Raw genomic sequence first — 142,715 nt, forward strand, 5'->3', positions numbered from 1 at the left:
AGACCGCACAACATGAAGAAGAAAGAACCAAACAAAACAACGACATCTAAGCTCACGTAAGAAACACAGAATCTTTCCCAAAGGACTTACCATCTATAACTCTCTGACTACCAGACGCAGCCCCAAGTACTCTGACCTGAAGACAGGCTTCTGTGCCTGAAAGCATGTTTTGTTTTTTCCCAGCTACATATCACTTGGTCTAATAAAATGTATTTCTTCTCCTTTCAGCCATACCTTGCTTATTTCCTCAGGCCGTCATGGCTACAACAAAAGTTTCATAAGGCTTGCTGGCAGCATAATATCCCTCAGCAACCTCGCAGCACAGACCGCCAAGGTAAAGAACTGCTTGTAGGCAGCCTGATTCCAAGCAAGGTGAGATAATGCAGGGAAACCGGGAAAGGTAACTAGCTGCAGAGCATCTCTGCGCTGGGTATGGTTTGTATTGGACTCCAAGGGCTTCCTAGTGGATTCATACACTGTGGCAACCACAAGAGTCCTTGTCTAAAAATCAGAATTAAGGTTGCTTTTAGGCTTCTCTTTTGCATTTCTGTGCTGAAAAAAGAAATGCCTATTACCTCTTCCCTGTAGACCATTGTAATAGCTGAGCGCAGCAGAGACGTTAAGATTTCACAAGGTTCTTGAACATGACAGTGTAGCTGAATGTTTATCCCTGGTGTAACACTGAGTTTGTTGGAACTCTGCTATCCTTTAGCCAGTTTTATCTTTTATTTTAAGTGTTTGCTACTTTTTTGGACATTAGCATTTGGAATCAAGGATAAACAGGAACTTCAACTTCATGTGTTCAAGCTATGGAATAAAGCTAACTTTTGCCATGTTTTATGCAGCCAACACAGATCTTTGATAGCTCTCTCTGCCCAGCTGTGATAGCTACACTCATGGCTGACATTCAGGCTTGAGCGAGGGGTCTGCAGAGCTGAAAACCAATGTTCCTCCACCCTGAGCTAAATGGCAGCTAATACTCTAGCATATTCTTGTCTGTAGAGTGCCCTGTAAGAAGGGCATATGAGACGTCCTGACTGGTGGGTTACAAAAGCACTAGCATAATCGTCATACCTGTTCCCAGAAAAGAGGCCCAAACATGAACCGTGCAGAATGTATTGGGTCTCCCTAATGCAAAAATCTCCAGGAGCTCAAGGCAAGTTTTGCTTGACTAAAGATTGAGCAGATGCATTAGGATCTAACTCTTCACACACGCACAGCCCTTTTTGGGAAAATTTCAAATGCTTCTGGAGTCCCTGATATTTCCAGCCTTTACAGATTTGGTGGAAAGACTTGTTCCTAGGAAGCTCTTAATAGCTGCATTTACCAAAGAGGAATTTCCCTTACAGGAATCCCACAGCTTTAAACATGCCCCCTTGTCTACACGACAGCATCAGCAGAAGAAGGTGTATCAACCTCCTGATGCTGTAATGGCAAAAGTCCCAAATGAACAGCAGAGGGACTTTCAGATCATTGTTGATCCATAAAGCTCTCTGTGGGAGGAGACTATCTTCACCTCTTCCTTTCCAGGACTTCCCACCACAGTTATGTTCCTTGGTGTGGTGCAGCTTTGCAGACTCTGGTGCTGAATTGTGGTTAGGACATCATTACAGTTGGGCTACTGCACTTTTAAGCTTTAAAACAAACACTCAGTGTGTCAGGGCCCAGAATCTTGCTAGTGTAGAAACCATTTCAGAAAATGATCTCAAACAAGTGATAGAGCAAAATGTAGTTTCTACAGATCTTGCTCTTATGTTATCGTTCAAATACAGTAAAAGTCATTGAAATTAAATAAAATATATATGTGCAAAATGGGCAAAAAATAGCTGTCCACAAAGAGGATACTCCTTGTTGAAGCTGGAGATGCTCACAACAAGGAAACACCTTTTTATGGCCCTTGGGATAATCACCTTTCACATCTAAATGCTAGGCTTTTCCAGCTGGATAGAAAGAATAAATAGTCCCACACCCTCAAATTTTCCATACAGTAGGACAACCAAGAGGAGATCTAAGGCCAGTTGAAGGTTCAACCTTAAATAAGCCTAGGACACTGGTGAAAATTGCATCATTTGAAGGTGTAGGACAAATATTTTCAGCATTAAGATTTATTAACTGGATTAAATAGGAGTGACTGAGCCAGTATATCAACAAACCCAACTAATTAGGCATTTTAAGAAGATGCAAATTAAGGCACAGATAAACAGCGGGAGGTTTCCTCCCTTGCTTTATATGTGCTGGGTGTACGAACTCCTTCCCATCTGCACATCCTAGTCTCTGCACATTGTATCAGTTTGGTAGGCTGCATCCACCTACCCTCTGCTGGTGTCCTGACGGTCCGTGCTGACGAGAAATGCATCTGTTGACATATGTCCTGTAAGGCCTCTTCAGACATGCTTTAGTGTGCTCCCTTGTAGGAAGGCACCACCTTGATGATGATGGTGCTGCTGCCGCCTGCCGAGCAGTGGCTGGGGGCAGCTGGGTGCTGGGGGAGTCCGAGCCTTCCTCTTCATACGGGCACCGGATGTGTGGGAGCACGGTCGGAGTGCCAAATCACTGAGAGAGACGTACGTCCTGGCCAAGGGTGGAATCACTCCCGTCTCAGGTATGAGGTCTCTGGCAGGGAGGCTTGCCTCATCCTGTTGCTAAGAAGCAAAAAGCAGGGTTGACCTCTTTATGCCTCCCAGAAGAGGGGAGAAGAGGCTCGGACACCTTAGCTCGGACTCTGATGGACCTCCTGGACAGAGATGAGAGAAACCTCTGTCGTGCAGAACTCTGCACCATCAGCTATGCTTTTCAGGCCAGGCCAGGATCCCCATCTTTCTCCTCCCAGCCTGCCCAAGGCTACTGACCAAGAGGGTGCAGGTCTACGCCAACTCTGAGAATCCCAGGTGACTCCAGTAACCAGCAGGGAGCAGGAGAGTGGGCTCGCCTGGCGGTGTGACAGGTAGGAGGGCTGACCCTTCCTTGTGTGTTGCAACTACACTTTGTGTGGTTCAGCTGGTTCCTACACAAATGGCTGACCTGCATATGAATGTTTTCTCTTGGTGCTGGTTCCCCAAGGGACAGGGAAGTCCCTGGAGCAATCTTGAATGGGCCTGTCTTTCCAGATGCGTCGCCTCCCAGAAGTGTCTTTCCCTGAAGCTGCACAGTGTGTTTACACCTGGCCATAAAATGTTTCCTGCCTGTGGTAACAACCAAGTATGTCTGGACTGTTCTCCTCTGGACTCAGTGCCCTGGTGCATCCAAATGTACTCTGACTTGGTGCTCTGGTATCCACCACCTTGTCATGTTGGAGGGATGGAGCAGAAAATGCACACATGCGCACACACACACACACACACACACACACACATACAGAGGTATTTAAAATTCTAATTTACTTAGCCTGATTATGTGGTAAAATATACTATTTTACATATGATTTGCTGCAGCAGCAAAACGTGGTGAGCGGTGAATCAAAAAGCAGCACTTTTCCTTGCCAAAGGGAGGGGAGAACCTGCTGCTGTTTAAGTGGCAGCGTTGTTCAGGCTCAGCATCCTTACCTGGGGGTGGCAATTACTGGAACAATTTTTCTTTCTCAGTTCTTCCTTTGTTCCTGTTCTTGCAGGGGCTGTAACTGTCTTTTGTATCGTCTTGTTATCTTCATTGTGGTTTCTCCATGTATGGGATGCTTTACATATTTTGGACAGATATTCTTTCTTAATTATGCCCTAAAATTGGTTGTCCCCAGCTCTCAATGTTGCATTCCTTCAGTGGCCAGCAACTGGCTATTTCTGGTTTGTGTTTATGCCCTTGGAGACCTCCGGTACTGTCCTGTGCTTGCACTCTCAGGGGCACTGGCTGCAGCCCTTGTGGGAACGCTCTTAGCTCTGTTGCTTCCCTTTACCTTACACTACATGAAGCCAAAGTGCAATTATCTTGTCTGCCCCGTTTGTGGGTTGTTGTGAGGCGGTGATGTGCAAGGGGCAGACGTGTCAGGAATGAGAGCCAAGCTGAACCATGTGTGGGTGAAGGAACCAGCTGGCCCAGGAGGTAGACACTGGAGATCTGAAGCGTTGCAGTCAGCATATCCTGGAAGGGGTGCCTGATGTTGGCGTTTGGGAATTGCCTGCTGTGACCTGTGAGCTCCAGGATATGATGGACTGATATCTCTTACATCTATAAAAATCTCTGTTCTCTCCCACTGGACACTCAATGGGCTAATACAGCCCAACTGTGGTCCTGGCACAGTGAGGTATCCCTGGCTCTGAAGGGAGGCATGAATTTGAAACATCTCGGCTGGCAGATGGAAAGCTGGACTCTGCTCCAGTCGCAGATGGCAAGCAGGAATGACCAACAGAACAGTGCCGATGTAGTCGCTAAGATCTGGAGCCCTCTGGAGAAGCTCTTTGTCTGCGTCCTGACCCCCAGGTGTGTTTAAGCACATTGTATGCCAGCAGGAAAGCTTGCAGAGATAGAGAATGAAGCTTGGCCAAGGTGCTGCTAACCAGACAAACCTAGAACCTCTGTTCTGTTGCAAAATATTTGTCATGGTTTGTGTCTCCCTGTAGCCTTGATCGCAGGAGAAAATGGAAGATCCTTGCTGGTTATGAAGCTGAAGACAAAAGGGCCAGAAATGCTTTGTTACTTTGAACCACTTGAGTCCTGCCTTATGTTGGCATAGTCCAGTGCTAGGAAGGGCACACAGAGCCATGTGCAAGCGCCGCCTTGAAGTGCTTCAGAATCCACTTAACAATCAAATTTCAGTTAAAAATAAAGTACAAGCATGTGATGAGCAAGAAAACATGTGTCATTGTCCTTTAATAGGGGAATCGGTGATTCATAGTGCCCGTGTTCCTCATGCATGACAGGTGCTGTTAATGCAAGTGCTCAGCACCGGTGTATCTGCGACAGACAAATCCAGATGTTCTCTCCTGGCATCTTTGGGTGAAACTCTGTCCTGCCAAGGAACATTGACCATATGTTTGGAGGAGGCCTGGGATCTGTTACAACGGATTGGATCCCAGAGTTCAAAGCCCTTCCTCTGACGTCACTTGGCCCTGCATGTACAAAGCCGGGCACTTCTAGCTGCTAGAAGTAGTCTAGGGACTGTCTAGCTGTGATGAGATGATGGCAGCCTGGCACTCCACTTGCAGAGCAGGTCTTCTCAAAGCCAGCTTTCTTGGCTCAGGCTTGTGCTGCATCCCAGCCTGAGGGGGTGAGGCCATGCTAGGGCCCTGGCCTTGGAGACCCCTATATCACGCTCTTTTGAGATGGAGACCCAGCCTTCCAAAGGGCCTTTCTAATCTGCATTAAGAGACCTATCAGTCTAGATTAAAGAAAAAAGACCCACGTGCCATGACTAAGAAATCTTGAGCTCAAAGTCAGCAAGATTACATAGGATAAGTTTCAGTTTACAAGACATGATGCTTACACAAAACCCATAACCTGTGAGCCTCAAGGTGTTTTACAAACATCCACAAGCCTTCATGGTAGAATAGCCCAGTGCACTAGGTTCAGGTTTCAGGGCCCCCTTTTGAGCCTGCTTTTCCATGAACTCTCACTCCTTGTGCCTCAGTTTCTCTGGTTCCATTTGTAAAATACTTTGGTGTCTTCAGGTAAAAGGTGCTGTATACTCACAAGCATTCAGCTAGGCTGAGCCGTTACCAAACACATATGAAGCATATCTGAATTACATGATAAGGCTTTACATCAGTCCCTGCAGCCTGTGCAGAAAAACCCCGAGCTGCTTTTGAACCAGCAAGATCAGGAGCTGTAAGCCCACAGAGTTCGACTACAGTGCAGATGTATCCATAGAAATGGTTTAATCCGACAGGTAAGTGCAGCTGTATCTTGAGAGCAATACAATAGAGCTTTGAGAGGGCACACAAATAGCACATAACGACATGACAGCTGTTAATAAAATACAACTTTCACCTGTATGATTAGGAAGCATGCAGAAATCCTGATGTCAATCATACAGATCATCCCAGCCCTTAGATCAGAACAGCCTCAGCTTGTTTAAAATCCAGATATAGACACACTGCAAGGTACAAAGATCCATCTGGAAGTGGGGAAAGGGGTAACAGCAGTGTTTGACAGAGAAGTGAAGAGAACTGAAGAGGTCACAAAGCAAGCTGGTGGCAGAGATCACCCATATGCTCCAGTGTGGGTGCCCCAACTGCAGGGCGGTGAGTGTCCCAACCCCAGCATAGACCCATCTGCTCTCCAGCTTGAACCTCCCCCTCCCAGCTCCTGCTCCGGCGCTTCCCTCGCTAGCTCCTGCACCCCAGGGGCACCCAGGGTCTGTGCTCGTGTTGTGCCACCTGTCAGAAGCACAACGCTCTGCCGTGCAACCCAAATTTATTGAACGCCAGCCGGAAAAGCCGCATGCACAAGAAGCCTTACAGCCAAACCCTGACGGACCTTCCCGTCCCAGCTCCCAAGCCCATGAGATTAGCCCCGCTCAAAGCACGACGCCGCCTTGAAAACCGGGAGAATGCAGTGCATGCGGGGGCTATTTTCTTTTTGCTTTGCTCTTTTTTGGGGGCTGGAACACGGGAGGAGCCGGGGCGCCCCGGCGGGGCGGGAGCGGGGCGGAGCGGGGCGCCCCGACGGGACCGCACCGCACCGGAGCGGAGCGAACCGAGGCGCCCCGGCGGGGAGGGAGCGGAGCGGGGCGCTCCAGCGGGACCGGAGCGGGACGAGGAGCCCCGACGGGACCGAACCGGAGCGGAGCAGGGTGCCCCGGCGGGGCGGGAGCGGAGCGGAGCGGGACGCCCCGGCGGGACCGAGCCGGAGCGGAGCGGGGCGCCCTGCCCGCCCCCGGCGCCGCCCGCCCCGGTGCCGCCCGCCCCGCGGGGCCGGGCTGCGCCGCAGCCGCCGCTCGCCCGGAGAGGGGCCGGCGGCGGCGGCGGGGCGGTGAGTACGGGCCGTGCCCGGTGCGGGGGGTCGCGCGGGCTGCAAACTCGGCGGCGAGAAGCCGCCTGCTCGGTCGCTTCTCCGTCCCGAGCCGAATCGCCGCTCGCCCCGACGGGCAGAGGCCGCGGGTGCTCGGCGGGCTGCGGCGCCGGCCGAAGTTACTTTTGCCGAGCAGCCCGGCCCCGCGGCTGCGGTGATGGGCGGCCACCGGTGCGAGCGGCTCCGCTTTCGGGGCGCCGAAATCTGGCTGCTCCTTTGCCTTTCTGAGCCGGAGCGTCCGCAGATGTGGGGAGGTTTCGGAAGAGCGACTGCATGTTTCGTTACGCGAGGGCTTGTCTTGCAAACTGTGCGATCTGCTCCGAGCCTGCATTCGGGCGGTTAAGAATGTCAGAGCTTGAAAAGCCTGATTGTAACTTTGGTTTGGACCGGAACCAAAAAGCCTAACAAGTAATAATAATAACAACAACAGCAACAGTAAATTCAGATAAAGGCAGGATGGAATCTTTTTAATTATACACTCGCGCTTCAGCACGTTTCTTCACGGCATTCCTCTTGGTGCGTTTGTCACTGGTTAAAAGTCTCTGGCAGTTGCAGTGGAAGGACGGGTTGTGGAGGTGGTTTTCCACTTGATGGCAGTGGGAGAGATTCAAAACTCTTTTCATTTCTTGTGCCTCTGGGAAAGATTGTTTTTCTGAGTAATGCTTAGTAGACCCTATGAATCACCATCTGCATAACTTTATATGGGGAATGCTATTCTCAGCATCTTACTGGAACTGTGTAAACTGTTAACGCTCATGTCTGTTCGTACATGCAACATGCAAATCCTTTTCTCCCATGAGGACTGTTCAGAAGCAGGTCAAGGGAGAGACTGGGCAGAACAAAATGTCAAAGTGTATTGGAAGGTGGAGGTGCGTGCTTGGACTGAGGCAATAGCAGTCATCGGAGGGGCAGCCTTGTCTTGCAAGTCCGGGTTGGAAATGCTCGGGAGGCCACTCGATGCGCTGGGTGGTGAGAAGCGCTTGTGCCTGTGGGGCAGAGCCCGGAGCACACTGGGACAGCAGCGGTTCGGGCAGGGGCATGCTCCCTCCTGCCGCGGTCTCACACCTCCCCTTCCGCCCCGCGCTCCCTTGGGCTCTTTTCCCGGTGGTTGGTACACTGAGAGACACATTGCATGTTTGAAGGCCTCCTGAAAGAGGCTCAGGAGAGCTGTCCTAGCCTGAGAGGGGACAGGCAGGGCTTTCGGCGAGGGACCTGTTTGATGCTAATGCAATAAAGCACGTAGGAACCGCCCCCGCGGGTTCGGTGGAGGAACGCTTTGCTGGGGAGGCTGGAGAAGCTTTTAGCGTTGCTCCCCGTGCTGCGCTGATTTTGTCAGGAAAGACGACTTTATTGTCTCGAGCTGTCAATCTGTCACCTCTGCCAGCTCTGCGGCTTACCTCTGCTGCCAGCCTCCCCCTTGCTGCTGTTTGCAGAGGTGGAGGGAGAAGCTGCTCGCAGAGCTTTGCTGCAGATGTGCACAGCGCTCCAGGCCGAAACGCGTGGTCGGCTCACGGTTTCCTTGTAGGGGTGCGTTCAGATCACGTGGCCCAAGTTTCCTCCTCGACCAAGGCAATTAGGAGCTTTGACACCTTCTCTTTTCATTGGCAGTATTTTTCTTAACCAGAACCTGAGGACTTTATACAATTGCAGGACTCCAGGAAAGGCAGCGTTAACAGAATCAGTCAGATCCTGAGAGCCGTTCCCTCCCTCTGCTCACCCCTTGCCTCCACATCGCGGAAGTGATTTTTCCACTGCAGTTGGTGGACTCAAACCAGCCAACCTGCACTGCTCTGGCTGGGCCTCAGCTGCAGGCTGGAGGGTGCAGATTCTGCAGATGGTCTCACCTTACCTGCAGCTGCCTTGGCTGCAAAACTGAGCAGTGTTCTGCCTTTTTTATGGATGGGGAGCAATTGCTGGGAAGGGCCTGCTAGTTTTGAACCGTTTCCTGGGCTTCTGAGGAGGCTGCACTGATGGGGGAAGGATGACTGGGATGTTGGACCACCTCAAACTCCACCCCACAGCAGTGGCAGCTGCGTCCTTCCTGGCCAGGACCAACTACCGGTGCCTGACTCCACATCTCTGGCCACGTACCTTCCTGAGGAAACTGCTGACACTTCAGTTGGTTGCAAGATCTGAACGTTTCAACATTTGCTGCCATTTCAATGCAGGTTTTCAGTTCAGAATGACCTGTAATTTCCACAGAGTTTGCTAGAGAGAGCTGCTGGGCTTTGTTTTTTTTTTCTTCCCCAACTATATTGGCTACAGTTTTTCCTGGAGAATGCAATGCTCTTAAAAGCAATGGGATCCAGCAGGTCAGCAGTGTCCTCTCACGCTCTCCTGAGCACCTACTGCTCTGAAAACCCATGTGTGCCCCCTTCTCTACCGGCTCCTCCTTACAGAGTTTGGTGGTGTGCTGGAGGAGGCTGGTCTCTAACGGCATCTAATTGCATCTCTGACAGGTCTCTGATAGTCCCTTCCCCACGCCGCTATTCAAAAGGGAGCACCAAAGCGTGTCCCCTCTTCCTGAAGGGAAGGTCTACCTGGCCACGGGCAAGAAACACAAACTCCTTCCCTCCCGGTGACTTTGCGGCTGCTGGTGGGGAGAGCTGGCAGCAGGCCAGCCCGCCGTGGGGTTTGAGCTCATGACCTAGAGACGAAAGACGTAGCATGTTATCAGGGCTCCGAGCCCTGCAGTCCTCCTGCGAGTTTCATAAGTCTCACTTCTCACTGTGTTTCTTCATTAAATATAGATTAGATCGTATGGTCTTTCTTTCACTGCAAAGTAATTTGGATTTCCATTTAGTGGGCCCATCTGATAAATAGCTGCTTGAAATAACATAATTTCACCCGGCCTTGATCACACTGAATTCATCTTGACCTGGGCTCTGCCTGGTGCTCCCGACTTCGCGTTGGCTCTTCCCTCACAGATTTCAGGATAAAATGATGCAACGTGCAGCTTGGTTTTTGAAAAGGGCTGGAAAGCTCATTTAGAGCATGAAAAATGAGTTTATATCAATGTTATGCAGGGGAATTTTCAAAATGGCAGGCGAGGACCTGGGGGAGTCTCCTAAACAATTTATTCTCTGTGGGTCGCTGTTTATTGCCTTTGCCTCACCTGTTTCACTCGGAGCCTTCATTTCTTTTCCCAGTAAGTGCCCAGGCGGAGGAGGGAGCTGAGCTTGCCTCTTCTTGCTGGGCGGCGAGCAGGGCTAGAGGAGGAATGCAGGGATGTCACTGCCTCTCCTGTTGCTGGCACTGCTTGGTTAGTCCATGGTAGGGCGTCCTAAAGCCCTAGGAATAAATGTCTGTTGTTTGCTGGGGTGGAGAAAGCGATGTGGAGTGAGGGCCCCGAAGAGACGAGAAATCAGCAGCCCCCTCCCCAGATCTTCCCGTGCCGGGGAAGGGATGTTGCTCTCAGCTCGTGACGATGCTGTGAGAAGATTCAGCAGACTCTTCCGGAGTCAGCGGCATTTACCAGCAACAGCGATCTGTTAAGCTGGTCTTAATTCAGCAGACAGCATGAGGCTTAAGCAGAATAAAAAAGCATCCTGCCTGGCTTCATTCAAAACTTCGTTTAATGTGCGTTTTTCCTATTGTAAGTAGAGCACTTTGGGGATTGTCTCCCAGATGATGTTGTATTTTACCGGGGAGAACCCCCCCCCACACACATATTTAACAAGAAATCAAAACCAATCGCTCGAAGCATCCGCTCAGACGGCCAGGCCCTGCCTCCCGCCCGCCTGCCCGGGACGAGGGAGCGAGCGCTGGAGTTCCGCCGTTCACCCACGCAGCCGCGTTTCTGGCCTTCTGGTTACGGAGTCCCGCTTTCAAAGTAAACGGAACCCTCTTCTCCTCTGGAGTTTCTTGCGATGGGACGCAACAGCTGGATCAATAAGAGCTGCATATATCTCAGCGGTCTGTTGACTCAAAGCCCCTGACCAGCATAGCAGGAACACCGAGTTCAGCGGTCCCTCATCCTCCCAGGGCGATACGCAATGACAGAAGAGAGGGACATGTCCCAAACGATAATCTATCATCTGTGTTGGTTTTAATTTTTCATTTCCTTAGGCTGAGAGCAAAACCGGGGGCGGGTGGGGTGTGTGTGCGCCAAACTCATGTTGCCTTCAGTCCCTGGCTGATGGCAGTGAGCGATTTACCTCCTCGCCTGAGGTCCTGGCAGGTGCCCGCGCGCCTGCGCCGTCCCCCGATGCCGGGGCTGCCAGGGCCACCCCAGCAAACGGGGTGGTGGGAAAGCCGAGCATCTGTTACCCTGAATATCTAGGCAAGTAGCTGCAGGCGGGTTTAAATGCTGCAGGATTTCCCAAGCGCTGAACAGTCCAGGGACGTTGCTGGAGAACTGGGACACAACCACAGCTGAACGCTCAGAGCCCTCTAAATAGCTCGTTCGCTACCAAGAGGAGTCATCTGGTCTTCCCCGAGAGGGTTTAGCTTGTCTCCAGCAGATTCCTGACTTTTAATGGAGATGCAGATTAATTCCCGCACATATCCCTGACCTGAGCTGGGTCACAGAGGGGAGCTCAGCTACTGTGGGCTCCATCAGCCATGGGAGAGCTCCCGTGGGTCCCTCCTCACCCAGCATCTTGGGAGCGATCCCTAGGCGAGGTCCCCTGGTTTGCCAGCGGCTGAGCCGTCTTTCCCTTGAAACAGCAGCTCCGTGACTTTCAGAGATGCTGCTTGGCCCTTTTCCCTGAGAAAGCAGGAGGCAGCGCAGCCTCGGATCTCCTGGGCTGTGGGCTTCTGAGCAGCGATGCCAGACACCTACTGTCACTGCAGGACTGATTTACATCCAGTCTCAGAGGAGAAAACATGTGCCCTGATAATTCTGATCTGATTTGGAAGCGATGACATCTCAGATTTATGTCCCTTTCCCCAACCTCTTTCATAAGCTTTGCTTTGATCATAAACCCAGCTGGCGTTTTTCCAAGTTTGGGAGGACGTCTGGAATCAAATCCAAAGACAAGAAATATGCCAGTCCCTGGAGCTGACTACTTAGTTACACTGGCTGCAGTTTTCGTCTTGCCTGGAGAGGAGCGCTGGGTGATTTCTTTAAAACGAGGACATTCTTGGGAGGCTATTGGAAAGGTTGCAAGTCCATCTGGTAGCTGTCTTCACCCTGCACATGGGTCGTCCCCCCCCCGGCACAAGTGTGGTTCCCATTTGAGAGGGTGGAAATGCCCTTTCTGACAGCAGAGATCAGTCAATGACAAATAGTTGAAGATGACACCGAAGCATCCAACCCACAGGGAGGTCCTAGCTTAGCAGTTTTCTCCTCTGGGAGGTTTTTTTTCCATGGAAGCTGTAACATTGTCCCCCTCAAACCCAGTCCCTTTCTTGTATTTCAGGTCGTGGGCTCTCTCATGCGTTGCTTCGGTCGTCTGCCCCCAACTCTTTGGTGCAAGGACTTTTTGTGAAGAATGGTGGCTTCCACTTTCCGCTATGGAGTGACCATCACCGGGGCCGTGCTGCTGGTGACGGGCACGCTGTGCTTCGCCTGGTGGAGCGATGGGGAGATGGGCGCCGTGGCCGGCAGCGGGGCTCAGCTCGCGCCTCCCCGGGAAGCCGAGGCGGTCCCCAGCTCCTCGTCCAACGCGCTGCTCCGCTCTGTGAGCTTCTTCTGCTGCGGCATCGGCGGCATCCTCCTCCTCTTCGGGCTGCTGTGGTCCGTGAAAGCCAACGCCAGGGTGGTGTCCCGACGCTACCAGTACCACTTCCCCAGGGACCTCCAGTACTTCACCGCGGAGCCCCTTGAGAAATGGAACTGCAGGTTAGTGCAAGGCCCCCGCGCGGGTGTTGAGACGGGAAAAGGAGCCGGGAATGAATCTAGGCTGGAAAAGAGAAGGACGCTTCTGAGCTGAGGAGCCCTGGGGTCCTGGAACAGCCACTCATAGGAGCAAAAAGAAATTCACTACTTTTTTAAGAGCTTGACCTGCCTGTGAGAGGGGTTGTAGTGTCACTTGTAGCAGTAGGATTGGAGACCACGCTCCAGCAGCTCCTGCCAGTCCTATTCCTTCAGCGAGCAACACAAGGGCCTTTATATTAGGGTGCCATTGCTTACCAGGGTGTGGGTGACCACAAGATAAGTAGCACTGACGTTTAAGTGAGAATATAGTTAAACTTGCCCCTTAAGGTGTGTTCCAAGCACTGTGCCCCAAGGACATGTACCTCGCCATGCACCTCTCAGCAACCGCTTTGGTGTTGCTGGCTCCTTCAGCTTTTATCAAAACCTCTGTTGCTTGTTGTAACGCCCAAGCTGCTGGAGTTGCGCCCGTGGTGGCAGAGGAGGTTGTGAAACGAGAGCCAGCAAGGAACTGGAGAACCCAGCTCCCGAGGGCCGAGTGCTTGGCCTGGCAGTTCGACTGTCTGTCCCGGCACAGTCCTCTACCCAACGTAGGCACAACCGTCTCCTGCAGACACGCTCAGGCCTGGTCGCGGTAAGGGGCAGAGTGAGAATTGTACTGACTGCTGTGCTGGAGGTGGCCTAAATAGTAGCGTTAGGGAGAGCCCGGCGGTGTCGTTGAGCCCAGTTGCTTTCAGCCCGGGAAATCCCGGGGCGTTCCCATACCTAGCGTATTGCGGGGTAATCATCCTCAACCTCCATCCAGGCGGGAAAAGCCTTTGTTTTTTACAGGGAGTTCACAAGATTGTTTTTTTTGGTCCCTGGTATGCTGGGGGACCAATGTATATATATAAAAAAAAGTATATATATATATAAAATGTATATATATATAAAAAAAAGAGGAAATAGTCATCAGGTGGGCATTAAGTACAATGGAAATGCAGTGGAAGGACCCTTTACAACGCCTGCTTACCTGTGTGGAAAGACCCCTTGCACACCCCTGGATACCAATATTGCTTATTTAATCAGGTCCCCAGATTTTCCCTGTGTGAGGCTCTGAGATTTATTTCCGCTTCTCGATTAAAAAGGTTTTTTTTTTCAGCGAACGCTCTGAAAAGAGAGCCAATAGGCCCTTCAAAGTGCAGTTTTATGGGGTCACAGCAAAGATCTTGGCTCTAGTATAAATCAGACTCCGGGGAAAAGTAGGACTAAAAGGAACTTTGAAAACATAAAACCATGAAAATTCTGTCGGGGTGGGAGACATATTCCAGGTTCCCCTGGGGTTTTGGAGCCCATCCGAATATCTGGGAGCGAGATCCTGAGCTGGCCCGGGCAGACCGGTGGGTTTTCCTCCTTCCACGCAGGGGTTTGCTGGCGTCGCGCCAGCCGAGCTCTGCCGCGGGCAGAGACGTGTCCCCAGCCGGGGATGTGGCCGTTCTCCCGGATCAGCCCCGGCAGCGGCCGCTCCGGCACTGCTCGCGCCGACGCAGCTCTTCCAGCCCTGGCCGTGCTGGCATTCGTGCAGCAAAGCCCTCCGCAGGCGCCAGCCAGAAAACGCTGCTCTGCAGAGGGCTGGCAGCTCGCGATCCTCCCTCCGGAGAAGCGGCCCGCTGCGCTTTCCCGGATTTCGCAGGGAACGGAGCGTCCCTCCGCAGGCTGCGACCGTTCGGCCACCCGGCGGCTCCGCAAAGGCGGCGGCGCGGGATGCCCGGGGTGGGGACACCTCTGCAAAACGCAGCGACTTTGGGGGGCCGGCTGTGCCTCCCGGGTGCCCTCAGGCTTCCCGAGCGCGTCCCGCCGGCTTCGAACCTGCGAGGGCCGACGGTGCCCCGGGGGGCGGCGGGAGGGAGCCGCGCACGGAGCCGGCACGCGGCCGCGCCGATCCGTAGGGCGCGGAGCGCGCGGGGCAAAGGTTGGCCCCAGGTTTCCCCCGTACGCAAGCCGCGTTTGCTCGGCGGGAGCCGCGGGCCGGCACGCGGAGGGCTCGGAGCCGCCTCCAAGCGGGGCGCCCGGCCGCTCGCCCCGACCCGCTCGCTCGGGTTGACGGGGCCGCTTCCCTCCCGCTTCCCTTGCAGCGGCTGGGACGCCAGCGCCATCCCCACCTACGAGGAAGCCCTGAGCTGCCGGCCGGCCCACGGCACCCTGGCCTACGTGCAGCCGCCGGGGAGGAAGGAGGAGATCACGCCGCCCCTCTACCGCGACCTGGAGGAGGAGGAGGAGGAGGAGGATCAGCAGTGCTGGCAGGGCGGCCGCCGGCGCAGCTCCTCGGACAGCGCCCTGTGCCGCGCCAGCCCGCCGTGGCCGGGCAGCGAGCGCCCCGACGAGCCGCGGGCCACGCCGCCCCCCAGCTACGAGAACATCAGCGCCCGGGGCGTCTGAGCCGGCGGCGGCGGCGGTGGCGGCAGCGGCGGGCCGGGGCCGTTGTCAAGAGCAGCGTGGGCTCCGGGAGGGCCAGGTCCTGCCGCCCGGCGGGGACGAGGCTGCGGAGCCCAGCGGTGCCGCCCGACCGAGAGCCCGCGCTGAAAGAGCCCGCAGAGCCCTTCCTCTCACGCCGAAAATGGGGTCCTCCCGAGCTGCGCCCGCGTACGGCCGAGACCCCCCCGCCCCGGGGCCGCCGCGGCTTTCAGCTCTGGCCTCCTAAGTGCCCTCTCCTAAGCGGGTCGGTCTGCGCCGCAGCCGGGTAGAGCAAAACTTAGCCCAGTTCCCGCTGGCACTGGTACTGGTGAGGAGCTCAGTCCAAGCTTATTTACTCTGTTTCTCTGACGGATTCTCTTAAAAACGTGCCGCAGATTTAGCTCACGTCAGGCGCTTTTGGTTATCCTAAGGGCGGCGGTGAGATCCCCGCTCCCCGCCCGGCTGCCGGGCCAGCAGACGGGAGCGCGCTTCAGTGCAAAGTCCAGTGAAGCCCAAGCACCCCGCTCCGCAGAGCCCCGGAGAGCTCCCGCGGTATTTGCCCCAGCTGCGGGAACAGGAGTCCTGCAGGATCCCGCCGGCGCCATGGGACCCAGCCGGACTTTGCGCTGGAGCGGCTGCTCCCCGTCTCTGCCATCTCCCCGCGAAGCAGCAGCAGCAGCAGCAGCAGCAGGGCAGAGCGAGTCCTCCTCCCCGGGCGCCGCGAGCCCTGCTGGCCGGGGCGGCCTCCCCCGGCTGCGGGATCCCGCGCGCTTGCAGCCGCCCGCACTCGGTGCCCGTCGGCACCCGCTGCCCCGGCCTGGCCCCTCCGTGGGGGCTCCCGTGCGGCGCCCGCCCGGCCTGGGTGAAGGAGGAGAGGCGAAATAAAAGCTGCGGCAACGCGTGGGGAAGGCGGCAGGAGGACAAGCCGGCAGCACGCTGCCGGGGAGCGAACGCGGCGGCCGGGACTGGCAGTCTCGCCGAAGGGCCGCTCCGGGCGCTTCTGCGGAGAGAGGAGGTTTTGGGGGGAGGCGGAGGGTGCGGGAGGGATGCTGAGCTTGTCTGCCCTCCCGTTGCCTCGCTTGGTTTTTCCCCTGCTCCTTTGCCCTTTGCTTCGCCCGGTCCCACCAGCGCGCCGTCTCCCCGCGAGAGCAGCGGCGCGCGGGAGGAGGAGGAGGAGGAGGAGAAGCGCATCCAACGCTTCTCCAAAAGTCCTGGTTTGCCCCTCTGCCTGCTTAACGCACTCTCCATCCATCTCTCTGCTGCTTCCGCTCTGTTTTCCCGCATATCGACTTCCCACGCCTCGCTTGGTTTTGTTTAAAAACGTTCAGCGGCTGGTGTGTGTGTGTGTGTGTGTGTGTGTGTGTGTGTGGAGCATCTATGTGCATGTGGCGTTCCAGACCGTGTCCTGTAAAGAGCCGCCCAGAGCGGCTCGACACCCTCGCTGCCTGCAATAAAGATGTTTGCCTCCGCGCCGCAGCGAGCGCCGGGCTCCTTGCACGCTCATTCCGTTCCTCCGGCGGAAGGGTTTACGCCCCGGGGAGCTCGGCAGCGTCCCCCAGCAGGGTGGGACCGGGCTGCGGTCACCCGTATCCTTCGGGGCCGGGGCCGTGATGGCTAAGCCCCTAAAAGAGCCCCTTCCCTCGGCGGGTTGGCTTGTGCCCCCCCGAATGGGGGTTGCGCTTTCCTCCCGGGGGCTCCGTGCCCTTCCTGCCTCGGTTATCCCGGGCTGTGCAACCCCCCCCCATCCCGGGGCTTGCAAAAGGCCCGTGCGCGGGGGGAGCTGCGGAGCCGGTCTGGCTCCCGGCAGCATCCTGAGAGCTCGGGTTGAGTTATCCAAGAAAGCAGGAAAACTTCAACAAGAAGTGCTCTTTCTGGAAAACTACCTTTCTTTGCATTTCTGACCCGAACATGTTTTCCGGAGAGATTCCGACAAGGGAACCGACAGCGCTGAGTTTTGCAGCACGTCCTGCAAAAACCCGCGGCCGCAGAGGCTCTGCTGCGATCACCCCGCCGGCCTCTCCCGCGCCGAGCGCCCGTGCCACCGCGGCCGCGCCTGCCTCCGGGCAAGGTGATCCCGGCGCGTGCCGGGCGGCTTCAGGCGGGCGGGAATTCCGGCGGCGTGTTTGCATTCATTACAAAGCCGTTCAGAACCGGCTGGCTCGGCCCCGGGCAGGAGCAGGCTGCCCGTACGGAAGCCACTCCTCGCCTTGCCCCGGAGGTGCGCCCAGCGCAGCGGCGGGCGAGAGGGCTTCGCGTCCCCGCCGCCGCCGCCGTCACCAGCGCCCTCCCGCGCGCCCATGGCCGAGGAGAAGACCTTCCGCTACGGCTTCATCATGCTGGGTTTCTTCCTGGTGATGACGGGGCTGTTCATCATGAGCGTGGACAAGCCCCAGATCTACGTCACCTTCTGCGCCTTGGGCATCCTGCTCGTGGCCGTGGGCATCACCTGGAGCATGTGCCAGTGCTACCCCAAGGTAGGGCCTGTCCCGTCCCGGCCCGTCCCACCGCGCGGCGCCTCCGGGTGCTCCTCACGCTTGGGAAAGTCCCGCGGTCCCAAACCCCGCCGGGCTCCGAGCAAGCAGCAGGGAATAAACACAGGGAAATTTGCTTGCACTCATCCCCCCCCCCCCCCCCGTGGGAATCCTCCCCCTCCGGTCCCTTTTCCAAAGTGACCCGGGGTGAAGCTGCACCCGGGGGGGAGCCGGGGAAGGAGAGGGGGGACGAAGTGTCCCTAAGGCAGCCGTGGCACCCGCGCGGGGGGCGCAGGGCTCGGAGGCTCCGGGGCGCGTTGGGGAGCTTTCGGGAAGAAGCAGGCTTGGAGGAGGGGCTGCGGGGGGCCGGGAGCAGCCGGGGCCGGCGCTCCAGCCCCCTCGGCACGGACCTCGCCTGCGGGTCTCCTTGGCAGAGGACGTCGCCCGTCACACGTCCCCTCCCCGGCAACCTGACCTGGCAGAAAAGCCTCTTTTCTTCCCAAGGGAGCCCTCGGGTCGGCGGCGGCGGCGGCGGCGGCGCTCGGCGATGCAGAACGGCCCCTTCCCAGCGCCGTCGCCGCCCCAGAGCACAGCCGCCCACCCGGCGTTTTGCTTCCTCCCCCATCGATCCCCCCCCAAAAAACCCTTCCCGAGCGAGACATGCCAATGGCACCGGAAACCCGGGCGCGGGAGCCGCGCTGAGGCTGCCGGGGCCGGGACCCCCCGGCACCGCCACCCCCGGCCTCCGCGTTTCTTCTGCCCCCAGATCACGTTTGTGCCCGCGGACTCGGAGACGGAGCGGTTCCTGGCTCCGGGGGCCGCCGCGCCGCCGCCGCCGCCGCCGCCGGTGGAGAAGCCGGGGAAGCAGCGGTACGTGCGGCGCGGGAAGCGGGCTCGGTGTGGCCGGCGGGCGGTGGCGGCGGGGTCCCGCGCATCGCGGCAGCCCCCGCGTGCGAAGCGCCGGTTTCGCACGGCCCCCGGATGCAGGGGGGTGTCCGGAGCCCCACGGCGCGTCCCCCCGCAGCCCGCAGGCGCCCGCCTTCGAGAAGAGCCTGCCCACCTACGAGCAGGCCCAGCGGCAGGCGGCGGCCGAGCCCCGGCTGCAGGCGCGAGCCGAGATCCACCCGGAGGTGCCGGGCGCCGCCGCGGCCCCCCGAGACCCGGCGCCCCGCGGCACGGCAGCCGCCACCGGCGGGTAGGTGACAGCGGCGGTGGCGGCGGCGGCGGCGGGCGAAGCGGGTGGCTGCTTCGCGAGCGGCGGCGGTAATTTGGGAGGCGGCGACCAAAAGCGCTTTGCAAACGGCCGCGGTGCCCACGCGGCCCGTGGGCGACCCTGAGCTCCCTGCACCAAAGGCGGCGGCGGTGGTGGCTGCCGGGGCGAAGCATTTCGGCTTCTCCGTCGGGGTATCGGTGACTCTGCAGGGAACTGCCCTGCCGGCGTCCCACGTGGGGGAAACACGGGGAAACCGAGGGGCGATTGCGTCTTGCTTGTCCTTGCTGAGCCACAAGCAGCGTTAAAGCGGGCGCAGCCCTCCCGGGTGGCAGAGGAGCTTCAGCTCCCGCCTTCTCCGAACCCCGCTGCTTGGCGCGGGGGCCGTCCACGCTCGCCCGTGCAGCCGGGCGCCTGGGGGGCCCCGACCATGTTCAATTAAATCAACAAACAAATCCCAGTTAATTCTTCACCACTCCGTCAGCAGAGGAGGGCGGTGGCGGGGGCTCGCAAAAACCTGCCTCGGCCCCGGCAGCAGTGTCGTGGGCAAAACACAGCGCCCGCCCCGCTGCGTTTACTGTAAACCTCCGCGGCAAAACCCAAAACAGCCTCCCGGCCGCCACCGCCTCCCCGTGTGCCCGCAGCCCGGCGGCGCCGCTGGCCGTCCTCGCGGAGGAGCCGGACGGCGAGGGCGCCGAGGCGCACGACGACCTCTACTACGGCTTGCGGGAGGGCTCGGAGGTGCTGCCGGCCGACAGCGAGCGCCTCTTCGAGCCCGAGGACTAGCGGCCGCCGGACGCGCCGGAGACACCTGCAGACGGCGGGCGCGAGCGGAGGGAGGCTGCGAGCGGCGCCGGCCGCCGGGTCCGAGCGCAGCCCTGCCGCCTCGCATCCCCCCGCCGGGAGAACCTCCGTGTTTTGCAGGGATGCGCAGGGGCAGGGGGATGCCCCCGGAGAGCTCGGGCGAGCGGCCGGGCAGGGGCGATGAGCCGCGCTGCTGGAGGCCGGCTCGTCGCTGCGGGAGGCAGCGCTGCCCCCGCTCCCGGCAGGCTGCGCGGGGCAGGGCCCGTGGCAAAGCCCTTTCCCCCCGTTGCCAGAGCTCCCCCGGGGAATTAAATTAGATTCTGGGACATCCGACATCTTTCATGTTTCTGCACCGGGGGGGATGTGGAGGTTTTGCTGGACGCGGCTTGTTCGCGGGCGCCTCTGGGGCCACCCAAAATCCAGGCCCCCGAAAGCGGCGCCGAGCGACGCCCGGCCGTGGCCCCTCATTGCGGAGCGGCGCGCTGAATTTCGGAGGGTGCCTCGGGCGGGACGCGGCTCTGTATTGCTAGCGCCCGGTCAGCTCAGGAGCCAAATCTCCTTCCCCCGCTGCGTGTCCCAGGACGCACCACCTCTTTCCGCCAGCGCGACTTTGCATCGCCCGAAGCATCTCCCGCAGGGATACGGTGGCCGGAGCACCCTCGCGCCGGACTCCAGCGCCGCTGGGTGCCTGCACCGCCGGGGCAGCATCCCGCGCGGCGTCAGCCGCAGTTAAACATTGCAAGCGGCGGGACATTCCTGCATGAAATTAAGAGCTCGATGAGGCCCAGCGCGGTTGCCTCCCGGGCGCCGGCGCAGGTTGCACAGCATGCCCATGCCGCGGCTTCCCCGCGCACGTACCGTTGCCTCCTGCTGGCTCCCGGCGTGCAAAGGCATCGCGCAGATGTAATTAATCCTCAGCACTCGCAGGCCTGGGCAGGACAGACAGACAGAGCCCTCACAGATTCGCGGGTGTCTCGTAGGGGCTGAGCCCTTGCAGCAGCCTTCCCCTCACTGCCCGTAGCAATGAGATCTCTCTCCTCTTCCCAGACGCCTGTTTTCCCCAAACTTCGCACCTGCGAGACGTGCACGGCTCAGCCAGATTTGGCTGGCGCTGCCCCGTTGCAGGAGCTACTGTCACAAGCGGGGCAGGGGCACAAGGTGAAGTTGCAGTAGCCGTGCCAGGCAGTTGGGCTAATGACGCTGGGCCCTGTTAGGACCTGCAGTTGCTCAGGGCTGAGAGCACTTGCGAGGCTCATCAAGACACCAGTGGGGTGTACTTAGTCCAGTGCTGAGCCCTGCACACTCACAGCACCAGTGGTGTAGTGGTATCATGCAAGATTCCCATTCTTGCGACCCGGGTTCGATTCCCGGCTGGTGCAAAGACCACATGAAGCTTCCTAGCGTGCTGTGCTTGCAGCCCTGATTGCCCAAATGGGATCTTTCCCTTGGGCTGCTCCCAGCACCTTGTACAAGGTTGTGCTTTTTTCATGGCTCTCTTTGCTCGGAGGCCCTGGCAGCTGGAGCAGCGGCGCCTGGGCAGAGCGCAGCCCTCTGCCTTCCCAGGGATCTGGGGTGCAGCTGGGGCCTCCAAGTCCGGTTCACCGTGCCGGCACCGTCCTGACAGCTCCCTGTTTACCTGCCTGCCAGCATTCACGGACAGCAGCGGCTTTTCGGGCCCTTTCCCCACGTGCTGGTGACTTCTCCGCTGCTCTTTCGGCTCCCTCCATTCCCCTCTGCAGACGGGGCTCCCTCCTGTGTGGACACCCCAGATCCTCCTCGCTGGACGTGGCAGCGACCAGGGGCTCAACAGGCATCGCGGCTGGTGCCTGATGCTTTTGGCGGCCGGTGCCTTCGCTCGCGGTTTGCCCTCGCGGCACGGCTCAGGGCACCGACGTGGCCGGGAGGGTATCGCTGCTCCCGGCAGCAACAGGGATCCTTGCTAGTGGCTTCCCCTATGCTGAGAGGGGAAACGGATCTATCGACTACAAGGTCCTCAGTTTTCAGCTGTTTCTGAGTGAGTGCACGAGGCTGAAAAAAATCTCTCTGCAGATATCCTCTCCTTTCGGGGCTGGGTAACGCACGCACAGGGTAATACAAAATGCGCAGATCAGATCGGCCTTGTGGCTGGCGCCGCGTGTGATCTGCCCTTGCTGCTTCCTCCGTCTCGCTAACGAATTGGTTTAGCAAAGCTCTAACAAGCAACTCCAAACCCGCTTCTGAGCCATATGCTCTTGCCACTTTTAGTCTGCCCCTTGCAGCCACTTCTGGCTGCCTCCTCGTGTCAGGGCTTTCCCAGCCTGCAGTGCAAACAGGCCCACGAGCGCTCTTTTAAATATAAAACGTATAAAAACATAAAGCTCTGTGACCAGGGAGCCCCTTCTTCTCTACTGTCACAACGCCTGCAACCAAGAGGGTGTCCCCCGGGGGAAACCGTGTGCCCAGCCTACGGGGCTGCCCTTGCTTTGGGGAGCTTATGGACCAAACAGTGTATGCAAAAACGACTCTCTGCCTGGAACCAGGGGAAACTGAGGCACAGAGAGGTGACCTTGCCAAAGGGCAGCAAGGATGTCAGCAAGGACATCGGTGGCAAAGCGGGGGCAGAACATGGGTGCTGGGGGTCCCGACGCTGCAGACCTGCCGCAGACCCCTCTCCTAAGGGCTTGGCAGAGGAGATGTGCAAAGAAATAACGAGAGCGACGGGAAAGCAGCAACCGTATCGCTGAAAAAAAACCCCATTTGCAATGTGTGACGGCTCTGCAAAAAATGTGTAAACAGGATTAGAAGCCTTGACGAAAATTCGTCTCTGAAGTAAGCCAGTGAGGGCGACGTTAAAGATTTCAGTCCCTTCTGGCAGCAGCCCTTGGGCACCGGTGCTTCCCCGCCGCGCTCCCACAAACGCCGGGGAGGCGCCCGCACAGGCGGCTGCGGGAGCGCTGCCCCGCTCGGGCCGCCACCTTCCCCCCGCCGCTCCCCGCGCCCGCGCTGCGCCCCGTTAATGTTTAACCGGCCCGGTGGTCCGATGGCAGCGGCGGTGGCGTGATCGCGCCGGGCCCCGCGGGGGCGGGCAGGGAGGCAGGGAAGCAGGCAGGGAGGGAGGCGCCGGGGCGCCGCGGCCGCCGCACTCGCGCTGCGCCGCGGACGGAGGGGCCCCGCGGACCGGGAGGCGCCGCGCTCCGGCTCCGGCTCCGCGCTCCGGAGCGGCTCAGCGGTCCGAGGAGGCTCCGCGACCCGAGGAAGCTCCGCGACCCGAGGCGGCTCCGCGACCCGAGGAAGCTCCGCGGTCCGAGGCGGCTCCGCGACCCGAGGAAGCTCCGCGGTCCGAGGCGGCTCCGCGACCCGAGGAAGCTCCGCGGTCCGAGGCGGCTCCGTGCTGCGCTCCCGGTTCCGCGGGTCCGAGGAGGCTCCGGGACCCGAGGCGGCTCCGCGGTCCGGGCAGGCTCCGCGGTCCGAGGAGGCTCGGCGCTCCCGGCTCCTCTCCGCGCGGCTCTAGGGGGCTCCGCGGTCGCGGCTCCGGGCTCGTCTCGGCGCCTGTGGGCGCTGCGGGCTCCCCGTCGGGGCGGCGCGGCCGTCGGGGCGGTCGGGGCGGCGGGGCCATGGGCCCCTGGGCGCTGGCGCTGGCGGCGGCGCTGGCGGTGGCGCGGGTGGCGGCGACGCCGGAGCTGGCGGAGGAGCTGGTTTGGGCCCTGAGCCGCGCCGACGAGGTGGCAGCGGTGCCCGGGGCTGCCCCGACGGGGCCCGCGGCCGCCGCGACAGGGCCCGGCGCCTTCCAGCGCGCCGCCAAGGTGAGGAGCGGGCTGGGCTGGGGGCTCCGGTGGGCGGTGGCAGCAGGGCGTCGCTGACCCCGGGCGCTGCGTCCCCGCAGGCGGCGTGGCGGCTGCCCGGGCGCTACGTGGTGGTGCTGCGGGCCGGCAGCGGCGGGGCCCAGGTGGAGGGCACGGTGCGGCGGCTGCAGGCCCGCGCCGCCCGCCGCGGCTACCTCACCGAGGTGCTGCACGTCTTCCGCCACCTGCTCCCCGCCTTCGTGGTGAAGATGAGCAGCGACGTGCTGGACATGGTACGGGGCGCCGGTTTTGCCGGGGTTACGGGCGGGAGCGGGGCTGCTTTGGGGGCGGCAGCCCCTGCCCGAGCGCGCCCACCGAGGCCCGCAGGGAACGGGGGCTCTTCCGCTCGCAAAAGTGCCCTTTAACCTCTTGGTGTGGGTCTTTGCCTCGTTTCCCAACCTGCGTGCTCCAGGGCGTGATTCGGTCTCCCCAACAGGGAAGGGAGGAAGAAACTTTCCCCGTGGACTATTGCACAACTGCTTGCATGTGTTCTTTTTTTTTTGTTTATTTTTACTTTTTTATCTGCCTCCCAAGTGCCAGCTCCTGGCCTCTGGTCAGAAAAACGTATCGGGGCCGGGTTGCCTGGGGTTCCCTTGGGGATAGTGGCTTCAGGGTGGCGAAATCCAGAGGGCGACACTGATTTTGCACCAGGCTCCCTGACGGCTGCTGCGCTCGCGCGGTTGCGAAACAGGTCGCGAGCTTTCGACCCGCAGCGTGAGCAAAGCAGCCTGTGCCCGGCGTTGCGGACGCCGGGTGCCGTCTCCCCCGCAGGCGCTGAAGCTGCCGCACGTGGAGTACATCGAGGAGGACTCGTACGTGTTTGCCCAGAACATCCCCTGGAACCTGGACAGGATCGTGCCGGCGCCGTCCAGGGCGGGCGCCTACAGCCCTCCCAGTAAGCGCTGCCTCCATGTCCCCCGCGCAGATGGGGCGGAGGGAGATTTTGGGGGGGGGATCTTGAGCCATCTGCCTATGGGGTGGGCAGCTCACCTGGGACGGGGCTCTGTGTACTGAGCCCCATCTCCTGACCATGGGGAGATGGAGACATCTCCTCCACGGGGTGCTGTGGGTCTGGGACCCTTCTGGGACGCGTGTGAGGTGGCCGTGGGGAGGTGCTGGTGGTGCGAAGGAGCATTTTGGGCCGGCCGCAGTCGCGATTGCCTTTTCCCGCTGGCGGTGTCTCCGGAAGATAAAGGGGATCTGGTGGAGATCTACCTGCTGGACACCAGCGTGCAGAGCAACCATCGGGAGATCGAGGGCAGGGTGTTTGTGACCGACTTCGAGAGCGTCCCCGAGGAAGACGGCACCCGTTTCCACAGGCAGGTGAGCGAGGCCGCCGGAGCCTGGCAGATCCGGCTTTCTCCGTGGTGCTTGGGGCACCCTGGGGCTAACGCAGCGCTGGAGAAGACCAGCCGGGCTGCCAGCTTTCCTCCTGCCGCGCAGGATGGTTTCTTTTACCTCCCGACACCCCCTTTCCCCCGAAATACTTTTAAAGACGGTTACTCTGCAGCGGGATTTAAGCGGTGCAGAGCGCGACGGGTGCGCGCGGGGACGCCGCGGTGTTGCACGGCCGCTTCGGTGTGACGGGCCGGGGCCGGGGCGTCAAAGCGTGTCTCCGGCAGGCCAGCAAGTGCGACAGCCACGGCACCCACATGGCCGGCGTGGTGAGCGGGCGCGACGCCGGCGTGGCCAAGGGGGCCAACGTCCGCAGCCTCCGGGTGCTCAACTGCCAGGGCAAGGGCACCGTCAGCGGGACCCTCATCGGTGAGCGCCCCGCGCCGCGGCACCCTGCGGGCCCCCGGGAGCCCCCTGCGCCGTCCCCGTCCTGCGGCACGTTTCCTGACCCTCGTCTCGCTCCTCCCAGGCCTGGAGTTCATCGGAGCGACGCTGGAGGTGCAGCCCCACGCGCCGCCGGTCGTGCTGCTGCCCTTCGCCGGCGCCTACAGCCGCGTCCTGAACGCCGGCTGCCGGCAGCTGGCGGAGATGGGGGTGGTGCTGATCGCGGCCGCCGGGAACTACAAGGACGACGCGTGTCTGTACTCGCCGGCGTCGGAGCCGGAGGTACGGGAGCCGAGGCCGGGGACCTGCCGCCCTTCTGCGAGGCGCCTGGGCTGTTGCAGCACTCCGTGCCTCGGTTTACCTGGCTGGGGAATGGGTTGATTCGCTGTGGGTGGGAGCTGCCCGGGCACCGCCTGCCGTGCTCGGTCCCCGGTGCTGCAGCCGTCCGGCAGAGCGGCTCCGCTCGGGGAGGCGGCGGTGGCGGTGGTCTGGCCCACGTCCCTCCCCCACTGTCTGTCCATCCGTCCGTCCGTCCATCTGCCGCAGGTCATCACGGTCGGCGCCACCAACAGCCGGGACCAGCCCGTCTCCATCGGCTCGCTGGGCACCAACTTCGGCCGCTGCGTGGACGTCTTCGCCCCGGGGGACGACATCATCGGCGCCTCCAGCGACTGCAGCACCTGCTTCACCTCGCAGAGCGGCACCTCGCAGGCGGCCGCGCACGTGGCAGGCGAGCGGGGCGCCGGGGCCGGGGCTGGGGTCGCTCCCACCCGCGTGTGCGTGCGTGCGTGTGTGCGCGGCGCCGGGGCTCACGGCGCGGCGCTGGGGCTGCCCACAGGCATCGCCGCCGTGGTGCTCAGCGCCGAGCCGGGGCTGAGCCTCGCCGAGCTGCGGCAGCGCCTGCTGCACTTCGCCACCAAGGGCGTCATCGACGGCGCCTGGTTCCCCGAGGAGCAGCGGCTCCTCACGCCCGGCGCCGTGGCCCGGCTGCCCCCGGCGCTGCTCCCAGGTGAGGCGCCCGGCCGGCGGCAAGGCCGCGCGCCGCGTCGCCTGCTCTTCCGCCCACGCCGTTCGCCTGACGCCCGCCCCGTTCCAGGGGGGCGGCTGTTCTGCCGCACGGTGTGGTCGGCCCGCTCGGGGGGCGCCCGCCACGCCACTGCCACGGCTCGCTGCGCCGCCGCCGAGGAGATGTTCAGCTGCTCCAGCTTCTCGCCGAGCGGCCGGCGCCTGGGGGAGCACGTGGAGGTGAGGCGGCGCCGGGGGCGGCGGGCGGCGGCGGGCACCCCCCCAGCCTCCCCCCGCATCCCGCCTCGGCGCTCTCTCCGTGCCAGGAGAAAGACGGCGCGAAGGAGTGCGTGGCCCGCAACGCTTTCGGCGGCCGCGGCGTCTACGCGGTGGCCAGGTGCTGCACACGGCCCCCGGCCGGCTGCCGGGTCAACGCCAGCGCCGGGGCCGCCGAGGGCGCCGGCTGCTCCGCGCGGGACCACGTGCTCACCGGTAGGCTGCGCGGCGGCGGCGCCTTGCTCCCCGGCGAGCGGGTAACGACCCTCGCGCCCAGATCCCGGTCACGGAGCCTCTTCCGGAGAAGCTCCCCCCTGAAAGAGCCGCGGGGATGAGGGATGCTGACGGGTAGCAGGGTGCTTGCTGCGGGCATGGTGGGGTGACGGCTGGGCGCGGAGGCGCTGCCGTCGGCTGCGCTTTAGCTTGTGGCCAAACGCGCCCCGCCGGCTTGGAGGGTCCCTTGCAGGCGGCGGAGGGCCGGTTCCCAGTGCCGTTGTCCGTGTTTTCTGGTTTCTCATTTTGGGAGATGAACGCCGCTGTGAACTATGTGCATTGCTGAAGCCGTGCTGGGGTTAACTCTGAAACCTAGTGAGCTCTGCTGCGAAGACCAGCTCTGCGCTAGGCCGCTCGCTGCAGAGATCTCCAGCGGGGCGTTTCTGCGGCCCGACGTGGGCTCCCGCGGAGGAGGGCGGCGCGGGGCTGCCGGCTCTGACCTCCCTCTCCCCTCGGCAGGGTGCAGCTTCCATTCGGCCTCCGCGGCGCTGGGTGGCGGCGGCCGGCCCGTCGTGGGGCCGGAGAGCGGGCCCCACCGCTGCGCCGGGGGGCCGGCCACCGCCACCGCCGCGCACGCCTCGTGCTGCCCCGCCGCCGGCCTCGAGTGCCGGGTGAAGGAGCGCGCGCCGGCGGGCTCGGCCGAGAAGGTAGGGACGGGGCGCCCTGGCGCCGGCAGCCCCCCGCCACCGCTGCTGCCGCCCCGGCCGCCTGCCCGCGCGGCCTGACCTGTCCCCCCCGCGCCAGGCGACGGTGTCCTGCGACGAGGGCTGGGCGCTGACGGGCTGCAACGCCTACTCGCCGGGCGCCGCCGCCGTGCTGGGCGCCTACGCCGTCGACGACACCTGCGTGGCTGCTGGCAGCCCCGGCAGCGCGGCGCCGGCCGCCGTCGCCATCTGCTGCAGGAGCCGCCTCTAGGGCGGGCGGGAGCCGGGGACGCGGCGGGACGGGGGGGTTGCGGCCGCCTCGGGGAGGCTCGTGCAACCCCGCCGCCCCTCTGCCGCCCCGTTCCCAGCCGCTGCGGAAGCACCCGGTGATGCACGCCGGCTCCGGGCTGCTCGTTCGTGCTGGCACGCGGCGTGTGACGAAGCCGCCGGCCTTTCCCGTTGCAGTGGATATCGCTCCCGCCTTTGCTCGCTGCTCGCTCGTTAGGCTGCAGCTAAGCCAGCTCAGCGCCTGCCTGACTGCAGTCGAGTTGTGCCGGGCAGCTTTCAAGTTGCCTGGTCGTGTCCCCGAGAGGCTCCTTTACTTTTTAGTCAAGCGTAAGGGCTCCCGTTGGAAGAGTCTGCTTCTTCAGCATCGGGTTTTAATTTGCATTGCTACGGTATAAGCTACTGCTTTGTTAGTGGGGTTTTGTTGTTGTTTAAGCACAGGGTAATGGTCTGCTGGTGTTGTGCTTTGCTTCGATAGCTTTTCCTCGGGGCTTTCCAGATGTGTAGATCTGCCTGTAATCTCCTCTTCTTCCTCCCCCCCCAAAAAAAAAAGAAAGAAAAAGAAAAGCTTTCATACTCCTTTGGTTTTTACATTTGTATCTTAAATATTTATTTGGAGTTTTATAAATAAACATTTTATAAGTGTCTTTTTAAAATAAAGTTCATAGAGCAGTGCTTAGTAGACCGGCTCCATGGTCTGGCTCATTGCGCGTCCCTTTGGGGAGCCGCGGCGCTGAGCTGCCCTCCCGTTTGCGAGGGGAGCTGGCACCGAGCGGGCAGGAGGCGGCCGTCCGGAGACGCGCGCTGCTCCGACGAGGGAGCGCCGCCGTGGCCGGAGCCCGGGCCATCTCCTGCGGCGTCCGTCCCTGCCTCGGGTCCTGGGAGCGCCTCAGCGACCGCTGGCGTCTCAGAGTTCAGCGCCGGCAGCGCTGGCACCTCCGCCTGCCGGCAGCTGCCCACGCTCGGCACTGGCGCACATGCCGGGCTGATGCTGCTGCTGCTGCTCCCGCAACACGAAGTTTATTTTTAAGACGGTGCTGTAGCGCAAGAGCGTCTGCTTACGGAAGCAAACTGCCGTCCAGCCTGGGGAAACGCGCCCCTAAGCTGCTCGCTGCTCCTGCCAGGACACCGGCCTTCATTCCTGGCGCTTCGATGGGCTGGAAGCGGTGGTTGACGGGTGAAGCGCAAGAAGATGCTCACAAAGCAACGGACAGCGGCAGCCCAAGGCGCAGAACGCCTAGGAGCTATCAAAGCCGACTCCCACCCTTCTCCCTCTTTTTTGGGCCTCTCCTGCTACGACACCACGTAGTTTGCGTGGTGTTATGGGAGGACAGGTGAAAAAATAAAGCCTGATGTGGTAAGGTCAGCTGTCAAGCTTTGCCTCTTCTGGGTTGGGTGCATTTTCCTCCCTTAAAAACCCTCTTACAGAAACCTTACTATAGCTTTACTCATCAGCAGAAGACACAAGTCCAGCAGGAAGCACCACTTCAGAGAGTTTGAGCTATTTCTAACTTGTTACTAGAGACAGCAAAAAACCCCAACCCCAATCTAAACACATAATTATGTAACAGGCATATATAATTACAGTCTATAAAATTATCAGCTATAATCTGAATTTCACACAGAGAAAAGAAATATCTAGGAGGGATACTAACATAAAAGAGCTCCTGAGTAGTTTTGACGCTGCTGGTAATTTTCAGCAACCTAGATGCACAGTCTACTTATTAGACTGTAACCTCTCAAAATGTGCATCAGATATTTTCCCTGGATCCTGCCGCCTGCTACCCCACTGGCTCCCAGCAGAAGGTGGCACCTCTGCTTTTCCAGGATCTCAGGCAGCAGATCTGCATGTTCTGTGCATCAGCAAGCCACGTTTCACAGCTTATTTCAAGCACGGCTGTGTAAGCCTGGTGGAGGAAAACAGTATTAAAGCAAGATTAGCCCTTGCTTACTACCTTGTGCGTCAAGCGTGGTGTGGGCAGAAGGATTATTCGTATTTGTTCTGGAGCACAAACTTAAAAATGGCAAGGTACACCTGAAGGACCGTGAACTCCTGCACGAGAAATACAAGAGGAAACCTTTCTGCTTCACTACAAATGCAAGCAAACCCACCAGAGGCCAAATGCTGTCAGTCAAGGGGAAAGCAAACAGACCACAAGAGAAAGCTTAGAAAAAGGCCTCGAATCCAGGTGCGCTTCATTGTATTTATCAGGATGGCCATGACTTACCCAAAGCATCAGGACAGCAAGCAGCGCAGGGACAGTCCTCAGGCCCTGGCCTGACCCTGAACATGAACAGCACCATCCACGACACGAGAGTGTTTCGGGGTGCCCTGTGCGTGCTATGCCCCCCAGCGCCCTTTCCTCAGTCCCAGCAGTAGCACGTACTCTGGTGAGCGTCTGGTCTGGTAGGGGGCAAGGACCACCTTTCACTCGATGACGAGGGAAATTTGAGGGGAAGTGCAGGATAAGGCTTCGGGGGGTGGTGGTGGGGAACCTCACATGCTGCAGCTGTTAAAACACAGCAGCGTTTTTTTTGCTCCTTTACCTGTCTTTTAGGAGAAAGCAATGCTGATCTGGGACAAGCTGTGAATAGTCTGGTCAGCACAAGCCGCATTCGTGTTGTCCGCGATACCCAGTCCATTCGTGCAGGACCGGCACTGCCCGTGGAGACTGCAGGCTGGGTCATGCGTGAAAAATAATTCTTTGTCCTTAGACTGGAGGAAGGAGGCATCTGTAAGTAACACGGAGCTGGGACGGCAGACCTTCCTGTAGCTACTAGTTCTACTTATGAAGGGAAGGGGTGTGGAAAGATGACCAGGGAAACTACAGCGGTACTACTACAGGGAAACTACTGCTGCAGCGGTAGAAGGAGAAAGACGGCGCGAAGGAGTGCGTGGCCCACAACGCTTTCGGAGTTTATTACTGCAGCAGTACTGCTGCGTGTCCGTCTTGAGGCAAGAGATTTTACCGTAGCACTGAGGCTGCACTGCTTCCCGCATCACGCTCCAGCGGCAACAGCAGTGTTATTGCCAGTCTAGATCCCCTGCACATCTTGTTATCTGATGCACAAAGGCCAGCCTAATCCATGACTGCAAGCACAGCCGGGATAAATCAGGCTGCTAAGGAGGTCAGGAGAAGCAGCTGCAAGCAGACACACACCTGACAGTGCACAGGAACACACCACAGCGTAGGGATACGCAGCAGAACACTTCTGAAGGCCATTCAGCTATTTCAATTTACTTTGGACAGCTGCCAAAACGGCGAGCGGGGGTGGGTGGGCAGGGGGGTAACCTCCCAGAGCTCCTTATCTAAAGGTCTGGCCTAAGAGGTTTCAAGATAAGAGGATCAACAAGAAACGGCACAGTGTATGCACAATCTAAAGATTACACTAGTTTTCTGTGAAAGGAATAACTTTATTCCATTGACCAGGAATCCCAAGACTGTTCATCAAGACTGCCTATTTTTCCAGTGCCAAATGTCTACCTATCTCCCCAGCAGCTCACAGGCAGGCTGTGGCTGCTCCTCACTGAACATTTTGTAAGCTGTATAAAAACATTTTCATCCAAAAAGATTGGCAGTAAAAATTACAACATAGAAATGCATCACAATTTACACAAAAACTAGTTTTGTTGAACTCTATTTTCCAAAAAATAATCTTCAGCAGGTTCAAATGACAGCAGCTGGAAACCAAAATAATTGACCAAGTATCATCTTATTGCAAATTATAACCATTGACTTTGTACAAGCATGAGCAGAACTATGAAAAAGTTTGTATTGGTTTCAAGTATACAGTGGTGATGAGCCATCCCGACGCAATTCTCCCATCAATGCTTCTTTGGGCCTGCAGTAATTGAGGATGTTGTTTCCATAGGAAATAACAGGAACCTGAAGTGACAATTGGTGCCAACCCATAGGAACATTACCAACTTCTTCCATCACCATCCCCGCTGTATACCAACTACTTGTGATGATTTATGACCCATTACAAAGTATCGGGGAGGGGGGAAGGTAGAAGGGGTATCCGTAAGAAATGATTTATTCAAAATTAATTTAAAACATCACATTTAAAATGTCCCAGCACATTATCAGAAACATTTATAAAATGCTAACTCTGCCATGTGTCTATGAAGACATTGTTTGGAAAAAAAGTGAGATTCACTACAATGCCACCCTTACTTCGCACACGCAATTTATGACAACGGTTCTCTCAACCCGCAATAAGTTATAAAGCTGTACAGCTGAAATCAGATCGGATGTTTACTTCCAACAGTGAAACGACTGGTTAATTTCAATATTAGTGCACAACAGTGAAAAGCTGTCTGCCGCTTCTTGTTTTGGCAGCAGTGTGTAAAAAGAAAAAAAAAAAGGCACTTTTTGGCTGGTTGTGCCTTTAACTTGGCAAATTTATCTATTCTGGAGGTACCCAGGCACTCCTAAAGATCTCCCCCATTTCTGTGCATGTTTATTTATATAATTTTTAAAGTAAGGCAGAATCCATAAATAAAGGCAAAAGCAGTGCAGAAAATGTGACAAACGCAAAATGTACAAAATATGAAGAGTTAGTTGGCACAAAAGAAGCTAGTATCCAAAAGCAGAAATCACTGAGCTGCATTTGACATGGAAAACAAAATTGCCCAAACCATTCCAACTGGTTTCCAGTTGTTTATGAGCAAATCAAAAGAGCTGTGGTATTTTAAATGTTGCCTGGTCAAGTGAAAATACAAACAAAGCCAAATCTTTCTTTCCCCATGTTAAAATTGCTATAAAATCTGCACAACAATGTCCCCAACTCACTCAAGGAATTATTCATATACAACCAATACCAACTTTCTCAGTAATTTCAAAGCATAAGCAAGTGATTGCAGATCACATGATTGAGACTACATCTTATTCAATATGTCTCCAAAGATTAAAAAAATTTAATGAGTAAAACTGCAACAGAATTCCATGTTAAAGTGCTTTTTTTCTTTTAAACTACTCATTAACTTTTTTTTTTTTTTTTTAATCCACCAACATCCTTTCATAAACACTTGCATACCTAGAAAACAAAGCTTTTCTTTTATTGCTCTTCCCAATTTTTGGTGGTTTTCAGAAGGTTACCAGAAAAGATGACCCATTTCAGAGTTCCTTGACCAAACCATTCTATAAGGAATCACTGTCCTTACAGAGCAAGCTTACTGAACCTTCTCGTAAAGAGCTTGACAAATTAGCAGGGAGACATATTAAATACAGAAGTCTTTATGTAAACTGATTCTTTAACTAATATTTTACAATGAAATGTAAGTTATCACACATCTTTACAGAAATTTGAATATTCCTATTCAGTATTATCAGAAAGATTAAAAATTTGCCCTCCATACGTAAGAGCAGTCTGGTTTTTTTCTGTATAAAAACCAAAAGAATTTTTTTTTGCAGCATCACAGAAAAGCAACAGTTTTACATTCACTCATTTAATGTTCACATAAAAATTCAACCACTAGCGTTTGTGTACTTGATAAAATCTTCTTGACAAACTTTTTGGTGTCTGGACTGTCATAAGCTACTGCTGATGAAGATGCAGTTTTCTAGAACATTTATTGATCTGAAGCCTTCATGGCTGAAGAATGCTGTTAGATTTCAGGGAAACAATCTCCTCCAGCAATCTTATAAAGCCACTTGTCTTCCAGACTCTTCTAATGGCATAAGCAATGGGACTCCAGTTGCAAAAGGTACCAGGCATTAAATAATTGAGTTGATCTGCTCTTGTGTTCATAGGTATCCTCTACGGGTCAACATCATCAAGGTCACTTTTAGGCTCACCAATCATCATAGGAGACTCAGAGCCCTTTCAATATACACAAGCAGTGGGGGGGGGAAAAAAAAAAGGATATTGCACATTATTTATAAGGCACACAACTACTACGTACATTCAGTGATAATTCTGACCCTCAGACCCAGGAATACACTGTCCAACAGAGAGTGAAGTAACAGAAGATAAACATGCTCTTATTTTATTGTTACCTGCTGCAGATGTCTCTCTCCGTTCTCGTTGGCTGGACTGCTTTCTGACCCATTACTGCTTCCAGACTGATCTTTCTCATTCAGCAGGGCTGTGGCATAGGCCAGTGTGTCCTGTGTTGGAAACAGTTCAAGAGAAACAGTCAGGAGCCATGGCGATACCTTTATTTCATAACTACTATTTTTTTTAAGTTGATTCTAAAACAATGTAGCTACTGTACTGAGATAGCTGAGTGACCACAGGTAGTTGTGAGGTACTAACGTTTAAGGATTAGTTTTTCAGAAACAGCCACAGGATCCAGGGTTGGAAGAGGAGAATGGTCTTAAGTGCACTGGAATATGGCAAGAAAATAAAACAAGTTTAACACTGTCTTGTAGGACTGTGACACATACCTGTGCTGAAATAGTGCGCTGGAAGGTTTTTGCAGTTGATGTTTCATTGGATACGTTACTTTGTGGAGCCCAGTAATGCTCAGACATCTACATGAAAAGCCAAGAAAGACACAAAATTTCAGTAAAAGTTTTACCTGTGTAAAGTCTCACCTGCTTGTTGTGGCAGGTGAACAAACAAGCCTCGAACAAGGTTCCTGAATCCTTTGCCAAAGAGATGGAGATCTGGGGCATTGCCAGATGTGCACTTTTAATGCAACTGGAACAGTTTCAAGGACTACTGCCCCTCAGCTGCAACCTAGTAACCAATTTTAGATATTTGGTAACTGTACATGCGTGCAAGTTACTGGATACCAGCTAAAGGGCGGCAATTCAGAATTTCAACAGTGGTTTACATAGGCCTGTTCTCACTCTGTACTGGCTCAGCAGGACCACCCAGAGCCTGTCAGTTCACTGTGTTTCACCCAGAGTGGTAACAGATTGTGCTGCATTGCAAGCATACCGCTCATTCTGCTTCCAGTATTATTTCATGCATCTAACATCATATTATTGACTGGGGTAGAAGCTGTCAGGACAAACAGGCAGCCTGGACCTGAGATACTACAGCATGGTACAGGCAGTGCTTGGAGGCCAAGTATGACTCTGCTTGACTGCAGAAGGCAGACCTGGGCCAGTTCTGCTGAGGTTTAAGTTTCAGTCCTTGTGTATTCATGAAAGATGTGTTGCCCAACTTATGTTAAGTTTAGAGGGAAGAGCAAAAACTAGATGTGTGGGAGGAAGAAACTGTATCTCTTCAACAGTTATGTTGTGTGCAAGCTGCAATGCGCCTGTAAGGAATCCACTCCTTTAGGTATTATACTGCATCAATGTACAAGCAAAGGAAAACTGTTTTTTTAAAAAAAGCGAAGCCTTCTAACATAAATCCTTTGGCATCGAAAGCTTTCCACATGACAAGGAATGATATTCATTATGACTCTTCACATTTGGTTTTATTTATCATACACACATATAAGCCTAAAACAGATGTGGGCCTGCTGAAATTTTCAAATGCACCAGACAGCCGCATCCAAATGATCCTTGTAAGAAATGAAGTAACTTGCATTTTGTTTTAAGAAACACCTCAAAGAGCCATATAGAGAATGCAAATTATGTAAGTCTCATTGTAATAATAATAATAATAAAAAAGTAGCAGCTTCTCCATAATTTTACAGCCAAACTACCTTTTTCTGTAGCCACTGCACAGCCCAACTCCAGTGATGGGAATTCTCCTTGAAATAATCTTTTGCAGTAGGGCACCTTGAAAATTGAAATTATATTCATTATTCATGAACAAGGCATTCTGGCAAACTTGAAAAATCAAAAGACTTTCTCCGTGCTGCTGCCTTCTCTACACATTATCATCATTGATAACTGACTTAAGCTTTACTAGACATTATCGCTCTTGCTAATTCAGTAATAACAGGGCTGTACAGTTTACACAATGCAGTTTAATACAGAGATTCATATATTTCAGAATTATACCTCACCAGAACACATGCCAAGCTCTAAACAAAAAGTATTCAGGAATTATACTATTTCAAAAATCTGGGACAGTTTTCTTGCATGTATTTTGATCTCAATGTTAGAATTGTACTCTACAGCATGTAGCTGACCTTGCCTTTATAAACAGCTATTGTCAGTTATGACAGGAGAAATCCAACTCTAGCCCTATTCAGAAAAGATTTCACTTCATACTATGGCATGTAATATTAAGACCTTTGAGCACCACTTACATTACAATAACACAACCTAAAGCTGAACAAGGTAGTAAGAGCAGCAACCTAAATAGTCACAGAGCGATCCAAGGTAGAGGTGAGGGTAAACTCTATAACACATATCATTACTCACTTCTGAGCCAAAGTTACAAGGAACTTGACACACTGATAACAACGACTGCTGTCCACATGGTTGCTGTGGTGCATCAAAGCTGTGGGGAGAAACATAAGGATTAAAAAAAGCCCCACAATTCAGATTTCTGTGTACCACCCAGTCTGGAAATATAAGAAAGGTGAAGTTAAAATCTTAACTTAGGTAGTGGAAGTTATTTCTATAGATGTTAGCACGAGTATTTGTGTTATGTGTACTGCTGTATTCTTGGAAGTTTTGAGTATTTCCAGAACTCTGCTGGATTACAAATAGATCAAAGTTAAAATGTAGTAATTCTTTTATATGCAGTAGCTGAATTTTAAACAGCCCTTTTCTACACCTCTCCTAATACAGCTATTCTTTCCCTATAATCCATTCTATGTTGGATAATTACTATGGTTACATATATCTGAAGAAGTTCATTGTTCTAAACCAGCATGAAGGGACCAGATCACCAGCTTCCACTGGGATCAAAACATGCAAAATTCACCAGCCAGGAACCTCTTCTAGGGGAGATCTGGACAAGATGACAAGCCATTCTTAGTCAGGAAGTTTTATATACTGTGGAATTCCCACGTCCTGTAAAAGAACCTTTTTGCTGAGGAGAAATATAAAAATATCCATGACACTGTCCCAATCAGATTTGCCACCCAAAAGCTGCTCTGTCCTTCTCAGTCCGTATCAGTAAAGAACACTGTAGTGAAACTTCTAAAGCAGGCAAACAATTGGTAGGGAACTGCAAATTGCCAGCTTTTCTACCCTCAAAGCACAGCAGATGATGAAAATTACAGTTCTGGCACACTGCAAATTATTCACAAACATCTTCTTGAGGACCACAGAAAACTATTATTTTCTGACTTCCTTTCTTGAAGTAAGACTAGCCAATGTGACTGATAAGCCATGGTCCACAGGCAACAAGACTGGAAGCTGTTCAATACTGTTGCTAGGAAACTCCAAGGTAAAACTACAACTTGCACTCCCAAACCCCACAGCATCTCTTGCAAAATATTTATGATTTAACAACATAACACAATGAATTTGAAACATTAAAATCTAATTGAATAATTGCATCTCTCCTCTGTAGAAAAATAAAGGTCGTGTATCGCCCGAATTACAGAAGAGGATTAGTTCAAGCGGGACCAGTCTATCCAGAAGTAAAATAACCACTTAGCTATTTTTTCATATTGAGCGTATTTTCTTCTCTTCTATCAGTCACAGATGGAAACTAGTAAACATAAGAGCACTGATGCAGAAAAGGGAAATAAAGAATGAACTAAATATTCCTTCTCACTAAAATACAATACAAAAAGGTGAGAGCTGCAATCTGAAGCAGCTTCACATCTAAACAAACAGCTGTGAAAGAGATGCCCAAGCTGCACTGTTTGATTAGAGGTGCTCTCTGAGCACCATGTTACTGCTCTGCACATTTCTCTTACAGGCAATGCCTCTTCTCCTGACTCATATGAAATAAACTCTCATTACTTCTCTTGCTGTTGAATGCTTTAGTAATTTCACTTCATTAAGGTATCTGGATCAAACAAGGAGACAACACTTTGTACATGAGGTGACAAGTGGGAGCCACCTGCCAGATTATGGTAGCTATCCTACAGTTAATACGATCAGCATGCTTCCATGTTGAACCAGTTAGTTTTTACGGTGATTAGGATACTGCCAAAAGAAAAGTATTGGCAATTTCCTGAGATATGTGGGAAGCAAAATTCATTTTCAAGGTTACAGGATTCAGAGCGCTACTCTTGTGGTTATCCAAGGCACAGAAGATTTCTTGCTGTAATGGCACAAACATCTCCATGATCAACCTTGATGAAATAATGGCAACAGAAGATAGGGACTGAAAGACTATCAAAAAGACACTAGTGAACACCACAGGTTCAAAAACCATTACCACAGTGGTTTGTGAAAGTAAAGTCAGGGTTTCACAGCAGAAGCAGCATCCTATAGCTCTAAGATGACTGATAACGATGAAGCAACCTGCTTGTGATGCTTTATGGAAGGCTGAGATGCTATTTGAAGGCTGAAATCCCTGTGCCGTCTGAACTTATAAAAATTCAGACAAGACTTGATTATCTTCTTACCAGTCCTAGGATCTCATTTTAATGGCAAAGGAGGCTACCATTTCATGCCAAGTAAGATGTGAAAGACAGTTAGGGGAGAACAATGATTACACAAATGCAAACTTGGAGAAAAAGAGAAAGCAGCTACAACAGGGCTCTTTGGAAAAACACCCAGAAGAGTAAAACAGAAAATTCCAACTAAAACCAGTGGCAGCAAAAGAACAGTTTGCTCCTACAGATTCAAAGAACTGTCTTCTTCGCAGCTTCTCTCCATTATAGGTCTTCTGGTTATGTCTGCTTTGATATTGAAGGTTTACTGAACATCCGATCTGCTCCTTGCCATTTCAAAGCACAGAGCTGCAGTCAGCAGCAAACTGGCAAACAAGTCACCATCAGGCAAGCTAGGAGGAAGGGATGAACATTTCAAGAGCCAAAGCACTTTCACCACAAGCACTTATAACTCAAGGGACCCATTTACTGTGACTTTTCTTCATGGTTTTTATCTCCCCATCCTTCTCCCTATTCCCCATAAAAATTAGAGAGACACGGGCTGGATCACATATTTCTTGTTTAGAAGAAATGCTAATGAGATGCAAGTGAGCAAGCTATTTCTAATAGGCTAACTACTTTTCTTTCCTCATATACCCACCCTGATCTGCTCCTGATTTCAGCAGGTTATCTCTCCTACCAGCCTCTTCATTAAGGTTCCTTAATGTCATTTATTGAAGTACGTAAGTACCATTCTTCCCTGGGTTCACTGACTGCTTTTGTTGGAGAAAGTTCCCTCCCCCCCCCAAATTCCTTTCCAGCTTTCCATTACCATGATATTCTAATGCTTATTCTAGTTTCTGTTTATTTTTTGGGCAGATGGGGGTACTAATAGCATTAAGTTGGTGTTCCTGAGAAGTAGAACAGTCTAGAAAAATTAGAAACCAGCAGACTATCTGAACCATCAAAATAAGGGTCAGTAGGAGACAGGAGTGTGTTCACACACTGGCCTACTTGCCTATTAATCCATTTTCAGTCTCAAAGGCAAATTTGATGCGCTCTACTTGTAAAGGGTCTTCAATAACCTGTTAAGAAAGAAAAGCGTCAACAGAAGTTATGTGTGATACCTGTATCTGAGCTATGAAATAGTTTTAACCACCTCAACATGAAAAACGCACAAGACTTGTAAAGTTTCACATATCACTGCATTGTCAAGACAGCAATTTATTAGACAATAAAAAAAACTTACTGAAGTATCAAAGATATGTGGGTGTTAAAATTATCACTCCAGTCCTGGCTTTTTTCCATTATGCCTTGACACAAAATTTATCCTGTGCTTAATGTACAAGTCTTTACCCTTCACCTACCAGTATCTCATGGAGTAACTGGAATATGTTTTTCAGTTCATGAGGTGGAGCAGTTTCCAGCTGAGTCTGCATGCAAGAAATACAAAGTTACTTAGATAGAAGAATATGCTGACGATACAAAAAACATTACCAGACAGCTTTGCAGCTTTTAAAAGCTATTTGTTTTAAACTCTAAAAGCTAAAGAAAATCTAATGAAATGTACTGATTGTTCTTCTGAAGATCCCAGAACCGTTATAATCCATAGGATACAATAAGACAGACCAAGGTCTAGAAGAAACACTTCTGCTAAAAGCCTAGCTTGATTGTCTCCATACCTTGATGAAGTGTAGCACAGTGAAGGAAAAGTGCTCATTACAAAAGCAGCAGTACACCACCATCTCAATGAGAACTGACAGAGATCCAGTTAGCTCTCGTAATGCATACATCACCTAATGGAAAGATGAAACAATCTCAGACATAGTCATACAATTATTTTTAAGAGATGGGTCAAGTTTTTAATAGAATGTTAATCTTTTCCAGGAGGGATGCAGTTTTTGCTCCCAGCACCAGCATGGCCCAGTGAGCTGAACCCCTGCCCTCACAACGCTCCATTCAGCTTCTGCTGCCTACTTCCAAGGGTCTGGCCAAGCACGATCCGTTAAGTCAGAGCAGTTCAAGTTAGCACCTCCGGTTGACATACAACAACAGACTGCACGGGCACTTGCAAAATGTGCTCAGCTGTCTTTGTTGTCAACTTCTGAAACTCTGTAACTAGACCCCTAAGCTGAAGGATACACTGGTATGAGAAGGTGTCAAGAAGAAACTGAAGGTGACTTCTTGTTCTGTCTCAAAATAATAGCCACATACTCCCCATCTGGCTGCTTTTTAATATGCAATGTTTTTTAATGTAAAGGTTTTACAAAGAACAATACAAGACAAGCTTTCAGGTTTGAGCAGGGCAGAATTGAGAGCAGATACCTCCATTAAGTATGGCTTTCCCTCAGACAGGAATAACAAGGCTTCTACTTCTTCATGGAGAGTCAAAAGTGGACCTGAAGCAGTGATGCTTAGAGGTGGACGCTGCTTAAAGAGACCAGGAGCTATAATAGCAAATACAAAAACAATCCACTAATAAATCAGATTGTTCTACACACCTTGAAAACACTGCTACTCAGTTTGGCACCATGTTATCTCTAACGACATTCATCTCAACTAGCTTGTAGTTCATGAGGTACCGCTCCGAATAACTACTACTTCCATGCAAAAAGAGCCATTTACATTAGTGACAACATATGGGAATGAAGTGCCTGAAGGCCAAAGCCAAAATGTTTATATTTACTATTAGCACTTGTAGCTTTAGTATCATGCCCAATCCTGCACATGCATCATGTTCAGAATGCTTATTATCTTTCTGTTACTTTACAATTTTCTACCGCCTCCAACTCCAGAAATTTCTAGCCCTGGACAGAACTCAAGTTATGCTTTTGAACAGGATAACTTAAAATTCCTCCTTCAAGGCACTGAACATCTCAGCTCATTTCTTTTTAATCCTTATTTGGATATCACTGTCTTTTGTAAGAAATATCTAGTAGAGTAAGTGTTACACCACTTGTTATTCAGTAGCTTAATCTAAACACTCCCCCCTTAGGATTAGAAACAGACATAGTAAATGTAAGCAAAGTAGAGCCTGGTAGGCTGCAAGTCTGTCCCAGCCATCAATGGCACAGCTCAATTCACTTACGTGAGGAAAGCCTTTTGGGGCATATGGAAAGAGAGGGCACAATAATGTTAATTTCAGTGTTTTTGTTTGTTTGTTTGTTTGTTTTTTTAAAAGAGTGCCTGCAATACTATCTATTCACCACAGCCTCTCTTTTGATATATTTACAGGAAAATAAAGAATATCCAAATGTATGCTAATCAGTACTGCCTTAAAATCAAAGTGACTGTATTTTTTCTCACTGATGCTAAAGTTACTCCCAACCAAAGTGTCACTAGAAGGGAAAAATACAATTCTTACCAACATTTCTTTGCGAGGAGACATCAGAGTGCAAAACAAGTAGTGCTACAGTATTGTGAAGATATCCAAACTCACGTGCTTGTGCTGAACTCCATCTTCGGTTCTGCTTGGGACAAGGGAGAGATTTAGTTAACTTTTGATTACTTGATTTTGTTTTGCTGACTTAACAAAAGCTGACCATGTCCTTAACAGACCACTACCACATTCTAATACTTTTAAGTCAGTGAAAGTTTTCTGTCATCACAGATATGACACTCACTTATGCAAACATAGCTATTTTCATGTTAACTGCTATGAACACATAGGTGAAGTTTAAGATTTACGTGAATATTACAGAATAACCCAGGGAATAGTCTAGTCTATCCCATGAAAAGCATCTGTTCATAATTTAAGCACATTAAAAAACAAAAAAAAAAACCAACCCCCCCACAGGAATGGACAAGCACACACAGCACACGATGCATAGGCTTTACCTGATTATTCTGCCGGTTGGGGCCAAGGAGAAAGTTGATCATGTGTCTCAAAGCAGAGTGTCTGAGAAGAAGACTGCTAGCCCTTATACCCTGCTGCTTAGACAACAGTAAAAAGTTACGTTCATCTGCAGATAAAGAATTAGTGTTCTAGGGGATCAAAGTAACATGCATAGGCTAAACATTTGCATTTCCCACGCTTTAAGTTGTCACACAGATCAATAAGCTACACCATTAATAAGGACTCTCATTAAAAAGAGCATAAACTAGATTAGAATCAGCACATGCAAAATAAGTGTCATATTGGGACAGGGCATAAGGGGGGCGAGGAGGAGAGAGAGAAATCTTACTGGGGTGAACAGCACAGTCCAGTCAGTTATTCTACTTTCTATAGAAAAAAAAATCCTATATCCTTACTCTTAAGAACAGGGAAGAAAAAAAAAAAAAGACAAAAAAAAAGACCCAAACCAAAACATTCGGACTTGGGAAATGACATCTTCAATAGGTACACTTTGTTTGTTTGTATATTTCTGTGCAACTTGTAACTTTATCCTAATCCAGTGTTCAAAGCCATTTACTTTTCAGAAGAAAAAGAATACTCTAAGAAGAGTTCCGGAAGAGTCTCACCATGCTGCTTAAACCTACTAGGAATGTGCATAACTGTTTTACTATTGTCTTTAAAACATACAAAAACACGGACAAGTATTGGTTGTTTACCTTCTGTACAAAGTTGTTGAACAGCAAAAAGTACTGAGCACAGTTTTTACAGTTTTCAGGAACATCTTTATCCAGTAGAGCGAGTAGCACCTCCAATAACTGATGTAGACTTTTTAACTGTGAAAACAATTATTAATTTGAACAGTTGTCTACTGCTTAAAAAATAAGACAAAAGAATTTCTTTGTATCAGAGTTAAGATATGATTAACAAAACCACATGTATGGTCAGACACACTTGCTGTGATGAATATGAATAGTCAACATAGGATTGCAGCCTTCACATCTTTAAGTCTTCCAAAAGAATGTTGCCTATATTGAACATGAACGTAATGAAAGCATCAACATTTCACAAATGACTCCTTTTCCACATATTTCCTATCGGTTTTCCTACAATATTAAGATCAGCCATATGAAACAAAAAGCTGCACTTGTACTTTCCAAGTTTACTTGCCAAGATTTTCTAATAGAAAATTAAACCTTTGAACATTAACTACAGGTAGTTTTTCTCTCTGGAACAAGACAGCTCAGCTACTACTGCTACGGGCTTCTGTTTCTGAATGAGGAAGGAAAATCAGCTAAAAATTAAGCTGATTTCTGGAATGTCTCAGTTATAAAGTGAATAAATCTTAAGAAAACAAAGTTTTCATACTATTAAAAGAATATGCAGTGTCAAACTGTAAGACAATAAGCCGAAAAGAAGCAGACTTGCTTATAACTAATAGTCTGAACTTAAACTCTGAGAATTACAGCAGCATATTACCTCCCAGCATAGAAGTAAACAAGCATTAACCTATTCAAGAAATGAAGAGCTACAAACAAGCATGATCAAGATGAGTTTCTTTCATTTTGTCATTTACAAACCACACAGCATTGTCTGCAAATGCAGCAAGAGCCATTAGGTAGAGATGACTGACAAGATCATTGGTGATGAGGTGTCACTAACCTTCTCCTGATAAAGCAAGGCACTGTCGAGGGTTTTTTCAAGAATAGTGGCTACAGCAACTCGCACCTCTCTCACACTGCATTCCAGGAGGAAAGTCCTGGAAGAGAGAAGGCAAAGCTGCAAAGAGGACTGGAATCAACACATACACAGATTCACTGTGATAAAGTGTGACATTTGTTATTTTAAAAGGATAACAGTCAGGATACCTCTTGTATTGTACTTCTGCGGATCAAAACAGCTTTAACCTACTTTCCTGCATTCCTGCTTGTCAATACCAAGGCCTATAATATTACTTTATAGCCACTCATTCAAAGGACAAAAACGTCTCATGTAGTTATTTTAATGTGCTAAAGTGAGTTACATGATCCCAAGACATGCTTATAAACATATAATCCTTGGCCAAGCATCAGTTTAATAATCCTGCAGCCTACTTCACAGTGACAGCATTTCATAAATAGCAGTCTGAAGCAATACAGATTCTCCTTCCATTCTGAGATGGTGATATGCAATACTAACCCAGTTAAAGATGACACTTCTTAACGGCCTTGACCAATGGATGACCATTTAGTAATGCCATTAAAACTAAAAGCTATCACAGGATCCTTTCTTTCAACGCAACTTCAAAGAGAAAAAAATCTTAAGACAGACAAGCCCCTCTATCTCTATTTATCAGTTCTCCAAGTATTTTTCTCTTATGTGTTATGGTAACACCTATTACCTAATCTTGAGCTTGACAAAAAAAAAAAAAAAAGTTCCAGTTTATCTGTGATCTTTACCAGAGAAGCATTTAATTTATATTTCCCCAAAGTTCTCAAATATTTCCAAGTTCTTGTTCCCTACACCTGCAGAAGTGTCCAGACAAACTTAACACAGCCCAAGAATTCAACTTCTGCATCCTTATCAACATATACTGCACTGTTTTATGAGATTTTTTCAGAATGACCGAGAAAGCCACACAATCAGAGAATATACTAAAAGTGAAAAACTAAGTGATAACTTATGGTGTCTGCTTAAAGAATGTACACAGTCAACTCTATGCATCAGTATAGGCCAGATCATGTTATTACGAAGCGTTATCTGTAGGTAAGATGGATAATCTCATTTATCTCACATAAAACAAAATTACTAGTACTTACTTTACAAGCTCCCGGCCCTCTGGCCCGACCAAATACTCAACTAACCACTGACAAGCATCAATGCTTTTGGACAGCAGTGCATCAATAGTGGCAATCCATTCTTCTGTATCAGCCCTGTAACAAAACGGGCAACTGTCAGTAAAAAAAGAGAGAAAACCACCTCCAAAACCTAAGCCATGTCTCATATCCCGTCTTCCTTTTTGGTAAGCCAGAAGTGGCTTTCACACAATCACCCTCTTTCCCTGCTCTCAGTGAACCACACCAACATAGGCTAGCAGCGCAACACATCTGCCTCTCTTTCGAGAGCTTTCTCTTGAAGCCACACTGAAATCTGGCTCTTGCAGTGTGTTGAAGCACAGAGCACCTTTCTCTGTGTTTTGCTGGTTTGCCAAATTGAAAAATTTTTTACTTTAATTGAATGTACATCAGATGGCTTAAAACAAAAACACTGATTGAATTATTTGGGGAAAATTGCATATTAACTTCTACCCTTCCAGGCAAACTAACAGCTCCTACCCTGAATTCCAAACGGTGGGTTTTCAACATTTACAGGATGCACAATATTCAGAAAATAAGCATTTAAGTCAAAAGCATTTGGGTTTATTAGAGATCAAAATTCAGAATTTCTCCCAATTCAGAAGACTGCTACAGCTTTTCCTTGAATTTGCTGTCTTTAAATCCATTAAGGTCATTCCCATGTCGAAACCACTAAGACTGAAAAAATGGACAGCTGTAGAAGGCAATAAACTGACAGCTTATATGTGACCCTCCAACCTCCCTCAGATTTCCTCGCTTGGGGTTCCAACACGGAGTAAATAGGTATTGCTACTTCTGGGAACTTCTGCACTAGCAGCAGTATCTTAAGGCACTATAGGCCTGACAAGTCAGAACACCTCAGAATAACACTGCAGTACTCAGAGCAAGCCCCTACCTGAGTTTCTTCTTGGTTCGGAGATAGGTTTGGAAGAGGAATTGGACTGCCAGCTGCAAGCTCACCTTTGCCATGCATGGGTAATGAGGATGTTTTACCTTAGTCTGAAACAAACATTAAATTTACTTCAGAGCAGAAATATGCTCGCAGCATATATATTGTCTCTTAGACATGTCAACATGTTATATTCAAGTCATTTATTTAATTTGGCGGGGGAAAAAAATGATCCCAAACATTTTTGTGCTAAAAACAGTTTTCAGTGCTGACTATACATATTCAAATATATTCAAACAGGAGCAAACTTGCTCTAAAGCCCACTAAACCTGTGGATTCAATAAGTTTGATAAATGCTGGTTTGTTTATTACTCCATAAGTACATTTAGAAAAACTTAATTAGTAGGCCACAATGTATTTCAGTGCAAGTCTATCAACTTTGAGGTGACTAATAGCAATTTTTTTACTCTTCCATACAGGGAGGAATTTCTGTCCTTCTGGAGTTCAATTTGTATCATTAAAAATGCATGTTATTTCATAAATTTTACTATGGCACCATGATTTTTTTCCCCACTACTAAAATAGGAGGCTGGAGTCAACTTTGAGATGGATGATACTAGGTGTGAAGAATTACTGGAGGTAATGAATTGCTCAGTTGGAAAAAAGTCCTGTCAGCACTTTTCCAGTTTTTGTGGTTGTGGCCCCTCCTATCTGATACATTCCAAGTACTCTAGGATTAAAATCCAGTTACTTACAGCATTCAGTGAAGCTAATGACAGAACAAAACTGAAGTAGTCACTACTGTATACATCTCTATTCTTCATAAATTTCAGGTTTTCATCTCTCACCATCTGCAGAATTTTTTTTTAAAGTAACAAGGCAAAAAAAAAAATTAAAAATGTTGCCAAATTGTATTTTTCTAACTAAAATTACATCTTACATGTAAACATGCGTGGTGTTAAAAACCAATGTGAGAATTAATTCTGTTCATGCTCTGAATCACTGCTTCAGTGGAGGGGAAAATACATAGAAGACTTGCATAAAAGCAGTGATTTCCTTCCAAGGATATTACAAAACACAAGATAACAGATGAGAAACTTAATCATCTTGCCATTAAGGAAAACAAAAAGAAAGGAGCTATTGATGAGTTCTATTTTTTGCTCGTTCTTAATAAAATGCCAAGAAAATATCCTTCAAACCTGAAAGCCTTGCTTAGCAAATTAAGACGTACAAAGCAAGGAGCTGTGGCATAATTACAAGTTGCATCCACGATAATGTACTTGCATGCCAAATCCCCCTCTCTTCAAGTGAGATTTGCTGAAAGATGCTCAGTAAATTTGAGGAAAGTTTTGTTTATTCTAATAAGACAACCCCAGGTATGATACAAGAAAGCCAAAAGCGACTATAATGCCCTGATATAGCCTAGGTGGAGGACCACAGTTTGCACAGTTTATTCTGATTGTGTATGTGATATGGGTTCTTCTGCACATGTGCAGATCAGCACAGTGGTACATGTTCAGAAGGCCAAATGCATGCAGGATTGTACCTTCTTCTACATAGATCAGATGTCACTCTATAAAATGCAAGTCAATGTAAGTTAGGCACCTAGGCTTTCCTCTTATGACAGCTAATCATATCCAGGTTCCACCATCCTCTCACTAGTCTGTCAACGCCATCAGACCTCCCTTATCTGCTCTGACTTGCAAAGTTGCCTTCAACATCTTCATTCTCCCCTTTGAGACCATATGCAGTAGGTCATAAGCTGACAGACATGAACAGAATTGAAGCTGGTTTTGGTTTCTCTTACTTCTCCCCTTTTCACATTGTTCTGAGCTGAAGAACTGAAGGATGACTGATTTGCCATCTTCACCATTTCTCTTCAAGTGTAAATTTACTTCAAATGAAGCATCTTCTCTGTTAACTCCTCTCTCCCTGCTTGTATGCTTACTGCTGCCATATTTCATGTTTAACTAGTTTGCCTGTAGTTTCTTCACAGCCAGGAATGGGTCAATTTTGTGAGAAGGGACAGCAAAATGTACAATAACGTGTCACTGAACAGCTTTTTAACAGCTTTGTATCAGAATCCAGAAATACTTTCCAACTTTGTTCTGGCTTGGCTTTCAACAAGGAAATTACTCCAAGGCCACGTTCAATGTTACCATGTTCCTCTTACTGCGTACTTAAATTTCAGGTGAGTAGCATTTAGTTTCAGTTGTTGGAGTGTCTACCTGATATATCCGTACAGGCATTTTCTCTACAAAAAGTCCCTTCTTTTCTCCCTTTCGAACCAGCTTAGTCAAGATGGAGAGGCGGTCACTGTTGGGCCTGTGGGGTCGCGGTGATGACTGGGGTGAAATTTCTGGTGAAGATGGAGCAGATCTAAAATATACACAAGTTCAAGATCAATAATCAAACCCTCTGACAATCCTGAAGTTCAGGTTTTAAAATACCAGTAGAGCCAGTATCATCTTAAGGCAAATTTAGATGATAGCCTAAATACTTCTCGAGGCTGTCAGTCACCTTGAACTTTGTACTCCAACAGTGACAGGGGTATCGAAGACAAACGTAAAAAAAACAATAAAAGACTATCCATTAAGCAGCTTAAAAAGATGGAAAGATCAGTACGCTCCTGCAGGGAACAAGAATTATTCTTTTCTGAGTTCTGGATATTGGGTCTGGACATCAAAGTAGGAGAAACATTTACAGACACAGAAGGAAAAACTTACAAGGAGAGGTCCTCAGCTTCTTGACGCACAACACTCACTCGACTTTTCTTTGGTAAGACTGGAGAGTTCTGATCAGACACTCTCTGGTAAAACAGCATATAGGCATTCCAGTACCGCCGACGCACATCAGGGTAAGGGTTAGCTGATGGGAGAAAAGGCATTCAAAGAAGGTCATTGAAGGTTTGTTTCATTCCTATAGGAGAATGAAACTCACTGTGCAAATAATACAGATTGTGGCAATATAAAATAATGTGTTAGATAAAAACATCAGTCTGTGTTAGTGAATAATATAAAAAACCCTAAATTCTAAAATATTTTTCCAAAGGGCATATGTATAACTAAAAATATAATCACCAGAATTATGAAACAAGTGAATAACAGTGGAAACATATTTGGAATTAATTCCTTAAAGCACAGAAAAGTTCAACTAAATGATCCCACACCATGTTCCATGTGCAGTCTTTTTCAGTAACCTCAATTAAGGAGGGGGAGAGAGAGAGTGAGAGAGGGAGTGAGCAAGTGAATGAGTGAGCATGTGTGTTTTTTTTTAAATCATTCTGAAAAAGTAACAGGCCCCTTTCGAATCTGCTCTGCTATTAAGTCTACAAAGTGCTGAACAACAGTGGATATGGTTCAATCAATATCAGGTCATCTAGAAGCAGTAAAATAGAAGGCTTTATGAAAAACTGCTTAGGAAGGATTATTAGACCAAGTCACTCAGATTAGATATAACAGACTTAATTCTAACTCTGCTGAGGACTAGTATGATATATAAAGTTCCTGTAAATCAATCCGTACTTCTACTTACACTGATCATAGACTTTAGGTCTATACTCTCCACCAAAACATTCATATTCCAAGGTTTCATCAGATAACTCAAACTCTTCAACAACAGTGTCATTAAATTTATACCATTTTCCTTTTCCACATCCCCTACGGTCAAGACAGGACAGAAACATGACAGAAAAAGTTAGTTTGATTGTCTATTTAAATAAACAAACAAAACACCCTGAATACCCTAGAAATGAGAACCCTGAATTTTCATTTATTTCGACAGCGAATAGAAGGTTTTGTTCAGTGACAAAGTTTGATTAAAAGCATGAGAAGCACATGACACATACCTAAATGTCATAGGAAGCTCTCAAACTGCAATACAACACACAGAGAAATCCTGAAACTTCGACAGTTAAGTATTAAGAAGGAGAAGAATGCTTCCAAATAAAGTTCCGAATGGCTCACTATACCTTCCTAAAACAAGTAGTCTTTAGACCACTCTTAAACCCGCTGTGCAGAAGGCCTAATGGTCTTCTTGGCCATTACCTCCTGTCCTTTATAAAGGAGTAGTAGTGCCCTGCGTGTGCCTGGCCACTGTGAACAATCACACCAACAAGCTCATAGTTTTCTGTAGGAGCCACTTTCTTCCTTGGGGAGCCTCCACCTCCTTGATCCATGTTTCTACCATTGTCCCCAACTTCTGAGGATGAGTCCTGGCGAGCCATCCCTGACACAGTGTAAGGCTCCATGTTCAGCATCCAGGGAAACTGTTTGAAGAGATATTTTAGATTAAACAGATATTAAGTTGTATATAGGCTTTGTGTAATTTTATAAAGCTGTATTAATACTTCATACACTGGGAACACTTAAAGAAAGCACAGTACTTCAACTTTTTATCCTTATGACACAGAAGTTAAATAAAATGTCCTTAGGGAGGTTTTTGCTCTTGCTTTCCAAAAGAACCCTGAGAATGCTGGAGACAAGAAAAACTCTAAGGAAAGGTATTTATTTTCTGCAGCATGATCATATTGCAAGTGTACCACGTTCTCAAAAGCCCTTATTGAAATGAGTGGCAAAGAAGGGAGAATGAATAGGAAAAGTGAAAGTCCACTGGAATTTGCAAGGGGGCGGGGGGAGGAGTTTTCTTACCCTTATTTGTTCATCATACTTAATAGAACGTCCACTTTCCCAGTCAAAGCCAAATCTCATCAGGTGAATCACCAAGAGGCTAGGCAAGACCTTAATGCATGTGCGCTTCACTGTAGTTCTCTTAAAAAGACAGAAGAACATCACCTCTATCTATATATTTCAAGCATGTATTTTTCTATAGTTGCTTAATTCCAGCAATCTCAAACTGATGTACAATACAGCTACTGGAGGCAGGATGACTGCAGGGTACTATTACAGATATTACAGAGTTTGGGCGGTGAGCTAATACCTTAGAGAACAATACCATCCTGCCATTCTTCTGAATGTTCACAGTCTACAATATGAGTTACAGAAAATGAAGGATGCTACCTCGAGTTATGGATTTAATCTTTTGATTACTTCTTTAATGTAGAAAGATGCAGTCGAGCAGTATCTAAGCGTGGCTTGCTATGATCACATAATGCTCAAGAAAACATCAAGCTACAACTGAATCTTCCTTCACATACGTTAAGAGCAATACCTTTTCTTTGCATTTTTCACAGTAGTATGCATTACTTCCTTCCAGAACTTCCCCTCTAACAAATTGATCCAATGATATTTCCAGACTTTGGCATGAAGTGACTCCTAGGTTGAGAGCCATGAAGGCTTCTTCACGCTCATACCTAAATTCAAGAAGGAAAATAATCAAGACATTGACAGAGTAGAACCTATCCAACTTGCATTAACAAGACACATGCTTAGGAAATAATATTACATTTGTCCCACAGCTATCAACAGTTATGATTCTCACAGTCAAAGGCGTATTACTCTACCTTCCTGTGCTATTTTGACCCACATATTGTGATAGTTTTGGCAGCACATAACTTGGTAACTAATGCACTAAATTTAACATTACCTGTGGGGACAGTCCTTGCAGATCTTCTGATCAGAGAAGATGCCTTGAAAAGTATTCTTAAATATTTGGTCTCTCCCTATTTTCTGTTGGAGATGTAAAGTTAGACATCAGCTGGATATATTTGCAGTGTGAAAGACCAAGAACGCAACATGAATTTTAAACTTCTGAATGAATAGGACTTAGATCATAAAATAAAGTCAGATGGCTTTCTGCCTTCTTTTCCAAAAAACAAAGACAGAGAGAAAAGGTACTGAAGACAGATGCACAGATAAGCAAGGAAAGAGATTGCTAAAGACTTTACCTTGAGATACTCATCCATCTGATCTATAAGACTGGTGAAGAACTCATAAGCATCCTGTTGTTCTCGAACATAAAGTTCCTTGTTCCACATTTTGAAAATCTATATAGGTATAAATATTTATATAAAGGTGATTGTTCAATATACATATCACTACTTTTTCTTTTTCTTTTTTTTTTTACTTTTTGAGGTAAAATTTACTTTATCCCTACAAAGTCTGCAATGAGGAAAAGGTGGATAGATGATTACATTACATTTACAAGTAGGAAAGCTATATATTCTAAAGAAAAAGAAGTAACACCTTCCAAAAGTTCTCAGGTACATAATACTGCAACTTGCTTTCCATCAAATGACCAAAGAGAGATTGAACTTGATAGAACACGTTGTCATCTGGATTGTCTGTACCATCATCAATGGAAAGCAGGGCCTGGAAGGAAAAAATAACCTTATCAAATTGGTTCTAGACAAAATTATTACTTCTTGTGCAATATATTTTTTCCCCCTCCTCAAAAAATTCATGTCACAAATGGTGCTCAAATGCATTTACAGTTCAGATGATTAATCCCCAAAAGAGGAAATTTCTGGGTATTGAACCAATTACCTCAGGGAGACCAGGCTGCATATATAGCTGCTGGAAGACGGCATTCATGTAACAAGTAGCACCACCATTCTTCAATCCCACGAATCCTGAAATGGAGCGACTATCCACTGGTGGAAGATACTAGAAAGAACAATTTATTTTTTGTCCCAATAAGTTATAGGAAGCACAAGGTTCCAGCAACATATTATAAATTTCATAATCATTTTTATGAGCTGTTTAAGAGCAATTTCATTGGAAACCAAGAATGCCAATTCTGGAAGATTACACAAGAGCTAAATTTGTTCATTTATATAGCCAACGCTTAGCGTAACACTGCTAAAAACAGCCTAAAAAGTATCTAAGTAAAACAGGTGATATTTAGGCAACACCTCTTTCTTGTCAAGATAATAACTGACAAAGACTCATGAGAGTATCTGCTTCAGAGGAAGATCAAATAGGTCTGCATTTACTCCTGTCTATTCATTGTCATTTTAAATTGAAGACCATGGAAATTTCATGGATGGAGCAGTTAAGTAGCTCATACAGTACTTCAAACCATGCTAACACAAATCAAAACAAGGGTTCTTGCTTACATCAAATTCCTTGGTAAGTGCAGGGTCAGACTGATGATGCATAGAAAGCAGCTCTTTTGTAATAAGCTGAAGATTGGAAGGTGAGCTATCAGCCAGCATTACTAACACTTCGTAAGCAGCTAACCGGCTATCCGCTGTACTGCACCTAAAAAGAAAAGCACAGCTGAGATCTACTTTGTAGAGGACTCAATTATTTCTACTTCCAGAAAATCATATTATTCAGAATAAGCGACAATTAGCTGTTCAAAAGAAATGCTCAAAACAGAGCTAAAACCTCCTGAGAGACTGCAGAGTGCTATTTTTTCTTTCTTGGGAAGGGGTGGAAGAGCGGGGGTGGGGGAATGGATGGGCAGGAAGGAAAGGAATCAGAGGAAGAGCAACACCAGGAACATTCCTTTAAATAAGCCTCCCTTACTGACATGGAGACACCTATGGTTGACATTCAACAGTAAGAAGTAGGTGCCCTTTAAAAAAAAAAAAAAAAAAAAAAAAAAAGGGCAAACAGCTGGTTCTGTGTGTAAAGCCTAATAGCCAGATATTCTCTATCACTGTAATGTTGGTAGAGACACAATGACTCATTCAGAGGGAGACAATCTTCAAAAGAGCTGGAGCAGATATCTTTCTTACTGCTACAAGGGACTACTTTAGACCTAAGCTACATATGGAACTCAGTGCAAAACACTTCTACTTAGTTCTTTTCAAGGGATCATCAAGCAATCTCGTTGCTTCTCCAACAAAGAAAAGGCATTGTTTGCTTTAAGCAAACAAATAAGAGAGTGCTTGAGATGAACTGCAGCAAAACACTAATCTGTAGCAAGTACCACGGTTTTCAGTCACTGCGACAAGTTAATACAAATGCCTGCTATTTACATGAAAGTTAAAAAGTCTAAAGATATAAAGGAAAGCAGCTTGTCAGCAGTATATCAATATTAATTTTAAACCAAATGAACTGAGATTAATATACAGAAAAGGGATATATTCTCATGCATAGCAGAACAGGAAGCCTAATTCACCACAGTCACCATTTTCAGAGAGTGGCATAATGTTACAAGGATTTGCACTACAAGAGGTCCTGTGAAATATGATTAAGAAAGTAGTCTTAAAGTCAGCAATTGCCAAATGCTCCACTGAGACATTCTTCAGGGTCTGTGGAAAGGTAATGCAGATGTGCCTGATCCAACTTTAAAACCCATGAGTCAGAGTAACGTAAGCAATCCAGCTACAGCTGCACAAAACTCCACACGAACTAAATTCACCCCTTCCTTCACCCCTGTATAACAATGACAGAAGGCAGGTATGACAGGAAAGAGAAGCCCCACTTTTTTCCCAAGTTTATATATTCTGAGCTATTAACAGCTATCTCAGGTGCAAGGAAACTTGCTCAGCACTAGCTTCTTACAAGAATCAGTTATTTTGGGAAAAAAGTTAAAGAATCTTTTGAGATTCTCATTTAAAAGGGGTTTGGAAAGTTACTTTTCTGTTAATACTTCAATTTAGCCAACTTCTCAAACGATGACTAGCTAAAGGAGTATTCTTCAGATCCACGGAATTCAGCACTCAGTTGTGCTTACAGTGCTTCATTATCTAACAAATAAAACACAGACTTTAGAAGTAGAGAACAGTGAAGATTTCAGTTCACATAACTTATAAAATGCTATTTGGACACTCATGTAGCAAATGTATGAATTGGATAGGTATGCTCTTGAGAAATGCTCCATCATCAGTATCCATTCCTAATATCCATAGCCCCAGTGTGACATTTGCATACATGAGAACTAGGATAAAAAACAACATGAACAAAAAAGCATTTTTTACTTTGGATGAAAGTCTTGCTGACTGATGGCAGCCGTGCCTGCTGGAGAATGGCTATTCAGAATAATCCTGGATGCTCGGAAGAGAAAATCATCCAACAATGGTTTAATCAAAGATGAACCTGTAACACAGTAATCCATATCTAGGGTTAAATACTTTCATTATTACTGCAAAAGTCAAAAGGTGTTCCACAACAGCAAAACCACTTAATGGCACTATATCAACAAAAGTGGATCCAAATGACTTATCAAAAATCAAAGGTACAAAATAAAGGTACTGCCAACACTATTCCTTTCAGCTCCATATCACTTCTACTGATATACGATAATGGCTTCGCAGGTACTGTCTACTGATCAAGACACTAAGTCAACTTTTAGTGCCAAGCAGAATTCAAATTGGTTTAGTTGCTTTAGTGCACAGAGGCATACTTACCAACCATTTCCTTCTCTGCTCCACAAAGTGAAAGGAGAGTCTTGATGAGTCTCAAGTGTCCTGCTAATAAGATATTATCAGCTTCACTGGTCTCACACTCAGCTGTGCGGTTGGGTTCAAAATTGTCTAGCCAGGTGATCTCATCTTCTAACATGGCAGCTGGGCTTATTTTTAACTGTTCCATTTCTGATGCTGCAAGATAAAAAACAAACCCAGAAAAAATAAGAGTTCTAGAAATGATGAATTTAAATACCAAGAATTTCAAAGAGTTTGATAATTTGTGCTTGTTATGATAATGCTACACTTCATTTTAAAAAGAGGCACTATGCTAACAGTTTATAAGAGATCATGGGACTGAAGCCTACCATCAGTTCTCTGATACACCTTATTCAGTGCTTTAGAAATATTTAGCGTATAGAAACTGAAAGATAGACATATATGTAAGCAGAGACAGTATCTAGTCACGCACAAGACAATTCAACACCTGCACCACTCATCAGCAATTTCAAATGTGGACAGGTAACTTCAGACACAAATTCACATTTAAGTACTGAAAAATACCCCAGTGAGACCCACAGATAAAGAGTGTCTGTGAAATCAGAGTAGACAGCTTTTGAACTCAACTTCCTCTCTGGTGCCTTTAAGTTACCAAACAGGAAACAATCAAGGAGATATTTTATAGAAAAGGGAAAGAGCTTTAGAGACATACCCTGAAGCCAGACAAGCAGTGAATTCCAAGTAAGGGTACAGACAGTGTGAAATAGTACTGTAGTATGTTTACATGCATATTCTTTTTATGGTGAAGATGATGCAGAGAGCTACTGTGTAAACTGAGCACAGCTAGGTAGGTATTCCACACCTCCTCACGAGGGAGGTGCCATACACATGCTACCTAACTGCAGGCTGTGCCAAATCCCAAGTATAATTTTACATCTCTGAACTTCCATCTGAAGGTACCTAACAGATGGTCTAGCTTCCCCTTCAGTGTGTACAAAGTCTGCCTTCAGCATTTCACCTTCCAAGAGGAGTAAGCTGCCTTGCCGTTACCGAACAGTCCAAATGAATTGTTGACAGGACAGCCAGCACACTGGCAAGTCACACCGAGTTCATGGTGCAGTGATCGCCAAGTGAAGTCAATTCTACATCTTGTCTACAGAAGGAACGTGTTTGGAAGTTGCAGTCAGAATATGACTCGTGTGCCTGCGCAGTAATCATACTTACATGTGAGGTCATCCAATAACTGACATCTCAGGTCAAAATATTCTGTACACTGGGACAAAAGTCTAAAACAGATACAAATAGAAGAAAGGTTTTAAAATTAAAATTAGAAACTTTCTTCTAAGCAACTGCCTTCAAGGCCTGGGCGTTCTGTCCATCCAACCCAAAATATTGTAGCTGTCTAGCTACGTCTCTGTATGCACACACTACAGCTTTAAAACAAATTCCTTTCTAACAACTACTTCTGAATTTTGTGTGTAACACAATCTTGTTTTATTCCTTCACCTCATAAAAGTTAACTATCAGATGATAATAAAACAGAAGCCTATTTTAGCTTCTCAGTTACTTCTCTATTCAGAATCTTCTCGAAACTGCTGTTCGAAGTTATCGCTAAATTCAGTAGACTTTGGCCAGTCAGGGACAAGTCAAGAGGACCAACACTACAGTCATTAAGGTGTAATGGGCAACATAAGCAATGAGAAAACAGGTGAGGTCATGGCTCATAGGTCCAGAGATCTTTAAAGAGGTTGGAGCCTTTTGGATCAGTTTCCAATCTGGATCTATGCAGTACTATCAAAGAAATTCGGTGTTACTGTCATGCATCCCATCACCTCTATGCCTTATGCAGGATTCCAGCCAAGTTCTGACTGCTATGACCACATCCTAGAAAGGGGTCTATTTACCAGTTACCACCTCCTGCATGGGAAGTCAAATAAGCTGCTCTTTAAGAGTTCACAGAGGAAGGACTGTACCCTGAGAACTCAGCTCTATTTCCCACCAATTCATATTCTAATTAAACTGTCTCAGGCATGACAGGAATGCCTACATTTGACAGAAGTGCAAGGACAAAATCCTAAACGCTTGTCTCTAAGAGCTGCCACAGCACTACTCTTTAAAAACATGGCAGATTTCCCTTCTCAAAAAACACGTATCTGACTTGCCTCTGGTTGATTCCTCTCATGATGCTGGTTGGTGACCAAAGAGGCAGCTGGGCACTGAGGATAACACTCAGGAGAAACTGGTTTGGTTTCTGCACATCTGGGTGAGTTGATGTGTCTGTCTGACTAAGGGTGTACAACTGATCACAGGCAACACGACGAATCTGAAAGAATATCATTGGTAAGCACCAGACCTTACTTGAAGGTTGCCAAAATAGATTTCTAAGCAAAACAGAAGTGTAACAGAAAAAGAGCCAGACATTAAAAAGCTTGTGGAACCCACAGAGTATGAGCTCTGCACCCACCAGGGCTTCTCTGTTCATATCCCTGAGTTACAAGCTCTGATGCTTTATTAAACACAAATTGTAAATTCAGATATGGGGAAAAGAATGCAATGACTTCACATAAAACATAGGGGATGCAATGAAACAAAGGAATGGTGGCCAGAAAAAACTCTGGATTTCAGAATATCCAGAAATCATCTCAAATCAGAAAGAATGAATTTTAGGAGGGTTCTGACATTTGGAAGATATTTTCAAAAGTTTAGAAGAGTCTATTCAAATCTTTTGAGACTAAAGTTACTTTGAATGGCCCCTTCCTAGAAGGGTTAAAGTACCAGTTTTGTGGAATTTCTCTTACAAAAAATGAGAGTATTTTCTTTAAGCTAGTTGGAGCACAGTCCTGTGCTTCACGGATGAAACAAGCCTAAAGAATGTAATGCTTCAGCATTTTCTATCAACGTAGTACTAAATACTAGAATCGCTAACAATTAAACAGGGGTTATTTATTCAGATACAAAAACAATTGGAATATTTGCAATGAACAATTTTATCTTGAGACCATATTAACTGAACAAAGTGTACACATTTCCCTGGAATATCTAATACATTTCCAGAGAAAGACCCTCACCTCACCACTTGGTGATCCAAGCAGTATGTCAATGATGAAATCAGCAACACAAGGCAAATTGTAGAAAGATCCTAGAACAAAAGAATACCAGACTATTTAAAAGTAATTATTCAAAGTCAGTCAGCTATGGATTTACATTAAAATAGCATAGGGCCCCCCATCAGTGCCAAAAAGCAATAACAGGTATTTACATGATTCTCCATCTCCTTCCCTCTCCAGAGACTGGCACCATGTTATAACAACACTTTTCTTCTCCTTCTACCACCACCAAGGCTTACGCTTCCTTGTACACAAAGGTTCAAGTACTAAACATTCAGCTATGCAAACAGCAGCACTTACAGAAGTATGCACTTCAAAGCTAGCACCACTATTTATATACTGGCAGTAAGTTAGCTTTTCCAATAGATTTCATTAAGAGCACTGTTGAGGCACAGCACCACATGCTTTGTTTCATGCCACTACTCTTCAGTCCTGGAAAAAAACTCTATTTTTTTTCAAAATTGTGTTTGTGAGTTGAGACTGCTCAAGTTAGAGTTAGAAGTTTCTTGTGATTTTTTTTAATACTTGTTCGTCTTCAAAAGCCTTCCCCCACCTTATATTCCAAACAGTGACTAATCCAATTCCGTTTCATACCTAGTTGCTGACTGCGTAGCTGAAGGCATGTAACTAATAGAGACAAGGCTTCTCCAGCAATCAGAGCATCTTTGGTGGATACAGACTGCTGTCTCACACAGATGCCAGCATGCAGAGCTGTTGGTTCTCCTTCACTTCCTGAACTGCAATTACTTCCTGCATTAAGAAAGGAACAAGTGCTATGATCCATTACATTTTTCAGATGTTTTCAGCTTCTCATCAATTCTCTGTACTTAACCCCCCCCCCCCAAACCAACCAAACAAAAAAACACCTTAAACCTCTCCAAATGTCACATGAATATACAGTATTTTTCTCAGCTTTGTGTAAGTTAAGGAATTCAGCTTCAAGTTTTTCAAGTATTAGACTAAGAATAAACTGAATGTTTTCTTTAATAAAGACGGTTTAGAGACAGAGTTAACTACCTGAGCTGCTAAGTCTATTTCGAATCCCAGCAGGAAATAAAGAGTTGCTCTCTTTTATTGGCTGACTACTTCCCACAAGGTCCAGCCGTCCTGCAGCAGCAGCCCAAGAGAGTCGCATGAAGCAAGCCACTGTGGAAGTGAAATCATTCACCTCCATAGTCTGAAGGAACAGGAAACAATAGTTATTTCCGTCACATTCAACCACCTTTCTTAATCACAGGGATAAGAGGAATGTATCTTCAAGATCAGGCGAAATTCCCACTTGAATTTGTTTTCTTCTCCCTCCTCCAAGCAGGCTCAAGGATGCAAGAATCTTTCTTCTGGGGAAGGAGAGATTAGTATTGCCCCCTAAATAGGAAATTATTTGTTTTTGAAGTCTCCACTCTAGATACCCTTTTCCTCTATCCGGAGCTAGGCATGCTAATTTCAATTGTATTTATCTGTGAGGGGAGGGAAGCACTAGCTAAAAACCTGAGATAGTATATTCAATATATTAACTATGAAGTTTCTTTCAACTGGACTCAACCTTCAAATGGGTTGAGCTCCTCCTTTCAGATGAGATTGCTTTAGTAGATAGCCACTCTAAAATTCATTACAGTGACAGAGAGGACAGAGAGTGACAAGAGGGGAAAACAAGGTGTTCTTAAACTATTGAGAATAAAAGTTGGCTGCTTTTTCCCCCCCAGATACCATCAAGCAAATTTAATTTTTAAATGAGCTATTTGATACATGAAACTCCCCCAAAATTTCTAATTCAAAGAAACATGGACTATAAACCATGAGTTTGAGCAGGAACCTTCTCCTTTCTATTCCCAGAAAATTAACTCCAAGATCTTGCTTGGGTTAAGGAGTGTGACTGAAAATAAAACCCTCAGAGGAAGATTTCTATGCAGCTCTGCATTTCTGGTGTGCATCTTCGGGGTACTCTTTCCCCTTGTACAGCAGTGGTATGTCAAACAATCAGCTTACTAACCAAATAATTTCCGGGCCTAAGTTTAACGTTAAAATTCAGATGATCACAGGGAAAAGAGACAGATGGCTTGGATTTTAAGAGGCTTTTAAATGGAGCCTGGGTAAGAAACAGTACAAAAGGTGGATTCTTGAGTAAAAAAAATTCAGGAGTTGCACAGCTGCCACTGGAGATGACACTGCTACATCACCATAAATTATCAAATGTTTCCTTACTTGTATGGCAACTCTCGCTGCAGGTATGATTTCTTCTACCCTAATGGAGGATCTATCAGACACAGAGAGCTGTCGGTAGGATGATTTCTCCGGTGTTCCACAAATGGACATCTGCCTACTTGCTTGTCGGCTGACATTACGGAAGGGACGTGAGGACAATGCTTCCACCCCATCTTTAATGAAATCCTCATCCAGTAAGGTAGGCATTGTCTGGCCAACAAGCAAGAACCTACATCCACAGAGCAAAAACATTGGGCTTATTTTTGAATGTTCACAGTCAGGAAATGAAACAGAAATCAAAGCACCATTTAGTCTCAAATTTTACAAGCCACATTCCAAAAACCAAGAATGGGGGACTATCTAATAAAAGGCAATTACATACCTTGCAAGTTGCAGGCAGATGGAATAGACTCCCTGTCTTGTTTCATAGTCTACTTCTGATGGGATGGAATCTCTCTGCATCACATTCACCACCAAACTTAAAAACAGATTAATAGACAGACTCTGTTTGAAAGTGTTTCACATTAGGAAATAGCTGCAATTTATCTCCATCCTTCCCTAAACGCCTGTTCAGTCAGCTGAGTGCCAGTTAAAACTGCCAAAAGGGCATCTTTGGAGGCTAACATTCCTATTTTCCCCTCCTACATCTGCAAGCTGGAGATTTCTGTTCATGTTGGAAAATGCTTCATGATCCATAGAGGGGGGACAAAAAAAAAAAAAAAAAAAAAAAAAAAAAAAAAAAATCTAAGAGCAAAATGTACTTGACAAAGTTGGCACAAGCACAAGCAGTATTGCAAGGTCTTCCAAACTACTCACACTGTGGCTTAACTCTCATCTGAAGAATCTGGATTTTGGAGACAGGGTAAAATTTAATTCTGTTTACAATGCATGACCTAGGTGACAACTACTAAAAATGCCCACTGGTATCTATGCAGGAGGTAGTTTGTATAATATGCACACTTGCAATTTGAACTGGAACGGTTTAATGCTAACTATCCAAATATTAACTGCCATACTAAAAGTTTATACTTCACAAGCTTATACATACCTAGCTTTATTTTGGGGTTTAACACCATATACTCTGTTATATTACTATGATAGCTACAGTAGCTTTTCAAGCATTCAGTAATGAAAGGTCTGATTTGGGTGGATTTTTCCCTCTGAAAAAAGCTGATCGCTATATGAGGGTGCTACAGCACACACAGCAGAGTAAAAGGAAATCATAAACCACAAAGAACTGTTAACTAAATAAAGTATTATAAAATGGCATCAAGATTTTGAAATCTAACCTCAAACCTCCGGCTCTGAGGAAGTTTTCACAGAAAGATTTGGCACAGTTTCTTGCCATTTCATCATCTGCAGTTGGCATCAGCTTGGAGCTCAGTACCTGGGGAAAAAGAAAAAAAAAAAGAAAACTTAGTATTATTTAATTGCTGAAGGTTAAAAACATAACAGAAAAGTTTCCACTATGAAGGAAGTAATTCACTGTACAGCAATGTGAAGCTCTAATCAGTAAAGAGAAATCATATTAAAAATATTCAGGACAAAAAAAAAAAAGGCTATTACAGATATTTATTCTGTATGAAAGGGCATTTTTTCCTCATTGCTGTTTATACATTAAGAGAAAGGATAAGGTACCCACTCTAGTATGTGAAACGTGTCTTCAGGCTCAGTAGGTGTTCTTTAACAGCTCAAACCCTCTTCCCTTCCGATTTTCAGTTGACAGTATCCCTGAAAACACCCTATAGATGACTCACATCTTTTCTCACGATTTTTTAAGCGTGTCCTGAAACACGGCAACTGTTTTCTTTAAACACCAGTCCAGGCAATTCTATGGCCCTGATGAACAACACCACTGTATTGTTCCCCTTGTTTTAAGTCAGCACTAAATTTCAGAGTGCATTTACAGCCAGTAACAGCCATATAGAAGTCTGCAGTCCCTGGGGGTTAGATATCATGCACGTTTGTAATCAATTTTACTTATATTTTTTATTCAATTTGATGGTAAAATTAAGTTATTTACTTTTTTGAAAAGTCTCTTTGGCATGTACAGCCAAAGGCATATTGGAAAACAAAATACATCCTTTTTAGGCTCACAGGTCCAAAGAATGGATACGGAGCTCCAGGTATAAAATCTTATTACCACAGTGCAGGATATAACTCAGAACATCTGTAACATTTAATTTTCATCTCTTTCATATAATCTGCAAGTTTCCTGTATACATTTTTCAGAAAGCAGTTACCCTAATATGCCAGTCTGTATCCCACAGTTTCAACACATTACCAGTGTGGGGGGATAAAAGATGACATTATATTTTGCTAAGAGACCTTATCTTCTAATGTGTTTGAATGGACTTGAGGAACAAGTCCACTCATGTAATCTACACATCTAGCCCAATTTACTTTTTCTCATCCCTTGCCAGGAAAGCAAGCAACTTATTACTTGCTTTCATTATTTTCTCTGGCACAGAAGCAGCAGATAGCCATCTCATCATACTGTAATATAACCTGCCAATTCAACAAGATATCCTTGCTGATATGCTAAACCATTTGCTTTTGTTTGTAGAACTTGTCAACGTATTTTAGAGTCATAACCAATTATCTTTCATTCCAGCTGGACAGAAAAGGGGGAGGGATCCTGAAATGCTGCTGCAATATGATGATAAAGTGTAGAAAAACAAAGAACTCTAATATTATTAGACTGCAGAAACCCAAAGGAAAAACAACCATTAGAAAATTCCTATAACAATGTTGATGCGCACCGAGAGCGATACAGAACAGGGACTTTGTCCATTATTTCTGAAGCTGCTGGCAACCAGTACTCCACCTTTAAATTGTTCAAGCCATATCTGTAATGAGTCCTTAGAAACAGTGGAACCTGCTAGCAGAACTATAAACTGCCCAGTTTTCTAGCGTGTGCAGACTAACGCGGCCTAACAATGACATTGGCTGAACCCTCTTATACTCTCCAAAATCCATGCACTGAACACCTGGAAAGAACCTACTCACAGGGCCCAATCCAGTGTTTTGGAGTGCTGGATATGAAACTCCCTAAGCAGTCTACAGAAGTCTTACCGGATAAGAAATTGTATGTATTTCATTCACTTTGCACGCACAACTAAAACAGCTCAGAAACTCCTAGGTAAAAAGCCTTGCATATTTGGATAGTGAAAATTCTTTACAGCTGAATGCTTCTCATAAAAACATTCTTCCTTAGCAACTACAGATATAATATGGTAGACTTATCTAGCAGGAATGCTAGTATTCTTTTTTGCCAGCTCCCTCAGAATTTCTATTATTTTCCCTTAAAATAATCAGTCTTTCATATAGGTTTGAGTAAATTCAACCAAACTAAACAACAGCTCTCATTCATTTTTAAAAGAGCTGAAATTTTATATATGATGAAATCATATATTCAGAGTTTCTGGAGATTCAGGCAGGAATTTTACCTAATCAGCAAGGACTTTAATGTTTCTATCCTCCTCTCCACATAATTTAGAATACTCCCTCCACCTTGCAGATCAGAACAGGAGAGGCCTGGCTTCACAGCAAAGTCTAAGGGGGAACTTGTTTTACTTCTCATGCTCTGTGTGGAATTTCTGACATGCAAAAAAGCAGACCACAACATGACAAAAATGACATCTGCATTTTGGATAATGACCTTGTCATCATGGACTTGAGGCTCCCTGCAAGAAACTTTCAACTATTTAAGTCTCAGTCTTAAAAAAAAAAAAAAAAAAAAAAAAAAAAAAAAACCACACCCTCCCCCCCCAAAAAACCCCACCACCAACAAAAAAACCCCAACCAACCAAAAAAAAACCCACAAGCAGAGAGTGGCAAATTTGTTTACTTACTTCTAAATTGTAGAGCACTCTGAAGGTGGACATGCCTGGAGCAAAAGATCTGAAAAGACTTTCTAGTATTGAACTAGCACTGGGCTGATGCTGGTGTTTTGAAGACAAAGATGGGGATTTTGAAGACTGAGAAGTTGATTCTGACAGCAGTGTTTTCTAGGACAAATACACCAAGGAAGAAATAGTCTTAGAACATTGCATTTCATTGTAATTGGCAATACATCTCATATAATCCCTGTAATAACCCTCTAGCCTCCAACTGCTCGGAAATAAGTCATTAATCCTTAAGATAAGTATTATTTTGCTGTAGTATTTCAAATCCTTCACAGATTATCATCTTACAGAGAATTTAAGAAACCCCATAGTAAAATCCTTTCTGTTAAGCTCACCAAGATTAGATATTGTTTAACCCATACCTTCCTTCCCAGGGAATCAAGCTGATCAAGGGCCTCCTGAATAGCTGGGTCAGTGGGAATCAAGAGTAGAAGCTTCCTCACTCGCAGTGTTATCCTGAAAAGTTACCAGAAGTTACTTGTGTAAAATTTGGCTCCCTCAGCCAAACCATGGCTAGGTGGGCACATAAACACAGCAAAATAAGGAGCTATTAGAACGTCCCAGCACCAGCACTTCTTCAATATTTAATAACCATTTAGCTTGTTTACCTTGGCTCCTCTAGATTGGCAAGCTGGTAAAGCATATCAAACACACTACACACGAGAGCCATGACTACTCCAGGGAGGGACTTTTCCTAAGGATTAAGCAGAAATACAAAGATTTTTTTTCCCCCCCTTGTTGTAAGTTATTTAACAGGGCTCTTCATTGAGGCAATTCACCCAGATGCTAACCTAGCCCAGGGAAATCTCATCTACCTTCTAGACTGAGACAACATTTGAATTCTGCCATTAATCCATTTCTCTTAACAACAAAATTTTGAAGCCAATTATTTAGAGTTCATATACAAAGCAGACCAGGAGTGATCTGAACATGCTGGCTGATACTTCTTAGTTTATTTTCACACTTCAACTTTATTAGAGGAAATTCCCCACCTCCCTCCAAATATATAATCTCAAAATTAAATCAAATGAATCTCATTTGTTTCAAGGTTTAATGAAAGACCCTGCAGAGATTAATAAATACTAAGAAGGGAACCCTAGGTGACTGAATGCAGTTTTTAAAATAAAATCCACATGCTTAAGGCAATAGTGTTTTTAAATGCTTTGTTTCAATCACAGTTTGAAAGCAAACCAGGGCTGCTAAGGATTAGATACTCAAGCTGATGTGAACAGCTTCTGCCTCAACTTATTCTACCTCTTTGACCCCAGTTGTGGCTTCTTCTCAAAAACAAACAAACAAAAAAAACCTGAGGGCAGGTTTTAGGCTGTTATGTTGTACCTGTTCCATTGCATAGGATGAACTAAAGACACTACTGCTGTTGCTGGAACTAGTTGAGGAATCTGCAGAGCTTCCTGATGGAGTCCCACTTCCTGATGTTTTTACTGTAAGGACTTGTTCATCAGAGAAGCCCAGCTGGTGGAGCAGTTTCTGATCTTTATTTACAGTTAGCTACAAGAAAAAATTATCATTTAGCTCTGGAGAGGAGAGTCAAATTCATAAAGAACGAGAACACTTTGTAGTAAACATACCAGGCTGTCGTTGGCAAATATCTGTATATTATCAACAGGAGAATTCAACATCTTTGCTATCTTCCACCTGACGCTCCCTACAGTTTCATTGCTATGAGCCTGTAAAATTAAATGACACTTGTTTGGTCAATCTGTTTGAGCAGTAAATCCTAAAAGAAAGAAATCTTCTATTAACATTTTCCTGCTCCTCCACAGAGGGTTATAAGGGTATTGTCCACAAAAGACATTGTCTGAGTAAGATAGCAGTGGAAATCCTCCATCATTGACATCAAACAAACAACTCGTCTTTCCCATCCCAGAAGGATGATCAGAACTCTCTCCCCTTACCACCCTCTGGCACTTCCATTATGGTATCCTTGTACGCTCATTCAACATTTTCAGATAAATTTTTTTTCAAGCTGACTGTAGGCCGTAAAACAAATAAAAAAACCCTTCTTCTGTTCAGTCCAGGAATCAAAAACGAACAAACAAAAAGAACAGTAGCTACATGATCAACACGGCATGGTGTACACATACCTCTATGGTGAAGGTATCTTTGGTAGACTCATATGTAACATTAAGTGTTAAAAGATGTCCGTGGAAAGATGCACCATGAGGTAGAATAGTTCGAGGAACAGAATAAAGGTCCTACCGGAAGAGAAGGACAATGGTGAACACAGTCCTTGGAAACAAAGACAGTTTTATGATGGTATGTAACAAAGCTGCTACAGCTGCACAGGCTTAAATAACTTCCAATATTATTAAAACAGTAAAAGCTATGTTCTTATCCTTGCCTAGTAAGAAATTACATATCTTACCTCTATAGTTATCACATAACGCTCTGCCAACAGCAACAGTCTCTCAATTATTACAAGTTTAGTTGACCTAGGGATAAGCACCCAAAACAAGAGTAACTTGTCTCAGAGATTAATTTTCAATGACCACAGGTAACTATCATGAATTAGCTGTTTTCAAATACAACTCACTAAAGCTGGTCCTTAAAGCTGAGGGTAATTAGATGAAAATTATCTAGCAAAACAGGGCAAGAAGCTTGCATTACAGCACTTGAGTCATACTGCGCTTCAGAAGAAACTTCATATTTCTAGATGACCCACCCTGTGCTCATATTTAAGCCACACACATTTAAGTACACATAAGTACAGCAGAAGGATGAAAAGTGCTCCTTTTCCCTCCTATTAAAAAAAAAAAAAAAATCCTGTTGCCCCCAAAATCTTACCAAATCTATCCCCAAAAGTTTAGATGACTTCAGCTCTCTGGCTTTCAGTCTGGTTTTCCACACAGGTTTTGTTAGAATTTCTTTGGAACTCAAATTACATTTTAATTGGAACATTTAACTGAGAAGCTACCAGAATATACAACTACCACTACCAAGAAGGGATCACAGAACACAAAATTTTCAGCTAACACAATCAGTCTCACAACAATTTTAATTAGCACTCAAAATCATGTGCGAAATAGCTTGTAGTAAACATTCACTGACACATTTATCCTTTTAAAGGCAGACTTGCCTGTAAGGAGACTGAACTGATGTTGCTACTGTAGGCATAGCAGTTGCTGTAAGCATTTTTGTAGCTCTTGTAACAGCATGTGTTAATGTTGGACCGCCGAGTGCTGAACTGGCTGCCTAGAATATAAAGTAGAGTATAAGTGCTGGTTTATATTGATGATTAGCATGTTCTAGAGAGCGAAGAGAACAAGAAGTACTTGTGGAAAGAAAGTTTTCTTTAAATAGAATTATCGCAGTTAATTATCCTAATGCTAGAATACAAAGCTGGAAAAGGCTGCAGGCACAAGAACAATTAAAATTTGTCCTTTACCTCTAATCGTGTGTAACAATCAGCAATGAATTTCTTGTGCAGTGATACTGAATCCTGAAGATACAAAGGACAAAAGAATTAGAACTCAAAACCAAAGTCATTGGAATCACTGTTAAAAAGCATCACACGCTGGGCTCTGTCAAATTTATCATGCAGAGCATTAAATATCTGACTGTCAAAGCACTTTCACATTCTAATATATGCTTACCTTTTTCAATCTAGGAGTTAGATTAATATAGCTGTAATTTATTATCAATTGAATAGCTTCATTGGCAATTTCTTCATCAGGTGACTCCATTGCTATCTTCCAAATGAAATCCATTCCTATTAATTCCAGTTTTTCTACACTCTATGCAAGAAAGAACAACAGTAAGACGTAACTGGATTTCTTGCATATAAAAGCGAGTTCAAACATGGGAACGAATTGTGTTCCATCTGCTGGAAAAGTACCATTTGACTCGATCTTAAAAACTGTCTTTTCCAGCACGCTGTTAAGTTTTGACACAGTGCAAACTGAAATCAATAGCTGCAAGCTTACATATTTACACTAGAAACAAAACGTTTCTTTCCAAGTGGATAAACAAGTTTTGAAGAACACTCTCAGTCAAGTCAATTGAAGAATTACAGACCTCAAGAACACAGAGAAATTTAATCAGGGATAGAATTATTTCACAAAAGTCAAAGTGGTAACTAAACACAGAATAAACCCTCACAAAACCTGCTATGATACTTGGCAAAAAATAATGCATTTGAAGTAAATTAACTCTCCGTGATATAGATCTAGAATGCCTTTGGAAAACTATTTAACATAAAACCCTTAATTTAAGAAAAATAGTGAAGGATCACAGAGCTGAAAATGATTGTAGGTTAGAACTTAAACGTGATAAGACTAAATCTCTTGTAGAGAGGAAAAATTAAAAATTGAAGAGAATATTTTCCTTCTAAAGAGAAGCAAAACATGTGCACTAAAACTCCTGATTCTTAATAAAGAATTAGCCCACTCATTCCTTCTGCAAAGTTTTAGAAGCTACATACTAACTTCCAGCAACCAGTGGCCAATTTTCTCCCATAACTCTAGAGTTTTAACTTTAGAATTTAACAATGTTAATGCTACAAGGGCCATCTGCATATCAGTGCAAACATGACCATATCAAGCAGCTGCTAAAGAATCCTTGTCTTACCCCCTCCCATGCCCAAGATGCCACAAGTAGTATACAGGAAAGAATCTGCAGAACACTCACCAACTGAGTTCCTTGCCTCTTTAGTCGATGGTCACACAGGTTCACATTTTCAAAGAAAGTCTTAAATAAACTAAAACCTGGAAGTAAAAAAGGCACAAGCTTTTTATTTAAACTAAGTTTCTATGCTTTTTTAAAAAAATGAAGATATCACATACAAAGATTATCTTTTTCCTTTACAACTATTAAAAATTCAGAATGACAGAAAAAGACCCCTTTATAATACTGATCTCTAGAAATGTTTGGCCATTTAATTTAAAGGCTTAAAAAACAAATTTCTGATAATTCAAACAAAGATCTGTTCACCAAAATCATTTTCATACCATTCATAGTAATTTCATACGACTCCAGTTTAAGGATTTTCTCTTTGAAGAGCTGCTGTTGTACATCACTCTCTAGATCATGCTGTCCTTTTGTAAACCACTCAAAGCACATCTGTGAATGAAAGGCAGAAGTATTTAATCCATTGTCATTGCAAATATTTTAGCCTGACAATGCTGTATACAACTGTTGGGTACTACAGCAATTCATTACACAGGAAAACGTTCATTTTTACCTGCAGCATGAGGTTCAAAGTCTCACATAGTTACCATACACATTATATATGCTGCATTGCAACATTAGGGTACTTAACAGCCATCTTTCACCCAAACAACACTGAACATCTCTCATGTGACTCTGCAAACTTTCAGGTGATGCTCCTCAAATGAGCATCAATAAACACGCAACTGATCTTCTGGCCAACACTCCTCTTCTGGCCAAGTTTAATGATAAAAGAGCATCCTAGTTACAAGCGAACACGTAACAGCGGTTCCACTAACTTATGCAAAGCACATAAAACATTATTACTCTATGTTTATTGCTCATGTTTTAACATGAACGATATGCTTCTTCATGTTTCTTCAGTAAGTACACGTGCTATTCACGATCTATTAAGTTCCACTCCCCAACCACAGACACCAACTTCTCAAAATTTTCTTACCTCTCGATCTAACTCACAAACATCCTGGCCAGTTACAAGGCATTCCCAGATCTCCCTGGCACGATTCCAGCCCAAATAAAGGGTGGCTTCTTGCAGAAAAAATGCCAAAAATTTTAGGTGTGCTTCCAAATACTGAAAAACAGGAAATAAAAACTCAAGTTCAAGGCTTTTCTTTCCAAAAGAAGAAATTTCAGCATTCAAAGTACAGATTGATTTCCCCCCCTGTTTTTGGCAAACTTAATTGTCCAGTAACAGTACACTTTGCAAAGCCTGGAGAACCAGAAACTGATTCTGCAGAGAGCTTTATTTCTATTTTACACTGTTTTTAACATGACCTTTTTTCAGTTATCTTTTTAAAAAGGCATACTCAATTCACCTTGGATTTTCTATTACTTTACTGATATTATTTGACAGTGAGCAGTTACTAAAGTCACAACTTGTCTAACAAAATCCAAAGCTCAGCAGCAAATTGTTACAAGCTATCTGTGTGTGCATCTTCCATGTCCTAACTAGCAAATCTGTTTCAGGTTTCTAATGGTCCATATCAAATTCAAAGATATAATCTATACAAGGCAATCAAACTCAGGCTGGTGGAGAAGCTGAAATATGCACAAGTTTGGAGACAGAAGATGCTGGGGTGGAGAGATGTAACTCTCAAACAATTAAAGACTTTGCTAGGAAACTTGTAGGACTGATGTTTGGTCACCCCTGCTCTATAATATTATAACAAGGCTACAGTAAGACCTAACAGATAAATATCAGAAGTATAAATAAAAACTAGTGTAATTGTTCAATAGAGGGAACATACACACCAGTGAATTCCAAAATGAAACATCACATAATCCTCTGCAACTTGCTCAGTGATAAACAACATCATGTTTTCAAAAAACTAAAGCAGTAAAAAATTCAGGGTTCAATACCTCCCGGTAAGTGTATCGGCCATCCACTAATGTTGCTCCAACAAGCCCTCCTGGACCTGCCACAGATGCAGCCAAACGGTGGCATGATATTAGACTTCCTGTCACCAATTTCACTATCTCAAAATTTTTCTTTAAGTCTTGAATAATGCTCTTGGCAGGAAGAAAAAAAAAAAGAAAGAGGTTTTAAGAAGATACAGAAACAGGCACACACATGCACATAGAATTCTGCCCTTCTATAGAAATATGTCTTTTATGAGAAGGGGGAATGCCCCCCCCTCATCAGATTCAGTTGTAACCTTCCAAATACCCCTAATTCCTCTGCTGTTACTGTTTTCAGCACTGCTGAAGCATGCATACTGCAGATTGCAAAACCAAGTCCCACACCTCCACTTAGCCATAGTACAGTATAACACACATGGCTTGCAGGTATTTTAGTCTGTTTTCCAAGTGCCAATGTCAAATAACAACTTCAAATTCAATTATGAACCAGCTGGTCTAAACATTAGCTATCATAATTTCTTAACAGAGCCTTGCTGGGCTAATAATTCTACAAAAAGCTAAGAATTAAATAAGCCAATCCAGACATACCACACAGAGGTTATACATACATAAACAGACAGTACATTTCACCTCTACTTGAGGATTTTGTTTATGCTATACGACTATGCTGTACACTTTTTTTTTTTGCTTCTAAACACACAAACTTCTATGTTCTAGAGAAGCAGAAGCCTTACAGACATAAGGCCTTCAAGAATGCCTCAGCACACATTCTTACCTTGTCTTGCTTTTGGTAAGTTTGCTTAATAAACGAGCGTGTGATTTCATGGAGTTGACGTAAAGCTGGCACCACCCACACAAATTGAGGATTATTGTGCTGGGACGACTAGTAGTAAGAAAGGTAAGAACAATTACACATGTGTACACACTCAACAACGGATTAACATCCTGTAAAATTCCTAGATGCCTAATGATTTCTCTTAATGCCCCCGTTTCAAAACAACAATCATCAGTTCAGAAGGCTTCAGTTACTTCTTCCTGGTCCCTTTCCAAGTGCACCGAAGGTGCCCTCCTTCCCTCTCTACAAGTAGTCCTTTGACACACAGATATACTGTTCTGCTATCCTTATTATTAGCCCGAAGTACCACCTCCTTGCTAGAGAACATGCAAATTAAGTAGGGGAAAAAAAAGAAAAAAAGAAGAACTCGGTTGCACCAGCGAGATGATAACCATCACCTTCCTCAATTACACACTCACAGTGGGAGATGAAGGAGGCCTGTCAGGGCATAAAAGGGCAAACACAGTCAAAGGAGGGCACTCATTGCTAGAGCAGGAATGATGAAAGAAAGAACCTGAAGTACTACTGTGGATTAAAAGATAAGAAGAAATTTGTGATTGGTGCTGCAAGGAGCCCTGTGATAGAAAGCAAAGGATATTTAAGCTGCATTTTGAAAAAGATCCTACAAATTATAGAGCACCCGCCTACCTCATTGTAAGAACTGCTCATCACGTTTCTGGAAGGCTTCATTTTCTGTAAAGTTTGACCACACAAACCAGTACTGAGGTTGTTTTTTTCATAGAAGTGATGTCTGGTTTAAATATTGATGGCAATCAATGCCACCTACTCGCTTAGAGAGAACTAAAGTAACCTAGCCATATAGCAGAGAGCTCTACTGAAGATTCCCTCATGCATTTGAGAGTGCTGCCTTAATATAACATTCCCTCCCAGTCTATACTTTCATTTCCCCTAATGCAGACAAATAAGCAAATGATGTATTTTTTAAAATCTGCTTTAAGTTTACCACAGTCCCTTCCAGCCTGCAGTTAGTTACAGCTTTCCTTTAGCGTTCCCCACTGTAGCACCTCTGCTAAGGCCCCTGCCAGAATGTTATTAAACTGAGCGCAAGAACAGGAAAGCAGAAAAGAAGGAGGAAACCGCAAATTCCGCAGATATTGAGAACCCAAAGCTTGAAATCTGTAGCTCTGAACACGCGCAAAAAAACAGTGCTCAATATCAAGAAGGCAACATACGGTGCCCTCTGAACAACTAAAATCCTCTCCAGATGCCACAGGACAGACAAAGCCTTGTTTACCATAAAAGAAACAAATGAAGTACAAGCCTTTTTCTTTACAGGCTTGTTTAAGACTAAAAAAAGAAGACAGAAGCATTCCTGAAGACTTCTAGAAAAAACGCCTGCTACGTGAACAGTGCAGCATAAAGTATGGGCAGTCTTTTAAGCCATGCATGCCTCTGCTGCTGCCAGGAAACATCTTAGCACAGGCAGCTGCAAAAATGAGTTCTTCATGTTAGAAGAGTACAAGTATTTTATTAAAATATAAAATTATTATGATGTAAATATCAATTTGCATTCTGAGACTTGTTTAATGGCCATGCCAGAACACATGCTTTACTCTAAGAAAAGTAATCTAGGCTCTCACATGAAAGGGACAGTTAAAATACTGACATACCTTTATAGCGGTTCCATTTGCAAATTCTAACCTTGGGCCCATCCTGGTAGTTTCCCATAAACTGATCACTCCTTGTGCTGAAAATTTGTTTAAAACAAAGGCAAGAGACTTACTATGAGTCTCATGGTCAACAAACTGGCTCACACATAGCCTACCCCTCTCGTGGACTCCCCAAGGTAAGAACTTACAGATGGGACGTGCAATTTGTGCATCTTGAAAGAAAAGGGCAACATCAAGACTAGATAATTTGTGACTTTGAAAAAGATAAAACAACAAACCAACCCTCTTAATATCCTCTATGCATTTGATGATGTAGCTCCTTTTGATTGCCTCTTTCACTGCATAGGCATCGCTGAGGATTGTCAGATGTTCCTCTAAGGCCTGCTGAATAAGACTACAAGGTAATGTTGGAAGATGAGCCAGCTCCCAAAGCACCTCCAGAACCTAGAGGAAGAAAAGTAAGCTCAGTCAGCACTGCAAAGACAAGTAACCCTACATTTTACCTAGAAAAAAAAAGATTTTATTTCACATTCACATACCTTTCCAGTGGTTGTCTCCACCCGAGCTTCTCGACCAATGCGCCCTATCAAGCTCAACAGCTTCTGTCGTACTCTATCACTCTCTGTCTCCCAGCTCTGTACAGCAAAGAAATAACATTCACTATTACAACAGCAAGCACTGTCACTCTTAAGTCTCAAGTGTACAGAGAAATATAATTTACAATTGTTTTACTGTACAATCAAAATACAAAAAACTATGTTTCCACCATGCATATTTTCTCATTTTTTTTACTGGGAGTTGCAATGCTCATTTGCCCAACTGTTTTCCAAATAAGTGCTATAAAAGATTAGATATAATCATAAAAATCTCCCTTTAAGTACCTTAGCACTGAATACACAACACACTTAAAATCTAAGTCAATTAGCAGCACAGTACCAGACCAGCCATTTGGGTTAAAAACATAACCAAACCAAATCAGTATATTAAGTGTTATTTTATAGCTAAAGGATGTGGATGCACAAGTATTTCTCATCAATTCTCATCCTAACAAATGTAAATCCATGTGAAAACTTACCTTTTGGATAAGAACAAATAAATGATTCAGCTGATCAGAGCTGAACTTCACAGCAGCTGCAGCAATAATGGTATGTATGTTTTCAATCACAGTGGAGGATTGTCCTGACTGAAAAGAGAAAGGAAACACAAGATGGTAGGTCTTTATCCCAAAGAAAGTAGAGAAAAATCTTCATGTGGGTGTTATCCTGCTATTCCTATTAATGAGAAAGAGTAACAGCTTCTGACATGTTAGCAACAGTAGATAAGAATAACTGACGTTACTCCTCATTCCACTGGCAGGAAGGCCTTGAAAAGTAACTCTAAAGCATGACAGAACAAGCTAGTCTGCCAATGTCCAGTGCAAGGAGCAAAACAGTGATCTGCCACCCCTTCCGCAGAGCAGCTAGCTTTGTGCAAGTGTTGCGTTGATAATTTAGAAGAGACGTGAACCAGCTTAGCAGAACACTGAGTAAAATACAACTACTTCAGGGATATACAACAGGGATATACAATTATATCCCTTTTAAATAAGGAAACAGGCAAGAATGTAATCATCTGAAAGAAATCTGCACTGTAAAAAATAAAATGGATTGTTCTGAAGAAGTTATTGTGGTAGAAGACTCAGAAGTAGAATGAAAAATACACAGCACTCAGATGTACAGTTTTTGGTTTACTGTTATCAGCTCATGAGCCTGAAACACAAAAGACGATGGTAATATTTCAACAAGAAGTTAACGATGCTATCTGAAATCGTCTAGCCTACCACGCTGACCACCATAGCTTGTTTTCCTCTCTATACCATACACAGATTTTCCAAGACCATCCTTGAAAGCCAAGCATTATTTCTGTTTACAAACATAAATGCCATGATCTTAGTACTTCCAGAATAACCCCAAGAAATCACCATCTCCCTCACATAAACACAAACTCTGGGTCTTACACAGATTTCATGATAGTCACTAAAATATGACTTATTTCTTTAAATACTGCAGTAATTAAATGCTAACCCATGTATCACATGCCAAATCTCTCAACTGATTCACTAGCAAGCAAACTATCTGATCATTGCTCAGGGAGGGGAAGCAAAGTCTAGGGTTCAGAACTGAGGACCCATGAAGGGAACAGTCTGCCAACAGTTCATTCCCACCTCTTGGGGAAAAGAGCTCCACCTCAAGCACTTCCACTTAGTTCAGAACCGGCTGTAGTACAGAGGCCTAAAGCAGGAACTTAACATTTCATCTTATGCATACAAGAACAAGCACCTTAACAGTCATAAGACATGAAGAGAATGAAGGAGGGGAAATTTTGCTTGACCTTTAGGCTTCTGCTTTTACTAGGACAAAATACGGTTCTACGTTAGTGTCACTTTTACATTAACTTAGAGACATAGATTTCATAAATTAAACACTGCTGAACCTAACTTGTACTCTGCCCCACAACTAACTAAAGCCAAAAAAGAAAAAACAGCTAAAATATCCATTCTGACAATAATGATATTTTCTTACTCTATGCCTTAATAACCTTCTTTGTATTTTCCCCTGGAAAAGAGAAGTTCACCTAGGAGCTTAGCCAGTCTGCTTTCATCCCTTGAGCACCATGTTTCTTCCAGTAATCCTGGAAGTTTCCCTTCCAAATGATCATGAAATAGCAAAAATCAGAAGGATTTGCTCAAATTAGAGTATACAGAACTGCTTTCAGTAACTGCAGACAGGACTCAATGGCAGAGACATTTTTAATCCTAATACATTAGACAGCGATCCAAAGGATGGAAATATCATTCAAATATAACAGTGTATTCAAGCAACAGCCACAAAGAACCATAAAAATCCCAAAGATCCCCCAAAGTGAAAAAACTTCTATCACAAAGCAGACCACTATAAAGCAAACCAGCAGGAACTGAAGAAAGCCTACATGAAATTCTCCTGACAAAATCCTGCGGAATGCAAGTATTTACTTGGGCTTCCTTGATGGGAAGTTTGATAAGTCTTAGATATTACTCTTCAGGCTATTCCTACTTGCAACTTCTCTATAGGACTGTGAGAGGAAAAGAGAATGGAGGAGACAGAAACCAGCTGCATCATTCTTACAGTAGCTTCAAAATGCTGCAATGGTGCATAGCGTTGTAACTGTGCCAGCACCTAATAGGTCACTGAAGACCCAAGCTATTTTACTTAAATACTGTCTGGTACAGCATGTGCGAGTTCCTTAATATATTCCTAATACAAGAACTCTGTAGAACAGCATCTCCCCATCAAGCCAATTTTCTTTTCAAACACTAAGTACCTGGAAGAGACAAACAAGAATTGCGAACCAATGCTGGTTCTCAAAGAGGGAACTTCTTTATTTTTCTAATTCCATATGTCGTATAATCAGGTTAAATTCAATTTCTTAAAGCCATCACACTGCTCAAATTCTACGCAGACAGTAACACTCATTTAGCACTGAATCCCACCTCAACACTTTGATTTGAAAAGACCTTGATGCACAAAAAGGCTATTTCTGGAGTTGGACAGGAGACAAATTTGTAGGAAGTGAAACTATCCAGTATAAGGGTGGGATCTCCTTTAAGTATTCCTATTCCTATTTCCAGGCCAGTTTCTAGGCAATACAAACACCACCATTTTCATTACTTAACTAAGTTCACGTGTGCAGTGCTCCATCTCTGACACTCTAAGGCTTTTTTTTTTTTTTTTTTAAATTTTAAAAAGAGAGAGCAATACAAAACCTCCTCCCACACTGATGGGAGCACCATGGCAACAACAGTCAGGATGGGGAAGAAGTTGCATTTTATCAAAGAATACATACAAAATGAGCTTGACTCATGCTTCAGCTCTATTAAGCACACAAGACTTGCTATCATGCCTAAACATGCTACAGATCGGACAGAATCTCCAAAGAGTTTAGCTCAAACCTTCAATATTTGGACAGGGAAATAAACTGTTTCCTGCACTGGAAGACTAAATTTCTCCTCAAAATGTCCAGGTGACATTTGCATTAAGCATCCAGATCACCTTTCCTACACAGTGCTAAGCAGAATGTACATAAGGTGAGTGTGAAAAAAAAAAAGACTGGTCAGTCAGCAATATATATTTTCAGGAAGTTAAGTGGGTATTCATGCAGTTTGAGCCCACTCTCTTTAAACTCACAGTGTAAGCTGCATTCAGATTTACACTTCCAGCCAGGAAAATTAATATCCTTAGAGCATGGTCATTAGTCTAGACAATCTCTCCATTACCTATTTCAGGCTGACTACCTCTTATTCCAAGTCAAATATTTTTGCAGCTCCCTTACACCTGTCGCAAAGAATTGAATTTCATCCATAAGATTTAAGCTGTGTTACAAGAGACTGTCAGAACAGTTAATCTTAAATAGTAAAGGAAGAAATAGGAGAAAGACTTTTTTGCATTAACATATTGTAAAAATCTCAACACCTCCACTTTGCAAAGGAGAGATGCCTATACAATAAAACAAGAATTCACACCACTACACTATTTTCTCAATGTCTTGTTGCATCAGAAGAGAAACCTCCACTAGGAACAAAAAGAATACATTCTTTATTAGGACGTTAGCAATACACAACATAAATTTAAATCACAATTTAGCAATTAAAATTAATTTTTAATAATAAAGAGGCTTTAAATATAAGAGATTACAATCAACTTCCTGTAGATACAACTTGGTATGTTCCTGTGAATATGCATGCTGGCTGTTAAGGAACAGGTGCACCTAATAATCTGAGAAAATATTCTTTGTGTCTGTTTTAACAGCCTCGAAAGTCAGGAAGAGCCATACAACCCTAGAATTCCAGAATTTGTGTTAATCAAAAGCTCTACATTTCAATGTCAGAGAAGAAAAATCAAAATAGAGGAAGGGAACATAATAAGAGATGTAGGGTCTTCTTCAGCACCTCAGCTGCAGAATGGTATGTAGCCTTTGAATGCAAAGTTGAGACACCTCATACTCCAGCACCAGCATCTGTATTTCTTTTTGCTTTCCTGCAAACAAATGTTATTTCAAATTGCATGAAATTGTCCAAGTAGACTATCCAAAGCTTGAAAACACTAGTTCTTGCTCCACTGATTCTTTAAGAGGTTTAGCTCTGGGATGGCATAGAATTCTTGGTTGACAACACTCTTGTGAGGAAGTTCTTGCCCAGAAAGTATTCTGCTGTGCCTTTGAGGTAGGTGTAACGTTCACGGAGATGAAAATGAAGTTGAAGGGAATTTACACTGATATTGAAGCATATTAACAATATATTATTTGTCCCTCAGGGAATGAGGCAAGCAAATACAATCCAGCAGACAAATGAACAGCTAAGGAACTTGGTAATACAAGGTACTTATTTTTGTAACGTGGCCTAAAGCATCTGCCTAATCTCAGTAGCTTACCTGTATTCTCCAAATTTTAGTGAGCTCATCTAAAGATAGTTTACTGCCCAGCAGTTCAATAATTCCCTTTATACGATCACAGTATTGCGCTTGGTCTATATTACCTACGAAATAAGGAAAGGCAGCTGAATTAATATTTTAAAACAGTATTAAATACACTGAATACATGATAATAAACCAGTTATTTTAAAAGGGACAAGAACAAAGCTATCTTCGTTTGAAAGTTCTTTATCTATTGTTACAGGCAAATCCCTCAGTTGAAAGAAAGAGCTTAACTTTCAGCTTGTTTTAGTTTATTCATCTGACAGTACTTTACACTGTATGATCTTACCGTTTGGAAAAAGAACTCTTTTCTAGGGGCCAACAATACAGATAGATAAACAGAATAAAAAGCACAGAGCAGAAGACATCTGAACATCTGCATGTTAGTAACAGTAATTGCAGGGTTTTTCTTACTCTATTTTGATGGTGAGAAAACCTTGAACTTCTTTGTTAATAGTGTTCCATTAAAAAATATATTGAAAAGCACAGACCAACTTTTTAAATTTAAGATATTCAAAGCACATGCCAAAAGTCTTTATGGAATTGCTTACCTTCTAGAGCAATCGACAGGACAGAATTTTCTACTAGCCAGTTCAGTAATCTGTCCGTATCTATTGCATTCTTCACAGATTTTGATACAGTGCTGTCTTCTATTAGTTTGGTTACCTAGGAATTGCAAAACATGAAATTCTTATGATGCTTCCTACATACATTATGCACACAAACATTGCAATCCATTCAAGAAATCTATTCAATGCTTACTATGAAGCTTAAATTTGAGTCCTTTCAAGCACAGGAGGGTTTTTTGCTTTTGAAAGAATAAGTTGTTCAAAGGCAAATTCCTAACCAGAAACACTTTCTTGGCATCAGTCTCTGATGCAGCAGATTCTTAATCCCACTCTGACATAGAAAATATGGCCTAACTGTGCTGCAAATTTCTTTAGATATACCAGAAGTGGGTTATGTCCGGCTTCTGCCTGTGACAGTCAAATTAGTGCCCTATTTTTATCCAATATGGAACTGATACAAGCTCCTTTCTCTAGGGAGAAAGCTGGAGAAAGTACATTTCTGCCAAAGCCTTCAAAAGCTGCACTTTTATAACTTCACCAAGGATACCCAACTTTTATGACTAAGAACCAAACAGCAATGAGGTTTAACATCTCAGTTTTTCCTTAAATAGAGAAGCAAAAAATCCCCAGAGAGACTCAAAAATAGCTTACACCTCTGCATGCTAAAAAAGGCACTTTTTGATGCATTATTAAGTCGTACAAGTTCCAGAAGGAAGAGATGAATGAGCAACCAAGCAAACAATTTGTACTCCCATGAAAGAGAAACTGTTTTCTTCTGCTTTGAAGAGCCTAGCACAAAGAGTCCTGATCCATAAACTAAGGCTCCTAAGTGCTACTACAACATCCACATACAACAGTAAAGAAAAGCAATTACATAGTGTGATGTGATAATCTGATGCAACTTAACTGAGAACACCAATGCAGCATTAAATCTCATGAAATATTTTTTTCCCCATGGGAGGAGAAAGAGAAAAAAGGGATACCTTATAGGATGCCCTGATTTTTCAAAGTGATCTTGAAGTGAATTCTCATGAATAGCATAGGCTACTGCTTATAAATGAATCTGAAATTGCAGTTTTTAAAAAAGCTTTACATTATATTTGGGTGTTTTCTAATTGGAAGGCCACAGTCCTTCCACTGGTTACTAATATTACAAACAACTGTCATCTTAACTTCCTACTGTATTTATTAGGACTGAGTGCTTGCTAAGGCAATACAGTTTGTTAGGAAACATTGTGCCCCCTTGTTTTTAAGGTTATGGTTTTGATGATTTATTAACAGCCCATCTCAGATGCACACACCCCGACACACACACAAAAAGCAAACTTACTTCTTTGAGGGAATTCATTTTTGCACTGAAGTGAGGCGATTTTAACATGCGCAATAGAATGTCCAGCCGTAAATCATCTACTGCGGTTACCAAATCAGGTTGGAAGCGCATACACAGCAGTTTGATACCAGACAAGAGCTCAGGGATACTGACTAGTCTCTGTTTAAAACAGCAAAAAAAGGACAGAGGCATTACTATTTTTGCTATTATGCTGCAGACTTCAGTGATTCACACAGAGTAGATTTAGTGAACCGATGCAGACCGCTTAAGTTATAAAACGCAGTACTAGGGATATCTGAAAGTAATAATTCTACACTTAGAAACCATTAGGCAATAAAACCTCTGGTTAAGGTAGAGTCTCTTGCTATAAATTCAGTACACTAAATTGCTCCTCTGCAGATACACAGCCACTGCATACTTTCCAGTACATATTTCTAAGCCTAAGTAAATTTTCTAGTTTTGACTCTTTATTAGAACTGAACACTAAATTTGATATAATGCAGGAGGTAGTCACAAGCTGCATGGAAATTGTATCAACAACTACCAAATTCTTAGAAAAAAACAAATAATGCAGCAGTTGTATCTACAAAAGCAGTTTTAAACTTACTAGAATCAACACAATGCACACAAGTTATAAGAACTGCCAGATATCAAGCATCTTCAGGTCAACTAGAGAAGTGGGCATTCAGCACACTACAGAAGCGGACCTACAAAAAGGTATTTGATAATTACCGTGGGAAAGTATTTTAAAAAGGGTCATATAACATCAGATATCTACTGAAGAGAATTTAATATGGAATCCAGTAAATGCAGGGTAGCTACTCTTCAATATTTTGTGCTATGTCATTCAGTCATAATTCAGAACAGACTGTATTTATGTCAGTGAAAAGGAAGATATTTTCTGGTCTATATTGCCAGTACTTCCAAGACATACAGTAAGTTCTTCCTAAGTATACAATACATCCAACATTACCTTATCTTTCAGGTCCTTCTCTTCTACATTCTGTACATATTTAATCATTTTGTGAATGACTGGATCCAGCATGGGCTAAAGAATGCAAGAAAAAGCAAGACAATCATTTTATGCTTCCTGAAATCAATTACATTATTCAAATGATCTGGCTGCAGTAGAACGAAATACTTAGGTTAAAGCTCCCAATTATCTTAGACATAAAGCAACGCATACAAATATATGAACTATTCTGCCAGGTATGTCCAGAAAAAGACGCAATTAGTGTAAGAAGCCAACTTCAGACCACTGCAATACAGGCCAAAAGAAATGACCTTTCAAAATGCATTAGTTATTAGACATATATGGCCCTTTGGCTTCCAGTGGCTTCTTACCTATTTCCTCTTCAAATACAGACTTCCAGTCACTTAGTAGTTTTTGTAGGCAAGTGTAGATAGACAGCCATGAGCACATCTGCATGTATATATAGATCATCGGATATTTTTTCCTGTACCAGAATTTTTCTGGTGAAAACTCTCAGAACCATGTGCTAGATCTCAGCCAGAAAGTTAGAAACAAAATTCATCCACCAAGCTAGATTCTTTTCTCACATGCTTTATACTGATAAAGCTTACTAATGGCAGTGGCATAACTTCTCCCTCTTGTAGTTATAAATAAGAGACTAAAGATATTTGTGCTTAGAAAATGAACCTGAACATTGTCCAAGCCCTCTATCCGTCACCCTCAGAATACGCCAAGAAATTACACTGCAATTTTCTACCTTCTTAAAATATCCAATCAACAACCCATCTGTTTGTTCAGTGGTGATTAACTTCTGGTTGGGCAACACACGGTACTTTCGGTCCCCTTCTGCGTTTGGTTCCTAAATCAGTAAGTGAAAGCTTCTTTCCTTGATGCAGTGTTTCACACGGCCTTGCTCAATTTCAAGAATTGAGCCTACTGGCTGTTAACTGTACCTTGTAAGAAGCTGTGTGCTCTGCCTCGCAAACAGCAAGCTTTGAATTCAACCCCAAAACGGAAGCTGGACATTCATCCAAAACAGGCATACTCAAAATGATTCATGTGCTTTATGCAACATGAGTTTTGAAGGCTTTTAAGATTAGTCACCAGTTTCACATTACCACAGTTTTAAATCAATTTTCAGTCCTTTGTTTGATTTTTCAAATTCCTAGGACAAAAAGAACAGGTCCTATGTAGTTGCCTTTCTAATATCATGCTGTCTGAGAACACAGAAAGCCCCATCTAAATCTCAGCAAATTACTACAACCACGTGTTTCAAGGCTTTGCTATTTGCTGAAAAGCATTTATAATAAAGGCATTTTACCTGTACTACGGAAGAGTTGAGATATTCTGCACAAACTCCAAATGGCTGAACTAACGCAGAGATCGCCTGAAAGAAATACAGCAAATTTTTTAGGGGGAGATAAGAGGTCTTTTCAGAGCTAGTGATCTATACCTTAGAAGGCAAATGCAGGTGAATAAATGTTATGCATCTCACATCATAATTTCCAGTGACCTGTTACAAATTGATTCTGGCGTGCAACTCCTTGACAACAAGGCATGGTCCAGGAAAGAGGTTTACTCTATGGCACACACTATGTACCATATATTTTTGCTTGAAAGAAAAAGTGCCTTCTCAGTTTTCACTAGTCTCAGGCCTTTCACCATTCTGTTAAATCTCACAGTCTAATCAAGTTTTAGCCACAGAAGTAAAGAGACAAAAAAGGACACATCGCATTTGGGCTGCTCCCTACAGCACTGACAAGTGCGAATGCAAGACTTAGGTGAAAAGTTATACAGTGAATTTCTTTCCTGAAGCATTAAGCACGAGGAAGTGTTTGTAAATGTCATGTAAGTGTCAAGATTTCTTCAGTCCACCATCTTCAAGTGATATCTATTTTCAGGCTATTAAGAGTTTGAAGACATTCGTTCGCCAATACAGCATACCAAAATCGGCTTCCTCCTCATAAAAGGTAAAGGATTATAAAACTGAGTGTGCATCACCGCAATCAAAAGCCTAAGTTAAGTGATGCTGAACAAAACTTTCCTCCTAAGCAAGAAGTTATTAGTCATTAAGTAAAGTCAAAGTTTCTATTACAGTATCAAGATTTAAATTGAGCTTCCTTATTCTATCATGCTCACATATGAACGTCTCTCTCATAAAGTGGCAAATATCAATACACTGTAACAAAAGAGGTTGAATTCTCTCCAAATGGCAGTTCATTGAAAACAAACAGATTAGGGACTGATCCTAAGTGACATGGCTTTTCTTTAACCTTCTTGTTCTCCAAAACTTGAAAGAAAATGAGAAGTCTCCTGAATATAGGTTAGGAGGCTAAAAACAAGATATGCTTTGCCATCAAAAATTAGCTTAAACTAGTCAGTTTTTAACACAGCTCTTGAAAAGCTGCTTAGGATTAAACAGTATCTGGCTACCTAAGAATTTTTTTCCTAAACAATTCCACACTTTTTTCAAAGTGCTAGAAATTACTTTGCTTACAGCTAAATGCAGCTACAGCTAGAGTAAACAAAAAAACAGGGACATACTGGAGAATATACAGTGACACTATACTGATTTACATCAAACTGGAAGACTGAACGTCAGCCAGAAAGGTACACTAACTCCTCCTCTCTTCTGTAAAGTCTCAAAAGCTCCTTAGTCACGACTCCTATGCACAGCTTCATCTCACTTCCAGTCTGACACCACTTCTCCAGCTTTCTGGGGGGGTATTGCTCTGGTACCAAAGCAAAAGTTAAGAGCACTGTCAAAAGCGACACTACTGAGTCTTCACGAAGATTATTACAGAAGGGGAGAAAATCAGGTGACAGAAGATGAACTTACCCCAAGTTCAATATCTTCTGAATTGAGTTTTGACTGAATTGCTGAAAATCCACCCAACTCTGCAAACTGAAATAAAAGAATCAGCATTACATCAGTGAACTGCAGTATTTCATCTTTTAAATATGCTTTTACATCACGTATTTCCTTAAGAGTTCCTGGGCTGCCAGCAAGTATCCTTTACTGTAGAGCACCACATTCAACACAAGCTTTGTATTTTCATGAGAATTCAGGGGCACACTAGGGAATGCAATGCATTATACTTGGGTACTAATTCGAACATCAAGCTAGAAACTCTGTCTCTGGTAAAAATGGGTATGGGGAAGAAAGTTAGATCCACATAAAGTGGCAGCTGAGTGGCCTGGCACATTTCACTGAGGAACATCAGTGCAGCCTAAACTGAGCTCTGGACTTCCTTTAGTGCTAGCTATCTCATTAGTGTAAAGGTGATCAAGGGAGAAGGCAGCAACCCCAAAAAATGGATTTAGCAAGGCCCTTTCCTTATATGTAGGGAGCAGGATTAAAAACAAACTACTTCCTGTGGTTGTCACTGTCTAAGGAAAGACAGGGAAAAACAAGGGGAGAGGTGAGAAAGGAAATCACCTCTCAAGAGCAATGAATTCAGGCAACAATTCTGCTTCGTATATATTTACCTACCCTGTTTACCAGATCCACCAGCCACCCGTGAGGTTCCTGAACAATTAAAACATTAACAAATTAGTAGCTGCAATAGCAACGCTAAGCTTTTGTCTTCTGAAATGGAAATTTGGACAGATGCGTTCAAGCTCATTAACCCACACCCTAAAAGCACGCACTACTATTTCAAAGAAAACAGCAATGTGTTTACAACAACTCCTCTACAAAATGTGCAGCTGGAGCTCTGGGAGGTTCTCATTAGCATCATCCTTTTTTGGACTCTGCTTAACATTGCTGACCATGTGCAGTGGCAACAGTTCTCATGGTGGCTGCTGACTCACAAGCAACTATATTTATAGCACATTAGCAGCGTGTAACATTTCTGAAAAGTCTGTCCCAAAGCAGCAGACACAGAACTTTGTTTCTACGGCCACAACTTGTTTCTCGAAGGAGACACCAACAACAGTATAGCTCCTTTTTTAAACCCACCCATCTGGAACAAACGTGACAAGGCAGTGCAAACCTCAAAAACAGCTCCTTGCCAGTGTGTTTAAGTTGAAGATATCCTATCTTATCCGTGGGCATCAGAAAAGCATGAATTTTCTACTAGAGCTATTAACAAAAGTCAGTACAGCCAGTGGATACTTATACACTTGGAACTATCTTGGTCATTTCATACTCAACAGCAAAACAGATGCAGTCCTGAGATGCAACAGATCTACCTGTCTGATTGTTGTGGTATTTTAGACAGAAAATACACCGATTTATAAATCTAGTCTCCAACAGAAAATGGAGAGAACAATTTCAGAGAACAAAGAAAATTCATTTCTAAAGATTAACATACACTCAAGATCTATTCACTGTAACTCTGGATGACAAATTTAAGCTTTCCTGAGTCATAAACGCTTAATATCCAAAAAAATCTTTTCTGAAGCACACACCTGCCCTAAAAATAAGCTTTAGGGCATGGCCACACTCACCTTCTGAAAAGTGGATATGGGCGAGACAGCATGCATGTTCCCCTCCCCGAAGACTTCTGCCCAATTTCTCTGGCATACCTTCATTCGATTCTTGAAGTGATATTCATTGTCAGGGTTAAATGCCTTGAAAGAAAAGTCCATGGTAATGAAAAGTATGGCTTATGCCACAGTCTCAAAACTTACCATGATAATATTTGACTTTTTCACTTGAACATTCCTCTGGTTGACAGCTAAAGTTCTAGCAAAAAATAAACAGTTTGACAGATGATCCATTCTCCTGCCTCTCAATTCTCACTGTATAAAGCACTCTGAAGATATAATTCTGTATAGACAATATCCATGTGATCCAGAAATTCATGTAAAGGGGAAGATGAACTCAAAGTACCAGATTTCAGAAAATGAACAGAAGTGATAGATGTGAAATATTTTTAAAAGACCTAGTTTTCAGAAGTTTTGAACAGCATTCAGCCCTTTAGGAATTGGATCCTGGATGTTGAATATCTGTAGCAAACAATGGCTGCAGATTGTAAGTCAATATATTACAACTTAAATATTTAGGAAAAGCAGCAGCAATGTGAATACTAGATGCCAAATACCCGAATACTGCATACAAAAACATTGAGTATAATTCATGACAATTACTACTAGAAACTTTTATATTTTGAGGATGTTCAGTGAAACTAGTATACCCTTATTTTCCATATTACTTAACCAGATCTCTGAGTTCAAAACCCTGTCATTATTAGAAACTGCATCAGAGAGACAAATACCATTGTAAGTACACCGAGCAAGCCCACGGGAATAGGATCTTGTTTTACTCTTTCTGCAACCAGGTCTACTAGCAGCATGAGCATGTTGTAGATTCCTTCATGGATTTCAGTTCCCCATTTGTGAACAGCACTGGATGTCAACAGCTACCAAAAAATAAAAAAGGAAGAAAAAGAAAAAAAAAAAAGAGTAATTATTGAAGCTTGAGCCCAATCACATAAAACGAGAAATATCAACCCCAGAGACTGACTGTCTTCAGAGCAAATGTTTCCTCAGAGCATGGTAATCACTGCCTGGTGTGTTATTTCAGATGCTTTTCCTGCCCTAATGGTTTAAGAGTTAATTAAGCTTCTATTTCATTGAGAACGCCTTAAATCACAATTTATGACAAATAAAATGTAGCAACAAAGCAAACCGTTTTCCACTTTCACTTGCTTTTGCAAGGCACAACCAATATGCAACTAACTTGTTTGCAGAATGAGCACACAACTGTTACATCTTCAAACTGGTGTGCCACAAAGCTGCACTGAATGAACTTTTTGAGCAGTTTGTTAGCAAAAAAAAAAAAAAAAAAAAAAACCAAGAGACCGTACTGTGAAGAGTGGTATTTAATACTGCTTTCACACCTACTGAAATGTGTTCTTTAAACAACTATATTAGACCAAATTTAAAGAGAACATTAAGTTTCTGCCTGCAACGTAATTTAATTATTGCTAGTTGAGTCTGAATGTTAGCAAGTCTTTACAGTTAAAAAGCTTAACATTTCAAATACAATTACTTTTTGTACCATTTTAAGAAATAATATGATATTAGGCTCAATAACTGACTTGCAAATATTTCAGTAAGTCAGCATATTCTAAACTTAAATTTCTACAGACTCTCCTCCTAGAGGACCAACCTACATTGTTTATTTAACGTGCAGAAAATACCAAGTGATTTGAAAGTCTTATATGCATGGTTATTACTTTAACAGCCAAATGGAACAAGAATTTTTTTTTCTCTTTAAATACGTTTATATTTTGAGTTCTTTTTAAAAAATGTATATATATGTTTATACATATTGTCTAACAAGTGGGAAAGAAATTTAGGGAGAAGCCAAAATGGATAGAATAATGGGAAGCAAATTGGTTTGAAGGTCTCCATAGAGAAAATTCACAATAACCCAGACAAGAACAACCACAGAGACACATAAGGCATTAGGCACTGAGGGGAAGGCAAATTCTAAACAGGTGATGAAAAGAGACATGATAGAATTTAGCAACCCTCCAAAGAAGGAACAACAAGAAGAGAGTCAAAGGAAACCTGCCATTAAGGGCTGCATCCAAGGATCTTTACACCTGCCTGCCTTTAGGCTCCAGTAACTGCTGTAGGGCTCTTGATAATAAATAAATAATAATAATAAAGCGATTGCACTGTGTGCAGCAGTTGCAGAAATGGGACTTAAGAGGTTTTTTTTTTTTTTTAATGTAAGAATATACTCCCTGGTTACCACAGTTTCTCAAGCATATATCAGTTTGAGACATAATATACTATTTTCACCACAAACAACTCAAACACAAACAGTGACTTGATGAACTGTTACACACTTACTTTTTTAAATGCTTCAGGCATGCATCTGTCCATAAATCTCTTGCAATTCTCATCAGAATCAGAAAGACCTTTATAGAAAGGAAAGACAGTATATGTTTTAAGATTACTTCAGGAAACTTGTTTTTTTAACTTTTTGGGAACACCAACCAACATCATCAGTAAAAGTCCTACTGCCCATACATAACTAGCATTACGCTTTTTCAGCCACAAAAGAGTGTCAGTGAAAATAACTTGCCTTTTAGAAATAAGAAGTTTCCGAATGTTCCACCTTTTACAACTTGAACAAGCATGATTAGCACTATAAATATTTTTCCCTTCAAAGTTTATAACTTATACTAACTTCAAATCATTTCTCACGCTTCACACCACCCACCAAAACCAAACCTACGTACATCCTTGAGAACAACACACAGGTGATTGTGGTTTGCTTTTTTGTTTTTAACCTAACAACTTCCATTCTTTAGATTATAACCTCCTTTTAGTCTGCCATCAGCCATGACGGAAAAACTACCTTGCAATCATTATCCCAGGAGTTGGGCGTGATGCCTCCATAACACACTTAACCCCAGCCAAAGTACTGAATACAGAAAAATCAAATTCAAGTCTAATGCAGTATAAGCATTTCACTAGGGAAAAAACAACCAGTTATACAAGCTTGGTAGAGCATGAATTTAGATGACAGCTTGTTTTTACTAATGGAAAATAACCAGCACAATCAAAAAAAAAAAAAAAGCTCTAATTCAGCTCTGAAAAACAGTAATTCCTACAATCATCAAAACATAAAGAAACATGTGCTCCACTTTTTCTAAAAAGCTTATATAAAACAACTTTAGAAAAAGAGATTGACATTCTTTTTACAGCGTTAGGTATAGTTCACTGTTAGCCACTTACAGAGATACAACCATTCCACAGGGTGCTGTGTAAACAACTGTAAAGTGGATATGAAAGCCATAACTGCCCACTAAACCGCCTGTAAAATCTTTTGAACAGATTATTTTTACATGAGTAGAAAAAGAACTTACCTAGTCTTGCTAGGTAGGTGGATGCAATTAGGCACTTGCCTAAGGACTCTTCCCGCTTATATGGTATGGACCAGTGATCTGTTAAAACTCTGCTCTCCAATTCATATAAGTTGGTTGTTGGAAACTCAATACCTTCGCCAGAGCAATTCCCATTTTCATCATTTTTCTGTGAATAAAGAGATGTTCGAGTCAAGGCGGCTATGCCTATAACAAGCATATCAAATCCTCAACAACCCTGAGGCTGCTTGTGTTTTTCAAAGTAGAATTTGATATTTCAATTTCAATTGAAGGGATTACATACCTTCATATATTTCCTGTAGGTGATAACCACTATGTTTACATGACTAATTGCTAACTAATTGCCTATTTAAATGGCAAATCCTTTTCCTTAACATAACAGATCCTAGAGTCAAGTGATAACTGCTTCTAGTCCCTGTGGGACTGTAGAGAGTATAAACCCTGATCTTCACAAAACTCTCCACATTAATCCTCTGTTCAGCAGTTGCTGTAAAATATGCAATAGCTTATTCCAAGGTAGACCAGTTTGATCATCCTCTCACCCCATCACACTGAGAAAAATAACCCAAGACTATTCCAGTACATCAGCATGTTTTTCTTACTAGCTAATTATCCAAAGAAAAATGTAAATCTTAAATATAGTTGACAATGAGACTACAATCGTCCTTCTTCTGTAGTCAAATGAGATCCTGGGAAGTATTCTGGGAAGCAGACAGGGAAAAAAGGAAGCAGAAGCAGCTCGGCTTCCCCAGTTTCCCTGCTAGTGCCACTAAACAGCAGCTATTTCTGTGCACAGACAGAACACAAAATTAGCCCCACATTCTTTGTTAAGTGCCATATGAGGCAACTGTCTCAGTAGTGCCAGGTGAAGAACTAGACTGGGTAGACAAGTCATTGATTTCTTTTCTTTAATTTCTTTTTTAACCTCACATCGAGGCTAGCTACCCCAGGTGTAAAGAGTTCACATGTACTAGTTTTTCCTCCATCTTCCAAACAACAGGCAGAACTTAAGCAGGAGAAAGGACAGACTGTTTGGATCAGGACCGGCAGCAATTGGGAGCAACCGTCAGAGAAAGAAGAAAACAGAAGTGCAGTGATAGTAACAAGATCCCATGAGGAGAGAAGCCAGGAACACGTAGGGAGGAAGGACAAGCAGGAAGCATGTTCAAGTGTAAAAAAACAGTGTCCGGAAAGTGAGTGGAGCAAGTAGAAAGAAATAAATTGAGAGAAATCAAATAAACTCAAGAGGAAGTTGTATGCAAAGAATGAAATCAATCCATGCAGAGAAGTGTGCTTCTGGTTTTCTCACTGCACTTGCCGTTTGAAGAATTAGACCTGTTTATTAAAAAGTAAACACTTCATATTCACTTTATAATGATTCAAAAATACTAAGCCAAAACCACCAATTGTATAGAGTCCACCCTATAAAATTCACTGGGGCAGGTGACCACAGCACACAGCATCTGGTCTTAATAATCTGTTCTGAACATCAGCAATAATATTTATAGAAATGTGGTATAAAATAGTATTCAGAAATGAAAACATGTCAATGTTCGGCAAGCAATGTGCCACCTTCCCACAACCCTCTACTAATCCTTTAGTCCCAAGTTTGTCATTATCAGAAGCTGTACTTCCTTTAAGAGACCTGGATATCAACTTCTGAAGCTGAAGTTGTATGATCCAGTACTGTGCATGGAATTCTAGCGCAAATCATGTCTAGTAAATCATGTCTTGTCAGCTTTTGAAGAAGCGATGTTTGAAGGTCTAAGTTAATTTAATACTACTGAAAAACATTGAAAGTATTTAAAAGCAAAGGTTGTTTAGGAAATAACCTGTAGTAGTAATTAAGCAAACAACAGTTAAGTTTATGACTTCTGTAGATGATGCCTATCCAGAACACCCCCCCCTTTTTTTTTCCCAGTCTACAAGAAATAAGTACTTTATAAAGAAAGTCTTTATGGTAACAGTATGTGATACAATAATTAGTCTAAAAAAGGAAGACTGAGTGCAATATAGACACCTAATAGCTAAGTCCTAGAATTCAGTTCAACCTAGACTAACAGCAAATGAAAGTGACATTTCAACAAATGTTTACATTAGTTGGGCCACAGTTTCTCCAACCCTTAGGGAAAGGTGTCCATGCTAAATAGAACTATCCATTACTAACACTAGTCTTTGAGGTGTTCAGTCTAATAGCAGTGCAGAGGTTCAACTGTTGCTGAAAAATATCAGCTCTTGTTCTGCCTCCTTAACTACATTTAAGCATAGTTGCTCTTGGTTTACTTCATTCTTTTAAGTGATTAAAAGAGTCAGTAATATTAAGGAAATTCATAAAGAGATACTGAAGTGATACATTTTCTTAACTGTATGCTTGGCTCCCCCAAATAAGGGCATTATCATAGCAGTTGCACTAAGGATACCAGCAGCTTATTGCTGGATTGAGTCTACCAACAATATGGGGAAAAATAAGGTCTTTTATATAAGAAATAACGGGTGCGGTACTGGAAATACTGCCGTAATAACATGAGCAACTATTTTCAATGAAGGAGCAGATCTTTGGCACATTCTATTAATTAGAGAAAACAAGTCATTCTTGCATGTCAGTTTTTCTGCTACTAAACCCCTGCCAATAAAGTATCAAGTTCAATTATGTAATAATTCCAGAATGCATGACACTCGAGCAGCTTTACAACTACTGTTAAACAGTGCTGTAACAGTCTCCAATAAATGCCCAGGCAGTTTAAAAGTCAAACTCAAAATCCACTTCAAGCCATTAATTTAATACCCTGTACTTCTTGGAGATCACTGCCCTTTTCAGACAGTTTATATTACCACGCATTCAGTCTTGTTTCTTGCAACATATCTACTATGAATAACAGTCTCTCCAAAAAGCACATGGCTGCTCTTTCATAATTATAGTGTCTTTCAGGATAAAAAAAACAAAAACCAAAAAACCACAACCCAAAAAACTATCCGATTTAAACTGATCTGTGTATTGCTCTTCGAAGTGAGGGATTTATTAGCAGCAGTTGTATTAACAAAGTATTCTGTAACAAGGCGCAATGTAAGCTCTTAACGTAATTTTAGGCTGGCTCTCCAATCAACAAATGCTGCAGACCTTATTTGCTCTGCTGGCATTCACAAACACAATACATCACAGCTCTGAACAGGTAATCGCTATCTACACCTCAAGACTGAGGGGCTAAGAACCGTCGCTACAGAATCTACTGACGTCAGCTCAGAGCTGTAATAAAAGCTTTTAAAGAAAGAATATGCTATATAAGAAAGTAAGGAGTGCACAAGGCCACGTCAGTCTCCTCAAAAGTGGTTTTCTGGGTCTTATTTTTGGGGATCATATATTTTTTGGTAGAGAAGTTTTTCTCCCTCCCCTCAAATAGACGACTTAAGAACAGTGTCTCCCAGTTGTTGCTTACTCTTGATGACCTAAATCAGGACTATGCAATTCTGTCTGAACAGACTTAATACTGGACTGGCACCTGGCATTTCAAGGATTTGCAGGGATATTCTCCGACAATAGAACAGTAAAAGCAAAGAAACCGGTCCTTTTGGTCAACAGGTCATCCAAAGATAGACTTAAAACCATCAAGAACTATCTGTTTTCCGAGGCAGGAAGTCATGGTGCACACCAAACATCCTGTGACATTCTCCCTTCTGCGGCTCAGGGCTCAAGACCAAAGAGCATTTGCCAGCAAACCTTTAACACCTTTTCCCATACCTGCTGTTGTATCTTTCACTATACAAGAGCCCTGAAGACACCCTGCCCCAGTCTGACAGGGCTACTTGACTCCTTCTTTCAGCTTATTTTCAAGGTGTAAAACTGTAGTTATGTCCGTACGTATACATACAAGCACCCAAGAATAATATCCTCACTCAAAAAGTCTCAAGTGATGATTTAAAGATTCTCTCTAACGGGACCTGGTACCTCATAGAGTTCTTTATAAATCTGAATAAGTAACAATTGTTCAATATCTGATTAAGAATGTGTTGCCTAAGTCTATAGTACAAAACTTGCCATGGAAGACCAACAAAGAGCAAAGATTAGCCCTCATATAAGAAGTGAAATATAAATTAACTTTAATTGGCCACAAACTCACAGGTCAAAACTTCAAAATGTATTCCCTCAACATTCAGCTAACTGATTCACCAATCTGCATTTAACTAAAGCCACTGACACTTATGATACTCGTTACTATACATAAAATAACAAGGAGTTTAAGAAAGTATTTTGGTACTAACTGGTAGTCTCAGTATCAATTACAGTTAAATTACAAATCAAATTTGCTAATTTGATTTTAATAGAAGACTACCAACACAATTCGGTATCACCAGAGCTAAGTTTCATATGTTGTCCTGAACCCAATATAATTCACAAAACAGAACCAGAAAGTCCCGTTTCTCTCAGTATGCAATAGGATCTGAGCTTTTAAGATACCAGCAGATCAAGCAGTTCCCTCCACCCTCGTGCTTCTCCCCAGCAAGTGTTTTTCACAAAACGACCACCATTCTACAGACAAGAAAACTGTTTTTGATGCTTCACTGTATTGTTGAAGAAAGAAAAGAAAGAAAAGAAATTGTTTTCTTAATACATACCTACAAACGGAACAAGCAATGGAAAAAAAAGCTTAAAGCCAGAATTAGAAGCCAAAAATTCTCAGTCCACCTTTCAGTTCTGCTACAGACGTACTACGCGATAACGAGGAAGTCAATTTTTCAGCGTTTCAGTTTCCCCAGCTGTGAAGTGTCAATAATGATACTTCCCTCTGTCACAGCATGTTGATGTATGATTCACTGGTGTTTGCAAAGTACTGCAAGATGCTCAGATGGAGGCAATATAGAAGCAATACATCAAATATCCATAAAAACAGAAGGAGCATTTCTCTACTCTCTGATCTATTGTTGGATGTCCATCAACCTGAGAGAAGCTATGAATCCTGAAGTCAGGACTTGACAGTCCCTCTTCTCTTTATCTGTCAGACTGCTGATGAAAGCAGCTTTTACTTTTATGCCTGGATGCCTAGTCTGTTTTTTTTCTTTTAATTGACTCTTAAAAGCAGGATATTCTGTTTCCTAGAACTGATTCATGGGGGATAAGATTTTAAAGCTTTTCAGATAAACCAAAGCCACTGCTTTGCACTTATATACTTGAAAACACTAAGCAGGAGGTAGACAGTGTTTTTTTTGTTTTTTTGTTTTAAAAAGCAAGTTTTCATATTTATAACCTACTTGTTTTTATAAACTGGTATTCCAAGAGCTTAAAGAACTTTAAACCCATGCAAGTGGCAGATCTGGGAACAAAACTGAGGAGTATTTTCCAGTTACTTGTTCTCACCATCAGACCAAACTCATTTAACCCACATTGCTACAAGCAAGCTTAGTATTCCTTTATGAATATGACAGTATTTGTAAGCCTCAGAAAGTGATGTTACATACGGAATTTATACATTATGATTCTTACGTGGCTGAAACACAGTATTATATTATGAATATTTAAAATCTACTTCAAAATAGGCCAGTTAGCAATAAGAAAACCTACCATGATTTCCTAAGAGTTTTAGTGAGAAGCAGCTGTTTACTTTCCAAGTATAGTAATAGTTTTTAATTGTTCTAAGTCTTAAACAGATGCAGCATCTTGCTCTTGCATTTTCATCAATGTGAAGACATCTATATGCAAAAATTCTGAATACAGTGATGGAAGGGAACACTTTTCGTTATTTATGTTCCATTAAGAGAAAGTAAGCTTGCTTGGGAGGTATTTGGTTTTTTTTTGTTGTTGGTGGTTTTTTTGTTGTTTTTTTTTTTTTTTTACACAGAAGTTAAACCTTTTAGTTCAAATTTTTGCTATGCAGTCTAAATTTTGCTAAATTGTTGTTAGACAAGCAAACAGTCTTGACATAAGAAAAATATTAATATTTCATCCTGTTAATATGAAGGAATGATACCAGTCTATCACACACACACACAAAAAGGCCTTTTTTACAGACTCCATCTAATTGAAGCTAATTTGGATTCTCACTACACCGTAAATATCTCCTAAGAAAATTCTGAATTACTTAGTGAAAGTTTTCATAGAAAGTTTTGGACTCTGACTTTAACAGAGTATTACGAGTGCCTTATCAAGCATGCATAGTTAGACTAAATGCTCCTTAATAGGTCTAAAGGATTTTAATAAATCAACCACAAAAAACATGTCTTTTTCTTCCCCACAACCCAAGTACTGTGTAAGACTGGGAATAAGGCAAAATATGAGCTTGGAAAAAAAAAAAATCTTTTCAACAAAGCTAGAAATTAGCTAGAATTTCCTAAAAATACTGCTTGTACTGGTATCCTCATTTTCCAGGGCAATGGTGTAACTTTACTATGCAGTATTCCCCAATGCACTTTGCTCATTATTCGGAGATAAACACAACGGTAAGCACTACAACAAAATGAACAATGGCTCTGTAAAAATCATTTTTAATTAATAAGACCCATATAACTTAAAAAGAGGAAGTTCTTAGCCCCTTTCTGCTATTACCATAGTACTCAGTGGAATCAGAGCCAGCCAGATTTCTAACAGCCATGTCTGGCAACATACTTTCAAGTCTGATAACTAGTTGTAGGCCAGGGAAAGGTCATGGAAAATACTGTTAGGAATGCCATTCATAAGAAACCTAGGAAAACACACTTATCTTGCATGTGTTTTCAGTATCATCTCTGGATATACTTAAAAACTTCTTCCAAAAGCATAACTACAAACATCCAGTCTAACACTGAATGATACCATCGTTCCTCCTAACCCTTAAATTTTCCTAAGCACAAAAAAATCATGCTTATTTCTAAACAATTCAGCATAACTTTTCAGGGTATCAGATAAACATTGTGCTTTAATGTAATAAAGCAATGAATCACAAATGCTTAGAATTCCAGAGCTTAAAATTAAGTCAATACTTCCATTTTCCTTTGCTAAATCACCAGGTATTAACAGAGAAGTGCTGCAGGAACACTAGACAAAGCATTTATTATAACATTTTAGTGATCAAAACTTAAGTTCTGGAAGGGAGAACTAATTCAATAAAACTACTAAACACTTACTCACACTTTTATTCTTTAGGTGCACATAGATGTACAGCACAACAGAAACTAGTGTCCACAAAGAAAATAGCTTGAATTCAAGTTATACGACGTATCATTAGGTAATTGTGATCAACTCACATGAACAATCTTTAAATGTCTGTCAGGTCTGCTCTGCTGGGCATCAGAACAAAAGGAGTCAAAACTCTTGTATAGTAGCGAGCAGGAAGATCAAGTGGCAAGAAGCATTCAGAGTACATTCGGCTTTTTTTAGTTTAGCCCATCAAGCATAGCTGAAACATACATACCAAAGCCTATTCCTATGGCAGCACAAATACGTGTGTTTTTCAAATTAAGAGCTTTACAAAAGAAATAGGCACTTCCTTTCCATCCTTGCCCTCTTCATACAAAGAGCTACTGTTCCTTAATCCAAAAGCAATCCAAATGATTTGCTGGAATTAACTTCTAACACTGGTTAATTTGTTTTTATTCTCATTCTTCCTCAGTATTTCACTTCCTTATTAAACAGCTGCCACAGAATAGCACTTTAAACTGGGAAGACGACCAGAAAATGCCTCCAGAGAACATTATAGCAAAGACACTTCCTGCCCAGCTGAGAAGTTGGCTATACAGAAGAGTTATCTCCCACCTCCACTGACTCCATAGACATCACCTTCACTGTCGAACCAGTAATTTAAAAGTGCTAGTCTCAATTGGAAGATTATTTCAACAATCATACTACATAAGGGCTTCATAAATTATTTGCAACAAAGCTTATATTTAAAATTAATCAACTGCATCTGTCAGTATTACCCACCATTGTCCTATCTTCACATAGCATCTCTGCATCTTTTATCAAGAATGATAAACAGGTCATTTTCTTTCAAAATCCAAGAAAGCATTCACGTATCCTGAATCTAGAAAGAGGTGCTATACCAGGGCCACTAATTTTTGAATGTAGCAATGCCGAAAACCAGGAGCGCTAAAATACTAGTTCCACTTGACATTCTGATGGCATCTAGCCAGGGACTCAATGCCAGACTCTGCCACAAAGCTTTATTTGATTGCTTAATTGTTTTACAAGGCCAATTCCTAGACAAGCCATACTGCAAAACTTCCACAATAGAATGCCAGAAATACTCACTTTTGCATAGCCCAACTCTACTGACAAGAGAGGAGGCTGACTTTAAAGTTATAAAGTTATAAAATTGTAGTGTGAAATTCATCACATTTTCTTGAAGGCTAAATACTAAAATAGCTTTTTTGTCTTTAAATAAATACAGCTCCTCCCATTCAAGGATCAAAGAACTTCACAAGTCTAGCATCTGCAGTACACCTCTACAGCACAAACCATTATCCTCATATTACACAACAGAAATTAAACGAGAGGTTAAGTTGCATACCCTCAGTGACAGTGCATCTGCAGCAGAACTGCTTTCAGTACTGAGCTCTAATAGTGAGGAGAGACAGGGTTTTGAACACAAAAGTTCTGCAGCATGACTAGTGAGAAACTGTTCCCAGCACTGTTCTGACTGATGTTGGTGGTCTGCTTCTTTTACAAAAGCCCCTTCTCTTCAAATCAAACAGCACTTCTAAGAGCAATCTTAGACAAATTTTAACATAAACCTTATCCTAGTAAAACCTGGCATACGTGAGTTTTTGATCCGGTTCAATCAAAAAAAAAAAAAAAAGAAAAAAAAAGAAAAGTGCACATGCTAAAGGAGACAAGAACAGCTAGAAGGTAATACAATCTTTTAATCACAATTTACCAAGAAGGCGATAGTAATGACTCTCAGAAGCTGTTTAAAACAAATCAAGCTTATTTTGGGAAAGGTTATAGAAACTGTTGGTATATGTACTGTTGCTACCATGTTCTGTATTTTTAGTATCAGTGGGTTCCTACCCCTTACCACAGTTTAGGTTCTCTGGTCACAGTCACCATATTCATTTGGGCTGGTCTTCTCATCCTATTCCTCCCCACTCTACAAAAGCTAGTGCTATGGCTAAAGCATCCCAATTCATGGGCACGCTGACAGACATTTTCATCATATTCATTTACAGTCTCACTTCAAATTTTAAGGATTTATCAGCAGTTCATATAACAGCATATCTCACAGTCATATGAAGAGATGAGCACAAATCTTTGTCCCTGCCAAAAATCACACCATAAAATCCATACGGTGCCTACGGAATAAACACACAGTATGCCATATTTTTGCCAAAATACACTTATCAGATTTACTTCAGCCAACAGACATAAACATAGATGTCACATCAAAGAGGTAAAGTTACCCCTTGTAAAAGCAGGTGATCTTAGCCCAAAGAGGTTTGGCACTACAGGGTGCAGGACTTTGAAAGTTGTGCTGAAGTTGCAATTATTGATATTTCAGAAAGACTGCACAAACCAATGTGAAGACCCTTTTGTATTCCCAAATTTGTATGGCTTTTTCCTTTTAATGAGTTAAGCATGGTCACGCCAATGAGATTGACTGCACAGAGACACTAGAGCGATTAACTTAAAGCTCAATCAATTGGTTGTTCTTTGGAAGACACTAGCCTGCTGCAACTGAAATTTCAGCCCTTGTGAAAATGAATGTGTACATGTCCTTATCTCAACTCTCACATGCAAAATACAGCATGCATATTGCACCAGCTCATAGTAGCTGTCTTTTTTCTAGGCCAGTTATTCCAAATTCAGGCTTCTGTAACACTTCCAGATGCCTTCCAAGACCAGAAGCCTGGACCACTGAAAGTAAAGAGGATTCACATTGGTTTTACTATTGTATTTAAACAAAACACACTTTTTATTAATACAGCACATACCTGGCTGCTGTACTAATCTCAGCAAAAAACCACAGCAAACCTTTCTTTGATCAACGTACTTACTGAGCAAAACAGACTAACATTATGTAATAGGCACCATATAAGCATATGCAAACATAACGAATTCATTACTGATTAGAGAAAATGAAGCGTTTAATCATTCATAAATCTATTTTTATAGGCAGTGTAAACTGCACTCAGCCAAAAAAAGAATGTAAATACAAAGTACAGAGTTGTTATATACCTTGAGGCATGACTGAAGCTTTCCTGTACTTTTAAACTACAAAATCTAACCCTAACTTGTGTCCACTGACTCATGAAAAAGTTTACTAGACTACAAATTTTTTAGGGGAAAATTTCTAATAATTTTGCTCTGTTGATCTATATATTCATGTACATTACTGATACATACAATCCAAAAACCAGACCAAAAACCTAACTAATCACTACCTTTCCACTAAGCAAATGAGAAAACTAATATTATGAGGAGAAGGAACATGTACTTTAAGGACTGTTAGAGAGATGACAGTGACAGAAAGATAAACAGAAATAATGTCTGAATTCTGTGTTGCCACAAGATAGTATTACGTATGACATACAATATGTTTCAACATAATGTATACGACTGCGATTAATATAGATAATTGTGCAATTGGCTCTTTGAACAGCTTCATGCGCCATAAGCCTGCACTGAATGGAAAGCTTCCTGCTGATTAACCACCTAAATAATATCTCTAGTTTATTAACTGTAGCTCTAGATTACATTCGAAGAATAAAGAGCTGATCAAAAATAATTCCCCCTCCCTTTTGAAATATATTTCAAAACTTGCTACACTGCAATGCAGTATTAGACAAATAAGCAGAGGCAACAATCCCAAGTCTTAAGATTTTTCCAAGTAAAACTTTAACATTACAATATTCTTTCGCTTATATGTGCAAGAGTTGATGAACCTTCATATCCAAATGAACCCAATTATTAACTCTGGATCTGAATTTATATAAAAATTTTATGTAGAAGTGGTACTTCAGTCCTTCTGCCTACTCCCATTTTGTGGATGTGCAGTCATTTACCTATATTCAAGTGTTTTGGTTTTCCTTGTGGTGGTTAATAAGAACACAAGTGAGAGCAAACAAGAATAAGACTGGCAAAGGAAACTATGAAGTATAAGTGAAATTTGATCAGACACACAAACTGAAATAATAGAAAAAATTCCTCTTAGAGCTGTCAAAGTGTCATTTGTAATAGGAACAGCAGAGAGGAAAAAAAGCGTTTCTATGAAGTTTATACTGACAGCATCTCTTTAAATATCCCACTGGCAACCCAGATTGCATCTGTAACTATAAAATATCTGAAAGGAAAATCCACCCTCTTGATGGTTACAAAGACCTGCGTGAAAACGAGCAGCATTAAGACAGTAACTCTCACTCATTCCCAACCCTTCAACGCAAAGGCTAGAAACCAGTTTCCTATTGCTTTAATCAGTAAACAGCGACTCTTCTGCATATATGCAGTGCAACAGACCATCTTACTCCACAAGTGTACATCATCATCTTGTATCAGCTAAGGACCTAACCCAGTTAATTCAGTGAACAGGATCATGTTCCTTAATTCTGCACAACTGGACTTCAAGATAGTATATAATGAGACTATGGAGATGAATGATGTACATAGCTACACTTACATGCAAGTAGATATGCATGTGTATCTTTCACTTACGTTTTAATACGTATATACGAACACAGAAAGTTACCATTTCTGGCTTCGAAACTCCCCAGGGTACTGTTCCCTGAAGTCTGGGATCTGAGTTTCCCTGTTCTTATTCATGTGCTTATGCATCTGCTATTGGCCATGTTTTGAGACCCAGACTAAGCAAGATGGCCCTTTGGCATGACACAGTAGGGCCGTTCTTGTGTTCTTATCCCCATGTGTCCCACAGTCCGGACACTATCAATTCGCTCTTTTTCTATGAATGCTCTAGGAATTTTTTGAAAAAAGACCTGGAAAAAGGGAAAGCTTTTAGAGGTAAGTGCTACAAGACTGTTCCATGCACAAAAGGCAGCAAGGAAAGAGCCACGAGTGTATCAGCTGTCTGAGGAGTTCGGAGCTCTGAAACAGCATGGAGGAGAGAAAAGGGAAAAGGGCAGGCAAGGTGGAAGGCGGGGAGCTGTGAAAGGCCGGGATTCTTCAGCATTTAAGTTCCGTTTTACAACATGACTGTAACTGAAATTATGAGTTAGATCCTTCATTTTAAAAAGGTTTTAACCCCCTGTACCCTCTATTTCTGTATTTATGCTTAGCTTCTCCAAATAAAACTGTATGTAAAGGAAAGGGCAGTCTAGGTATTCCTTTGCACGGTGCAAACAACTAAAAAAAATATTACACCCATTAGGCACTCGGATTATGCAAGAAGGCACAGGGAAAAAAAAAAAAGCCTACCGTGGCCACACATTCCTAGAATGCCAAAAAAGAAAAAAAAAAAAAGAGGGTGCTCTTCACCCTGCCGCGATCCGATCGCAAGGGACGCGCAGGGCACGGAGCGGGGAAGCTCCCGCCGCGGCCTCGGGGCAAGGCAGGACGGAGCGCCGGGACCCGCCGCGGCGGTGCAGGCCGCCCCGGCCCCCCCCCCCCCGGCCCCTCACCTCGGTCTCCACCACTTCGTGGTAGGCGGGCGGCGGGTCGAAGCCGCCGCTGCCGCCGCCGCCGCCGCTGCCGTCGCCGTCGCCGCCGCGGGGGCCCTGCCCGCCGGCGGGGGAGCCGTGGCCGCCGGGCGGGCCCTGCCCGCTCTCCATGGGCTCGTAGCCGCCGTAGTGGAGGCCGGGCCGCTCGTTGGTGAGCAGCGCCACGGCCTCGTTGATGTCGTTCTTGGCGAGGCGCAGGGCCTTGCGGATGGCGGCGGCGTCCGAGAAGCCCATGCAGAGCAGCGTGGTCATGTGCTGCTCCTCCTCGCTCTCCATGGCGGCGGCGGGGCGCGGCGCGGGGCCGCCGGCCGAGCGGGCGCCGGGGCTCAGGCGCGGCCCGCCGCGCGCGCCGCCATGTTGACGGCAGCGCCTCTCCCCTCAGCCGCGGCGGCGGCGGCCGCCCCCGCCCCACCCCGCCCCCGCGCGCGCGCCCGCCCGCGCCCGCCCGCGCTCGCGCCCGCCCGCGCTCGCGCCCTCACACACGCGGTCTGCCCCGCCCCGCCCTCCACCCGGAAGCGGCGGCGAAGCCCGGCTGGGGAGCGCGCGCCGGGCCCGCGTCACGTGAGGGAGGGAGCATGAATGGACTCGCAGCGGGGGGGGGGGAGGAATGCGCGGGAGCGGCCGTCGCCGTGGGAACGGGAGCGGGCGGGCGGGCGGGCGTCGCCGGGAGGGCGTCACGTGAGCGGGAGGGGCGTTGCCAGGGCAACGGGAGGGCCCGGGCGGCGGCGGCGGCGGCGGGGGCCGCAGTAGGCCCCGACCCCGGGCGCGGCCCTGCCCCCTCCCAACGGCCCGCTCTCCGGCCCGCTGCTCGTGGTGCCGCCTGTAATTACGCCTCTCGCTAATTAGCGGAGCCCCCTGGGGCTACAGCCGGCTGGGAGGTAGCTGCGTTTTTGCAATTAAAGCACTTGCAGCCCCAGGGGGAAGGAGAGAGGTGAAAGGGAAGGGGAGAGGGAAAGGGGGAGGCTGCGGAAAGGGAGGGCAGGTGGCGGGAAAGGCCTTGCTCCGCCATGGTGTCTCTGAGGTAAAAAAGCTCGTGTGTTTTACACCCCTGCCAGCGTGGAGAAGGGGCTCGTGTAAGTACCCTGAGAGGTGGCTGCTCGCCCTCAGACTGAGAGCGCTGCTGTCTGTACTGGCCTGCAGGTTTTTCTTCTCTAGAAATGTGTCTTTTAAGCGTAGGATATGGGAGATAGGGACACGGTTCTGTAAGAGAAGAAGCAGAGTGCAGTCGGGGGAAAAAAAAAATTGCTAGTGCCCAAAGCAGAAAAAGTTTCTTAAACTTGCTCTTCCAAATTCTGGTGGTAGTGGGATAACTCCATGAAAGGCAGTAGGTTTGGGTGTCCAAAGACTGCTGAGGCGAAGTTTATCACTTTGTTTTAACAATGTCTTTTTTTTTTTTTTTAAATGCCCATAAAAGAGGGGGAAGGAGGAAACAGATAAAAGATTTGTTGAGATCAGTGCTAGTATCTGCACATATGCATTTGTCTCTGGAGACTGGTGTCTTCTGGCAAACCGTTTTCTGTTAACGGTGGCTGCCATCAGTGAAAGCACTGGGGTTAGGAAGCGAGAAATAGCTGTCTGAAGTCCTAGATATGAATCACATTCAGTGTAGAGGAGACTTTTGAAGGCACAAACAACATTTAGGTGTCTAACCTACGCAAGCTTCCAGCGAGAGCTCAGTGTCTGTTCTGGGGAGTGTTTGTTTATGGGAGGCAGATGATAGCTCAGTCTGACTGGCACGATTTCTGATTCATTTTTAAATTTCAGTATATTGCTAGTGGTCTCATATTCCTTATGTACTGACCCAAAAGGTAATCACAGCTCTTTTATCTTGCTCATTCATTTGACTTTTTTTTTTTTAATAGGCTGATATTCAGTGGAATGGATGTAATGTACATTATCACTCTGAACTTCGGCTTCTGGATCTGAGGAAGGTCCTTTCATTCATGCTGCTCTCCAGTTATGAAAGAAACTGTTATGGCTCAAACTTGGCAGGCTTCAGAAAAATTCCAGCAGTTCAAATGCATTCAATTAATATGCTGAATATTGACTCACTGCTTACTCACATGAAGAACGTTTAAATTATGCTTTCTCATTTTCAAAGCATGTTATAAATAAGGTTTAATCATCACAGCCTGATGAAGTCAGTTGGCATTGTTTTCCCCTACTAATGGAAGAGAAATTTGTTGGAAAAAGTAATATCTTTTATTAATGTCATTACTGCTTTCAGATTTATTTCATGGAAGTACTCCTGTAAATTTGCACTGAGTTAGCTAATGAAAAAATAGAAGTACTGATTGTAATCCCAGGTGAATAAGAGCAGAAGAGAATATTCTACAGTTAGTGACTTTAGGCTCTAGCCAGCAATAGCCTGTCTGTCCTGAAAAAAAAAGTTTGAAGGGACTTTGCCAAGATGTAAGGGTAACTCTTGAACACAGCAGCACAATGTAACTTTGACAGTGAGGTATACTGGTCCTAAAGTTATTTTTTACAAACTTCTGTGATAGCATACCTCTTGAGACTGCTTAAAGGACAAGATTGTATATTCCAGCTTAGCAGAGGAATGGGTGCATCTTTTCTAGAAGTTATTCACACTGAAAGTCTCAGTTAGCAAATGTTTTTCGTGCACCATCGCTTGAGGAAAAGTTATAGGGAGGAGCACAACAAACCTATCTAATCGAGGACCAGAAAAGGAGAGAGGGAGCCCTGATGGGGTATCAGAAGGTGCAAGGAAACGAAGGAAAGAAATTGAATAAGGGAGCAAATATCCTCAAGATCTGTCTTTGGCAACTGCACAGGCACAAATTCCAAGTTATCCAGTTTGATACGGCACTCATTTACTAGTTATTTGATTGCATTACTTTAAAAAAAGATGGTTACTTTCTACAGAATGCGTCATATATACATCCTGAAGCATTTCTGGATTTGAGGAACCCCTGGGTTACATACTCAGAAAAGAGACATTTTGGAACAGAAACTACTATTTTGGTAAGTGGTCAGGCTGTGACATTGAACAGAGCCTTTTGGGTTGACTATGGTGTTGCCAGGTAGCCTAAAAATAGGGTTTGACAGACCATTGCAATGACTTCTGTGGAGATATTACAGGAGGAATGTTTAATTTGTGTTTTTAACTGGATATGCTTTTCTTCATAAGCCCATTTTAAAGCCAGTCCCGTGTTTTACGGCTCACTTATTTAAACAGTGAATACAGCATTTTCACTCAAAGAAGAGAAACAGCTGTATTGTTCTGGTGGAACATACACATGCGGCCAAACTAAAAGGTGACTATGGCTTGTTGAAGTCGGAGGTTTTCCATGTTGCTTACAGCTATTGGGGTATTTCATCCAAAAATCTTCTGACTAACTGGAAAACATCCTTTGCCACCCTAGTTTTATTCCCCTCTTTGTGTTAAAAGACACTTTCCAGCCACGTGATTGTTACCTATGCATCTAGAGACTTTGATAGAAGAGAATGTAAAATTTTATATTGTCACCAAATCTTTAGCTTCACATGTGTTTTACTCAGGATACAAGATTGTCTTTCTCATCTTTTGTTAGAAGTAGCATAGCAATATATTACCCAGGGGAACTTGGTAGGAGATAAAACTTCCTCTTCATAAACCTTTTATAAATAATGACTAAATGTGCAAAATCAGAATAAATTTTAACTACAGTGCTGTCTTTAAGACTCCACCACTGTATGGTACATAGGTGCAGAAGGAGCTGTATGAAAACTGGACTCTTAGTCTGCACAATAGCTAGAAGGAATTTCTTTCCAGTTGTTGCATGAATGAGGAGTGTGTGTGAGTCTGTATGAAACCCAGCTCATTTCTTTGGAAAGGAAGAACACTGTCTTTCTCACTGAGGTTAATGGTTTGGGATTAGGCACCCAATACAGTTGGATCTCATGGTGATAACAAGAGGCTTCTGTCCTGTCTGCCAAATGAACAGAAACACTTTCCACAGGCTGCAGGGTAAATGTTTTTTGTGAATATGAATTAAACTAACAGAAGAGGCAGCAAATCAAGTGGTATTATCTTGCAGGAAAGCCCATCGCCTGAGAGGAGAAGGTAACATTCCGGTGAGAAATATCCCTTCTCTGTACCCCTAAACATACCAAGCACTGCCAAGAGGAACATATATACAAAGGTTTGCCTAATTTTTTGCCATTGATGGGCAAGACACTTCTTGCTTTTAGTATAGCTGATTGTTGGGGCACAGAAAGTCTTTACTGCTCGAAGAAAGGATATCTGAGATATCACAGAACCCAACTTTTGTAGTGGTGTTGCACAGAATTAATTTAGCTTTTCTGGAATGACTTTATCCTTCCTTCTTTCCTTCCTTCCTTCCTATTATTCCTTGTCCCACCCAGTCTCTTCCAGTTTCCTGCTTCTGCTTTATTTATAGCTAAATGCAAAAGGTGGGATTTAAGAAAGTGTCTTAATGAACAGATAGCGCAAATCCCTCTGAATTATTGAAAATCACAGTTTTCATATTTAGATATTGATTAATAATATTTGGTTGTCTTTAGCAATGGGCTTAAAGGCATTTGTGTATTGAAGAACAATGTAAAATGCCTGAAAAATACAATTGCAATGGACAGATAACACAAAGTAGATGCACAAATGCATTTGGCTCCTCAGACATGCGCACAGCTTCAGGCAAAACAAAGATTTTAGCAGACTCAGGAAGTGTGTGAATTTATTCACGACCATCAGCTGACAGATTTGTGCAATATATGTTTAGACTTTGTTTACACTAGGATTTTTTGCTGCCTTCGCAGCTGTTGGCCAGCTAAAAAGGAAATTCACACTGGGGTAACCTGCAAAGCAAAGCCTGCTGTCAGCAGTGATTTGCACAGAGGCAACTTACCTTGGTTTCAAGCTGGGATTACTCATCTATATGTGTAATCAAAATTACAATATTTAGCTCTCATACAGTGCTTTTAAGCTGGGTATCTAACACACCTTAAAGGGGGATGGAGGGGTGTCATTAGCTCCTCTGCAGGCATTAATTTTGACCACTGCCACAGACCGCTGTGGAGCTGATAGGGAAGGAAGAAAGGTGAGCAGATCTTGTGGTGATGATGTGCCTCCTCCAGCAAGTTTGTCCCCCTTGTCATCCTAGTGCCCAAAGGAGATGGGAGTTGAACCATGACTCTCTTTAATTCAGCAGGAGTTGTGTACCCAATAGTCTCCTGAGTATAAAAGTGAAGTTTCAAACTGTTTCCCTTGACTGGGAACAGCATGATGTGACTGTGGAAAGCACAGAACAGTATGTTAAGGGAAATGCAACTGAAAGGAAAGAACAGCTGATTCCAGGGGCTGGTCGGATCTGCCCCCTCCTGCTTTACTGTGTGGGTTTGTTTTCAGCCCTTCGACTCAGACCATCTCATGGGTCTCACAACACTTCTCCACATCTCTGAGCTGTGAAATGAAACAATCACAAGAGGGTTGTTCGTTCTTCCTGAAACAAGCTTCACAAACTGTGGAAAATGAAAGCTAAGGCTGAACTTCTAAAACAAGCTGAAAGCGCAGAAATGCAGAGTGAAGCCATTCAAAAGCATCAAATTTGGAAAAGAGCCCTGAAAAACCCTGCAGTCATGACTAATGCAGTTTTAATGTGTGCGCTTCTAGGTAAAATTACTTCTTTTAAAGATCATTTCTCTCCCTATGTTGGTTAGAGTTCTTTACTGTCATTAGAGATAAATCGCATTGCTGACATGTGAGTTCAGTATCAGATGAATTACAATGACAGAGTTATTTCTGATGCTACAGTGGCTCTTGTAGAGCTGCTGGTGAAGCAGAGAAACTGTACAAACAGGATATTCAGTGTCAAGCCGCAGTTGCACCTTGACCCACCCAGAGGCGCACTCTATCCTTCAGCCAAGTCAGCTGAGGGAACTTGCCACAATAATAGATTGTGGGTCTCGGCCTGAGCAGGGACGAAGTCATGCAGTGACATTTTAGAGGTGAAACAACCTGAAATAGAAACTTCAGATGTCCTTGATGCACTGAAAAAGTGTGTGAGGCACCAAGCAGTTTTACAAGATAGCTTTTTATTTTGTCCTCCGGTTGTCTCAGCCTTGCTCACTGATTTCTCTTTTCAGAGATCCCTCTGATCCTGTGATACAGAACCACTGAAGCTGGCAAAATGCCCTAGGAGGGGGAGCTGTGGTAAAGGGACCACTCTGTGTGCGTGAGCATCATGGCTGTTGCAGTACAAATCCAATCATTTATAGAGTTTTCAATCTTATAATAAGTAGAACTGTGAATAGGAGCTATGAATCTGGTATAGGCAAGCAAGAAACTGTTGAGGGGAACAGTATCAAAACTGCGTTTAGGCAGGTGGGAAGCAGTACAGTGAGCCCAATGCTGATGGGGTACCATCAACTTACGGACTATGGTAATCTAGCTAAGGGCAGCACGGTGTGGCAACGGTGATTGTACTAACATGCAGTACTTTGAGGGTTAAGGCTGTTTCCTGTAGTGTGTGTGTAGCTGATATCCAGGAGCAAAAACAGTTGGCATTTCCCTGATGCAGCTGTAATGCTGTGGTGCAATATGTTAGAGCAACAGGGAACTCCTTGCTGGCTTTTTGCCTTGTGCAGATTCCTTTTGAATTAGGTTTTGACCTTTAGAGCAAAACCTGCTTCTTCAGTTTCTCATTGTCGAAGTTCTGCATTGAAGCTTGAGAAACAAATCTGTAAAGCTGGAGGATTTTCTAAGCTCTTATTAGTGAAACACAGAATAGGTAGGAAAGAGGTTGTTGAGGAAGAGATGAACCACCGAATAGAACTGAGATGTGAGGGGAATGGAGAACATTTTATAGATCTGGTGCCTTTTATTTTGGCTTTTACTCTGCTTCACTGCAACACAGGCCTGTGTAGTGCCAGGCTTAAATCAGCGCAAAAGACTGGTTTACATTAAGTACTTGTCCGCAAAACCTCTCCAGAGGCACCTGTACCTCCTGATCAAAACACTACCTCACTTGTCCTCAGTGATGTGGAAACCCTAAATCATGTTCCTCCTGTAGGGGTTTTGCACTAGGTAGTGCACTGCAGCTGTTTGGCACCAGCAGTCCCACACAAGAGTTTTGAGATGGGAGAAGTGAAACTGCTATTCTGACTGAAAATGTGGGGGTATTTAGGCAGAGAGGCTGCCAGTATGTTTAGTTGTGATGAAAAAGCCCCTTTCCTTTTTGAATTTCTTTAACATTACAATTGCCTTGGTTGCATTTCCACAGAATTTTTCATTCAGGTGGATTCCATTACTTTATGCAGATTATTAAATGCAGACTGATGGCAATTGCTGAAACTTGGAAAGCTCTGGGGTGGGAAGCAGCAGCCATTCGGTGCTGGAGGAATGCCTTATTGCTGTGCTAAGGGATCTGCAGGTGTGACTACAGGGGAGGTGGAAGCATGTGGTTAATTTTGGTTAAAATACAAGGGTTAAGTTTTCAGAAATGTCAAGAGGTTCTTAAAGGCTGTGAAAGCCTTAAGTGTTGGATTTCTCCTGTCTCATCTGCCTGCTGGCACTCACAGCTGTGTTGTCCCTTTAACATTGCGCTCGATATGTGAGCGACTCATTTGAAGGATCTCTTATCTTCACCAGCAAGGTGCTTCAGGGCTGAGTTGCACCCAGGTACCAGCTCTGTTGCTGTATCATGTTATCAGCTGCTCCTTTCACTCCTAGGGTGTTCCCAGCCTTTGATCTGTTACCATACTGCAACATAACTTCCTCCTTTCAGTCATCTTCCTCCGCTCTTGTTTTTTATTGCTGTATTACACTGTGCAAGGCCACCAGCGCTCCGTGAGCGTTCCCGTCCCTGCTCTCACAAGTGTATCCATTCATCCTCTCTAATGCGTGGTGTTGACTCTCTTCCCTCTCATTCCTCAAATAATCATAGTGGAAGCCACTTTCTGTTCTCCTTTTGAGTTAATTTACTACAAGGTGGCAATTTGCATCACACACCCTTGTAGCTTACATGGAGATATCATGCTATGGTTAATTCTTCGCTTCCTTCTCATCGATGCATTTGTCTGGCTGGTGCTTTTAATAAACTGTGGGGCAGGGGCTGTCCATCTGCACAGCACTTAGTGTTGTGAGCCCTGACTAGTCCATAAGCCCTAATGTTATTAAGCAGTGATGAATTGTGTCCTGCAGCAGCTGGGAGTTCCTTGAAAGTCCCCTTTTGCTGGCCTGGCTGGATCTTGTTTAATGAGAGATTGATTCTGTCAAAGCTAGAAACTTCAATGGAAAGAAAGGAGTTCTGTGTGCAGCAGGACTAATGAAACTTAGTTTCCTGTGTTTTACAGTTGTTAAGCTGGGAATCCAGTTTGACATTTTAGATGTCAGAGAGTCTAGATAGGAGAAACTACTTTCCTCAGAAGTGGGCTCTCTGCTGTCTGAGGAGGCACAAATTTCTGGTAGAGCTGAGACATCGAGACATGTGGCTTCCTTGCACGTAGGTAGTCTCTGCCCAAGAATTGACTCTCCCATTGCAGCTTGCCTCTTGGTGGCTATATCAACAAGATATATCAGATTGCTTATTTTAATTAAATTTATCAGTGTTCAGTAGCACTAGGACCTCTGTTTCTGTGTCAAATTTGGCTGAAGTTGGCAAATGAGTTATTGGGGCATGGGGTAGGTAAGTAACAAGTGGGCAAAAGCAGAGATAACACAATGCTATAAAACTTATTTGCTTAAAACCATCAAAAATCCTAGTAGCGTTGGAAACAAGCCCATTGGCAGCATCTGAGCCAATTCTGCTGGAGATGATGCTTTTCAGATGACCTAGCAAAACTCTCCTAACTCACAGGATGTCAGGCAGGAACTTTGATGTAAGAAGCACATGTCAACTCATAGCTACAGAGCAATACATTCCTGCTGTTGTTACTCACTCAGTGATCCAACCCGTTTCATCCATTCACTCAGGGGTGGGCTTTGGCAGCAGCCAGAACTGTGCTGGGTTCTGGGTGGAGGATTTATCTGCTGCACTTGGTCATGCCGTATAGGCAAGGCTGTGGCTACGGTGTTTGTCTCTTACTGTGGTCTAGTGAAGTGACACAGCCCCTATCTGCAGCATATCTCCAACAATGAGAGTCCTGACTACAGTCTGCTGGTCCTGACATGATCTAATAATGATGCATCACTTTCTGCAGCATCTCAGATTTCTTTCCTTTCAGTGGCCAGGTTGGGCTCATTTTATTTATGTCTTAAATCTCTCTTCTCTCGCACACTGTGATCTATGCAAAAGTATTTGGCAAGTTAAAAGCTCTTCCTGGTGTGTGGGCAGGAGAAGGGCTGCAGCTTGTTGCTGAGAACGTGAGAGATGTGGTCCAGGCTCATGGGGAAGATTGAGGCGGGGGCCAGAGATGCCAGTCGTGTGCTGACTTAGTAAGACTTGCCTGGCCTGTTTCACAGACTCGTAACTACTGATCCTTAATTGTGTTTCAGGCCTGGCCTACAGTCACTAATCGTCAGCGTCCTGGGGCTTTTTCCAGGTTTTAATTGTCTCTATTAGTATGATAGATGCTGGAAATAAGGATGTTTTGGAGAAAGGTGGTGTTTTTGCTGCTGCTGTTATTGTTGCTGGGGCTACCATGAAAGCTACTTACTGGCACTTTCCCTCCTGTGAAATGTGTAGGTGAGCTATTTATAAAGGCACAGAGAGATCCCTTCTCTCTCTCTTTTGCTTAGATTTAAGGGTAGTCCCCACCAGGAGGGGAGAATCTGTCCAGGATTGCAAAGCAGGTTCGTGCAGAGTTGAAAGTAATCCATTTCTGAGCCTCAGTCTCTTCTTTATGATGGGGTAGATTTATGGTGGCAGGAGTGGAAGTGGGGAGGAGTCATATTGTTCCCCCATTAGCGCTGCCTGTTACAGCATGATCTCCCATCCTCAGGATGAAGAGGGACACTTCTTGTGCTACACAGCCCCCTCTCCCCTCCCACCACATGGCAGATACATATAGCTCTGTTCTAGTCTGTATTCAGCCTCAGTCTTTGCTTTCTTTTACTCTTCCTGTCTGGACTGGATTCATCCTGGTGTGCAGAGGGGAATGACTCTTTTCCTGTTGCTGGAGCACTCTGGTTCCAGACACACAGGAGTTAATCTTTATGCTTCTCAAATATTCTTCTAAAGGTAGATACAGCTACTTGCTTTCATTATTTTTCTCCTGTAAGGTGCAAACTAGCTTACTCTTTAAAGCATGCAGTTCTTTGAACAGCAGGGTTACTGTAGCTTGATTTCCAGTGTGTCTGTTTGTCTTTCACCTTTCCACATGTGGATTCTCTGCTGACTAATAACAGGCAAGCCTCTCAGCCTGTCATCAATGGAAACAAGAATTGAGTCCCTCTCTTCTGCCTGACTCCCAGTTTTCATGAAGCTGAGGGGAATTTGCTGCCTTTGAGGCCTGCACCCTGGTGTCCAGCTTGGTTGGAATTGACTGAGGTACTCCAGGATGATTAGACAGACACAGATGCACCACAAATGGTACAGTATGAGCCTAATTGCCATAAGAAACAATTCCTGAATGTCCTGACAGCTCCTGATGTGCTGACTGTAACTGTAGGACACACTGCCCTCTCTTGGTCCTTGATGGGTTGTGGATCTGGGCTGAGAAACTTGCCCTTTATGAATGTCAGAGAGACCAAAGGGTGATAGTTGGAGCCTTCTGGGGGAATCTGGTTCAGGCTGGGATTTATAAAGTCAATCAAAGTTACAGGACTTTGTAGGCAATTTTAAGGTCCGCTCCAGGACCTTATGAGAGGATTTATGTGGAATTTCACCACTGCACGAAACCAATTGTGGGAAAAATACCCTTCTAGCAGTTTTATCATTGCATGCAAAAAAAGAGATGTAAGAAGCTGCATAAATCAGCTAGCTGGAATCATGAACACATAGTGGAAGACTTTCATCTAGTTTATCTTTTAGATGAGTTTTATGTAAATATTGGAAAACATAATTATGATATAAACATTTCAGAGAATTTACACTTCTGGATGTAATGGGATTGGAGGAGCAATCTGTGGACTGGGACTTGTTTGAAAGAGATACCTCTGACTTGATCTCAGGATCATGCCCTCTGGAGTTAAGCTAGCTCAGAATCCGTTTCTGGCTGGCCACTGGGTAATTTAGTATGAAGCTGAGCTCTGAACTGCTCAGTACAGCTGTCTTAATATGTGGGATGTAACGATTTCAGATTTGCACAGTTCTGCTACATGTTGTGCATATTTCTCTTCCTGTGTGGATTATTTTGTATGGGCAGTGTCTGACTTTGCGTTCATCCTTCTTGTGTCCTGGAGAACCTTATTAATCTGCACTGTCTCATTTCTAAATTGGTGAAGATTCATTCTAAATCAAGACAGGAGTAGCTAGGAAAAGTTAGCTGTTTTTCAGAACAATTGTTTCTTTTTGTTTTGTCTTTTATCAAAATAGTTCTTGTCAGCAAGAAAACCCAACATCACTTTGAAGTTTATGTACTAACTGCACGTATTCTTGAAGGAGCAACAGATGGAAATAGTCAGTGCTTGGGTCAGCAAGTCCCAGAACAGTGAGTGGTCTGGGCCTGCACAAGCTGATGGATGTCTTGCCTTTAACGTAAATGTACATTGGGCCACAAAGCCAGGTCAAAAAAGCCTGGACTGAAAATCGCCTCATGTGCCTGTAGCTCTGTTTCTACACCACCCCGCTGCTGCCCGCTCTGAGCTGTCACTGTCTGGCTCTCCAGAAGCGTGGAGCCCCTGGAGGCTGTGCCCACATTGCAAGTCAAAGCCTAAGCAAAGTCAAAGTCTAAATACCTACCCAGAAAGTTGGAGAACTGGATTTTCCTCAGTGCAAAGGAGTTCATATACACCCTCCTGAGACTGCCTGAACTGTGGAAGTCACCAGCTGCTGGGGGAGGCATGGCAGGCTGGCGGAGGGCCTGGCAGGAGGGTTTTGGGTGCGCCTACCGGGAAGCAGTGGGGCAGAGCAGGGCAGAGTTACCCACAACAGAAAGTCTTGTGCATTTGGGCAGGAGGAGCAGGTTCTGGGCCCTACTTTCAGCAGTGCCTTGCTAAGATCCCAAAGAGATGTTTTCTTCCTAGGAACCCAGTCCTAGGGGTACGGGACACCCACTGAGCATTCTGACTGCTAGACTAGTACTCTTTCTTATGCTTTTAAAAGGAAAAAAATCAGCTCTTCTCCACACTACCATACAGCAGTAAGTGCCTTCCCTTCAAGAGCATTCTCAGCTCTGGATGCTAAAGAAGCCTGAGAGCACATAATAAGTAGAAGAAGGGGCATCCAAGTGGTGTCTCTTGTTGGTTTGCCTTTGCCAGTTTCCACTACAAGAAATAATTTTTTATGCTTAACTCTCACTGTGGGGGTTTAGGCACGTTCTTTGGGGTTCTGGATTCTGGGGGGAGGCCTCTAGGTGCAAAGAGATACTGAGATTAACGTGGGGTTATATCTGCCTGGACCTTGGTGTCCTGTGACAGCTGAAAACACAACATTAGGGGGGAAAGCGTGTGCTGGCTAATAGAGCTCTGCTGAAATCCACAGAACCAGCATCCCACGTGCTCCTTTAATGCAGAGAAATGTAAGTCCCCTCCGGTGGGTAAGCGGGATGGTTTACAGAATACAGCCCTGTCATTGTAAAGCACTCTTCAGCGAGGCTTGTCAAGTTTTCGATCTTCTCCCAGGTTTTCATTGCTTCAGTTAGCTAGTTTCTGCAGTTCTTTATAGCTTTTCTTCCCAGATGCAAGTGAGATGACAGATGTGTATCCCTGGGTGATATGACAGGGAGGAGGCCCCAGGGCAAGATGGTAGCTAAGGAACTCCACTAGCAGAACTGCTCTGCCACAGCCCCAAAGCACTGAGGTTTCTCTGCACTGCTTGGACTGACCCTGCATGTTTGGCACATGGGGTCGGTGAGCTTGAGGGAAGCCCCATGCCCATTTCTTGAGCTTCCCTTTTCCTCTGGCAGCCCATGGGTTTCCTCAGGCCATGGGCTACACCTGGGGGTTTTGGCCTATGAACCACCAGAAGTCAGATTACAGGGGGAGGACTGGGGTGCCAGGAAGATGAACTTTTCCATGAAAAAAATTCAGAACAGATTTGCCATCATGGCAAGATAGGACTTCTGTCTCACTGGATCTTTCCCTCCTGCTTCTCCATTCCTCCCTTTGGGGAGTGTGTATGTGTCACCTGTGTGGTTTCTGAGTTTCTTGGACTTTTTTGGGGGGACTCTGCCATGCAGTGAGTGCTCACATCTATCAGTGGTCTACATGTTTTGTTGTGGTTTCCTTGCTCCTAGGCAGGTGAGAAACCATCTGAAAGGAGAAGGTTTCTGACTTTGTACACAGCCTCACTTCTCCTTTCTGTGGCCATCTAACCTCACTCCTAGTGGTAACCTGCTCTTGTGCTGGCGCTGTCTCACAGGACTAACTTGAGGGAAAAGCATTCTCCAAGCCTGGCTGACTCTGCTCCAAATACTGACTCGGTATTTTTATAGTGATTTACACCTTTCTGAAATAGGGCCTTTGAACCAAAATTTTCCTTAGAACTGACATGAAAAGGGAAAGCTGGAAAAACAGCCAAAGAATTTTTTTTCCAATGCAACAGGCCAATTTTTGAAGACAATCTTGGATTCCTGTTTCCCAGCTGCACAAAATACTCTCATCTTATGTGTGGCAGCCTCTTTGCTGAGTAAGCCGATGATTAGCTTGTGCAGGTCTGACTGTAGGTGATCAGCCTGGGCATGTCTGCAGGTAGCCACGGGGGAATCCAGAGCAGGAGTGTGTGGATTCATATAAACAATTTGTTTTGCATTTCTCACGCTTCAGCTTGACTGAAAACATACCCTGACCTTATAGCTACAGGCAAGATCAAAATGACTTAACAACTTTATTTATCCATTTACATTAGTCACTCATGTAATTAAAGATAGAGACATGCATTTTATGTATGTCCCTGGATGAAAGGAAGGAATCGTGTCTATGATGGTAGGCTTTAGCTGTTGCCACGAGGGGACACTGTTGGATAGTCTATAAACCACCTTCCACTGGCCTGACATTTTGCATTGCCCTCTCTGGTTTGTCTCAGACTGCTTATCCCAAACTCCCAGCCTCTGTCTCCCTCCCTCCACCAACCTCTGTTAACCTCGTTGTCCTTGGCACCCTTCACTCTGGCACTGGTTTCTTTAGAGCTGTTCCCTGAAACGCTGGCTATTCGTTTTCCTCAGGCAATTTTATCGTACAAGGTCGCCGCACTGCAGTATCTTGCATTTCATTCTGTATCTCCTCCCCAGAGGCAGGTAGCCAATACACCGGTTAGCTGGGAGCGTGTCGAGGACCTGCATGGAACTGCAGGACTTGGCATGCTCAGAACAAGAGACATAAGCCAGGTATGACCTGCCCTGAAGTTTGGAAGCACTCAGAGTGGAGATTCAGGTTTGGGCCTGTTTGAGAGACTGCTAAGTTCAATCTGGGTTCAGACCACTCCAGTTCCCTGTTAAGTTAAAAAATGGCTTATAATGTCTGCTCCCTGTAATGAGAGCAAACTGTAAGGTTCACTTTTTTTGAAGTTAAGGCCCTGATGCTTCATGTTATAAGGACACCTCATTTGCTTGGGGAAAAAAAAGAAAAAAGTTGTCAAGTTGCTTTTTCAGATTGAAAGAGTCAATCCTTAAGAAGCTTGGATAGGTTGGCATGAGAGTGATGTGGGTTCCTTGCAGATTTCTATCTGAGAGAGGCAAGTTGAATAACTTGTCTGTAAAATGGGGCTCCCTTTGGGGCTGGTAGCTGAAGCCTGGGCCTGAAGCAACGCAGAGAGAGGCAGTCTCCATCACTGCCTGTAAGAAGTTTTTCTCTGTACCCCTCTCACCACCAAGGTGAGAGCAGCTTGGCTGCTTGTTCTCATCTAGGCAACCATGAGGGTGGGGAAATGAAGGAGAGATTGTGAGCGTGGTCTAGGCCTTATATGTTCTGGGGACTAGTCACCTGTGGTGGCAAAAGTGGATTTTGCTCCTTAAAAAGAGGGCTTCTTTTGTCCAAATTCAAATGGACAAAATCTCTCTTGATTTTCTGTGATTACACCCACAGTTCACACTTTCCCTGGGGCCTACTTGGGTATCGGCTGCTTTTGGGCTCAGTTTCTCTAGAGGCTTGGATTCACCTGGCAAAGTGAATTTGACCCTGTCCCAGCATGGGGGCATTTTGCCGGGCCTTTGAATGTGAAGCTGCCTCATCTCTGAGAAATTCTGTGATGATTACCATTGTGGAGGGCAGTGCCTCCACGTTTTAGGTTCTTCCATGTCACGATGTATATTCTGATTTGCAGAGTTGCCTGAAAACCAGGGCAGGGTCATTGTCATGATCTGCTGTTTTGTCCTTCAGTGCTAACACACAGATTTAGAGAATGATATGGAGCCATCTCTCTGCTCGTGTCTTTTGGCATAAATGCCTTGGATTCAAAGAGTTTATCTCAGCTGAGACTTTGGTCCATCTTGTACTAAACAGGGCTTTATTCTGTGTAATGTGATTTCTGGAAACAACTTTACAAAGTGTTAATAGTGCACAAGAGAGAAACCTCATACTCGTGCTTTGGTGGCTCCTAGCATGCTGAAGAACTCCACGCATTGTGCTTATACTAACAGGGCTTCAAGCACCTCTGTGAAAGGGAAGGATTTTAGGTGGCAGTTTCCTACTGTTTGTACAGCCCGTTGAGGAGACGAAGTGCCCAGTGCAGTTACTGTGGGGGAATTTAGCTGGTCAGCTTATGAGCAAAGTGTTTAAAAAAGGGGACGTTGATTTTGGAAATGAAGAGTAAAGATGGTCTGGCAGTCAAGTGATGTTTAAGGATGAAAGTAGTGTAAGCAGTGATTCTTTGTAATACGTCAGGAGGCGGGAGGCAGCAGTCCGTGTTAATTATGCCTGTGTTTCAGCCAGGCCTAACTGTGCTGATTATGATTGATTGGAATTCCAGAGAAGATTCAAATTCAGTGTGTCTCCTCATTGGGGTGGATAAGTATGCTGAGGACGACAGTAATAATTCAGTAACCTTTTATAATCTTTATGGTGCCTTGTTGCAGAGCGGCAGCAAGCCCCCTGTGATGGCAGAAACATTTCTGTAACCCAGAGCATGTTCAGATATTCCTGGGACATTTCTTTCCTAAAGAGGATTCACATTTCAGAGTCTGCATTGACTCACTGGGAATGAAACTTTCCTGCAGGGCTCCACATTTCAAGTGTGTACAACTGCCTAGGAACTGATGGAGAGAAAAGGAAGGTGCTGAAACTCATCAGAGAAAACTCCCTGCTCCCTTCAGCCCCAGATTTCTTCCCAGAGTGTCTGAGGAGTTTGGCAGGGCCTCCTGATTCTGGTAGAGGCAATGAAAGGTCTTCATGTCACCAAGCTGTAGGCCATGTGTTGAAAAGCTAGTCTCCTCCTATAGCCGAGGGAGAAAGAAGTATCCTGACATGAGAATGGGGGTCGATGTTTCACTGCTGTGTCATACCACAGAACAAATGGGATCTGTGGCAAGTGCGGACATGCATGCATTTTTGATAAATTAGCCAGAGCAGATGAGATGGCTTTATCCTCTTGCTCTTGCTGCCAGGAGACAGCCAAGCCTTGACCTAACATAGAACCTGCCACCACAAAAGGCAAATCTGTGAATTTTTTTAACTGCAGAGTGACTTTATGTTGGATCAGCACTTTGCATCATGCAGTTTTGGCTTTTTTGACCCAGTATTAGGACTCCTAGAGCTGCGTTAAATGTTTCGGGGTACCCTGTCTAGCACTGCTCCAGTTTTGAAACACTTTCTATGAAGCCTTTTCCCGCTGGCTCCTGTGTTGACTAGATTCCTCAGCTGAGCATGAAAACTGGGAGTCAGAAATAGCCTCAATCCCTCTCCCACCCCTGTCTCTGCGTCCTCTCTGATAGAGCAGGGTAAACCAGGAGCAAGGGTGGATTGTTGCTAGTGGAAAGCTGGGATCTGAATCTAGTTTGTAGGTCCATTGATTTCAGTGCAATTTTGTCATGGATTGAATCAGCCTCTGGTCCTGGTTGTATCATATACCTGCTGTGGAGTACAGACAACCACCCTTTTTTTAGTTTTTTAAGTAATGCTTTTGTCTGAATTTATCTCTTGCAAGTATCTGTGTAAACATGCGCAATATAGACGGAGGGACCAGGGCCTTCTGGCTGGGATGTGGGGCAGGGGAGCAGGAGGACACTGGTGAGCTGCGTTCGTGGAGTGAGCTTGTGGAAGCCCCTAACTCCTGTGCCTCAGTTTCTCCCTGTGGTGTCCAGGGGGACTTGTTAACAACTGCCTTGTAAGATGTCTCCCGCAGTGTGGCAATGGAGTCTCTCTGTAACACTTGGCCCCGGTAGAACAGCTCTTGCAGTAAGATATGATTTAAATTATTTAGAGTGTTGTCATGTGATCACAACTGATTGCGTTCCTGTGGCTTAACAAGTTGCCATCTGTTATCATCCCCATTATGAATTATGCATAAGCTTAAATCAAGGCTTAAACCAAACCAGTTCAAGTGAAGTCCTTACTCTGATGATAGAGTAAACTTGTCTTTTGGGCTGTCAGTATTGGATCCAAAACACTGCAGCCACAAGACACAACATGCTGGTCCAGTATAAACTCTCGTTGCTGGTTCAGACATGTTCAAGATACACTGGTGGGTTCACCTGATGGTGACAGGCTTTCTGCTGGATCAGGTATCATCCTCCCTCCCACAGCTGGCATAGGATCATAAAGGTGGTGAAAACTCCATCGCCTGTGTCCTGGCTGAGTTGGCAGAAACGTGATCATGGGCCCACACCAGAGAGTCCCAGAGGGCTCAGGATCATCTGATCATGGAACAGCTGCTGAAGAAGGCACAGTGACCAGCTGCTGAATTGCTGGCTAACTGGATCTGAGGCTTTGTGAAGCTGTGGCTGTGCTTTAAAACATGGTGTATGTGTGCGTGTGGGTGTTGTCAAAGTGGCCAGTCACAGTAAAACACTTCAAGCCCAGCTCAGACGTTCGTGCCAGTCCCCTGGCCTGGAAGCATGGCAGGGTGTGACCTGTAGCTGCACACTGCAGAAAGCAGGCTCAGCCAGAACGTTCCCGTTTCTCAAGCTGATTTATGGTGTGTCAGCTATTCAGTGCACTTTCCCTGTGCAGGAGAGGTGGCTCGAGTCAATCCAGCTATGCGTATGGGCTACTTCCCTCTTAGGACAAAGTGCTGTTGCTCATACATAGTTCAGGAAGCTACTGCTGGCCACTGGCCAAGCTGTGAAGTCACTCCCCTTTGGTTGTGTAGCATGTATCGGATCTGCAGTAGCGAAAGCAATTAAAACCTGCTGTCATTCCAAGGGTGCAATTCCCTGATGTCCCATCATCTCTCAAGTCAAATTTACAGGCCAAACTTTCCTTGCTTGCAGTATACCAGCACAAGACGGCAGCCAGCTTGGCAGCCCAGGGTGGTTAGCGGCAGACTTAGCTGTGACGGCAGTGCTGAGGTTGGCTGAATTTATGTGCAGTACTTCCAACAGCAGATTGGGTCAGTGACCTGGTTCTGACGCAGTCAGCTATGTATTGGCATCCATTTGAGACAGGAGCCTATAAAATAAATATCTCTTGCCGTGGGAACGGGCAGCACAGATTGCTGCAGCTAAATCAAGACTTCCATGGCGAGTGTGCACGTAGCATAGTAGGGAATGCAGAAAATTCATGATGTCCACAGGTTATGCAGAAGCCAGATGCTTTCAGATTGATTGCATGGATGTCCTGAGGAGAATCACTGGGATCTATGAGTCAAAGAGGATGGATAGGCAGGGAATGAATGCCTACTAGCATCAGCAGTGGTTGCAATGATAATTCCTGTTTGGATTTTGGATCATAAATCCATTTGTGGCTGCAAGGACACTTCCAGTGGCTCCAGCTATATTCCACTGTTTAGAGCTATTTATTTACCGCTGGAGGGTGCTTGTTCCATCATCTGGCACAAAAACTGACTCTATGGCTCCAGTTTCTTCCCATGAATATTTGAGGGCAAAATCCTTTGACTGCAGCAGGAGTTACTCACATAATGTCCCTGCTAGAAATAGAACTATGTCCCCTCTCTTTAAAATAGGGTCAGATTCTCTCTCTTCATGATGATTGTGCAAAGCCCTTCCCACGGGAGAGAGCCAGCTTGCTTGTTTTTCCAAGTTCACAGGCGTCTGTACCCCTTGCCATTTTCTAGATGACTGAACAGTCTTTTTGACGAAGGCAGGAATTCAGATTCTTTTTTAACATCCTTTGTAAAGAGGGTGGATAGGAAAGCTCCCAGCAGAAAAATAACACTACCCTAAGATCTGCATACACTGAGTTGGTCAGATTTGAGATCTTCTCTCACATTTCCTGCCTTTGAATTTGCAGTCTAAAGATGAAAAAAAAAGAATGGTGAAATTCTGGATGCTGGGTCAATACTGGATCAGAAAGGAAGGAATAAAAAATTAAAGGAGAAAGAGTTGGGATTTAGTATGGACCACCAGGGTGGGAGAAAAGTGAGAAATTCTCAGACTAAGTCTCGTATTGCTTCAAACCACAGGGTATTGTGCTTGAGGGCGAGGCAGGGAGGGAATAGTTATGCGATTTCATCCTCAGTCATGTGAAGACAAAATTATTGGACAAAGGGATTGTATTAGATATATTGCAGTTGGAGTTTACTAAAGTGCTTGACACAGGGCCTTACAAGATCTTGCCCTCCCACCGGAATTGATTGGCTTGTTTTGGATAGTAACCCAGTCATGTGATTTAGTAGAACTGTCAAGTGGTACATGGCTCTGAACACGCAGATTTTGGATCAGCGTGACTGATGGAAGTTGGTGTGTCTGTTTTACTGAGGGCTCCTTCTGTGATTTAGCATAGCAGCAAAGAGCCTTTTAATGAAATTTTCAGATGCAGTAGTTTTACAGACTTTACTGAGGACCTTGAACATATAGTGTGGCAGGAATCAGGAAGTTTGGTAATGTGGGATGGAAATAATGCAAGCTAATGAAAGTATAGAGGGGGGGAAAAAAGTTTGTCTATCTGGGAAAAAACATGTGCAATCAAAATCCTCTTGGAAGGAGGAACCCTGGAAGCTTTAATGTGAGAGGCAGCAAAGTAAACTGTGTGTAGTTTGGGCTTGCATACTTGGCTGTGTGTGATAGACTAACAACAAGGTGACTGAAGTTAGAATATTGGGCCAGACTCTAAACTGGGGGAAGCAGTATAGCTCCACTGAAATCTATCAAGGTCTGGCAATTTACCTGTGCTGGAGGTACGTTTGGGATAGAATTTGCTACCAGGAAATTATCAATCAACTGAACTGGAATCGGTGTTGAAAATAAGAGGGATGAGTTAAATGAATCTACTTTTCCCAACGTATTAAAGAAGAAAGTCTGCTTACCCCAGGCCAGAGATGAAGGAGGGAGGCTCTACAAGAGCCTGCCAGCATCTGAGAGGTTTGGGAGAATTACTGAGCAGTATGGGAGAACTTGGCACACTCGCAAGGAAATGGAATATGGCACTTAAGCCCATTCCTTGGGAGCAAGTCTGTGCTGGCTGGAGGTAGCCTTGATGACCAGATCAGTCTTTCTACCTTTTATAATTGGACTCTGCGGATTATGGCTAAGATTTCACTACAGGCAGGTCATGAGATTTCAGCCAATAATCTGACAGAAGAAGGAATTACTCTGCCCTGCAGTAGACATGAATACTGTCCAGTCCCACCAGTTGTGGTTCAGTATGAGATTCTCTTTCAGACAGCTGTCCACTTGCAATCCAAGGAGTCCAACTGTGATGACTTTACCATTAATGCATAGTCCATACTCAACTCTCATCCTTGGAAAGATGCAGGCATGCAGGTCATTTATGTGCCATGGACGGTTCAGGAAGGAACCTCAGTGTGCCTCAACAGTACATTTTCCCAGCCAACTTGCATCTAAAAAGCTTTGAACGGCTGGCTGGAGAATGGAAATACTTTGTTCATCATTCCCTCCACCCCTGGGTGAGCTTCCGCCTGCATCCCAGCAGGTCTGTCAAACACAGTCAGGAAAGTGAGAATGCAAGGGCTAAACCTGAAACAATCCTGTGTCACTGAGCTTGGGTCACTGCTCTTGGAACTGGAGAAGGTTGGAGGATTTTCTGATCTGAGTTCCACGCAGTTTGTATCAAATACTGCCTTTGCCTTTCTCGATAGCCACCGGTGAGGAAATTGCAACTTACTGCTACTCTTCAGTGTATTTTGCTTGAGGTATGGCTTTTTATATTGCTTTACCTGGCATTTGGCTTATTCTTCTGGGGCATCTGTTGACAGCATCATGGAATAATGACTTTGGTCAGTATTTAAAGTATTTACAGTATTTACAGTACAGTATTTAAAGAGATGGCTGCTGAAAGGATGTACAAAGCTGGTCAGAGTATAGCCTTTGCGTTATCGGAAGTAATGCTAATATGAGATGTTTTCGGTGCAGGCAGAAAATGCCTGTGAAAGCCATTTGGTTGAAACCTCTTGATCCATGCATTGGTAGTTCATAGCATGATCTTATGCTGCAGCAGCAAACTTCCTCAGTACTCATGACATTGCTTACCATATACTGAATTTTAGCTGCAGCTAACTGTCCTTTGGCCCGTATTGCATTAACTGCAGGGGTTGAGTACACACAGTGGAAAGCAGAATTGTGTTTTCCTTTCTCTCTTCAGTCTCAATGTAGCTCCACTGCTGGTAGTGGCATTATTCCTGGGTTACACCAGATTTGGGCTTGCTATCTTTTGATTTGATAACAGGTCAGACTGAAGAGGGGTGACTGATCATTCCCCAGTCCATCTTCAGGAGACAAATGCATGGTCAAAAGGTTACTTTAAAAAAATGCTTGCTGTGATTCCACCCACTAAAATAGCTCTGTAATTGTTAAAGGCTGTTCTTCTAAATAGTGGTATACAGTATAGAAAGCAACATGCCTTAAGCGAGGAGTAAGCAGCTAGGTTTCAAACACTCACTGAGCTGGATCCTTCAGGCAACTCTTAGAGTTTTGCACCAAGAGAAAAGGAGAGAAGAAAGGAGAAAGTGGAATGGAGTGTTTATGTTGAAATCTTTATTTAGTTTCAAAGGCCCAGAGCAAAACATCAAAACACAGAATACCTCGTACAAGTCAAGACAGACAAGAAGTAGGTCTTGTTATAAAGGGTTTGGGTGACAAAGCTGAACGTACTTTACATTTCTACTACAATCTATTTTAATTATTCATGTGTAGATTCTTTTGTAGGGTTAACAAGGAATTTGCCAGAAGCCAGCCCACAAAGGCTTGAGTTGTTTTCCAGCAGACATCCTAAAAAAACTGTCACAGGCAATCAGTGTCCTTGGCGAGGTGGCCTGTTAGTGGGGTGTTTACTAATTGGGATCATTCTGCAGCAGATAATTGTTTATGACACCCACGCTGATTGGACTCCCAGTATCTTCCCATCCTACAAATGGTCCATGACAATTTTGATGAATTTGAAGTGTGAAGTCTGAATAAATCTATGGAAGGAAGAAAAATGCTTCCCCTCAAAAATATATGTAGAAGAGCAGAGCTCTGCCCTGGGTCAGCCTCCAAGAATGGAGCCACATGAGCACGCAGACATGTTTGGCAGTTACCAGAAAGAGAGGCCACTTGATGGGTCTTGTCAGACTCTGTTTTTACCTCTTAGGTTTAATTAAGAGACTGGGGGAGGACCAGATATGCCAGATTAAAAATGGGAGAGGTGGTTGAATCTTCACAGGGCAGCGATGTCCTAACCAAAGACTCTTGAGTTTACTAGGAAACTGCAGATTTATTAAAATATCCCTGGAACGAGTTCAGATGCAGGTCAGGCCTCCTTGCTGGCAGACGCTAGCAAAAGTGATGCGGATGACTCCACCAAACAGGCAGCTCTCTGGGCTTGAGAGCAGTATGTGAGGGTTGCAAGCGTTGTTTTGCAGAGGAGCTGTGGAGATTGTTTCAGTTCTTGGAGCCCTGACCAAAATGTGTAAACTGCAACACTGATTTGTGCTAGAATTAAAAAAATCCACAGAAAGCTGCTTTGTCAGGCCACAGTTTGGAGCACCTGGTGCCAGATCAGCCAGATCAGTGCTGTCAGCCAGACAGAGTGAAGCACTGAACAGGTCCCAAATCACTGTGCTTTCTCAACTTGGTCAACATTTCAACATGTTTTTTTTCCTGGAGGAGTAACTTCATCCTGGCAGATTTCAGGTCTAATAAGTCATCATGTGTCCACAGTAATCTAAATTATGGCCAGATCTAGGATCGCAAAATTGTAGAATCATTCTAGCCGAGGCCCCTGCTCAAAGCTCATCTGTCCTTCTGGCCCTGGCATAAATCCTATAGTCAGGATAAGCACCATACCATGTGTTTTCACTCATTTGACAGAAATGAGATTGTCTGCTTTGTCTGGATTACATTTGTACCAAACCAAGGTGAGCTGGTGATGCAGCAGGTTTAGTCTTTGCAATTAAGAGATCAGAGCTTCAACTGGATTCTCTAAGCTCCATGCGAGTGCTCAACATTTGCCAGATTTCAGGCTGAAGATAAAGCTGCAGAGCTGAACTCAGGCCACAAATCAATGGTATCATCTTTTGGGTTTCCCTGTTCCCAAAAGGTATAACTGGTCATTATTTTTTCTATGCATATTTCAGGAAGAGTCTAGCAAAATTAGCATTGGATGTATATCAAGTCTAAGAATCACTATTATAGCTCCCATATCCACTCTCTGGACATTTTGATTGGGAAGCTAAGAATTAAAGAAGCACTGCTCTGTAATAAGCTTTGTCAAGGCAGAAAAGTTATTAGTGCTGTTAGGATAAACCCATATGGATGTTCCTAAATCATAGGATTAGTAATGGCTAAAGCATAAGAGACAAAGATTCAAAGGTGTCCAAGGTGATAGTTAATATTCCTGTTCAGAACATAGGTCAGTCATCTTCCTGGGCCAGAAACAATTTCCTGAGACAGAGAGCTCTTCTGTAATAGCCCTGCTCCATTCCACAAGCAAATGAAATTCTAGATGCAAATGTTTATGGAAATTTATGAGAAATACTCTAGATCGGAGCTTTGGAAAAGGGGAATTCTTTATATCAGCTCCTATTTCTTCCAAATCTTCCCTGCCCAGCCCCGTGAGAGCATCCTGTGAAAGGCCAATTCAGACTGGATACTTGGATAGTGGTCCTTGTAGGATTAAACCTAACAAGTCATATGGTAGTATATGAACCAGTTGCAAATCCCTCCTCCCACTGGACTTTTCAAAATGGAAACAGTTCCCTAAAGAATGATCTTAATAAACTCATCACCCTGTGGCCTGTGATTACACTACATACATTACACTGTTAAGACCTGAGATAACATCAGTGCTAATTGACCAAGTGAGATGGTGGCAGATGTGAGAATAAAGGTTTGTCTTTACAGACTGGGAAAGGCAGTAAGAAGTCAGTGCCTTGTCTCTGAGGCAAACCTGAAGGTGATTCTCAGGAGATCAAAGCTGTAACATAGAGTAAAAGTGTCAGGGCATTAATATTGTGCAGCTTTATCGTTTCTGTGGATGTGTTGCTCAGTTTTATACAGTATCACTAATGTAAGGAGAATGCCGCATGGCACAGCAAGAGGCTGGGATGAATAAACAAAAATGCCCAGGACTCGCAAAGGGAGATCCATTGTGTCAGAAGAGTGGGTAGCGCATGTCAGATACTGACCATCTGGCACGCTGTACTTAAGATCTCTCCAAGGAAACACTCTAATTGAAATGAACTACCTGCCCTAAATAAAGTTTTAAAGTATTTCTCGGCACCTTTGTCAATTTTGTGTTATGACAAAGCTGTAGAGAGAATGAAAAAGTCCTGAATGGAAATGTCCAGGTGCGTTTTAAAGTTGTCCCTCATTTTTAAACAATGGGCTTAATTAACCGTGTCTAAAAATATGCTCCACATTTCCCCAATAGTACAATCCAGAATACTCTTCTGGTCACGCAGCATGCCATTGAAGCCAGTAAGGTCACACAGGAGTGATGTGGTCCAGCCTTTTGGCTCCTATCTGAGGATTGACTTAAATGGGATCAAGGACTCTGTTTTTGAGTCTGAGCATTAGTTACAAGAGATGATCATTATTATGACTCTTACAAGGGGAACCTATCTCCTCAAACTCAGCATCATGCACATTAGCTTAACTCTGATAGTCTTTTGGAGCTTTAGCGGATTCACAGGAAAGGGTGGACCTGGAAGGATTCCTGGAGGCTGTTAAGCAAGCATCCAGCATTTCTATTGCAATGAGCTCCAATGCATCTTCACTAAATCTGTTTCAAGTTGGTTTTGGGGGTCAGTGGAACACAGTATAAATCCCAGCTCACTCAAGTCCTTCAGGCAGAGAATTTGGGAAATACATATGGAAATACTTTTGCATGGTGTTCTCTTCTCTGCGCCCCTCCCAAATGGATCTTACATTTGTGTTGTAGTATAAAAGGGAAAAACCTCCAAGCCTGGAGTAATGTATACAATTCAATAATACATGAAATTCAAAGCTGCGCATTAATCACATTCATGTTTAACTTTCAGGTTTGAAACCCTGCAGGTTGGCTGGCCTTTGTTCTGCTGTTAAGTAGAAGGGGGCATTCCAACCTCTCGATACAGAGTTCAAAAGCTGCCTCAGGTAACAAGTGCAATTGGCTTTGTAGGTGACACTGTATTCTCCCTTTGGGACATGGTGGAAGCTACTACACAGATTGGCCCCTTATCAGGCTGTTCAAAGTTTGGATAATAAAGGTTTGGTAGGTCACTGCAAAGGGCTGCTTGCAGGTTCAGGAGTCCAAGACCGGAAAAGTGATGTTACTGCAGGTCAGAATCCAGCTGCATTGGCAGGTCTGGGCATGAGGAGCAAGTTTTATATACATCAACTTCCCCTTTCCTCCTGCCACCATCCGGTTTCCAAGCCCCTTGTTTTCATTAGTGCTAGCTCATTTGCAGATCTTTTTTTCAAACAGCATTTCATGTTGGAGAGGTTGTCTCTGATGTATCCTTGTGTGCTGGATTATTAACTGTCCTCAGTGGTTACCTTTGTCTGGGATTCACTCATTCATCTGAGTGCTGCAGCTTCCTTGCCTCTGGCTATTCAAACCCCGTTCTCTCCTCCTCTTTCAAACTATACAAAATGCTGTTACAAGAAGCTTTTATCCTGCCCTTTTCCCAGCCAGTCTTGCTTTCCAGGGCTCCACACAGGCAAATTAAGCCACAGGGGGCTAAAACTATTCTGCTGACCCTTTGCTGCCTGGTGCCATAGGCACCTGCCTACTCGCTAATATCTACACTGGTTTTAGTTGTAAACACCAGATGGGTGCTGTGGCTAACCAGAGAATAAATTTATTTGCACTAGCTGATTTGCATCAGGGTTGTAGTCCTGTGTAATCCAGTCCTAGCAAGATATGGCAGTAGTGATAGTTGTACTGTGGCTGCAGATCTGGCTGTGGCTGTCAGTATCTGGAAGTATCTTCAGGTGGACCAACCTGGGGGCTGGTAGCTGTCCAGCTGTGGTATTATGGAGGTTAATGCAGTAGCAAAATTTACACTAGAAAACCTGGCAAATAGTAGTTAGTCTACGATATTCTCGTCATCAGGTAGTTGAAAGCACATCCACAGAGCTGGAATGAGATATCCTTTAGCTTCCAAATCCCAGTGTGTCATCCCAGTTAGGACCTGGATTTAGGATGTTCTGTCTGCATGAGGGATATGCAGTGAGCATCCCAAGAGTGCTTATAAACACTCCAGAAAACAGGATCTTGACCAGACTTTGTTAGAATTGAACACACTGGGTGACTCAATGAGACAACCCATCACCAGCAAATGAGCCTAAACTTTGAGGTTAAATGTTCTAAATTCCAGAGAGTCCAAAGGTTTTACACAGCTGAGTGAAATGCCAAATTCTGAAGGCATATCGGAGGTAAAGTGCCAGATTAAAGAGCTGTATATATAGTGATGACCTGTTGCTGGTGGGTCATCCAAGAACATTTTCTATGCGAAGCTCAGCTTCTGATGGTGCAAATCATTAATAGCTGTCGAGGTGGTGGAAGAGTTTGATCCTGTGAGGTCCTCTCCAAAACCTAAGCAGGAGATTAAAGAGGTCTTTTAGCAGGGGGTGGAATGCAAATGCTTGTTAAGATCAAGTGTTAAATTCATCACTGTCACTTGCAGAATTGTAGGCTGACAAACTGAGCCCAGCACCCAAAGAGAAAGAGAGCATGGCCTGAAAGGCTTCATGTAGAATACAAATACAGAGGTGCAGTAGAGGGCATAATTTTCCAGCTCTGTCAGTTGGAGAGAAAATATTTTAGGCAACAACACTGAATTTAACTTGCAGTTATAAAGTATATATTGTTCTTGTAGGGCCACATGGGGTTTTAATGAAGCAAATGGCAAAGCTCCCACAAAGGGGGTTTGGCCCTCAGCAACTGCAATTCCGGAAGTTATTCTGTTATGTATTATATGTAGAGAGATGAAAGTTTCCAATCTACCATGCTTTGATGCAAACAACTTTTCATATTTATGTCAAAAGGATGAAGTGTATCAGGTAAGCAGCATGCAGACATTTCTGAAAGGTGGGGTTATTGAATAGTACCTTAGAGTTTTAGTGAGAAATCACACAAGCGACTTTCCAAACTACTCCCATGCCTCTGGCATATCCAAATATATGAAAAAAATATGGGGTAGGCTTTTCAAAGGCATTAAGCATGCAGCCCTGTTTAAGGGCTGTGTTAACTCAAATTTGATGTAAAGCCAGGTGTCTTACTTAGACGATCCTCACTGTATCATAGTTACGGTTAGGACTGCCATAAAGAGCAGTGTTACTTAGGACACAGTGAAAGATCTCAGCAAAGTTCTGCTGATTTAAAAAGGAACAGAATTCGGCTCAGCTTCTGATCTAAAGGCTTTGACACACTAGTTACCATTTGTCAGCTGCTCAGTACAAAATTGTAATAAAAAATGCCGTTTGTGTATTCTCACCCTGTGGCAATCCACAAGAAATGGAAAATAATTTGAGTTAGTGTTTTTCTCTTTAACTCATGGGAAAGCTACCCTACATTTAACAGGATGTCCCACAAGGGTAAGAGCATGCACGTGGACTGGAAGAAACCAATGTGTGGTAGTTTGTTATGTTGCAATTGTTTGTGTGTCAAAGCTCTGCAATATAGGAGCTTCTCTTTTCTGTTGTTTTCCAGCGTCTCTTATCTTTTCTGGGGCTTCCTTTAAATTGCCATTTTGCCTGACAGAAAGGGGAAGGGATTTCTGTCATGACGTTCATAGGCGAATACTGAAATTGGAAGTTTGACACCCGTATACCATTTCTTCTTTCTCTATGCCTGACTGTTGGAGATAAGCTGTATCCCAGTATCCTAAGGGAACATCACACACAGTGGTGTTTGGCCATTGTTTCTTTCAGCTTCGAATAGCATGATGCCAACTGTAACTTTTGTTTACATCAGTAAGTGATCATAGTACGAATAGACTGATGCTCACTCAGCCGCTGGGGTTTTGCTTCTCCTGTCCTTTAAGGTGGGTTGTGGCTGGAAGATGACTTTATGATCAGCAGGCACCTTCCAGTTTAGAGCTGGACCCTCTGAAGCAGTCCAGCTTCTGAACACCTGGCAGGCACCCTCCAGTTCAGACCATGTAAAACACTCATGCACAAACGGTGGGAACGTCCAGTTCTTTCGTGTCTCTTTCACTTACAAGAATCATTTATTCATGTAAGGAAGGTGTCAAGTTTGAAGTGAGACCTGCACAAACAAAATCATATCTGTGATGTGGCAGAAGCTGTGGTGGCTTCTGAGCATGCCCAGGAGGAATAAAGTGTTTCCAGAAGCATGGGAAGAGTAGAGGTGGCTGGAGTGCTGATGGAGAGAAAACACCGTGTCTTCTTGCCTCCAGAGCTTGGGAATGCTTGCTGAGCCTCCTAGTGAGTGGAGCCGGAGCTGCTGGGGCTGCACAAGTCTTTTCTCTCTTATGAATCTTAGGTGTTGGGAGTTCTCTATGGACTAGCTGCGTAGTGAGATCCATGGAGAGCTCACACTGCAGGGTGGAGAGTGACGCTTTGTCCTGAATGGAGATATAGTCTGGGGTCACTGTCAGCAGCAGGCTTTTGCTTCTCTGTACACCAGCAGTAACTAGCTATTAGATGAAAAGGCAGCAGGAACTAGCACATTTGGTTTAGATTTCATTAAAGTTGATGTATTTAGTGGACAATTAAGAGGAACACATTTCCCGTCAGACAAGGGGCAAACTTGGAAAAGAACATTTTTTTCAGTCCAAGGGGTGGGAAAATGAAACTCCTATAACATTCTGGAGGGGAGACACCAGTGGCTCGGTGTACCCAATGCTTTACAGCAAGACAGAGGTAACTTACACCTTCTAGAAAGCTGCGTAGGGCCTTGCTTGGGTGGGGACCAGCTCTCTGGCTTCATCACAGTGCTCTGGCATAGCAGTTCCAATATGCCAAATTTTTAAAAATACAGGTTGAGAGACTCTGAGGTTAATGTGGGACAGCAGGTTATATCTAAAATGACTTATTTCTTAGAAAGCAGCATTTGATGAAAGGATTGCAGCTACGTGGTGGCAAAACACTATTTTAGCCAGTCTGGAGGCAGCCAGATAGTTCATAAAAGACTCAGTAACTTAAAATGATCCTTCTTGTATAGAACTTGCTGTTCTTTGATCCAACTAACTCAATCCAGGAGGGCTTTAAAAGGAGAGAAATAAAGTGTTTCTAATTAAAAATTTGAAAAAAGTTTTCAGGAAAAGAAAAAACAGCAGAAGAACATCAATGTAGAATTATTTAATTTAAAAAGTTTCCTAATTCTCCCCATGTTTCAACATGAAAGGTGGATCTGTGGCCAGATTGTTAAGTAGAATCACTTGGCTACTGGCCCACACACATGGGTAGTGAGCCAATTTGTGCCCTAACTCTTCTCTGCAACTCTGATGCGCTGCAATGTGGCAAGAGGAGAGAGGTGGAATCTGAGCGGGAACATTGCAAAATTGGCAAAATCAATGGTTGATTGGATGCCATTTTTACAGCTGTTGGATGTTTAAAGTTGAGAGAGGAAAGCTGCTAGCGATTTTAGGACAAGGATAATTCCAGACTTTTATTTCCTCAAAAGGGGAGCGACCAAGAGCAAAAAAGTCTTTGAGATCCTGCAACTTGCATGCATGCTTCTCCTTGTCGACTCCTTAAGGGGACAAATTAGGGGAAAGGTTTTTTTGTTGGGGGAAAAAAGCTTGTATGATATTTCCTAAGTAGGTTTAGGCCAGGATAAAACTTATTTGATCTCGGGTTTCACTACAATTTCAATCATTCCCTCTGGCATCTGGTGCCCATTTATAAGGTACAAAATACGGAATCACTTAAAAGTATGCACAAGCAAATGTGAAATTTGTGCTAAAACAATGCACTTGGGGATTTTAATACAATAATTGACCCCTTCCTTGTTTGTCTGTCTAATGCTCACTTTGTTCTCCTAGATCTCACAAGATATTAGATTTACTTGCTAGAGAAGGGCTGCAGACTAGAGAAAACAAAAATTTACTGAGAAAAATTTGCTGAGAAAGCAGAAGAGGTTAGTGGGAAAATCTTGTTTTCTCTGGGCAAGTAGTACTTCTTCTCCTTGTGATCCGCACCAGATATTCTTCAGCTATGGTTTCTTGTTTTTCTCTCCACCCTGGAAGAGTTCTTTTGACCAGACTGTTCTGCTTTACTGCTTTTACAGATCTGATAAAAAAAATCAGAGCCATACGATCTATTTCAGATAACAGCGTATCAGTACTGAAAACCTTTCACCTCACAAATTCCCAGCTACCAAAGAGATTTACAAACAGTGGTGACAGCCCTAAGCTCTTCTGCTCTTGTTTTGCACATTCTGTCATGCTGGAGGCATTTTATTTTTTGCAGGTAGATCTTAGATTTGTAACGTAAAAGAAAGTTGGTGAGTGTTTTGTGGCTGGCAGACTGAGAGGGAGAAGTGATGCGCCTCTGACTTCTGGGCAAGTTGTTGTGTTCAGTATAAAATAAATGGTCAGCACTTCAAAACCTCTGTGCTACCCTGTGACGTGGATGGGGTCAAACCTGTATACTACCACCAAGGCTTGAAATGCATGTTCTTCGGCCCAGACTATGCAACTCTTTCAGGAAACTAGGAATTTAGAGTGGAGCTAAGCTGCCCGAGCGCCTGCTCACGTGCCCCAGCGCCTGGAGAGAGCTGCTGGTGGGTTTCACTGAACTACTCTGACAGCGGAAGCAGGGGCAAGAGCCTTGGTTTCCCAGGCGTGGAGAGGAAGAGAGAGTAGGGAGAAGGTTGCCCTGCTCTTCATTCACCCTTCCTTTCATTTGTCCACTAGGTGCCAAGGAGTGAGTACATCATGCTGCAGCTGCCTTGCAAAAGTCTAGTATTAAAAAACAGCAGAAAACCAGGCCAGATCTCTGTTAACTGCAGAAGAAAACTGGGGAAGAAAAGTACAGAAGACAAGTGCAGTGATCAGGGCTGATTAAACCAGAAATTCCAACAGGAAAGAATGAGAAAAAAAAAAGTCCAGTTCCTTTGGCTGTCAGTTTACCATTCTTGCCATTACTATTTGCTCATCTCTCTCTCATCAAAACTTTTCTCTCTCTTTTCAGTGGTGTCTCCTCATCTGCATCCATTGCTTGTACTCAGTCATCCCAGACTCTTCTCTCTTTCAGTGAGATCTCCCTCTTCTGGGTGAAACTATTTTAATCAGTAGGTGCAATGATTTCAGTATTTCCTATTCCAGCTCTTGGACTAATGCTTAGGTCTTCTGCCTCTGCAACACAGGGGGTAGAGACTTTTATGGAGCTCTCCCAAATGAACTTATGCCTTGCAGATCTTAAAGCCACAGTATGGTTCAAGCCATTCATTCTGACAGAGAGACATTTCCAAAGATTTTGCCTGTGCGACCTCTCCCCCCCCTTTTTTGGGCTTGTCCTCCCGGATACATTGAAGTAGAAGTTAGGAACCAAAAAGTCCTTGCAGATCTTTTTCCTTGCTTCTCAGATGCCAAGCAGCTATTTGGATGCTGTAACCAGGCTTTCCTTATGCTAGCAGAACAGTTTGTAACCAGCGTGGTCCCATTCATATCAATAAGCATGTAGTTTCTTGGTTTCTCAGGCTGTTCGTTTTTTCTGTCCCCAGGAGCAAGTGTTCAACAGAGGAAGGACTGCACAGCTAGACCTTGATGCAGGACATGTTTTTGTCTTGCTTGGAAATCCCAAGGTTTGAGGTCTGATAATTAAGTATTTCACTAAGTATTGCCTGATGCTGCGGTGGAGCCTGGAAAAGTATGTGCTGTGCGTTAGAGCACTTTCACACGCAGGAGCTGTACGCCTCTGTTTGTTAGAAAAAGCCACTGGGGGAGAGCTGCAGCTGCTGTGTAGGAGAAAATCTTTGTCTGAAAGCATCTAGTGGGTCTCTGAGAGAGGAAGAGGTGCAGCTGAGAGCAGCATGTGTCCAAGCGACAGGCTGAGCGCTGCGTACACATGCTGCACCACCTGCTGCCTGTTCCCCAGGAACCTACTGAGTGGAAGCAGAACAGGGCTGAGAATAAAGGAACTGTTCTTGGCAGAGGAGGAGAAAGAGGAGGATATTGAGGAGGGCCAGAAAGTCCCAGGCAGCTGGGAAGACTGTCAGAAGTGAAAGACATGACTGGAAGGGTCCCAAAGACATTAAATGGGGGAGGAGATTTCTTCTATAGATGAGCTGGAAGGCTTTTGCGGGTGGCTGGTTCCCTGTCATCTCCTTATCACCGTATTCAAACACCTCTTCTCCAGAGCCGTATCAGGAAAAAGAGATTTCTCAGTGAATCACTTGCACCAGACAGTTCTGCTGCAGAGACCCTAAGTGCAAGGCACTCTTTGGTCCTGTGGCTTGATGTAGTTAATACTTATCTCCACTCACAACCTTTTTTGTCCTGAGAAAGAACCTGCTCATCATGATCAAAGTAGTCTTATTTTAGAAGAACCAAAATAAGAAATCCCTTTTGAATGGCAAAGAGTTCCAATAAAGGGAGCTAAATCTTAGAAAAAGACTTCTTATGCCCTGAAAGTACCTCACTGCTGACAGATGTTATAGTCAGTTATGTCTGCTTTGTATTGGCCAGTCTGATTTTCCTAGGTGACGGCTGGGTCTATGAGTTTTACCTGTGCAAGAAAGAAAAACTTCATATGATGCTAAGAACTCCCTCTTTAGGTGCCTGTGCATGGGCAGAAGATGTGTGCGGTCATAGTTGGGTAAAAGATATTTTGTAGAAGAAAACAGTGTGTAGCCTTTCTTCTACAGCAATGGGAATGACCTATGGTCTCTGCTTTTCTATTCACTCTGTTGTTTATTACTCACAAACAATTGAAATAGCTCACATTTAAAGTGTTTGCTCATCTTAAAAACAAGACCCAATCAAAGAGGTACTCTCTGAAAGAAGTTTTCAACAATAATTTACTTCACCGTAATATGAACAAGCTTGAACTGAAACTTTTATGACCTATGACTTGTCAGATTTTTCTTCACAGACCTTAGCCTTTAGCACATTTTTCCTGATAATACAAACCAATCTGTTTATTATTTTCAAATTAAAAAAGTAAAAAAATATTGCATCCTCATGAAAATTGCTTCATTGTTGGGGCTGTTTGAGTGGTCAGTGCAATATATCATTGTTTGATCTGGCAGGACCATCTATTTATAAGCTAGTATGTGTCAAACTATATTTTTGGCAAAACTAAAAACACCTGGTTTAGTTTAGATTCTTCGCTATGTAATTCCAAACATCACTTGGTCCTCTTGGATTGAAAACTTAGGCTAGAATCCAGACTTAAGAGTGCTGTTGTCATTCATAAGATGCTCTGGGCCTCTGTTCTCAAGGTTCACGAGATCATAAATTTTTTTTTTTTCTTTTTGATTCAAGCCTAGGCATAAACCCAAAATGCGGCACAATTTCGGGAAGAGTAGCCTGGATTGACCAGAAGAGGTAGCAGCAATGCTGTTAAAGAAAGTTTGCTGACAAGCTCAGGAGGAGTAGGTCACCTTTGAGGAGTTGTCATAAAACTTGAGAAGATAGCATTACACATGGAAGAATGTTTGCAAACAGGAGTTAGAGACATTGTATTTCTATAATTACATAAGTTTAAGGGAGCACATAATTGACTCACTATTTTTAAAGAAGTTGAAAGGCTTAATGAAGTAACAGTGCAATAATGCCATTACAGAAGTGTCTTTGTAGTTTACTAGTTCCCGCTCGCTAGAGCTGATATAGGACGTACTATTTCAGTATCATATTTCAGTACAATTCCTTTTTTGAATCAGTTGCTGTCAAACAAAATTCAAAATGTAGATGTGAGTGTTGCTTGGTTGTAAAGTTCAAGAGTTTATATTGATAGATTCATATTAATTTCAACTATAATTGTTTACAGGTTTCATAAAGGGCACTGGGATCCTCATTGTCAAGTTCCTGGATTGATGAGAGCTGTAGCACACAATACTATGCACATGCTCAAGTAGGTACATAAGTGTGATATTGAAGGCAAGAAAGAAGACAAAGCTCTGCGGATGAGAGAGAGAGAGACAAGGATGAGGTAAGAAAAAGAAAGGTGTAGACTGTCAATGAGTAAATGCACATTAAAGGCAGCAGGCGGTCTCCTGTTGAAGTACTTTGGCTGTACATTGTCAAGTTTGGACACTGGAAGTGGCTCTTTTGCCGCTAGTCATGACCGGTTTTGTGAGCGCAGGCTAGCTAAGCTATGGCGATGACAAACTGAGGTTGGAGAGATCAGGCGCAAAGCTGATCAGATGTGACCAGCTTAGACCAGCTGATCATATACTGTGTTCCTTGTTAAAGCAGTGCTTGTGGTCCATTCTGCCCAGTGACATCATGCCATTGCATCAATAGCATCTTCAGCCTTTAATAGTTTTTTTTTTTCCTTTCTGGTGGATCTTCTTTCGTTGAACAGAGGGACCCCTTTGCAATGAGCAGACCAGTTGTCTAAATAGACTCCAGCCCATCTTGATTATTTTCTCTTCATCCTCCTGGTGAGGAAGATAGGTGGTCTGAAAAACACAATCCAAGTGAAATGGTTCATGCCCAGAGCAGCTAAACAAACCTATGCTTTGAGGCCAACTTAATTTTCATAATTTATCTTGTAATGTAAGCCAATGCAGTAGTTTAAGACAAATTTACTTTAAGCTTTGAAGGGCAAAGGACCTGTATATTTAACCACAGGCTAAGTTTGACTTAAGTACACTGAAGTCAGCAATGACTATTGCCTCAGTGACCTCATATCTCCTACTAGGCAAAGTCCTTCTGTTTCTGCAGCCTGCATTGTGACACTCCTCAGTAATACAACCTTGACAGTGCACTGGGAAAAAGAAATGGAACTGGATTATGCATAAAAAGAGTGGTTGTTAATGGCGGATGAACATGTACCAAAGTAGCGAGCAGACCTCTATATCATCATTTCTAATGTTTGTTAGGTACTCAGTTGTGCAGTAAATGAAGAGTTAGGCACCCAAAACTGGGACTGATGACAACCAGCTCGTAGAAGGGACTGCAAAAGCAGCCAGGGAAAATATCAAACAGAAAAGGGTGTCTGAAATATTTCCCCTCAAGTTACCTCAGGTTATTCAAAGAACCTACAGGCTGTATTTAACCAGCTTTATGAGGCTTTGCCGTCTGAAGCAGTTTGGTACACTTGGCTGTTGAGCTGCTCCATCAGATAGGCTTTCTTTTAAAATACAGCCAAATTAAGTCACAGTAGTGACTGTCTTCTCCATAATAAACCTCAAGCTGCAACACTTGGTGAGAAGTGGAAGAGGTGGGTTTTACAACTGCTTTAGCCCAAAGGCAGTTTCTAATCCACCTCTTCCAGCTGTTGAAGCTGTCAGGGGTCAGAGGGAAGGAATGAGAGGGCATTGCTCTAGCCACAGAAGACAACATTCCTTTGGCTTCCAGTGGTCCCCATTCTTAAAGCTCAGTACCTATTTCACTGGGTGACTCTCTAATGCAAAATGCAGAAACTGTCCAGTTACATGGGGTTTCTGTGTCTTATCTATTATTGAAAATCAGGCAGGAATTGTGCCAGTTCAATCTCTGATGGTTGAAAGGGAGAATGTTTAAATTTTGGGGGCTGAAAAGGTAGATAAGCTAAGAACCCAGGGAAAGGGAAAGAAAACATTATTATCAAGGTTCAGTAAAGGGGCTACGTTTTTTGGTTTTTCATTAAATATTCATCCTGGTAACTCTAGCAGAAGTAATGGGACAGACTCTCCCCCACAGTATCATTTCATTTAGCATGCGTTGGGTTTGAGTTCTTACCCAGTGAGAGAAAGCAGGATGCTATGGATTGGGAATGTTTCACATTGGCTCTGCATGGACTGAACATTCAGTGCTTGAGACAGTGAGACTTCTTTGTTTTTGTTTTTCCTATGCAAATAGGTAACTGACAGATGCAGAATTTTCCAGATATTTTTCTTAAAAAATAAAAACAATTGTGAACATCTTCCACTGTTTTTAAATGCAATATTTAATTTGGACACAGAGATAGAACTGTTTAAAGAGACTGAGATAATAGTAGACTTCAGTAAATTAATATTCTATAAAAAATGTGAACTCCTTGAGCTGTTTCTTAGACAGTTATCAGTTTGTCTTTGAAAGACTTGAATGTCCTTCAGTCTCCCATATTTCTAGGTTTGCCAGTTCTAAGGATCCTAAGATCTTTTATTATTGGAACCTCAGGTTTCTGAAACACTGCTTTACCTTTAACTCTGCAGGGCTTTGTTCAAATGCAGGGCATTTCTTGGAGACAACATGCCAGCGCTTACCCAATACACAGATTCATAGTAATAGTATTCATAGTAACAAAATGACTCAAAATACTTGCCTCAGGCTTAAGAATGTCCTTTTACTCTGCACTCAAGTACATATCTTTGTTCTGCTCCTTTAAGACTTCTCTCTGCCTCCTATTGTACCTGTTCATTACAACTAATGAAATCAGTCTTGTGTATCTATCATTGACATCATAAGGATAGAGTGTGCAGGCCCTTGGAATGACTAATTTAGTTTGTCTTCCATATGTGTTATGGAGTCCCAACCAAGGGTCCTTGATGCTCTTGAATGCTTGTTACCTGAGCCCCTCACAATGAAGTGGCACTATCTGTAGTGCTACTTCCAGTTCTCTGCATGTCATGCTAAAAAGTACGGCCTATCCTGGAGGTGGAGGCATAGATTTATGACTGTGCTACACACAACAACACAAGCTAGTAGATTCTGCTTTTTATTTGGTGGTAATCTTGATCAATAGCTGCTAAATCATTTACAGAAGAAAAATAAATGGGAAGAAAAATTCACATTTATATTCCAGCTGTGCAAAGGGATCTTGGGTTTTCCCCCCATCCTCCCCTCCCAGAGCTTGTCAGCAGTAGGAATTTATAGTAATAAAAGCCAGACTTATTTCCAATGCAGGTGTTTCTAGAGTGATTGTAATCTTTCTGATTAACTGCATCTGCAAGACATCTCATCATTACAAGCAAGGTAGAAGTTATAAAAGAAGGTGCCCCTAAAGCAGTGAACTCCCAATTAAAAATAGTATTATAGGCTCTGAGCCTCATGGGATTGCAGGGTGAGTTTGGAAATATACTAAAGTTAGTTCTAAAGATGTCATTATGTCACCAAGGTCCTACAACGCTGCAGCAGCATAATGGACTGGCAAAGACAAAAGAGCCTGATGCAGTTAGGTAGTGCTGAAATGCAGCTTTGGGAGATTAAGCTGCTTTAAGACAGATTAGGGGCCCTTACCAAACTTTGGGTCCCAGCAGGCTGTCCTAAGTCATCTGCCTCATTAAGGAAAAGGCTGCAGAAAAGTAAAGTGCTGATCTTGTGAAAATAGCACTTTGCTGTTTGTGAAAGTCCCTAGAATGACAGCCTTGGAGACTGGCATCTTATTTCCTCACACAGAGCAGCAACATAGCGTTTGGTACATTATAAACTGAATGCCCTCACCCTGTACTTGGAACAACAAAAGGTGATTGAGATGGAAATTGATTCACAGAGATCATGACCAAGGCCGTGTTTTCTTCTAGCCTTGTAGTTGAGACACGTGAAATATTTGCAAGTGGCTGTTGTTCCAAGCTGAAGTTCAGTGAGAGCAGGGTATATTTATACATGTAAAATGTGTTTGTTCTACCCTGTCTAGAGGTTTTCAGTCTTTATGGCTGCAATCTGAGTAGAGTTGTCACATGAAGGTGACACTAGGAGAGGTAGAATGGACCTCAGCTTTCCTCTGGCCATTGCAATCCTCCCTTCTGCTCACCCTGGCTGCTGCTGGCAGATTCTATTTGGGATCTTTCTTAGGTGCCAGGGATTGAGATTTGTTTCACTCATCACTACTCTGAGCCCTTTGGTCATAACTGGATATTGCTCCTTGCAGCAAACCTTTGAGGTTAGAAATTATCCCCATACAATCAGGTGATTACAATAGAGATTATTATGGGGTTCATTCAAGAATCCAGGACATTTGTGAGGATTTGAACCCAGGAGTCCCAGTCCAAAACCCTGTCTTTGAGGTCATCCCTCCTGCATCATGCTCATGGTGTAAAACCAACTGATGCATGAATGTGTGGCACAAAATTAAATTGGTCCTTCTCAACTAGTGGCAAGACAGGCCTTTGATTCTTGCATTATTACTTGTAGAGACACACTTGGAAGGAGCCCTTCAGTGCGATACATCCATGACCTAAATTCAAAAGGTCTAAGTTGTTTTTGGAGGAGCTCCAGTTGTAGAAAGAAATTTTGCCAAATCAGCTTAGGGAAAGTTGACTGAGATGTTTGAACAGAAAAATTGTTCAGCCGTCTATGCAGCTGGCTCAATAGAGGAAACATATTCCTAGGTAATTTGAAGCAAATATAAATATATATGCATATATATTTATATGTACTGCACAATCCTTCTAGCTGTCACTATTTCTCTCAATGAGAAGTCTGAAATCCAAGGGTATTAGGAAGGAGAACTCAAGTCTAGAAACTCAGTCCCCCCCCCCCCCAAGATAATCTCCCATTTGCTCAAAGAGGTATATGGCTCTGGATATTGCTGAGCTCTTGTTTGTGCAATGGGAGATTGTTTCCCATACACTGATGGACTGCCCCCCTTCTTTGCCTTAAAAAGCCATGCCAGATATCCTTTGCCTTGTCATGTGCCATGAAGAGAGAAAAGCCTTTTGGTTTAGTGAACCTAGCTGCAAAATCCACAGATGGGGTTTCATCAACAGCTAAACATCAATGCAGAACCACGGCATGTACTTGTTAGCAAAACATTTCAAATGCCCCATTCTGCATTAATTTGCATTGTAGGACTTGGCACCAGCACCAAATTTTGTATTTGTTTTGGGATACCACAAGGAAAAAACCTGGGCCCTTAGAAGCACTTACCCTTCCCTGCCAACCTGTCACTAATGGGATAACAGCAGAACCCAGCTGCTCAGGATCTGGCTTTTTCAAACAGTGCTAACTGAAGGGTTAAACTGAGCCCCAAGTACTTGTTCTTCCAACATACCCTGCACTCCTCACCCTCCAGGATTTATGGCCAACTAGTCACATGTTAAAAAGATTATTGGAAAAATATGTAAATGAAAGTTAATAAGTGTAGCAGAGTGGTGTAAAAGCAGACTTTTAGCAACAGGATCCAAGGCTCTGCACATGCTACATTTCTGTTGCTGGAAATATCATCAAAGAGCTTTCCAGGGCTGCAAGGCCCAGATGGATTTTACATTTCTGTGCATCAGCCTTGAGCCAAATCTGAATCCACAGGTGAAGTCAACATCACAGCTCACAGGGAAGTGCCTGGGTTGCATGTCTCAGTCCCTCACCCCAGCTGGAGTTCTGGGTCCCAGGAGAAGTGGAGGTCTCCTCTGAAAGGTGGTTTTGGAGAGTACTTTGCTTCAGCCTCCAACCTTTTTGATAATGCCAAAAATGGGGCAAAGGACAGCTTTGCTTCTGCAGGGGGAACTTAATGAAGTTGCCTCCTTCAGGCTGAACATATACATCACAGCTACTCTTTCTCCAGCCCCATTACAGCTTTTTCTTTCCAGAGGCTACATGGCTTTTTGCCAGCAGCCCACAGAGCTGTGCTTGAACCTTGTTCTTTTCTCCCATTGCTGGCAAAGAAGTTTGACACATAAATGCAGAACAGCAGTGCCATGAAAACATACTGTCTGTTTTCACCACCTGCATGACTTACGGCTAGGATTCTTATGGCACCTGGCAGCAGTGGCACTGGGTCTGGGCAACAAGACACTGAGTGCAAAGTGTAGAACTTATCTCCCCTAGGGTATCTGCCTTTCCTGGTGCAGACTGTGCTTTCCTGAGAGAGCAATCATCTTTCTGTGTAACTGCTGAAGAGATTTCACACACCTGATACCCCAAGAGGAGAACTGGAGCCAGATCTTTGGGTATGTTCAAGCACTTGGAAAAAGGGCTAGACTGGCAAAGTTTAGAAATTAATAATATTTGAACACCAGACAGTTGAGCAAACTTGAACTAATGCTGAATGTGGTCTGCAGAGCCCCACTTGAGTTCCCTAACAGAGAGGCTGCCAAGGTACCAGACTGGATCCCATTCTGTGGGGAGAGTCTCCACTACATTCCCTGTCTGGTGGTAATGGCATTTGCTCGCTGATTGCCCAAACAGCACGGATCCCTTTTGCATCATGATCAGA

General features: G+C 44.4%; 4 protein-coding genes and 1 non-coding gene across 7 annotated transcripts; 4 read left to right on the forward strand and 1 right to left on the reverse strand.

Annotated features, from left to right (window-relative positions):
• Window positions 1–12,313: 12,313 nt before the first annotated feature.
• TMEM61 (transmembrane protein 61) lies at window positions 12,314–15,206 on the forward strand. The gene is made up of 2 exons (XM_067300500.1): window positions 12,314–12,724; window positions 14,872–15,206. The coding sequence occupies exons 1-2, from the start codon at window positions 12,375–12,377 to the stop codon at window positions 15,173–15,175; spliced, it is 654 nt and encodes a 217-aa protein (XP_067156601.1). The 5' UTR covers window positions 12,314–12,374; the 3' UTR covers window positions 15,176–15,206.
• Window positions 15,207–17,439: 2,233 nt separating this feature from the next.
• Window positions 17,440–19,994, forward strand: BSND (barttin CLCNK type accessory subunit beta). Its single transcript, XM_067300787.1, has 4 exons — window positions 17,440–17,664; window positions 18,428–18,531; window positions 18,686–18,856; window positions 19,516–19,994. Exons 1-4 carry the CDS (start codon window positions 17,488–17,490, stop codon window positions 19,655–19,657), a joined length of 594 nt encoding a protein of 197 aa, XP_067156888.1. The 5' UTR covers window positions 17,440–17,487; the 3' UTR covers window positions 19,658–19,994.
• A 989-nt stretch (window positions 19,995–20,983) lies between these two features.
• On the forward strand, window positions 20,984–21,054 carry TRNAG-CCC (transfer RNA glycine (anticodon CCC)). Its single transcript has one exon. It is a non-coding gene; the product is annotated as a tRNA-Gly (tRNA).
• Window positions 21,055–22,971: 1,917 nt separating this feature from the next.
• On the forward strand, window positions 22,972–28,440 carry PCSK9 (proprotein convertase subtilisin/kexin type 9). Its single transcript, XM_067301297.1, has 12 exons — window positions 22,972–23,457; window positions 23,538–23,729; window positions 24,268–24,391; window positions 24,686–24,819; window positions 25,119–25,260; window positions 25,361–25,557; window positions 25,822–26,005; window positions 26,114–26,284; window positions 26,372–26,520; window positions 26,607–26,772; window positions 27,289–27,476; window positions 27,574–28,440. The coding sequence occupies exons 1-12, from the start codon at window positions 23,269–23,271 to the stop codon at window positions 27,742–27,744; spliced, it is 2,007 nt and encodes a 668-aa protein (XP_067157398.1). The 5' UTR covers window positions 22,972–23,268; the 3' UTR covers window positions 27,745–28,440.
• Window positions 28,441–31,152: 2,712 nt separating this feature from the next.
• USP24 (ubiquitin specific peptidase 24) lies at window positions 31,153–102,209 on the reverse strand. 3 transcript variants are annotated; one of them, XM_067301299.1, is made up of 68 exons: window positions 101,895–102,209; window positions 89,343–89,508; window positions 88,321–88,388; window positions 86,733–86,876; window positions 85,963–86,085; window positions 85,004–85,039; window positions 84,350–84,415; window positions 82,832–82,897; window positions 81,511–81,585; window positions 80,538–80,696; window positions 79,190–79,304; window positions 78,597–78,700; window positions 74,228–74,335; window positions 73,692–73,787; window positions 73,435–73,596; window positions 72,170–72,214; window positions 71,462–71,569; window positions 70,687–70,836; window positions 69,767–69,898; window positions 69,108–69,219; window positions 68,788–68,864; window positions 67,755–67,895; window positions 67,547–67,600; window positions 67,238–67,353; window positions 66,527–66,593; window positions 66,246–66,356; window positions 65,730–65,828; window positions 65,479–65,649; window positions 64,749–64,834; window positions 64,503–64,596; window positions 64,087–64,242; window positions 61,522–61,619; window positions 60,615–60,710; window positions 60,233–60,461; window positions 59,048–59,207; window positions 58,625–58,780; window positions 57,992–58,062; window positions 57,086–57,246; window positions 56,148–56,209; window positions 54,927–55,118; window positions 54,498–54,615; window positions 52,683–52,827; window positions 52,111–52,230; window positions 51,811–51,936; window positions 51,513–51,611; window positions 51,212–51,294; window positions 50,837–50,978; window positions 50,317–50,436; window positions 49,714–49,934; window positions 49,202–49,326; window positions 48,394–48,535; window positions 47,896–48,046; window positions 46,423–46,518; window positions 45,674–45,777; window positions 44,743–44,856; window positions 43,607–43,703; window positions 42,664–42,780; window positions 41,950–42,042; window positions 41,477–41,579; window positions 40,438–40,559; window positions 39,795–39,908; window positions 39,480–39,545; window positions 39,131–39,197; window positions 36,035–36,113; window positions 35,368–35,443; window positions 34,151–34,237; window positions 33,761–33,871; window positions 31,153–33,584 (listed from the first exon to the last, which is right to left on the reverse strand). In XM_067301299.1, the coding sequence occupies exons 1-68, from the start codon at window positions 102,207–102,209 to the stop codon at window positions 33,522–33,524; spliced, it is 7,848 nt and encodes a 2,615-aa protein (XP_067157400.1). In that variant the 3' UTR covers window positions 31,153–33,521. The 3 variants fall into 3 exon arrangements, with proteins under 3 accessions (XP_067157400.1, XP_067157399.1, XP_067157401.1); XM_067301298.1 differs by having other exon boundaries at window positions 41,477–41,582; XM_067301300.1 differs by lacking the exon at window positions 72,170–72,214 and having other exon boundaries at window positions 41,477–41,582.
• Window positions 102,210–142,715: the final 40,506 nt, after the last annotated feature.

Source organism: Apteryx mantelli, chromosome 8 (genome assembly GCF_036417845.1).
Source record: "Apteryx mantelli isolate bAptMan1 chromosome 8, bAptMan1.hap1, whole genome shotgun sequence".
Classification (NCBI taxonomy): Eukaryota; Metazoa; Chordata; class Aves; order Apterygiformes; family Apterygidae; genus Apteryx; species Apteryx mantelli.

Bases quoted from the DNA above. Each gene is read 5' to 3' on its own strand.
- BSND (XM_067300787.1), top strand. From the start codon at position 17,488: ATGGCCGAGGAGAAGACCTTCCGCTACGGCTTCATCATGCTGGGTTTC. The intron at 18,532-18,685 runs GTACGTGCGGCG...GTCCCCCCGCAG, and splicing joins GAGAAGCCGGGGAAGCAGCG to CCCGCAGGCGCCCGCCTTCG. The intron at 18,857-19,515 runs GTAGGTGACAGC...GTGTGCCCGCAG, and splicing joins ACGGCAGCCGCCACCGGCGG to CCCGGCGGCGCCGCTGGCCG.
- TMEM61 (XM_067300500.1), top strand. From the start codon at position 12,375: ATGGTGGCTTCCACTTTCCGCTATGGAGTGACCATCACCGGGGCCGTG. The intron at 12,725-14,871 runs GTTAGTGCAAGG...CTTCCCTTGCAG, and splicing joins CTTGAGAAATGGAACTGCAG to CGGCTGGGACGCCAGCGCCA.
- PCSK9 (XM_067301297.1), top strand. From the start codon at position 23,269: ATGGGCCCCTGGGCGCTGGCGCTGGCGGCGGCGCTGGCGGTGGCGCGG. The intron at 24,820-25,118 runs GTGAGCGAGGCC...TGTCTCCGGCAG, and splicing joins GCACCCGTTTCCACAGGCAG to GCCAGCAAGTGCGACAGCCA. The intron at 25,558-25,821 runs GTACGGGAGCCG...CATCTGCCGCAG, and splicing joins CGCCGGCGTCGGAGCCGGAG to GTCATCACGGTCGGCGCCAC.
- USP24 (XM_067301298.1), bottom strand. From the start codon at position 102,209: ATGGAGAGCGAGGAGGAGCAGCACATGACCACGCTGCTCTGCATGGGC. The intron at 69,220-69,766 runs GTAAGAAAATTT...TTTCATTCACAG, and splicing joins TTTGTGAGTTAGATCGAGAG to ATGTGCTTTGAGTGGTTTAC. The intron at 56,210-57,085 runs GCAAGTCAGATA...TATCTGTTTTAG, and splicing joins ATGAGAGGAATCAACCAGAG to ACTTTTGTCCCAGTGTACAG.